General features: G+C 33.9%; 1 protein-coding gene across 2 annotated transcripts; it reads right to left on the minus strand.

The window, feature by feature from the left end:
• Nucleotides 1–5,160: 5,160 nt before the first annotated feature.
• LOC129225806 (CCR4-NOT transcription complex subunit 3-like) lies at nucleotides 5,161–76,636 on the minus strand. 2 transcript variants are annotated; one of them, XM_054860315.1, is made up of 16 exons: nucleotides 76,493–76,636; nucleotides 55,561–55,625; nucleotides 41,326–41,400; nucleotides 40,959–41,048; nucleotides 39,512–39,640; nucleotides 37,740–37,835; nucleotides 36,030–36,279; nucleotides 35,754–35,872; nucleotides 31,340–31,455; nucleotides 30,342–30,469; nucleotides 28,405–28,994; nucleotides 14,503–14,611; nucleotides 8,882–9,017; nucleotides 7,561–7,690; nucleotides 7,302–7,427; nucleotides 5,161–5,597 (listed from the first exon to the last, which is right to left on the minus strand). In XM_054860315.1, exons 1-16 carry the CDS (start codon nucleotides 76,515–76,517, stop codon nucleotides 5,499–5,501), a joined length of 2,283 nt encoding a protein of 760 aa, XP_054716290.1. In that variant the 5' UTR covers nucleotides 76,518–76,636; the 3' UTR covers nucleotides 5,161–5,498. The 2 variants fall into 2 exon arrangements, with proteins under 2 accessions (XP_054716290.1, XP_054716289.1); XM_054860314.1 differs by having other exon boundaries at nucleotides 55,561–55,628.
• Nucleotides 76,637–144,179: the final 67,543 nt, after the last annotated feature.

The following is a 144,179-nucleotide window of genomic DNA, read 5'->3' on the forward strand; positions in this document are numbered from 1 at the left end:
TATCATACATTAGTTATAGATGACTTTTAACGTTATTTTAAAGGTGTTTTGTGTGATAGTATTTGATTCAATAATTTTGTTTTCTTTCAACTTGAAATTTATACAGTACAACATCCTAAATTCTGATTTTCTAACAGATAAATTTATGAGAATGAGGCTGAACAGCTCAGCTTACTTGAATACTAAGAGGGAGGTCTGGAGAGATGTTTTCCTTAAAGTACAGTCATTACGAAGTACTTTGATCCATAATTACTGTTTGTAATTTCCTTTTTTATGCATTTTTGCCAAATACTGAAGAATAACTCCTAAATTATAGTATAGTCAGTGGCACACTTGCAAGATTTTGAAAAATATGAAGCTAAATGGCATATTTAGACTACAAATTTGAAAATTTCCTGGGAGATAAACCCCCAGATCCACCACTTTTTTTCTTTTTTTGTACATTAGTCCATTTAAAATTTCATTCTGACACAAATGAAGGCGTTTCTGAAAATGGAATGAATTTCAGGTTTTCACACAATTTTGGTTTTTGTTAGCATCTGTAGAAAGGAGGGGCGGGGGGGGGGCCTGACACCACAAATTACCGCTGTGAGTGTCACCCATGCTAGGTACGCCACTGGTATAGTTATTTAAGATTAAGAGATAACAATTACAACTTCAATTTAAAATGAATTAACACTTTGCAGTCTTTTCCCTAGCAGAGGACAGGGGTTTTTTTTTTGGAAGTAGAGAAGCCTAATTAATATGGGTTCAGAATTTTCTGTGACAGCTTACACAGTATGAACTATATATCGTTGGGTGTATGCAGCAAGTAGGTAACTACAATTCAGTTATTGTTTTCCTGCTACTTTGAGGAAGCAGGCTTTCATATTACTTCGACAAATTTATGTTTTCCCGTGATTTTTAGGGGTGTGAAGACTCGATTTAAATGATATAAAACTATCAATTCCCTAAATTTTATTTCATTGTAATTATGCATATGTTTTCTTACGAACAAAACTTTTCTAAAATGAAACATTCTTTTTTTTTCCAAATTTGCAGTTGTAATTCTCAACTAGACTGATCATATGTTTGTAATTTTTTTCAAAATAGATTTTATCTATGATTCTTTTGAGTTTCAGAAAATATATGTAGTTGGTAATACCACTAAGTAGTAAGTACAGGAAATTGGAGAATTATGACTCATGTCCAAGTTCATTTTACAAGTAAAACCTATTAAGATATTTGCAATCCTGGTAGCAGAATTTGTTTCAGCAGTCTGTGACGCAGATTAATCGTAAATCTTAAATTGGTGCCAAGAAATACTAAAAAATAAGATGCCAATACAAGTACATGCTTCCTGTGGATCATATCCTAGAAAATATGGTACAAATCTTCATGAGCTGAAATTAAAAAAAGTTTTTATTTTTAACATTTTAGTTTTTTTTCTCATTGACTAAGAATAGTTTGCAGACTTCCTCAAAAAGTTATGATGCTCACTGAAGCGTCGCACTGTTTCTGCTACCGGGTTTGCAACATTTGGGTAAACTTTTAGTGAAGTCAACCTACAATTTTGTTAAAGGATTTTTTTCTTGTGCAGAACTTTTTTTTTTCAATTTAAATCTAACAGTAATTTGTAGTACACATAAATTGTTCCTTCAATTTAAATGAGAAAAGTTATTACAATGTGTATAATACTATAAGTATTTTATAAAAAATAACTGAAAGTGCCCTGAATCCTCAAGTTCATGGTCAGACTAGCTCAATCTTCAAAATTATCCGTCTTGTCACTTGGGATAGCTCTGAACCATGTAAGAAATGTTTTCAGCTTTAAACCAGAAAAATAAAATTTCAAAATGCTTAAAAACTTCATATTTTTATTTTATAAAGATTTCTATAATTTATTATATTGCAGGGAATATTGAAATGTTAGATAAGAAATTTTGACAATTTCAAATCAGCATTCACAAGAGAAGCTTCTGACAGTAACTGAAATTATTGGGTTATACAATTAGCTATGCAGTGTAATCAAACTACTTATTTCATAAAATAAAAAGTAAAAAAACTGATATGAAACCTTGCCAACATTGGGATTTCCACAGTTCCTTTTAAAGTCAAATATGTGCAAAGTTATCTTAAATAAATGTACAACTAAAAATCAAACAAATTAAGCGATTTAAGTAGCAAGCTGCAATAAAAACTCTAGAAGCTTAATTTTTTTGAAAAATTTTGATGGAAAGGAGGAAAAAAACTGCTGCTGCTAAAAAATACAGGATGTAGAGGAAGTTGTACTGTACACTTAAACAAAAATGTTCAAAAAAGTGACGTTTGAAGTTTAACAATACATAATTATGTAAAATCTACAGCACAAATGAGAATTATGTACACATTTAAGTGAGTTATACAAAAATATTTATGCTTTGTATAACAGAAACGAGGAATGATTGAGCTCGTGACAGGCAACGGAGAAAGCAACTCTCCGTTTATGTACTTCTCACTGTTATGAGTATAAATGCACATAATCTTTCAAAGGAACACTAACAAATCTGCAAAAACCATCACATGACAAAGAACTTGAATATATGTTAATATATTCACTTCTTTTCCATATGTAGAATTTTTATTCATAGGATTTTAAAACAGTATGTAAGTTTTTCCACCCACTGATACTTCATTATTAATATGTACAATACATGATATTGATTATCAGTAACCCACTCTGATACTCTGCTTTGACAATTCCTTTCATTGAAAATAATTAAAACATGCATCGTAAATGCTGCTATATAATTTTATAATCAAGTCATACAATTCTCACAAATAATAAAACAATTTCAAAACAGATATTAAACATTTGAGAATAATAATACAATCTATTACATTTATTTTTTTCATATAAATGCATTGAAGAAAATAAGATATGAATATGATATTGCATCTATTACAATGTTTTTCACATAATTTAAAAAAAAAAAAAGTTGGGGAAAATGTATCAAAACTCAAAATAAATATTTTGACAACTCTTTGACTAGAAAATTATTTCACCAGCATGTGTCATTTCACCAATATGTTGAATGCGTATAAAACTACACAATAATTTTTTCTATTACACAAATACTTTTATAATATTTAAAAAAAAACAATCAATAAATTCTATATTTATAGAATACTTTTCATTTGAAAACTATAAAAAAAAGAAAAAAAAAATATGAGTTTATACATTTTGAGGTGCTTTTTTAAATTGGAAAAGCCAAAGCATTTCTTATCCAAATTAACTTGCTGGTATACAAATACTATACACTCACCAAACAAGTTGAATTTTGGATTATATATTTTGTAGAAACAGTTTTATACACTAGTAATTTTTTTTTTTTAACTGAAATTTCATTGTTATTAGTTTGGGTTTTGTAATGATTAAATTTCTGATTGCAGTCTTCATAACCAGTTCTCTCAAAAGTTGGGTTACTGACAAATATAAATAACAATTTTCAACAACAGTGAGATGCAGTATGTTTTATCACAGGCTACAAGTATTTGACATAGTCTGATCAGTGGGAAGAAGCATCTATGAACACCATTTTTCCCCCCATGATAATTCAACATTGGACTGTCATATCTTCAGGGTAAGGTAGTTGATTTGTGCAAATTTCTGCTGACTTATTCAAAATTTGACATAATAAATAATTAAAAATCTGTACATAAAAAGAAATAAGCAGCTCATTTGCTTACACTCACCATGTCATTACACTCTGCCCAGCAGGGTAAAGTGAAATGTAAGTAAACATGCCTTAATCAGGTAAGATCAAAAAATTAAAAACAATGTGAGAAAACACAATCAATATGACTAACAATTCTAAGATTTAATAATCTATGTTTCTCTCAGGAAGTTATTTACAATGAGAATCACAATCATTTGTGGCCTTACATATCTACAGCTGAATAAAAAGGCAAAATGCATGATACTTCCGACTGCTCAATAGTTACAAAATAATACAAATATTTAACTTACACAAGGCAGACAGTATTTTTTTTGCAAATTTCTCTGCCCCAGTCTTATACCTTAAATATTACTTGGCATGATGCCAAAACAATAAGTCCCTGACACAAATCTAAGAACATTTTCCATCAGGGATACCAAGTAATGGCAAAATCCATTCGATGCTAAGATCAGTTATCTGATACATACAAGCAACTGGCCAGATAAAAAAATAACTATATTCTCATAAATACTAAAGGATGCTTTAGAAATAACAAGACTAAAATGAATTATTACTACTTCATATTCTAAGCGGGTGTAATTTTGGAAGAATCATCAAAACCAGAAGACAAACATAGAAAAAATCTCTCACAAGAATTTAACTTCTGAACAAAGTTACAAAACACATTAGCAAAATTCTTTACAAGCAAATATTTTGGCAGTGAAAGAATAATAAACTAATTCAATTTCTTTATTTCAATATAATGATGTAATAATCTAATAAATTTTATCACATGGACAGCGTTTTTACACCATTAAACTGAAAGAAATGATTGAACCAGCACAAAATAAAAAGCTATCAAGTGAAGGAAAAGAAAAAAGTTATTAGTCATTTTTATATGAAATATAACAATACATTTTTGCATGACTGTATACATCACTGGGCAGAAGGTCATAAGTAATGACCACTTTTCATTGCTTTCTGTTGAACTTAAACAACAATTCATGCAGGAACTTTTTTACTATATACACCCTTCAACTAAGTACAATATGTGCTTAAATGTAAAAAGAACATAAAGGAGTAGTATTCAAGTGTGTATGGGAACACATCAGTTATATTTGTTGTAAAGACAAATATGCAACTATGATGTTTTCCCATTTTACACAAGTGATGATATGATTAATGTAATTTTTATGTGTACGCTGTGAAGACTGTTTTCTTTAAAAGGATAAATTTCATATTTTAAAACCATGTTACTGTCAGGGTAAATATTAAGCTAATTGCTTTAATGAATCTAAAAGTGTCATGTACAAAGTGAATTGTAAAAAGTAAAGCAATATAAGACATTAATTCACTTGTGTAGAACATTTTTACTGAAACAAGAAAACATCTCAAACATAGTAAAAATAAGTTCAAAAACTTATTTGATAACAATATAACAGTTAAAAGTTTAAGTTAAAAGTTATACTGATCAACACAACAAATAAATAAAAAGAACCCTTAGAAGTTGCTTGTATATATCAGCCCTTACACAATTCAAGGACTAATCAGACGTTTCTACAAGTTTTCAACCCATTTGCACTGCTTTGAACAATACAAGATTAAAACAACAACAGAAAAAAATGAGAAAGCGTGGCAGGATAGATCCGTTGTGACTGGCAGTGAGGACACAAAGGCAGTTGAAAGACCAGTACTCAAAACAACAGTCACGCTGCCAGGCTTTCTTCAGGCTGGAGTGTTGAACACTCAGAAAGCACATACTTTTTCAACATTCGCCAATGACAATTTGAGTGAATGCTGCACATGCAATACAACTATACATTAGTTTAAGTCTCGATCCTCAAGATACCGGTATTCAAATGTAAACCCTTCCTTCTTTCTTTGGCCCCATTTTTCGTAGTCAAAATAAATATATGTGCCCTGCAAATAAAAAAGTCATTAATAATAGAAAAAATATCCATTGTGTACATATGTGGCAGCGAGAAGCAAAGAGATATAAATGAACCATTTAAAATTTCGAAGATAAAAAAACATGTTTGAAGTTCAAATCCTAGGTAGACTTTCATTGATTTTTTCCCCTAAATCCGGCTGTATAGCAGCACCCTAACCGGGATACTAGTTCAATCTTTTGCCCCGAAGCAGAGGGGAGGTTATCCTACCATTTGTACAGGTTATCTCAAAAATTTTAATTTTGGCACTTACATCCCTTTGCTTCTCACTGACTCGTACATGCAAAAATAAACACATTTCAAATACTGATAAAAATAATTTCAAGGGATAAAAATAAACCTCTATTTATTTTAGTAAAGTCTCACAGGTACATCAAAACTTCTATGGGTTTTCCTCAGCTATAAATGGATTTTTAAAAGTCCTAATCAATTATTATGCAAACATTATTATGCAAACTTTAGTCCCATTTATTTTTTCTCCTATTCTTACTGAAAATTTTGTGTTTCAAAAGTAATTTTTACACAAAATACTATTGCTCCTGACATAATGCATAAACATTTCAATGAGATTAAAAAGGTTACTTTAAAAACGGTGCTGGGGGGGGGGGAGCAATATTCACTTTTGAAGTATTTACAGTCAGTAAAGTATGCAAATCAGGAGGGTTTGAAATAATGCAACTTACCTGGGCTTTTGATCAAAAATTCGGGGTTTTTTCAAGAATTATTTCAATCACTATCTCTATATCAAATTGCTGATTTGCTACTTTTACTTTTTATTTATTTATTTTTATTTATTTTTTTTTAACTTTTAAAAATGTCAATATTATAGAAAAAATATATGAATTTGAAAACAGTTTAATCGATAAAATATTTTCAAAATTCCTTTTTCTTTAACGTGACCATTTAAGAAGGAAAAACATATTACATAGTTACACATTGTAAAATACACTACTTTGGTGGTAGCATATTTTTTGCAATTTGTTCTCACTACCTGTGACTGAGTTTTAAGATAAAGGAAGCAGCATATACCATAAACATGAATGATACCAATTATTTTTAAATTAACTGACTTAAGGAATAAGAATTTGAGTATTAAAATTAAGTACAATTAAAGTTTAAGGAATATGGTGCAGCAAACACTCAGGTTAGCTAATTTTGGATAATTTCACGATTATTGTAACCTTACTCTTTTACTTGGCAACCTTGCAAAAGGTTGCCATTAAAAAAGAGATTCCCTGGTAAAATTTATTAAAGCACTTTCTCAACAATGCAAAAAAAAAAAAAAAAAAAAGAATTTGATTGGAATATTTGTTGCTTATTTTTTTAAAAAATATATTAATTATGAAACCCATATACAGTTTTAATTTCTATAAATTGTCCAGAAAGAAAGATGGCAATTTCTGGAATTGGTATTGAATGTGAAGTTCGGTATTGAATGGTTGATTTCAATGTGGAGTTGAATTTGAAAAAACTCACTTTATCGAGACAGTAAGTTTTTTCATGGGGGCCAACCTGAAAAAAAAAAAAGGTCGGGGTTTTTTTGGGGGCTGGGCCTGCTTTGGCAAAACCCTGATGCAAATTATTTAAGATAAACTTGAATTGTATTCCTGTTAATTGTTTCATTTACAGACCATTCTAAAGATTTTAAAATCAGTTTTGATTTCTGCAACAATACCTGTTCATATTCATCTGTGATTGTTTTTGGTTCTTCATGCCTTTGAAACCACATCATATACTTTGTGTGAAACCTCCACGATTGCTTTTTCAATGCTTTAGCTGCTAAATATTGTGCTTTTGTTCCCTGAAAAAAATTGTAATGGAATGAATTATTTTAAATTCAGTTAAGTGATGCTACAGAAAAAAGTTCAAATAATTAAGAATGAATTTTATTTATAAAATTAACATTTATGCAATTTTTTCCCCAAGCAACTTACCTCCATATAATAAAAAATAAAAAACAATGTTTCTGTGGACAGTCGCTGGAAGAACTCCACAGTGTCACAGTGAGGTAAGCCTTGAGGATAATATGAAGGTGTTGGGTATGGATTGCGAGGAAGATATTGCCTATAGTAAGATGAGAGAAAAAAATGAATCAATTAAATGCAAAAAGTTGAATACACATTTTTATACTGCTTTGCAGAGAGAATGGTGTATTTTTTGAGGGGAAAAGAAAAATTAGATTAAAAGAATACATGTCCAAAAATACTATTTAACATCAAAAAATAAATAAATAAAATAAAATCTGCAAAGTATTTCAACATCCGATCTAGATAAAATAGAGCCAACAATACAGGAAATTATTTATCATCAAATCTTGTGTTAATTTCATTAGAAACTGAATCCATTTTATACAATATGCTGAATCAAGGTTTGACTTTACATCATGTGCATTTTGGTCACCTCTTCTAAATTCATTTGAATATTCTTTGCACCTTTTTAAAATTCTCTGGAGTAAGAATTTTTTTGAAAAGATTGGCTGATTGAAGAAGTTTTGATAGTGTAAAGCATTGTTCACAAAAACTCTCCACAATACAAACAAAACGAATAAAAATTCATATGAAGACATGTTAAAGACACTAGCTTCTTCATTATTGGAAGAGTTGTTTTAAAAAATCACTGCTTTGAAATTATCGAGAAAGGATTTTATGGTTTAAAAGACCATCTTGTGTTGTCTCTTGAAGACCCTCTTGTGTTACCCTGAGATTGAATTGTTAAAGAGCCCACAGAAAAGATATTTGTTGAGGTGAGATATTTTCAAAAATAGTATATTTTTAAGACGTTCAGTTTTTTCTGTTTTGAAAAGGCTGTTAAAGGCTTGATGAATTTCTAATTACTTAAAAAAATTGAAAACACTTGCTCATGTCTGAAAATATGTCTAGTTTCTTCAACCATTATGGAGAACCAGCAAGATTCTTTTTTTATCATTCCTCTCAAAAAATTTGGGGGTGCGATCGCTCCCTCTCGACCCCCCTATTTGCCGCCCGAGAAGAAGAAAAGAAATATGTGTAAATTAATAATTGAATTTTACCATAACTTGGTAGGTCAAGAGTTAAATTAAAAATTTAAGAAAATAATAAATAAATAAAAAATAAATAAAAATATAATGCAAAAAAGAAAAAACAAAAAATAAGATAAGGGAAAAAAATATTTGTTTATAACAACCAAAGATTCAGTATCTGTTTTTGAACATAATAACAAAATGTTTTTAAGATTCTTAGAGAGTTTTTAAAATTCATTTAAAAAATTCTACTTTACCGTAGCCTTTCTGAATCTGATGGATGAGGCATGTGCCTTTGAGCAACTTCTAAGATTCGAATTTGTTGATAGCATTCTTTACTTAATGTTATTGGGCCAAGTGGAGCGACTCCTAATAGAGGTGGTATATGAGCTTCTGAAAGTAGAATTTTTAAATTAAATATGTGCAAGATAGACATGATAGTAAATACAATGTTATTAATCTTATGTTATTCACTATTTACAAAAACATAATGCTAATGTCTAAAATGCTCAAAAGTTCCCCTTAGCATTTTAAACAATTCCATGCTTAAATTAAAAGAAATTGAAAAATGTTCAAAACCATCTTGCTTAACTATCTGCTAAACCAAAACAAAGTTATTACAGGATTATTAGCAAAATCGTATAATACCATAGCCAGTATTTCCATTGTACTTTTTACTGTCTTACTTAAAATAGGTTTGAATTAATATATTACCAAATCACATGCATACATCCTTTAAAAGAGGCAGAGGAAAACTAAATATATGCATGTTAAATATATATATATATATATTTTTGCATGTCTTTAAACAACGCTAACATTTTTTTTTCTTATTAAATCACTTTATCAGAACTATACATCTTTCAGTGTTACTGTAAACTTGATTGCATGGGGAAAAATTAACTGGGAAACCAAAAAAATAAAAAGTTCTTTACAATCATTGCGAAAAAAAATCAAAAATTAAATTCATTGTATGAAATGAGTACCAATAAAGTCATTAATAACACATACTTCAACAGTATACACTCAGTATATTTTTCTATCTTTGAAAGCTACTCGTAAATAAATTGAACAAAGCCTAATAAGAATCTATGAGCCGTTGTTCAATGTGTTAGATGCAATGCCAAATAACATAAACATCTAATTCAATTTCATAGTTCATTCTATAGAAAGATAGAAGGAAATAAGAATAGATCAGGACAAAATACAGGGTATCTGCTACTTTTTGAGTTTTGAAATCCATGACTTTCCATGACTCACATTCTTCAAATCCATGACTTTCCATGACTTACGCAAGTTACTTCATTTGACAATGACATCAAAATTGCGCATAAATATAAATAGAGACTATAAAGCAGTATAACTTTGTTTTAGGAAAATATCCTTTTTATCTCAATGTAAATAAATCTAAACAAAAGCAGCAAAAAATATTCAACTAAATATATATATGAAACACAAATGATGCAACAATTTATTGAGACAAAAAATAAGTATGAGAATTCAAGAACGTTTAAAATCTAAAATAACCCATTATCTCCCCAAAGTGCAGTGTGAAATTGTAAAATACAAATTTAGTAAATGCATTCATACATTAAACAGAAAAAAAAACTGCAAAATACTCAATTCCAGAGTCATCATTGCTAAAGATAAGTTAGTAACAAATCTGAATATGATCGGTATAATTATTGAACTGTAATGCACAAAAGCAAGCTTACCATTAAACATAGAAACTTCAAGCTGTTATTTCTACTGTTTGTGTGTGTGTTTTAAATATTGTAGAAAAGTTATGATACGAAAAAAAAATCCCCAGTTTCCGGAATGGGAAAACATACGATATTCTGAAGCCTATTCTGAAGCCATTGTAGTATAAGAATGGAATGTTGATATTAAATGGTACACAAACATGAAGATATTAAGGAAATTCAGCGATAAATATTTTATTCACACAGCACGGAAATTTTGATTATGCACTTTAAGTATAAAAATGTGAAAGATGATACAAATGTGAATTTAGAAACAGTCGAAGCCTTAAAAAAAGAGAAAGAATATTACGTATATGAATTATTAAAATAATTTCTATTTCCATTCCTGTGCTTAAAGCAATTTCTCCTTATTTTCAAGGCTCTGAATCTTTTCCTCAAGAGCTATTTCTTCTCTCTCTTTTTTTAATCGAATCTTTTTCTTTATCTTTTGCAATTCTTGTAGTTCATTCTCAATCTTTCTCTTCTCCCAAGTTTTAGAGGCAATTTTTTTGGCATCATTTTTCTTCCTTTCTAAATCTTATCTGTACCGCTGTCTTGCACCACGTACAGCAAACATCATTTTCTTGTCTATGGTACAACTTAAAAAACTATTCATTGTCGAACAAGACTTTCCTCTTGCTGGTGTTCTACTAGAAAGGTTCTGTTTATTGAAAACCCCTTTTCGACTGCTGCATTTCCGTGAGACAGAATAAAGCACAATTTAACGATCTGCCACAAATCTTCAAATTTTTTATCCTTTGATAACAACCTGTAAAAAAAGCGATCAAGTTCCAAGTTGTCTTCTTCAAATGAAAATGACTCAAAGTCATCCTTGAAGTTTTCTTTTACCATGCAGCAAAAAGAGCTATACTATTGTTTTGCTCTTTCTGCTGAAACTTCACCGATACGGTTTGCATCATGCAGGGTTTCTAAAATAATATTGAACCTTGTAAGTCCAATTCTAGGATGTTTAGCATGACCGACGGATGTAAACTGGACAAACCAAGTACTAGACTATATTTTAAGGGGCTTTTCTCAATAACTTTCATTGCAACCACCTGTAGAATCTTCTGGCATTCTAGATAAAAGGATTGACTTTGCTTCTGAGAAACCTTGATCTCTTTAAGAACTTTTTTCGCACGGAACCAATATCAATTTGTTTTGGTTCTACAAGATTGTCTTTTGACATTACATCTAGTTTCTATAATGCTGAGATTTCAGTAATTTTTTCTCCCTTCACAAACTTTTTGACAATACCTCCCAACAATGTAGAAAGTTCTGAATGTAAGTAGGGAACTAGCACAGCTTCACTTTAAAATTTCCGTAAAAATGCTTCATAGTGAAGCGAGAATGATTTTAAAAATCCCAACTTGCACTTTATTAATGGATCTGACAGATATTTTAATTAAAAAATGTTTACTTGACTTTGTGTACTTTTAACTTGCGAAAGATACTTCAAGACTGGATCGACTATTTCAATGGCTCTTTCAACACAGTCACTATTTTCCAGCCATCTTACTGAGTAGAATTTTTTCGGGAATTTTGAACAATCAGTTACATTTGTAAATTCTGCTCAATGAGCAGGGCTATCTTTAAATAAATAAAATAAATTTCTCAAAATTCTAAAAATATCCCTATCTACAGACTTGAACTCAGTTTTAATGGCCCCATGTAAAACATGCAAGCCACAAGTTGCCTTTTGAATTAAATGCTTGCCATTTGGATCTTCATCACGCATATAATCATCTAGTTTCTTTAAAAAAGAGAGATTGACACTCGGTCCATCCATGGACACATGCAATAACTTGCTTACTGGAATACTGTCCAAAGCCTTAAGAAAATTTTCAAGTAAATTTTGGGCTGTTGCACGACCAAGAAAGACACTACCAAGACACCTTGTGCAGACCTTTTCTTCAATCCAAAATTTTGCAACCAGATCCATTTGATCTTTCTGAACAATTTTATTTAGTGATTCCTCGAAGCAAATGGTTATGTCACTGCTCTTTTAATGTCTTCCATTCAGAGTATTCATCTGATTGGTCAACACAATGTAACTCGTGAGGAAATGTTATTGACATATCAGCTTTTCTGTGCACCGAAAAACAAAGTAGATGACTGGCGATGAAATCATTTTCGTTCTTCCGAGATCGGAAGAACAGCGCGGAAGAACAGCAATCGGTCCTAAGCGCGAAATCCATGACCAACAGTCAGTTTCCATGACTTTTGGACATTTTACACTGAAATCCCCGACTTTCCACGACCAATTTTGATTATGTTCGAAATCCACGACTTTCCTCGACTTTCCATATGCGCGGACACCCTGCAAATATTTTTTTATCAGGAATATTAGGACTACTATAAAATTTGCCATGCGTTTTTTTTTTTTTTTTTTTAACTTGGAAACAGCATAAACAAAAAATAAAAACAAAATGGAACTCATTTGGAACATTTGTGGAAAATTATTCACATGGCTAGTTTATAAAATTTTATAAGCAGCAAGATTAATGAGTCAAGAATAAAAATTTGTAGTTTTAAAGCACAGGGTGGCGACAGGAACTGTGAAAAAAAGTTCCCTGACTTTTCCCTGATTTAGTTCACCAAATTTCCCTGATTTACGTTACCAATGATAATGGTTTTCTTTCTTTGCTTTACGTGAAATCCATTGTATGTTTGTATAAAATGCAGTATTTTAAACGTTTTAAGTTATGTAAAGGTTTTGAACTAAAGATATATTTTGAAAAGATGCTATTTTTTTTAATAAAATGGTTTAAAAAAAACCAAGACAATTTTTTTGGGGGGAGGGGGAAATAACCTACAAAACAGTATATCAAAATTTTATACAATGGAAAGATTATAGAAAGTTTTAAAAAATAAAAAATACTTTACTTCCAGAAACCACTTAGCATAAGAATTTTAAGAAACTATAAAAATTACTTTTAAAAACATGTGTATTTATGATAGAACTAAAAAGTAATTAAAATTATTTTGAACTAAGTATTCAAACAGTATAATAATTGTTGCAAGAATAACAAGTAATAGTGAAAGAATAGAAGTAATATAGTTATTCTTATGTAACTAATTGACATATTTATGCAAAACAGATGAAACCATTTGACATCCATTCATAAAAAGTTTTTCTCTAATCAAGAACATAGGTTTTAATGAATGAATACGGCATTTTAACAATAAAAAAATAAGATATTTACTTTAGTACACAAGTTAACTTTATTTCAAATGATTTCAGTATGTAACGGAAAAAAAATCTTAGATTGCTTTTGTAACAAACAACTTTGAAATACAAGGGAAAAAAGAAAAAAAAAAGCAATTAGTTAATTTCAAAATATATAAAAGAAGAATACAACTTGGTTATAAAAGTAAAGAATCACTAAAGTCTGAAAAGAAAATCTTTATAATCTGCGGTGACAACAAATAGTATAACGGCAAAAAACAAAGTTTTTTTAATTGAAGTTCAATTTTAGCAATTAAATTAAAAACGCAAAGAAGTAATAACTTTTAAGCTTTTATAGTAATAATTCAGAAACCAAAGATTTCTTCTTGAAATCATGATTACAGTACGCTAATTACTTCAAGACAATGGAATAAAGGCAAAGGAGCTAAAGCATAATTGAAGGCTTCCTCTTTGCCTGTAAGGTTGTTTATTTTACGTAGCATTGAAAGTGTAAAAGGAAATTTCAAGCTAGGTAAAATAAACAGCCTAACAGACACAAAAGCAATCTTAAGAAGTTCATCCTGTGGTTAATAAGTAAGATTCAATACTTTGACGTTGAGGAAAAAAGATGCACAAATATGCGGCAGAGTATAATCGCACCTCATTAATTTTACTTTTTTTTTGAACAGATAATTGGCAAAAAATGCATAGGGAGTTAAGAGTACTTAATTTTGTAAAGCAAAATAAATTTGTTTTCTTCAAAAAATCAATTTTTCCTGATTTTTTGTTATTTTTTCAAAATTCCCTGACTTTTCCCTGATTAATAAAGTTCCCTGACATTTCCCTGATCTCCCTGATCTGTCGCCACCCTGAAGCAAGAACTTAGAAAAATAAATCAGTCAACCAAAATTGTTTAAAAGTAATAATAATAAGATTCTATCGATGAGTTTTACACATAACTGTTTACCTCTCTCTGCTAAAGATGGTGATGGTGACTGGGGAAGATGAGTTTCTAAACCAGCATTTAAAACAGCTTGTTCAGCCATTGACTTTAGCGAAGACATCGGTTCTTCACTCTTTAAAAACAAAAATGTTTTTCTGTCACACACATACATAAAAAATAGGACTAATAAAGAGATAAATCAATTTTTTTTTTGAAAACATAAACATAAGGTTAGGAATTTCTTTCACATTTTCTAATAAAATTGTTGAATAAGTAATGGAAACTGAAATTATGTTTCATGTGCCACATTCATTGCAGTGATTCCCAAAGTGGACTTTGTCACAACTTAATAATTGCATACAATTATAATTTCCTGCAGTATATTAATAAAAATGGGTGAAATAATACCAAGGATTTAAAATGCAGGGGTCGGAGTGGTGATTTCGAAATTTTAAGACACAATTTTGATGAAATTTTAGGAGTTTTAGGACAACAAATATCAAGTTTCTTTGAATTCTAATGTAATTTTTATTTTAATGTTATTTATAAGCTTGATTTTCGAATTGAAATCTTACAAATTCAATCTTGAAAACTACAAAGAATAAAATTCAATTCAATCTTTTATTCCTTAACACAGTGGCACATTATGAAGTAGAAATATACCACATACCAGTAGAATCAATGCATGTGCAATTGCTTCTTTATTTGCCCTAATGTTGTTTCATCAAAGTGAATTACAAAGAATGATGAAAAAATGTCCTTAATGAGGATTGATTTAAAGTATGGGTGCAAGTCCAGAATTTATTATGTACTTAACTTTATCAAATAATTTGATACTTGTTGACATCTCAGAATCATCAAAAATATCCCTGTAAATTACAGATAAATCATTTAAAGACGCAAATCAATAATTGTTTTTTACGGCAACTAAAACTAAGAAAAATTCTGCTTTCAAAATTTTATCTTGGAGTGAATTTGGAACAAAATCTTTTGCTTCATTATAATCAATTTGTTTTCAGTAGAAGCAGGGTTGGCAAGGTTTTGGACACTAGGGTAAAAACCATGGTAAAAACCTTGGTTTTTACCCTCCTGTCCAAAACCTTAGTGTCCGAAAGTGTCCAAAACTATATTTTTAGAAAAATAGTATTGTGTGAGAAAACATCAAAAATCAGAATAAAATGTATCAAAGTAATGTTTTATATTGAACATTTATTCAAGGAGAACATTCAACTTGCTTATGCTGCTGATTTTAATCTAGTTGCATAGAAGTTGAATTATAGAAAAAAATTTCAATTTGCATGCATAAGTTTATTTATTTTTGATAATAGTAACAAAATTTCCCTATGTTTATGCATGTGTGCAAATGAAAGCAGGGTTGGCAAGGTTTTTACCACTCTGTTCAAAACCCTTATGTCCGAAAATGTCCAAAACTATTTTTTGAGAAACTATATTTTGTGAGAAAATATTAAAAACAGAACAAAAGGTGTCAAAATTATTTTGTTGACTATTTAATATATTTATTCAAAGTGAACATTCAGGTATAAATATATATGTAACTTATTTATGCAGCTGATTTTAATCTAGTTAAGTAGAAATTAAATTCTTCATTAAAAATTTCAATTTGTATGCAGGAGTTTTTTTTTGCATAAACCAAGTTTTTCGATATTTATGCATGTGTGCAAAAGAAAGTTCAAAATAGAGTGCAATAATTGACTTAAATGCAATAAATTACAATTTTTTGTAGTTACAGAATGTATTATATTAAAAATATGAACTAAAAAAAGAATAGCCCAAGTTTTATAATAAAAGTATTTAATCATCAATTTCTTGTTCTTTAATCTAAGATTTAAAAAATAATTTTTGTCAAAACATCACGTAAAACTTATTTGCAAAAACCATTTAAAAAATTTAGCTTTTTTTTGCACCTAAATATTGTACATTTAATAACATTCCTTTGCATTATGAATGGAACTGAAATTAGTTGTCTTGATAATGTTATGAATTTCCTTTCATAACTCTACCAACTGTTAAAAAGTTTTTATGTAATAGTTATTGGCAATTTTTTTTAAGTAAAATGTTTTTTAAATGAACATTTGGAAGAAAATTTTTATCAAATACTCATTAATTAAACCTCATTAATATATTTGTGCATCATGAATATTGCAGTGAATATGAATTGATTAGATTAAACCCCTTCAACTTTAACATAGTTTTGGACGGTAAAAACCACCTGTCCTGTCCTAAGCCAGTTTTGGACAGTCCAAAACCCAACCCTGAGTAGAAGACAAAGACATGGAATCTAAAAATACATCTTGATTTTTTAAGCTACTTGTCAACCTCTTATGTCTCGCCAAATCAGCCGGAGACTATTATTTTTCTGCAATATTTGCTGCACAGCTCTGTTTTTAATTTGTTTATTATTTTATTTTTCTAGATTTCTTGCAGAAGAGTAATGACTGCAAAAGTTACTAAGTATAGATAAAACAAACATCATATTGAGCATATGTTTTGGTAAACTGCATCCCCCCTCTTTTCCAGAAAAAAAAGCAGCAGCAGCAGCAGATTTTCCCCCGTTCTTTTTTAGAGAAAATTTCTTAGGGTCTATGAAGTTTATTTTATCTTAAAATAGAGGTATATTATCATGAAAAGTTTCATTGTTAGGTTGAATTTTATTTTGCTGCACAAGTAGGGAATAAAATAATGAAAATTTTAGGATAATGCCTACCCCTGAAAATATCACACCAGCTTGTAGTAGTAGCTATCACTGTAAGTTACATAAATCTGTCAACATAACTAAGAAAATACCAGCTGTTTTGAAGCCAGTTTTTTGATGATGCTTTAAATATAAAAGTGTAGTTAAATTTTGTCAAGTCTTGTCTCCTCTAGCCAAAACTATTCAGCAAGATTTATGACATAAGTACAGTAGTGTCACAATAGGGGAGGGAGAGGAGTTTCCGCCAGGAGTCACCCATCTAGGCTGACTCAACCTGTTTAACTTTTTAGTCCATAGCCTGTAAGTGCCAGATCGAAATGATAGTGTAAAAGTCAAAATTTTTCTGCGTAAGGACATCACAGCCGGTAAGAAAGGTTTGCGATTATTTAAGCTGAGTCGTGCTGGCTTTGGCAAAAAACAAGTAGCAAAAGTGAGTAAAATTGATGCGAAAGCTAAACATAATAGATTCATTCCATGTCACGTGACTTAGTGGTAATATTGGGCATCAATCATTTTTTCAATTGCCTTGTTAATTGATTAAAAAAGTAATTGCAATTAAGCTATTAATTGCACTTTGAAATCAATTTTTTAAATTTTTCCACACGTAAATATTTGTGTTTTAAGTTCATGAAAATAATTGTTTTATAGTTTAACCCGTTCCCGTAATTGGAAAGATGAGAAAAAAGGACATAACAGGGGACATGAGGTGACAGCTCTCTTTTAAACATTTTTTTTTGAATCGTGTAACTAAAATACATTTCTGTAATCCCTCTCAGATGTTCTTTGGACTTTTATTAGTACGGAAAAAAAATATTTTTGAATTTTGAATTGAAATATACCTTTTCTGAGGAAATTTTGTTGGAGCCATAAGATTTTTTTTTTTGAAAAGTCATATGCTGCAGTAAATAATTTATTGCTTCTAATAAAGTTACTGTTGTGCATTGATCTTTTATTTGTTGCTAACATGTGTATTTAAATAGTTAGATGAAAATATGGTGCCCATCCAGCGCCCACATCCCAGATAATCCTGTTGCCTGTACAGTATATAAAAAACAAGTAATTTTTTAAAGAGTTAGTTTTAATTAAAATTCACAAAACAATTGACGATTGTTAGTTGTAGTAAACTACAATTAACAATTAACTGTTACTGTAGGAAACAATAATTAACAATTAATTGTTAACTGTAGTAAACTATAATTAACAATTAAATTTCCCACAATTACAATTGATCAACTGTTGTGGTTACGTTTACCAATTAATCAATTGTTTATCTTTAATTGTCCATGCAATTAAATTTTGCCCAACTCTACCTAGTGGTCCTCATCCAACCCTCTCCGATTTTCCAATTTGGAGGACGTCCTAGAGAGGTACAGAAATGCCTTTGAAACCAACCTATGCAAATTTTCAACTTTCAAGACACAAATCACGACGATATAGGATGCCTCAAAAAGAAAAAAAGAAAAAAAAAGAGGGTTTCAAAATGGCCTCCAATGGGGAACCATGCTAAACATGGCAATTCATTTCACAGAACTGATCCGCCACTTTGGAGCCCTTTCTATTTAGCGATCTTAGATCCTCAGGATTTGGGTCTTGAAATCTGCAGATTCGTAAAGGTTAGCTTCGAAGGCATGTCTGCACCTCTATACAATTTTATTCAAATCAAAGATGGTTGGATGGGGATGACGAGGTCACTTGATATGGAATGACTCGGTTTTAACACAACTTTTGCTACCTGTTTCCTGCGAATGCCAGCGCAACTCAGCTTAAATAATAGCGAAACTTTCTTACCCGCTGTGACGTGCTTACGCAGAAAAATTTTGGGCCTTTCTACTATGACGTAGGTCTGGTGCTCACGGGTTCTTGCTCGATTATTGAAATAGCCTATTTCACTGTTTTTATTCATACTCTAGAAATTTGAGGCAGTAGGCTAATTCGTATAATCTAATTTTATTGGCTAATTTGATTATAATCTGTCATGGTCATCAAGTCCTCCAAGTTTCCATTTCAAATCTTTACCTCTGAGGGTGCTGGATCAGGGATTGTTTAGATCTTAGTCGCGAGAAAAAAAAAAGTTGTTTGTAGGGCTGGTAAAACCATCTCCCTACTAGGCACAGAGGACACTGGAGCGTGAAGTGAAGTATGTTCATATCATCAAACTTTCTTGAATATACTTCATATGAACAATGGGTTCATTCTTATTTTTACATTTACCAAAATTTGGTGTTATGGCAATGTTTTAACTTTATGTATTACATCAACCAGGCTTTAAAAACCTTATGTCTTTGAAATTTCAAAATTATGTAATACAGTCAAACCTCGTTGATACGAACTCGCTTAGTGCAAAATGAATGCCATTCCCCGTCAGATAAAGCTACAAATTAGTGTTAAATCAATCACTTAACACAAAGAGGATTTAGATGAATTCCCGCATAAGAAGAAGAAAATTTTGAGGCTTTGAAAAAAAAAGGAAAAGAAAATTCCCATCCTTTTACATGAAATTACTTTCGAAAGTTGCAAGATCTGCACTTGGATGCAAGCAACATGGATGGCATTGAGAAAATGTCTCTCCCTTTTTCAGGAAAATTGTGAAAATCTAGTTGCTTCAAGAAAGTAGGAACTTTAGCTGTAGACTATGCTTACAATAAAAAAAGCTTGGATGAACAGTGAAATCTTTACCAAGTGGCTGATAAACCTAAATTTGAAATTTCATCGTGAAAAAAGAAATATTTGTCGGATTCTGGACAACTGTTCTGCCCATATAGAGGTTTAAGGCCTAAAAGCCATAAATTGTTTTTTTTTTACCCATTAACACTGCAGCGAAATTCCAGTCTTTGATCAAGGAAAAATCAAATGTTTGAAAATGCACTGTCGTAGAGAAATGCCCTGAATAGCTATTGCCTGTTTCGACTTAATTGTTTCTAACTTAAACTATAAATATAAATGGTTGTGTGCACATTTTTGTGCAAATGAACTTTGGTTCCTGTATTTTCTCACAAAAACAAAAAAAAAACTTTGTTTACGCAAAATCTGATAAGCATGGAAATTGGTTAACGCGAAATTCGCTTAACATGAAACATTTTGCCGTCCCCGTCGAGTTCGTGTTCACGAGATTCGACTGTATTGCAACCAAGTTGGCTCGATAATGTGTCTTGAGGGCAGATCCTTTTATACACAGATGTCTGATCATGAACGAGAATATCAGTTACACTGAAAGGCGAAAGCATTTGATGCCTCTCCCCTCAATCAATTGGCGCCAAAATCGAGCTCACATGTTTCAATTGAGGTCCCTCTGAAACCCAGTATTTGTTTGAATTTTTTCATTAATCTTCGAAATAAGGTTAGTCGTAAGGCAGAGTGAAAACGTGAAATCGAGAAGTATGTAACCCCTATATGTGGGAAAGTTACCTCTTACCAAACCTATTTATCATACAAAAAATTTCAGCTAGATCAAATAACATCTTTAACTCCCTATTTGACTTTCAATTTTAAGTATTTAGCCTGATTTTTCACATAACTGGGGAAAATAAAGTGATAAAATATAATTATCCCTCATTTGAATCTAAATGGAACTCCAAGTTTCTTTTAATGATTAATTTTTCATTTTACGCAAATACAAAAATAGTTCTACATAGTTCTTAAACTTATTTCTAAAATTTATAGCTTATTCCTAACTATTGATGATAAAGGATGATTTAAACTCTTTTTTTGCTTTCTTAATTTGTTGCTGGTTCCCTAAATGCATGGATGATTTAATCAGAGCTTCCCCCAGGATTAAAAAAGGGCAGGGTGCTGTTTTTCAAAAAAAGGGCACATTTTGGAAAAAAGGGCACTTTTTCGAAACTAAAAAGGCATGTTAATTATAGCTTCAAAGCATCAGTGGATATAGTCGTAGGATATTACTGTTATTCCTGGGTTCAAATGTCATACTGTCGCAACAAAAAAAACTTTGAAACATTTATGAATTACTTTGTAGGACATTTGAATAGTTTATAATCATTTTCAAAGGAGGCGACTGGGACTAAAAATTGGGGAAGAGGGGGGGGGGGGTAAAAGGGGGGTTAAAAAAAAAGCAACTAAAAGCTATAGGATTTTTAGCATCTGCAAGAAAAAGGAAAGAAAAAAAGGAGAGAAAACAGTAAAAAATTTTGCTAAGGCTGGTTTTGAGAGCATGTGAGTGGTAATTGATGCAAATCTAACAGCTTAACTCACGTTTCTCTTCAGATTTTGATGAATTATGTACATAATAACTTTCCCCAACGACACACTTTAACATGAATTAGACTTACATTAGTTTCCACAAAGTACTTACTTTGAGATGTCACAAACATTTGGTAACAATTTCATTAAGCAAGAATGGCTTGTTTATGTAAAACAATTGATTTACTAATATCTAAACACTGAATTTATGAAGTAAAAGTTTCTGCTTGTGGCTAAATAATGTTTTGTAAGCAGATATACATAAGTAAAACAAATTATTAAGATCTGAAAATTTGGACATTCTGCTTTTTTTTTTTATAATTTCTAGTTTTGATTTCTAAATTGGAAAACAAAGAATGAACTATAAAAGGGGGAGGGGGCGGAAAACTAATTCTTTCAGCTGTTACTAGCTGTAACTTAAGACTTTTAAATCCAAAAGTAATAATTGCTCTTGGAGTAACCACCATAAGGAAACAAAAACCAATAAACAGCACCAGTTTCAAAGCACTTAGTATTTATTTTCAATAATTAAAAGTCATTTGTTTTCATTTGAAATGTCAAAAAACATCCACATTTGACTTTTACATGCTGAACTCTTTTTATTTTTGTCATATTTTTGCGTTTCTTTGATGCCACGTGTCACGCGAAATATTAGCGTTTTGCTGTTAATCTGCAGCAATCTTTTAGCATCTGCTTTCAGTTTTCGATATTTCTTATTATTTTTTGAGTAGTACACAATATGAAGAAAACTGAGCAAAAATACAAACGTATTTTTCAGATAAGAAAATTATCGGCGTGCGTATAAAGCATAATAATAAAACAGAGCATATTATCCGCTAAAACAGCTGTTTCAGCAAATAATCGAGATTTTGATTAATTTAAACTGAAATAAAATTTAAGAAAAAAAAAGATTAAATTCGCAGCACAGGAAAAAAAAAATGGCGCGGATTTTGGACGTTGGCGGATTTTAGGTCGGTGGATTTGTGGCGCTCCATTGCATCTACTTAAATGGAAAATTCAAAATGGAAAAGCACTATTAAAATATGAATTTGATTGTAAGATTATAAAATGCAGGGCTAACTTAACGTTTATCTGGCTGGAAGAGAAGTAGAGTTTTCTTAACATACATGTCAATTGGACAAAGAAATCTTCCCTTGTCATGAAGCGATAAGGAGGAAGGATGACAGCAAGTATTCTTCGCTACAGCCCTCCATTATTAAATAAAGGGCGATGGAAAGCCTGAGGCAAGGAGCAAGGTAGAGATTCTGGGAATTCAGCAGTGGCTTATCAGTAGTGTTCCCAAAAGTGAAAGGTCCTTGGAAGAACATTGTTAAGTCTCTAGAATGCCCAGTAGGCCACTTTTTATCCCTTGTGGTAACTGATAATGGAAGGCATGCTTTTCTAATAGTCAGCTCAATGGCAATCCTAGTTAAGAGGCGAGGGGGAGGGGCGGATGTCCGCTGTTTTCACTTAGAAGAAAGTCATTGTTGGAAAACAATGGAAAGGGACACTGGCTCCTTCCTTTTTCTAGTAAAAATCTTAAATCCAAAGGATGCCAGTTCATGAACAAAAAGGCAATTAGGGCGCCGTTTTACCGATAAAACGGCAAGTTGGGCGCATTCTAAGAATTAAAGGGCAAGTTGGGAGCGGCGCCCTCCCGCCCAATCCTGGGGGAGTGTCTGATTTAATTATTAATGGAAAATCTTGAGAAATTCTTGAGAAATCCGCAAAAATGAATTTTGGAAAGTGGCCTAATACTTTTAGTGATATAGTGTACATGGCATATAGAGCATATGCCCATTAGGGTATGTCATTAATTTTTTTTTTTTTTTTGAATATTGACTTGCAATATTAGGATGCACTGTATTTTCCAGCTAGAAATTCATTTCTAATATTATTTTTGATAAATATTAAGGTTTAACTACCGGGAAATGATCTACAAAGTTTGAAAAAAGGATAAAAATTGGTCAATTTTCAAAAATTTTTACCAAAATAAAATATTTAAAATTCTTGTTCTGATACCATTCAAATGCTTCCTTTTAACTCTTTACACATCTTTATGATTAATTACATTCCTTTGAAGTTTTTATTTCGCGAATAAGCAGTACATTTTCGTGAAATTAACCATAATTCGATTTTTTCAGCATTTCTCGTACATAGCAGTATTTCGGCAGAAAAAGTGCCGAAATATTTATTTCTCAATAAAGTGCACCATGCATAAACTTTCCTGTTGAAACCGATGACCGGTCAATTGACACTACTGTCTTCGTTACACAGCTCGCCGATCTGAGGGGGTGTTTTGAAGAAACCTGCATCTTGGACAGCGACAACATTTTACTTCCCCAACATAATCTTTGACCAGCGAGCTCAACTTGGTAATAATTTCTCTCATCCTTCCCAAGCTTTTAATGCCAGCTGCATTTTCCGACAAAAGACAGTAAGGCGTTTCTTTTGTGTTTTGTCAAAGGGAGGGGTTGATTTCCATTAAAAACCCGGAGAGCGAAAGGCACTAGCGATTTTAAACTTTGGAGAAGTCGGACTTGACTTTTGACTCTCCCGAAATCTACTGTCATCGTGGTATATCATGATCCCAAAATATCCTGTGAACTTTTGTGAGGTATCGGCACAAAGTATTTCAATATATTTCATTGAGTTTTACCCCTGATAAATTTTTCTGCTCAGCTGAACACTCATCTGCACCACTTCAGTATGCTACACTGTGAATTTCAATTTTCAGGTACTCAAGACACCTAGAAAACTTCATATATTATTTTTATAATTATTTATAGTCACAATGGCATCTTCTGCTGCCAAACACCCAGACATGCTTTAAGCACTAAGTTGAGTGAGTATCTAGGAGGCCCCAAAAATTTCCTACCAACTAAATTTCCAACTTTACGTGACTGTTTGCAGATATGCCTCGAATTACAGCAAGATGAAATGCTCATGAGCGATCAAGACCTGCGCAATGTTTCAGAAATAAATATCTTTTCCCGTGCTGCTGTTGAGATTGCAGAACAATGGTCAAGTTTTAATTGCGAGATAAAGGAACCTATTGTTTATAGCACAAAAGTTATAGGACGAAGACCTTGCCGGAGCTGGTCAGTATTCTCTGCGATAGCTCGAAACAAAGCACGGAGAACTATTAAAGAACAGTTTGAGCTTAAACTTGATAAATTTTTCAATATAGCTTTGTGCACATGTAAAATTGTACTATGGGGTGAGGATGATGCTCCATGTAAGCAAACTTGTACTGCCCAGGCCCATTGTCTTTGCAATTGCAATATAAACATACGGCTGCTCTTCTCTGCTCTCATGACACAAAAGAAAGAGCTTTTGCAGTTGACAAATTAAAGTCAATTAGGGTAGGAAATGAGCAAGGATGAACATCAGTATGGTCTTTTACAGTTCCGCAGTCGATAAATCTTGATGCTTGCCATCTTACTGAACTGATCGACTGGGACGCAGAGATCCTCACAGAACTAATTTTCACAGCAAATTTATCTTTGGGGCAGCTTAAAGCATTGAATGCTCTCCCACTGAAACTTCCTCCAGATTCAATACACACTCAAAGTTGAGAGGGAGCGGTGAAATTATTGACCGAGGTTGCAGAAACAGTATGTGGTTGTGCCAAGAAAGATGGATTCATACGAACGCAGTTGCATAATCGAGAAGCAATGCCTTCTTTGAGAACAAATAACTCCCTTAAAGTGTTCCAAATTTGATGGAAAAATAACTGTATCAGTGGCTGATTGAAGTATTGCTTTGGGCACCTGAGTGAAAGATTGACATACGGTGCATAAACTTTTCCATGCATTCAAATTATCGTTATTATTTGGTATTTCACTTCTTGCAGTAGATGTATGTTTTGTTTCACATATACCGTACTTTTTACTTATTAAATAAATGAGTTAATTGATGATAAAAAATCTGTAGCCATTAGATAAAACGTCACATGCATACCTAATACAAGCATCATCGATCATTTTTAACTGTCAGAAATAATATCAGAAAGGAATATCTCATGTGTAAGTGCATTAGATCCCAAATGTGCAAATCAATACTCAAAAACATTTTTTTCATTAGTGCAGGACATACTCTACATGCATAGTGCACATTTTTTGGAAAATAAATATTTCAGGACTTTTTCAGACAAAATTCTGCAATGTACAAGAAAAGCTGAAAAAATCGAATTTTGGTTAATTTCACGAAAATGTACGGCTTATTTGCAAACTAAAAACTCTAAAGAATGTAGTTAATCATAAAGCCATGTGTAAAGAGTGTTAAAAGGAAGCATTTGAAAAATATCAGAACAAGAATTTTGAACATTTTATTTTCGTAAAAATGTTTGGAAATTGACCATTTTTTACCTTTTTCTCAAACTTTGTAGCTTGTTTCCCGGTAGCTAAACCTTAATATTTTTCAAAAATAATATTAGAAATGAATTTCTAGGGGACAAATACAGTGCATCCTAATTGGGCAAGTCAGTATTCAAAAAAAAAAAAAAAAAAAAAAAGATGTAAAAAAATACCCTAATGCCTATGCCTGCATATCAAGCGCACAAACTGCATAAAAAAGGCCCACATCCTGTGTATCATGTACATGGCTTGTATAGTTAATGTAGTCTCAATATACTTTAATAACATTTATAACCAGGTGGGGGGTATTTAGTTACCCCAAACCAAAGTAGTTTTTTACATATTTCTTTTCTTCATAACAGAAGTGAAATCTTCATAATTTGTTAACAAAATAGTGTAAAGCTCAGCTGTAAAAATAATGAATGAAAGCAGTATGAGTTTTTTAAATTAAACATTCAAAAGACACTGGCATTAGAGTCATTTTGTGACCCACACTGTCATCTGAAGGTTAAAGAGGTTTGTTTAGAAACCCAATATTACAGTTAAACAAGTGCTTTGTAAAATCCATGAATTTTAATGCATGTTAGTAAAAATTTAATAAAATTCCTCATTTAAAAAAAAAAATTGTTTGCAAAATGGGAAGCTTTTATTCTAGCTCTAAAGTTTAAAAAAAAATAAAATAATAATAAATTAATTTGAATTCTGAAATTTTGAATTCAAATTATGTTTTTCGCAATCACGACAGGACCCTACTCATTGGACTTATTATTTCTAGAAATGACTCCTGGACCTCCCCCCAAGCCTGCCCTTCCTCCTGGAGGTTATGTGAGTATAGTTGGGTATGTGTGTGCAGGCGCACGTGCGTGCACGTATAGGCTTGTGTGTGTGCGTAGACCTGTGTGCATGTACTTAGACGTGTGTGTATGTGTGTAACGGCTTGTGTGTGGGAGTGTGCATGTGCGTAATGATGTATGTGTGTGTGAGCGTGCGTGTAGGACATGGATGCCACCGACCAAGAGAAGCTGCTACCGGGAGACGGTGCTCAGGACCGGAGGCCGGTGGTGCTGCAGAGGCCCCTGGTCCAAGCTGAAAAAAGGAACCACAACGCCAAGGACCGTCAAATGAGAACAATAAGCAATCGTGATTGCTCAATAAAATCAAAACTGCCTATGGCTTGCAAAAAGAGGGAAATGATCTCAAAATAGGATGCAGAAGGGTTTATCATTTTTGTGGCTTAGGAAGGGCCTTGATTTCAGAAATACAGTCAATTTGCGATAACTCAAAGTTTGATAACTCGAATATAACCATAACTCGAAGTTTTTATCAAGTCCCAATCCTTTTGTCTTTAACTCCATGTTAATTGTTCTCAATATCTCGAAGTTAGCTTCCTTTAACTCAAAGTTTTTTCAAAGATTATTCGAAATTTATTTTGAAAGAACAAAAAAAAAAAAAAAAAAGAAACAAGTGACTATGAGAAAAAAATTCATCTTCACTCGAAATTCCTACACAATAGACCTCTAAAGCAAGAAGAACACCTGTTGAGTCAACGTGCGATAAAGGAGTTACATGTGCAGAAATGAGTATAGCTTGTTTTCTTTTGTTGTACTGTACTGTTTACACTTAGACATGTTGCTGAACTATGAAGCTGCTTTTAAGCTGTCAAGTTGTCAAGTCAACTGACTGTGCCTTTATTCAAAGGCTGACCTAAGTTAATAAGCGTTCCCCTTGATTCTTTAGTTTGATCATTTGCTGATGAGTTCCTTAGAGACGGAGCAAGTTTTCTTTACTATTAAAAATGTCTAAGCGAAAGCTAAAAATCTTGGATTTAGAAAGTAAAGTAAATCTTATTTATGACATTGAAAGGAATCCAACAAAGGAAAAGAAAAATATTGCATTGAAATATGGAATACCTCCAAATACTTTGTCAACAATACTAAAAGAAAAAGAGAAACTTTGACTAAAGAAGATTTGCACTTTTCCTGAAGTAGAAAAAGCTCTATTCAAGTGGTTCCAGCAGTATCAAAATCAAGACCATGCTTTTGATTTTTTTTTTTTTTTTTTGCTCAATATTTTTTATTAAACTGTACATATTGTGCTCAAAAACTTTTAAGTTCTGTAATTCTATCTGTTATATGTACATTGTGTATATTAATTTAAATATTCGATGGTTTTTAACATAAAAATGTTCAAAACCAAAAATAGCAGTAAGTCGAACTTCCGATAAGTCTAAGTTTTTCGTCGGTCCCTTTAGACTGGAGTTATTGCGAATTGACTACATAATGTATCAACATAAATGTATATTTGTTATTTTTTTCTGTATAACTTCTGAGTACCTATATTACCTCTCAATAAATGTGTTCAAAAGCCATTTATGGGGGGTCACTGAATGAGTTCACATGGACTTTCATTTTTCCACCTGATCATACAAAGACCAGATTTTCTTTAACACCAGAAATTTGTCCAGACAAGAGGTGATATCTGAACACAGGCTTCAGTAATTATTTGACTGATTAGCAGCTCTCATGCTCTTTTTATTCTAAATAATCAAATGTAACACAATAAAGCATTTAATTATATGCAACAGCTAACATCACATTTAATCATGACAAACCATTTTTGAAAATGGACTAGCAAACAAATAAATAAGAGTATACTCACCACTCCCGAAATTGATGGTAAATTATACATTTGATTTGTAACCTTAGGAGAAACAGGTCCATTCATCATTAAACAGTTAATTGTTGACTGAGAAACATTGCTTCCTATCACATTGCAAGATGAAATTGGGGGACTGTTAGGAGGTTGCACCGAACTACTGCGTACAGTAGTAGAACCCGTAGCAGCAGCTGCACTGTACAATGCACTGCTGGCTGCAGAGGAACATGTAACGGAGGACGTACTTGCACTAACCGTTGTAGGGGGCTTGATCACACTGTCCACACACGAGGATGAACTGGTGGTATAATGGACGCTACTGTTCAACGAAATGGAGCTTGGTATTGAGTAGTTTTGCAGCTGCTGCTGGGCCTGCGAGAGCTGTTGAGAAAAACTTGAACCGGATATCTGGTCTAGGATGGCTGATGCGAACATGTTGCTAGGAGATAAACTTGAATCCGTGTGGTTTGGATTACTTTCGGAGCTATTGTTTGAAGGTGGGGAGTCGACACAGTTTGTTAAAGTTTTGTTGTTACTGCTGCTGCTATTGCTTTCGGAAGAAGAAGAATTATGAACCACATGAAAGTTTTCCTCTGAAAATACAAAAAGCTCTGATCATTCTAATGAACAAAAATAATTGCAATGAAAAAAACAGCATATATAAATAAAACATTGTCTTCCTTAATATGACACTTGATTTTTAAATGCAGGGCATGAGATTGTCAAAAAAGGAAAAAAAAAGAGGAAAGTCTTACGAATTAGAAAGCAAGACATATTTAAAAGAACTTGCACAAAAAAGACCAGACTTTAGTTTTTATGTTATATCAGTTTGACATTTTTATAGATATATAGGAGAATAAATATATTGACAGTAGAAATCCAACTGTTTTGGAAACAAAGATCATTATTTGAAGAAAATAAGTTTTCTATCACTGGCGGAAAATTAGTTTTCTCATACTTTTACTAATAAATTCTTCAAAAAATAGTAATACATTTTCTTTTGCGATGTTTAGAGCATGTAAAAATGAAGTGTCTTCTGGGAAAGTGAGAGAAATTTCCATTGCAGAAAGTATTGTTTTTTATTTGGCAAAAGGACAAGATTTTTTTCAAACTTAAGAATCAAGATGAAGCAAGAAATTACATGTCCACCCATGGCACAGTTTTTGCATCACTGCACAGTAAACTATACAAATGCTCTCCATTTTAAAAACATTAAACATCATTAAATAGATCTAAAACTTATTTTTAGTTGAGTGGCATTGAAGTTTTAATAATCCCTGTTCCATAAGGAAAAATAGTTGTAGGTTTCAGTACCATTTTTTCAAGATTTTTTTTTTTTTTTTTTTTTTTGCTTCCACACACATGTAAGACTAAAAAAGAAATTAAAAGGAATAAAAATAATGTTAAAAATTATTCCTCTACTCTTTAAGACGATTGGAGAACATTCCAAATGTAAAAACTTCCAATTCTGTTGTGGGTGCAAAAAGATAGTGCAAATATATATATATGCTGAAAGTAGAACAGAGGGACAAAACCACTTGAAAATCAAAAATCGATGATTGAAAATAATTAGAGAAAAAAAAGCATACAAAAAATAGAGATCAAAAGAGACAAATAAAAAGGGGCAGAAAAGTGATCAACTAGGAGAACATCTCTGCAACGTTTTTTTTTTTTTTTTTTGTCTCAATAAATTTACTGAAAATATTATTTTAACACCAGCTTGCTATAAAATACAATTAGTAATTTCACAAATACTGCAAAAAATATGAAAAAAAAAAAAAAAATCAGAAAGAGAGAAATTTTCAGGAAAAAAGAAATACTGTCAAAAAAGTGGAAAGTCGCAAATCCGAGGAAGAATCTCATGCTGCTTGTAGTGTGCATCAAAATAAAACATGATTAATATTGATTTCATAGTGTACAAAGACGATAATATATTTTACCTTTTACAGATGAATTTCCGGAAGCTGCAATTGCATATGGAGTTGTAGGCGGGGCAGGAGATATAACAAAATGACTATTGTGATGATTTAGAGGAGGAGAACTACTTACACTACTCTCAGATGAGTTACTAAAGAAAAAAGAAAAATTAAGAGCAGCTGAAACGTTTTATACAAAATTTTTACTAATTACTCAAAAACAAATTTAAATCAAATGATAGAGTAACATTTAATACAAAACTAGATTATTGTCATAACATGCATTTTTCTTAACACAGAAAACATGAGATTTCATCAGATTATAACAAGATCACATCAAAAAACAAATATTTTTTGAAAACATTAAATTTTTAGTGCTGATATTCATTTTTTCTCCTTTAGCTTCTGAAGGCGATCCCCCTCCCTCTCCAATAGCAATCAAAAAGCTCTTGAACAGAACAATTCAAGCAAATATATTTTCTTACATCTACTTAACACGCATAAATTTGAGAAGAAGGGGCAAGGGTAACTTTCAGTGAAGTAAGAACTTGCAGATGATAGGTATGAGAGCTTTGGCTGATAGTTAAAAAAAAAGTTTTTTACCCACTAAATTAAAGATTTTTTGCACTGCATAGTTATAATTAAGAAATATTTTCAGAAATAGTTCCTAATAGCATGTTTAGTAAATCCTAAAGAGTATTTTTTGCTTATATGTGAGCTTCGATCTACAATGGCGGATCAACGATGGCTGCTTATGAAAAAAAATACAGATTAAGAAACCTCAAGTGCTCAGGTGAGTTTCTCCCCACGCCAAAATCAAAACATTTCATGTATGCAACTTGAAGTCAAAAGATTAAAACAACTGAATGAATTAATTGTAGCTAGGAAAGAAAATGTGTTTCTGTCAAGTCCTATATGTTCAAACATTGCAAAGATATGTCACTTTATTTATAAAAAGGGAGGGAAAAGGAAACAAACACCTACACAGAGACAAATTACAAGAAGAAACTACTTTTAGGTACCTGTTATTTCTTGAAACACATGTTAAAGCTCCTTTATTGTTTTGTACAGTACCCAATAAAGAGCTTGAAGATTGTGTCCTAACAGCAACAGGTTTAACAGGTGTAGTAGACCCTTCCTGAAAGTCGCATGCATACACTTAAAAAAATATTTTTTGTATAAAAACATAAAATTAGTTTTGAATAATAATTTTTTCTTCATATTAAAGTTATTTACACTGGAAGAAAAATACAAAACACATCAATTTGGATGAAAGTATAAATATTTATACTTTCATCCTGTATTTATAAACATACAATTACTATGCATCAATTTTTATTGAGAGAGTTTCTGCACATTAATATGAACACCAACTTTAAAATTTCAAATGGTAACACTAGGATTCATTCGAAATTCGTAACAAGCACAAAATTTGTTCTGACCCACCAAGTTTAATAAAATTTGGTTCAGTTACAACTTTTGCTTAGAATGAGTTGTGATAAAGAATGTGAAATCATTAATTAGTTTATTAACTCCATAATTGTATTGTAACTTATTGTTTAATTATGTATTCGCTTAGCTTGAATACACCACCTTGACATTATGACCATCCTCACATTAAGGGCGAATGGTATTTAACATCTGCTGGAGGTAGGAAAGGCAGTTGATTCAAGCGAATCAGATAGAGAGCAGATTGTGGGGGCTCAAAAATTTGGAACAGGTATCTTTGAAATTGCACGACTGCAAGGTTGTTCACAATCTGTTGGTATTAAGACTATGAAAAGTGGGAAAATAACAGTGAAACCAGCAGCAGATGATAAGCTGCTGGACGTCTAGACATCTAAGAAAAAGGTTTTCTGAGACAATACAATAGAGGTTTAAGTTTGCACTTGCATCTTCATTGTATCGTATTGTGTTTTGGAGCACATTTCAACGGACACTGTTCTGTAGAGGACTAAGCAGCAGAAGCGAAAAACGTGTGCCTCTGGTAACGAAGGATCAGTGTGAACTAGGCCAACAATAGGTCTGGGAACATCCTGGCTGGATCATGGATAAGTGGGGGAAGGTTGCCTAGTTGGGATGAATCTTGATTTCTTATTTGTTTAGTTGATGGTCCTGTCCGGTACGTTATTTTTCATGCAAACAGTTACTTTCCACATACACAACAGGAAAAACACAGGCTGCTGGAGGCTAAATTAATGCTGTAGAACGTGCTCTCATGGGCTGCTTTCAGACGGACCCTTAGTTTTTGTAGAACATATTATCAAGGGTCTGACCAGAGGAAATGTAGGTCCTTTTAAGGATCCTTTACAAAAATCTAATTAGTTAAAAAGGACCCTTCACGAAATTTCGAATCACCAAATCGACCTTTCATGAACTCATTTTTTAATAAATTAGTACACAAACCAGAAGTATTTTTCTGTATTGATGGATACCTTTTGGTTTAAATTTTAAAATTCACAAAAATATTTGATTTTTCAAATTTTTTTTTTTTTTTTTAATTTACAAAAATAGGACCCTGTGAAAAATCCTGGACGGACCCGATTATGAAAGCTGCCGACTATCCGAGCATAATTACATATTAGTGGCATCCTTGTATGGCATCGGTTTGCCCAATTGGAAAACAATTAACAATGAAAGAAAGGCTGAAGAGACTGGCAATGCTGAGCATGCCAGGGAAAATTATTTAAAGAGAGTATTCATAAGGATGTAAACAGAGAGAAAATCTTAGGGACAGAGGAAATGGTTTCTTTGCTTACTATTGGGTTTTTTTATAATCAAAAAAGGAAAACCCCTCTTTGGGAAAGGATGTATTCTCATCCTTTCTCAAATTCCCTTGGATGCACCTTTGGTGGTGGTGTTGTTGTTGCTGCTTATCCTCCAGTAGCCTGACGAAGTCTGATGAGGTCCATCAGACTGATGACCCTGAGAAAATTGAGGACCAGAAGAGGAGATGAATAAATGTCCTCTCTAGAAAGTCCCAAACAGTCGAGGATATGTTTAGGAGAGGCCTGCTCAGTTTTACATTTAGTGGAAACCTCATAGATTTTATTGCACTCGAAAAACGAGAGACCCTTTATGTGGCCGCGCGCTAGTCTTGAGATTTCAGTTATAGAAGCTCTGTCACAATTTATGGTCAAGAAAGACTGCTTTATCACTTGCTTACCAGTGATGGCAGGGAGGAATCCTCCATGCATTCGAGATTTCAGTATTTATGCTGGACTGATGTTCAAGATAGGTGAGGGATGAAGAGGAAGGATGGTCTTCGTTGAAGCCCTCCTTGGCCAGTTCGTCCGCTCTCTCATAGCCAAAAATGTCTACATGAGAAGGAATCCATTGAAAATGAATTTCATGGAACTTGGAAATAAGCTTGAGTTTCTGAATTATAGAAATACTGGTTTGATCTCCTATTGCAATCCAGTTGCACAGGTGCTGAAGTGAGCTCCTACTGTTCGAAAGGATCCAGAGATTTCCAAAATCATTGTCGTCAAGAGCAGCTTCAAGACCTCGCTCAACTGCAATTAATTCACTTTTAAAGACCGATGAGGAATTAGGGTTACGAAGGCTGAAAGACAGTCGACCCCCCATCCCCCAGTTTCTCCACGAAGATGCCACTGCCAGCTTGGTCATCTAGTTTACTGCCGTTAGTATAAATTTTTATAGCATTGTCGAGGATCCCATTTATGATCTCAAAGGCCAATTATCTGAGATGATCAGGAATGAAGTCTTTCTTGATGATCGGAGTAGATAGGTTGAATTGAAATTTGACACTGGGAAGGCCTTCTGAGGGATTCAGACAGTATTTTAAGGAGTGGGGCTCAACTTGTTTATGAGACAGCTGTAGAAGTTTAGCTTGGCTGAAAGGACTATTCCTCTTTAGTCGTTGATTGTAGTTCCAGTTATTTAAGTATGCGGATGTTCTATTATGCTCATTGTAGCTAGAAAGTTTATTGAAGTACTTGGTAAGGTTCATCTTTCTTCTAGTTTGGAATGTTTGGAATGGTTGCAAGTTAGCCTCAAAAAGAACTACCTCCCTAGGGCAGTTGTGTTTAAGTCCAGTAATGCTTGTCCATTCGGGATTCAAAATATATCCCAAATACTTAGGATGTTTCTCGTAAGCTAAGTCTTGATTGTTCATTATTAATTTTGGTTGGTGGTTGTATAATTCTTTGTTGGTAGTAAAAAATGTAACAATGGATTTCACTGGGTTGAAGCAGAATTTAAAATCTGAAGCAAAGTTTGACAATAGGAGAGAGTGTTGTTAAGGTTTCTCTCCATATCTATTAAGTTGGTTCCAGAACACCAGAGAACTATGTCGTTGGCAAACATACCGACTCCAATCCCTGTGGGTGGTAATTTCTCTATGTCAGCCAAAAACAGAAAAAAAAGCATTGGGCTGAGTACTGGGCCTCGGGGAACCCCTTAACTAAGCCTAACTCGGCCAGAAAAGGTCCTGTTAAATTTTACTTTTAGTCCTGTGGTGTAGGAAATCTGAGATCCAAGCCAAGGTGTTGCCGCAAATGTTGAAGGTGTCACGCAATTTGCTTATCAATTTATGTTTACAGTCTCTATCAAATGCTTTTGTAAGATCTAAGAGCGCCGCAATTGTGTGATGGGTAGGTTTTATGTTTAGAGCGTCTCTGACATTCTGGCAGAAAAACAGGACTTGATCGATGGTACTGTGTTGGCCTTTGGTGTTGAATGAATTTGTCGTTTCACCTATCAGAAGAATGCTTCTATGCGAAATAGCAATTGGTTGGTATAAAATTTCTACTTTCATTAAATTCATGCTTAATATTATTCGAAGGAAAAGAAAAGAAAAAAGTAACTAGCATTACGTAGAATAAAAGGAATTATGAGTGACATTTTTTCCACTTTTTCAAAATGTTAAAACTGTAAAAAAGAAAAGATTTTATTTAAAAAAGCAAAAAATGTAAAAAGGAAAAAAAGTCTACTTATTGAACTAAAATGAACTAATCAACATGCTTAGCTAGTTTTCCTTTGATAATATGTGTTATAAAGGAAAAAACTTTGAACCCCTCCCTTTTTGAAATCCTGGAAACAGGCCTGCATGTTTGACTTAGTCGGTGGTCATAATATTTTGTCTCTTTAATGTAACTCAAAAAACAAAAAAAATAATAAATAAATAAAATAAATAAATAAAATAATAATACAGTGAAGCACCATTTATACCTTTCTCTTTTATACGTTTTTATCAATTATACGTTTTTAAAATTGATTCCTGCAAAGTCTAATACACCTATACATATTATGTTTGTTGCTTTTTTCATACAGTCCCTTCAAAAATGTATAAACGGTGCTTCACTGTAACAATAAATAAATAAATGAATCCAACAATAATAAAACAAATGGATGAAGATATTGGAGAAACTTAAGTGTAACTATAATCATCTAGAATTGAATTGTTCAACTTACTTTTTCAATAATTTCAGTGTTATTTGACTTGGAATGATTAGTTAAGCCTGGACTAGGTGTTGGAGAACTGGAATTTGTAGATGTTGGAGAATTAGACCTCTGAGAACTTTCATCATCACCTGAAATGAAAACGTCAGAACAATTTTAAGCGAAGTATAGCAAAACCCAAAATGACAACAACAGAAAGACTGAATATGCAGTAAATTATTAATTGTATCTGAAGATATAGCACATTTTATTGAATTCCATTTTGAAAATTTAAGATGGTTTACTTACTACACAGTCTAGCCTTTGACAAGAATTCTTGCATATCTTCCAGTTGGAGATCTTCATAAATAAACTCATTTTCTTCAAAATCAGGGTCCTGAGAACTTTCTATATAATACTCAACATCATCTTTAATTTTTTTAATTTGGTCGACATCAACAGTACTATTGTCCAACATTCTCATAAGTGTTTCAAGCTGTTTTATGTGATACCTATGCTTTTCTACCCAAGCTTTTAATTCTTCTGTTCTGTCTAATTTCTAGAGAGAAAAAGAGGCATATACATATGAAAGGGGAAAAACAGAATAAAAAATTTATAAATATATGTACATTATGTAGGTGTGTGTGTAAATAAATAAATTCTGCACACATGTTTTGAAGGGCCAACTACTGGGCTACCCAAGCTTTAAAAACAGGTGTTTATCTGTTTTTAAATCCTGGTTCTGGTTTAGTTATTAAGTCCTATAAATAAACAGAAGTATGTGCTATATCAGAGGAAAAGAGATCTTTCCTAATGTAATTTCAACTTTTTTTCTTGCAATTTTTAGTGGCACAACATAATAACAAAATGCTTAAAAGGGAATTACGTATATTTCAAAATGTTGTACTGGAGCAGTAAAAATGAACGACTACTTCAATGTGAGACACAAGAACAAAGATAAAAAAGATAGGACAAAGGACACCGTTTTATGTGAAGTTTTTGAATATGTAAATAGTATCTTGTTATTCAATAATTTATAATTTTAGAAAAAAGAAATCTGTTTTGCAGCGCCCAAGAGTTTAAAAAGTACTTGCCAATTTCTTTACAATAGAACAAAAGCAATAAAGAAAGATCATGTGATCCTCGTCTTCAGGAAAATGGTTTTTACTTTCCAGGAAAAACGTAAAATGCATGAAATTTATAAATAACAAACCTACAATCAAGGATAAATTAACATTATTAGTGTATGGAAAAGCTAGGGCCTGAAGGGAAAAAAATATGAAATGCAAGAAAAATGAAGATTTGGGAGACATAAATCAGGGTTTCACTGTATATATTTAAAAAAAACTAAAGTGCCAAGAGAAAATCCCAATTCTTAATGGGGTGCTGCAAATCGAAAAAGTTTGGGAACCCCTGTTCTAATATTTAATGCTTTCTGGGGATAATGTGCATCTATAATTAGTCAGTAACTGTTACTGTTAGTCAAAGTAAGTAAAAGACAAAATTGGGGAAATTTATTAGTGTCCAGTGGCTGGCAGTAACAATTTCGTTAGTAAGCATTTTTTAAAAATGGTGATCGTTTTAGTTCCTTACTCAAAGTGCTCAACAATATGTAATTTTTTTATTTGCTGAATTTAATAATCCTAAATACATTAATATAAGCAGTACCGTAGTTCGAAAAAAAATATTTGGAGGAACTAACCAAAAGAAAATTTAGTTTGAAACTAATTTGCATTATTCTTACATTAAAAACTAAATATTTGTGGGGATGGCACTCCCCCCCCCCCCCAGTCCAGCACTGAATGTAAGTAATATGATTTAATAAATTATATCATAAAGGCTGCTTGATTTTGGTATAAAAATTATTTTCAATAACTTAACGCTGCATGTACAATTTGTGGTTATTAATTTATGTAAAAATAATCATACAAAATGTTCACTTTAAAATAAGAACACACAACTATTTTGATAATAAATGGATAAAAAAATGTGTAGAGAAAAACTAAAGCAATATCTTACATCTTTGTCATTTTTCTTCTTCTTTAAAACAATACTCAGAGATTCAATTTCACTTTCAAACTGGTCTAACTGAATATTTAATCCTTCTATGGAGGCCTATTAAATTAAAAAATAAAATAAATAAATAATAAAAAAAACCAACAACAACATGAAATATCAGAAAAATATTTTAAAAACAAACACAGCAAAGAGTATTCTTGAAGTATTTTTTAAATTTTTCACTGACAAAGGATTTTTTTAAAAACTGTAATATCAACATAAAAGTACATGAAAAATTAATACTTATTTTATTCATTTTGTACTTGGAAGCACAGATTATCTATATATAAATAAAATTGAAACTCCAAATGTGTACACTTGAGGTATAACTCGGGAACTACAGGATTAATTTCGCTAATATTTTTACAGTAAGTGTTAGTTCGGTGCGGGAAGATTTATAGATGGTTTTGTAAAAAATGCTAAAAATAGCTCTTCTTTTATTTGAAATTTAATTTTAAGACCTAAAAATTATTCTTTCTACTCAAAAGATTTATCGAATTGTAACAAGAATATCTAAATTAGTGTTTTAAGAAAATAAAATTGCAACCATCTGATCTACGGTTTGCACACATGTTTCTAAAAATTCAAATTAAAGTAAAATCTAACGAGCTAAGCTACTATAAAAACTAAAAAACAATTAATGCAACAATGTCAAGTGATACACATTAAATAATTAGAGTTTCAACTTAATATTAAAGTTTAAATCCTTAAAAAAATTGAAAAAAAAACTAAAATAAAGAATCATCAAGCTTGCAACAATACTACTCCTGTGAATAGCAAACCGTAAAACTAGTTCTAATTTCTTTAAAGAAATAAATTTTTCTTTTTAAAAACAAAAAAAATAATCTAATATTTAACTCTTTGAAAGCTAGCAGTATTCTGAAAGACTTATCAAAAAGTAACTTATTAATTACTAAATTAAGCTTACAATAAAAAAATAATAATCAGAATAAAAATATAAATTAAATTAATTTCATCTGATACGCTCACCAAAATTCTGGGATAAATTACCGAATTCATGTAATTTGTGGCATCTTTGGATTTTTGAAAATTTTAACAAGGAAATTCCTTGATTTCCATATTCTATCATTGTACTAAACGTACTTACTTATTTTTTAGACCAATTTTATTTTTTAAAATCTTCATTAATTTCAGACACTAGTGAAAATTAATGAAAATTTCAACTGGGATGCAAATGAATTAAAATTTTTTGAATGAGAGCAGCAAAATTAGAAGTGTACAAGTACTCAACTACACAATAAGAGATATAAGAAGGGTTAAAAATAATGTTTAACACCAAATTATTAAGGTTCAAATAGTAGAATCACATACTAAAGAAAAATCAATGAGTTTTATAAAAGCAGATGTAATTGGATTTCGGAATGCATAAAAAATAGGAACTCCTGGCATAAAACATTAAAAAACAGCTAAGATGCGCAATTTTTATACCTTATCTGTAAAATTTGGTAAGTATGTATATTCTAATTTCACAATTCATGACTAATTATCAGTTTTCATGATTATTGAGCATTTTTTACTGAAAACCATGACAATCATGGCCGAAAGCTATGAATTTCAAAAATTTTCCCTGACTTTCCAGGTGCACGTTAGAATATGATGTAGAAATTTGTTTAAAAAAAGGGTTTTCAATCCACTTTCATACTTTCTTTCAAAGACAAACAAACAAAAAAAAGGTTGCATAATGCGCCAAAGTGATTAAAACTTTTACTTACGGCTAACCAATTGGTAATCTCATCTTTTTCTTTTTGTGCAGGATCTAATTTTTGTGCAGCACCCAGACCTTCTTTCGAATAAGCTTTGGTTTTTGTCTCTCGCTCAACAACTTTAAACCTTTCCATTTGCTATTAAAAAAAACAAAGATTTTTTATTTTCAAGCTACATGAACTCATTTCCTAAAAAATCATGGAAGAAGAAAAGAAGATTGGTGACAGTTTGCACAAAGAAATCATTCATAGTTTCCAACAAGTCGGCACCTATGGCTCAAGGCATTTACTCAAAATTACAGCATGACAAAGTCCAAACAACAACCAAAAACACATATTTGCACAATTCCCAGAATGTGAAAATTTTAAACACTGATTTGAAATACTAAATGAGTTGAGGGAAAAAAAAGCCTTTATATAATGAAGTGTTTAAAAAAATAGCACAGTCAAAGAAAGAATAAATTACTCAAAACAAAAACATACAACAGAACTAAACCTTCGGAGTAACAGTGTAATTATTCAGGAAAAGATGTCATGAAGAGTTTTAAAATGTCATGCAATTTCTAATTCAGAGGTAAAAAGCTAAGTTGAAAAAGTAAAAAGATCTTAGGAGTAACCATGTAAAAAAAGTAACCTTTTCAGACTAATGAAGATTAGATGAAAATTTTTTCATGCAAAACTTCTGTATGTAATATCAAATCTCTTTCAAAAAATTTTTTTTACTTAACTTTAAAAAAAAGTACCTATTATTTCATATATATTTTTTTGAAAATATTTTTATCTTCACGAATGCAATAAAAAATTATTTTTAGCACAATTAGTGAATAGATGGGATGCAGATAAGAAGGGAGTTCATTGTATCAAGCAAAAGCCCTTTTGATTGTAATATAAATCTTATTTATATCATCCACAAAATTTGATGTATCCCTTACCCTATCGCTTTATTTATTATTATTCTTTTAAATCAAATTTCAAATAAAGGGTCGTCATTTCAAGATTTCGGCAATAAAATACTCCAGACGCTTCAACAATACAAATTAGAATAGAAGTCGAAGACTTTTTCAATAAATACCATAACATTGTCTGATTATAACTTAAAAAGTAATTTGTTGAATTCTTTATGATTTTGTTATGAATGCACATATTTTAAAGATTATATTTCTATTGCAAAGAATCAATAAAAGATTGCTGGTGATCCAGCTTTGGTTTCTTACGCAAAACAGAATTCTGCAGCAGTCAAATATTTTGATTCATACATTTTGATCCAAAGTAAATGCCTACAAACAGACAGTTAGAGGGAGAAAAAAAAAACCTTGAGTACACAATGCATCAAAATTTAAGTAAAAATAAACAAAGCAGCTATTAACTAATAACTTCAAAAAAAAAAAAAAAAAACTTGCATGTCAATTTATAACAGAAAAAAAAACAAAAATAGGTAACCTATGATTGCACTCACCGTTTCAATTAATTTTCTATTTTCTAAGAGTATTCTTTTGTCTTTAATTTCACTGGATGCCATCCAAGTTTTGATCTGATCACGTAGCCTCTGAGGAAAAAAAAAATTTCGTACAACATTTGAAAAACAGAAAAATGCAATTGAAACTGAAACTATCATAAAAAAGAATGAGAAAAAAAAATAATTAAAGAATGTCAGGAACAGAGAATTTTTAGCATCTCTTATACACAAGTGACAATCATAATTTCAATGCAAAAAATTTCATGATGAAAAATTATACTAATAAATTAATTATGTAGTAATTAATTTAACATATAATTTCCTGAAAAAATAAAATACACTGAAATGCAAAGGTTCAGTTCATTACTTGTAGTTTTTTAATTTCCTTCTTAAGATCAGCCTCATATTTTTCTTTTTGGTTCGTATTCGTGGCATTATGGACCTGAAACACATGTGAGTTAAACAAATAATTTATAAAACTGTAAATTATTACAATACAGTAAATATATAGAGAGCATATACAAAACAGAACACTAAAAGTATTAAATGCAAAACTGATCATTAAAAGTATTAATGAAGGCAAAAACAAAGCTTAAATGTAAAATTTCATATTGAAAATGGATGGTATAAAATAAATTTTTAAGAGTACTTTGAAACCCCAATGCAGAATACTTGACTATGTTCTGCAACCAGGGTTCGTACTCAATTTCAGAAATAAAATGAAGGAGTTTTGAAGGAGTATAATGAGATTTTGAAGGAATACTAATGGAGTGTCATTAAATGTCACACTTTTTTTCAATATATTTGACCATCAGCACCCTTTATCACAAAGTGTCACACTTCACCCCAAACTTCTCTTGTCACGTCATATTTTTCACAAACATATTGTTACAATAAACGTGTGATGTCACTTTTTGTCACCCTCTCTCTTTCCCTTGTCACAATTTCATGGGCCCGTCTCCTCCTCAAAAGCATGACATCACTTGTGGATGACCCTTTTTACAATATCATAACTGCAATTAACTAAACAATTGTTTTTTTTAACACAATCACTTAGTGATTTAGTGTGACACAAACATTTACTTATGTAGTTTTAAATATTTAAATAACATTTAGACAACTTGCCTTTTGCTGCTGAGAGTGTGATGGGGGAAAAAACAATAATCTTAAAACTTGAAAAAATAGCCAAGCACCATTCAAGCATGTTTTACTTCACTTATGAAATGTCTTAGTCTTAAAAAAAAATTTTCACCTTCAACTTTAAGGAATTAACTATGATCAGTTTGTAAATCCAAAAAAATAAATGCACGAAATTACTACATTAAAATCGCCTTTGTGACGAAGTTAGTTCTCAATCGAAGTATTTTTAAGTTTCTGTTATAGAGGAAGATTATGTAGTCTTGAACTAAAAAAGAAGGAGTTTTGAAGGAGTTAAAACCAAAATGAAGGAGTTTGAAGGGCCCTTCAAAAAATTTTCATAAATGAAGGAGTATTGCAGGAGTTTTGAAGGAGCGTACGAACCCTGTGCAACATAAAATCAACTGACCAAAATTGTTCTACAAGTACTTCAAGCATTGTATACACAAGCAACTAGCGTGACCTTTTCCACAAATCGGGAGCCCTAAATCAAAATCATTTCATACGTTTTTTTTTTTTTTCAGTTTTTAAAATTTGACTGTTGCTATGCATTTCTGTCAGGGTTGGCAAGTTTCTGCCGGGGCGGTTAAAACCACTGGTAGAAACCGGTTAAAACCGGCATGGCAAAAACCACTCTCCTGCCACTTTGCGGCAGAAACTGGCAAAAACTCGCAAAATGAAAAATTAATTCTTGATATACAACAGAAAATGCATGGAAAAAATAATTAATTGTTAACCAAAGTACTGTAATTTTATTACAAAATTGTCACAATTCAAAATCAAATGTTACATTGTTTGGACCCTGCAATTGCCTCTTAGAAAAGGTGGTTTCAAAAATCTGAACAGGTTCTCAATTTACTACGCACAAATGAGAAATTTTAGAATATTCTTAAAACAGAAGAGCTAGTAGACGATGCATCAAGGAGCAAGCAATGTTCGTGAAACTTTCATCTATTGTATAACTGGTCCACAATGTAGTAACTGGGGGTGTGGTAAAAATTTGACTGGAAAAATAAGTTTTGGGAAATGGGGCCAATTTGTTTTGCAAAGCTGTGACATTAGGTACAAAATGTAGGCAAGTAAAATTCTGGCACTTTCTTCTTGAAGCACATGACATGATAATTTCAATCACGAACAATTTAGAGGAAGTATATAAGTGAGCAAATTACCATCAGTAATATCTGTTTAATTATGTATGTCACTCCTCTTTCCTAAGCACCCCTGCATGATATTTTTTATCCTTTGTTAAATTAATGTAAATACTACGAGCCTCTGCAATTGGAAAATTCCCTTTCTGAACTACATCAACTGCACTGGCATGGGATTTTATTTTTTTAAATGATGAAATGATGTTTAATTTTTTAGTTTACTTAAATATCATTTACTAATTACTTGAGTTATTAAAGACATTTTTAAGTTTTTGCCAGTTTCTGCCGGTTTTTACCGGTTATAACCAGTTTCTGCCACTGGCACCGCAAAACCTAGTTTCTGCCGGCGGAAAGCCAACCCTGATTTTTGTGGAACCTGAACCGATTGAGATTCTCCAAAAATATTTTATATGCTTTCTAAAATACACAGAAAAAGCAAAGAAACAAAGTTTTATAAAAATCAGAACCTAGGTGTCAAACCACGTTAATTTTATTACATGGAATGAAAGAACAATTAAAATACTGTTAATAAATAAATAAATTACTAAAATAATAAATAAAATAAGATTCGAGTTAGAGTAGCATTGCCAAAGCAAATCTAAAGTTCCTTGCAGATAGCTTATATCAAATTCAACATTTTTCGCGAGCTTTCCGCCAAATTATCGCAATTTCTGAGAATTTTAGATTTTCTTCTAATTTAAGAAATATGCAGAATTTGTGCAAAATTCTGCCTCGAGTTGGAAGATATTGGCAGAAAAAACTGCAGAAACTGCAGATTTTCTGAAGACATTTGTATGAGTTTTCCTCTCACATTTGAACAGAACTGTTCTGCAGCTCAGACATTTGTTCTACGACGTATGTCGCAAATTTAGTAGTATTCTGCTTTTGGGCTTTGGAAGCAGCAACAAGGATTTAAAAAAAAAAAAAAAAACACACACATCAATTATGTACAAATTTGAATATCAGTATTCTTTGAACAACATTTGTAAAATAGAAATAAGAATAAACAATACACAAAAAAACTTATGTTAAAAAAATAAGAGTTATCCTGTTTTTGATTGATTGCAAAATGGAGCATTAAATTAATGATAAAAAAATGGAGCTAAACATGGTTGCTATAATTAACAGTAGGATTAACAACACTGGTACCACATCTGTACCACAAGGAAAAAAGTCACAAGGAATGATTATGTTAATAAAACGAATTTAATGACATGAGATCCCAATAACTGTTCAAATCAGTAACCACTAGAGGAATGCACACGGAACAGAGGCGGAGAAAGGAACAGCAAACATTCCAGAAACGAAAGGGCATTTTGCTCGATTCTCTTATTGCAGATTTAAGTTTAGCAACGAGTTAGTTCCTCAGGTGATTCAATGGTGTTTCTCATACATAAAAGCCTTCAGCTGTTTTCACAAAAAGAAATTCAGGCTTTTGAGATCTGGCGAGTGAGCAGGTCAAACAGGATGTTTGCATGGGTCATGTTTCTAACTGCATAAGTACCTTTGTGAGTTTAAAGAACTTTTAAAGTTTAAAGAAAGAACAAAACTTTGCATGATATGCAGCAGAAGTAACAAATAATAAATGGAAAAAAATTAAGTTGATTTCGATTTAACACAATTTTAGCAACAAAATTAAAAAAGTGAAGAAGTAGTTTTTAAGCTATATAATCAAAATTTAATCTAAAAATTCATGATTCCTTCTTGAAATCAAGATTATAGTATGGTAAATAACTGGAGAACAATGAGTAAAGGCAAGGACACTAAATGAGTAATCAGTATAAACCACCAATTCTTAATCTTTTTAATGCTACCACCTACTTTAGGATTGAAAATGTTTTCAATGCCCTCTTTGCAATGGGCATAAGCTGGAAAAGAGCTTTCTTGATTGTTTTTAATTCTATACTATTGCCCAGACAGATAGTTAAAAAATGAGTAGTTCGATTTTGCAGTGGCTGAAATTGTCCAAGGGTACAGACATTGTTTCCACTCAATTTTGGAAAAAAAAAATTTTCCCGTGTTTTCTCTGTATGAAAATGAAACATTATAAACGAGCAAACACTGATGTTTGAAAAAGAACATTAATATCTTGATAAGTTCACCACAGGGAATAAAACTGAAACAAAAAATAAATAATTAAGGGAATATAAATAAGAATTCATAATAACTGAAATAATAGCATGGTGATTGAATATATTTAACTTTTAATGCAAGTTGAAAAAAAAAAAAAAAGCCTTCTCTTAACCATTTACTACTTAGACCAAAAAGAGTAAAAGTTGAGCAGAACAATGAATATTGACAACTAATTTCATACACTCTAAACTAAACCATCCCCCATGAAATGAAATTCAAGATACATGTTAAATAAAACAAGATAAAAAAATCTTTTTATGATCAACATTTTAATATTTACTTTTTTTTTAAAGAAAAGCGAAATTATCATTTTTTATTTTACGTTACTTCTGAACTTCATTAATATTATCTATCATTATTATTATTACTATTTATTTATTTTTTGGTAGTTTATATATTTGGGCATTGATTTTTACAACTTCAATTTAAAAAAAAATATTTTTCCTGTATTTTCCAGCTTTTGAGGGGAAAATTTCAAAATTCTATGGATTTTCCTTTTTTTTTTTTTTGAATTCCCTGTTTTTTCAGGTTTCCCTGCGGCATGGCAACCCTGACAGAGGTTTATACGTCTCAAGTACACTGAATGTTCCGAAATAGGGCAGTAGTAAAACTTATTTTTACACAGTCATGTAGCCCAAAAAAGATTTCGAAGGAGGATATTAGGCCAGTGGTTAGGGAGTGAAAAAAAAAATTGAATACGGAAGTAATTGGCGGAAAGCTGGAAATTGTTTTAATCTATGCCATGTGGGTCTGAAATGACCATACTAAGTTTCCCCCTTCTACTATGTGAGCTTTAGCCATTATGCCAAAAATCACCTGTTCTTTTATTAATATAACTATGTCTCAAAAATAACTCTTATAATGGCCAAACAAAAATACACATTTGCAGATAATTTGTAGAGCTTAAAATTCTGATAAAAATAAGTATTTACAGCATATAACCTTCGTTAAATATAATAACTTAACTTCAAAGTTTGGCTCAAATCACTAATCAAGCACTTCAAGCCAGAACGTACCTTTCCCACTCCCACTGACTCTCCCCAAAACCCCGTGAAATAGAAGGCCGTAACACTAAAAAACCTGCGGTGTTTTCCTACCTACGGAAGCAGCTACACAGGTACCTGATTTTCAAGTTGACATACTAGATGTTGCTGAAAACAGTTCATTTCATTACAATGTAACAAAGAAATAAAAAGGGATCTAATCTCTATACAGAACTGATTTTATTTTTTAAAAGGAAATGTAAAAATACTAATGGGTAAATTTCAAGTAAGAACCGAGAAGATGACCGATTTTGAGTGACAAAATTTGAATTAGAAAATAAGTTTTCTGTTGAAATTAAAAAAAAATTTCCAATTTGCTTTTGTTGAAGCTAATCAATTTTTTAATTTAAACAATTTCTCAATGCATAATATTAAATTTTTTGCTGTGAAACATGGTATTATATGAGATGTGGTTTAGAAAATCTGAGCATAAAATGTCACCAATTCAATGTTTTAAAGAAATGCACAGTAAAAACAATAGATTAGTATTCAATAAAGAAAACATTGTATCATTACAACAATAATTCAAAGTACAAATGGCAATAATCTAGACTTTAAAAAAGTTATTATGTTTTTATTAACAAAGTAAAATAGCAAATATTGAAACAAAAGGCAAAAAAATTAAATAAATAAATAAAATACACGTAGCATCATAACAACTTGAAGTAATTTTCCAAGCATAGCTGAAAAGCTTTAAAAATTCAGACACATAGACTAAATAATTTGTAAAAATTATTCTAAAAAAATAATAAGTTCAGAGATGCAAAAATTGTTTCTAGGAGCATGTATGATGAAATTACACTTGATTCTTAAGATATTTTTTTGTCATAAATAAATATTCAACTTTTTAACAAACAATTTTTAAAAAATTCAGATTTATTTCAACGAACACTCAACTTTTGTATTTTATCAGTGACTGCGAAATAAAATATTGAACAAATTTACACACAGTTAAGAGAAATTAAACGGCCTTTGATGCAAAGAACCAGGTAAGTGTCCAGACTCACATTTTTGGTAAAACCAACAAATAACATTAGTGGCCAATGGTTTGATCTTTCATTTGTGTTTGGTTGTTGCACCAATCGGAACATCCTTATTGTCCACATGCAAAAATGAATTTAAATTTTTAAAAAATGAAAAAATTTGGGCTTACCCCATTCTTGCACCAAAGCTCTCAATTAGAAAAACACTAGACATGTGATGATAGAAAATATTTTTAATTACAATAACTTGCAGTACAAAGGTCAGTATTCCAGAGTTAAAAATAGCTCTTATTTTCTTATGTTTTATAGAGAAAGACATTAGGTATAAAAAGTTACAAACAATACTGATGCACTGAGCATGGCTAAAACATTTGAAAACATGCAAAAGTTTAAAAGTGCGTGGAATGGTGATAGGAAACAACATTAATTTTATCGCTAAATTTTATATGACAATATTTTATGGCTGCCTTGAACAAATTTTTGAATTCCACGTTCTTCGACTTCAATCACCTAACTTGGCGTATATAATTTTTCTCAAATTACACCCATAAGTCAGTCATGTTTTTCCCAAATAGTTCCCCCACGTAATCACTGATTGTGCTACATGGTACCCTGCCTCATAACAAAATATTTACTATACATAATATTATACATTAAGTATTTTATAAATAGTTTAAATAAAAAAAATTATTCACTTCAAGAAAAATGAACTTGAAAACTTTTTTACCTTGAACACAATACTAATTTTTTAATACGTATTAATAAGGAGATTCCCAAACTTTAGACCTTCGCGGAGCCCCTCCAGAAAAATTACGAACTTCGCGCACCCCCCCCCCTCCCCGCGTGCAAAAAAAGATGATTTTACACATTAAAATCTACTTTTTTTCTAACATATTTCTCTGCAATTTTTTCCTTTAAATTTATTTATTCATTTCGTATATTTTTCAGAGCTATTGTCTGGTTTTCGTTTTTTACATTATTGTTTTGAGTTATGGAAGTAAAACTCTATTTGAAATTCAATTAGGAATAAAGATGTTATCGCCAAATTTCTACAACAAGTTTACTAATGCACTTCTGAAGTTAGTGAACAAAGCAATGTTAGTCTAGTTTAAGTGTGTCAATTTTTCATATGAGATGTATTTTTATGGCATATCAGGATTTTAATTATTAACTATGGTTCAAACAAACCTACACTGGCAGCGCCGTAATGCTGTGATTAGGATCAGTGTTGCGTTCTCAATCTGCGTTACATTTGCATTTTACATAAAAAAGTTATGTAATAATATGAACTTCGTCACATACACAAAATTAATTAATGTGTAGAGTGTTTACTTCCGAGAGAAAGGGGGGAGAGGCTGCTGCACCCTGCATATACTCAAGCAAGAACTTTTTTATTCCCCATAAATGTGCTTTCTTTTTATTAAAAACATTGTTACTCGTCCAACAATATCAATTATATTTAACCTTTTAGCTGGCTAGCACCGTGGACCCCCTGGTATGGACTCGCGAACCCCCGGGGGTCCGCGGACCACAGTTTGGGAAACTCTGTATTAATGCATACTTAATATACCCATTTTTCATACAGTTCCTTCCAGGCCTGGATCTATAAATCTTGCGCCTGCCTGCAACAAAATCTGTAGGGCCTCTCCCTAGAAGCCAGCAGGGTATATTTGTCAAGTTAATAAGTCTTAATGCTAGATTTCTTCCAATTTTGTTTTTAATTTCTTGGGCCGCTGGTCCCCTTAAGGACGTTGGCCCAGTGCACTGCAAGGTCTGCAGGTATGAAGAGCTGGGCCTGGTCCCTTTAAAAACGTATAAACTATGCTTTACTATAGGCGGCTCGTCCAGAGAAGGGTGCGGCCAAGGGGTCAACAGCCCCCTCACTTTTTAGAAAAATTAATAATCAATAGAAAAGTGATTTTTTTCCGGGTGGATTAATTTTTTCATCAACAACAAGTCAACAAGTTACAATTAGAAACTCCAAATAAATGAACTTTTCTCATCTTATTTCATAAAAATGGAACAAAGAGAAAATTCTGCGGTGGCTGTCCGTCCCAATTTTTGAGATCATATTCTACATTTTTTGGAGGTCATAGAATCATAAATGTTAATAAAGAGCCTTTGCCACAAAGCAGAATGCTACTAAATTTGCAATATACGTTGCAGAACAGATGCCTGAGCTGCAGAACAATTCTGTTCAAATGAGAGAGTGAAACTCAAATTTTCAGCAGAAATTCAATCTAGAAAAATCCATAGAATTTCTGCATAAACTGCGGATTTTCTCCAAATATCTTCCAACTAAAGGTATAATTCACAGAATTTCTGCAGATTTCTTCAAATTAGAAGAAAATCTGAAATTCTCGCAAATTACGCTCATTTGGCGGAAAGCTCGCAAAAAATGGAGTTTTATGCGTCATTTGCAGAAACTTTAGATTTACTTTGAACTTAAAGAAATCTGCAAAATTTGTGCACCTTTAAGATATTTGCAGAAATTCTACAAATATTTGCAGAAAGTCATCTTTGACTGCATGTACTTGCTTTATGCCCTTAATTGCCTAATGGGATAAGATTTTTCCCACTTTTGCCGGAATTTTAACTTTTTATGTTTGTTTTGATTAAGTTATCCTTGTTTTACTTTTCCAGACCTCAGAGCGGTCCTATATTTCTTTTAAATCTGAAAAGATTCCGATTTTCATGCATTTTTGGTTCCTTTTTCCTTATTTTTCCCGAATCGATCTTTCACCACAATTTCTGCCATAAACGTATGTTTCGGAAACATGCTAACATCGAAACACATGTCTCCCTATGAAAATTGTGTGTCTTGCTTGAGATTCAAATCCCTTTGCAACATGAATATATTTCAATTATTTTTAAAGTTTTGAGGTATTTTATTATATGCTGCTGCCTTAACTCAACTCATTTAATGTTATTTTAGTAATTCATTTATTCATAAACATTATCTTAATTGCTCGTTCATACTTGGTAAAATTAACCAAAAAGAAAAGAAAAAAAAACGCAGTTTGACACCCAGACAAGGATTTTAACAGAACTAGAACTTACATGTTTGGTTTTTCTATGCATTTGAAGAATCTTACACGGTTTAGTTTTTACAGCCGGTTCAAGTTTTGGAGATTTTATAATTTTCATGATGAACTAATTTCATTACGTTTTTGTGTGTACAATGCTAGAAGTACTTGCAAAACAATTTTGGGCAAATGATTTTATGTTGCAGATCATCACAAAGAATTCTCAAAGTATCTTTGTTGATACAACCCAATTCTACAAAAAAAAAGTTTCAGGGGCCACGCCCTTTAACCTCACACTTTTTTTGACCCCCTACATTTTTCGTTCACCAGCCACGTATGTGCTTCACTGTATCCTCCCATACATAATAGCCAAAATCACTGACCGAGTAATGCTCTGGCTTCACCAACAATGAAACTTGGCATGTGTGGACAACAATATTCCATTGTTGAAGCACCAAAAATTCACTGAGTTATTCGCAACTCCAACAGACTATAGGGGACGCTGCAGTCACTGTCTAATGGCGGATGAAAAAACTAAAACAAACGCACGCCGTAACGTATAAATTGCTTCTAAACTTAGGAAATGACAGAAATTTTTGTTTGCATGTATGATTTTTTGTTATTTATTCATTTGAAAAGATTTTTCAAAGTCTTTTGGTTATTCTGACCCATGTAGAAGGATATTAGAAATCAAAAAGTATTACGAAAGTAAAAAATTAATGCAGAACACACAGTAAGTTGTTCTGAAGCAGCCATTTTCACGATGTTGAATTCGGTATTCATAAATTTTTGGTTCGCTTCGAACAGCATTTTCATTTTGTACTGTTTTTTCTAGAGACGTACCGAGTAGCACTTTGGCCGAGTAGCCGAGTACCAAGTACTCGGCCTTTCACTACTCGGCCGAGTACGGAGTTACCGAGTACTCGGCCGAGTTACCAAGTACCAATTATGTTTTAAGAAGAACCACCGACACCCATGTGATGAATTTTGAACTTATTGGAATAGTAGTATAGACCTCCTTGTCCATATAATAGTTTTTAAAACTAAATTCCTGCTGAAATTTAATTACGCATTATATATACAATTTTGTTTGTGTCAAAAATTTTACAAAAAAATAATTTTTAAAATTAAAAATAAATAAATAAAAGGTATGATTAACAAAGTTGGAATTAAAACAAATTACAGTAAAATCCGTCTAATGCGGACACTAACAGGACAAATTTTTTTGTCTGCAATATAGAGGTGTCCGCAGGACAGGGGTTTAATAATGTTATTTGCATTGGAACTGGGGAATTAAAAATTGTCCGCATAAGAGGGGTGTCCGTTAGGAGGGGTTTCACTGTATACCAACCAATTATAGTTCTTGTCCGCCAAACGTAAATAATTTTTAATAGCAGATAAAACAAATGTGCAGGAACACTCCAGACACGTGTTTCTGCTCTCTCCCCCCCCCCCCCCCCCCCCCCCCCCCCCGTTACAAGGAACGTCTTTTTCAGTGCATAATATGTGAGCTAAAGAATGTAAAGACATTCAACAAAAAAATCCAACTTTTGTCGGATGCCTTTAAATCTACGAGCCCCCATTTTGTGCATTGAAAAAGGAATTCCTTGTAATGCCAAAACACGTGTCTGCAGAGTTCCTGCACTGTGCTTTTAAGGTTGTTTTATTTCCTTTTATTTTTTAAGCAAAGGTATTTTTACATTTTTTATAACTAATTTTTGTTTGTAGCAAAAATCCATTTTTAATACAAAAATTCCATATTTTCTATACTTACCTTTTTTACGTAATTTTTAATAAATAAGTTTTATTAACTTTGGGGACATTAAAATAAAGATTTATTCCATTAAAGCATTACAAACTTCATTACTCTCAAAATTCAAATTTGACTTATAAATTTTAATTGTAAATGATTGCAGAATATAATGCTTGCTCTTTTTTTATAAATTTTAGTATCTGTCTTGGACAATATTCAATTTTTTGCAACTACTCGGTATTGGCCGAGTATCTGATCAGAATTTGGCCGAGTACCGAGTACTCGGCAAATTGGCCGAGTAGGCCGAGTAGTTACCGAGTACTCGGTACGTCTCTAGTTTTTTTCTATACATTAGTACATATTATGTCCAATTTCGTGACATTTCCGGCATTTGTTGACATTTTTGTCACATAGTGCACATACGTGACAGACTGTCAAGAGTAACATTTAACGCTAGATAATTTATATGACTATTTTTTATTTATATGACTATATAATTGGATATCAAAAGAAATCATCATGCATTTAATTCATTCGTTATGGAAATGATTTAACTGATATGCGAAATCTTGTCAAGATACATTATTCTTTCACCCAATATTAAAATCATAACCCTATAAGCAGATTTTTGGCGAAACTCTTCTACCGATAATGACAGCTTTTGCAGAGCAATAAAATAAAGTTGGCGCGATATTTTAGCGATAAAAATTCCAAGCTTTTATTTTTTATTGTTCAAATTCTTAACATTCTTTTTGGATTTTTCAATCTGTTCTGCGATAAATATTTTCACAAAAATTTATTTGCATGCTGTCCATTTCAGTTGGATGCTATAGTAACAAGGTTATTTAAATCATTTATGTGGAATTAGGTTAAGGAAAAGCAGTAATTTTTCAGCATGGCCCTAGTGTCCAGTCAATGTTGTTTAGTCCGCTTTTTTTTTTCAACGAATTGAAAAACTGATATTTATTCAAATTCACTCAGAACAAGATAAATAAAATGTGTACTTACAGTTTATATCAAATATTTTTGATGTTACGCTGTTGCGAATGACGGTTTCAAATGATGAATTGCGCAAATAAAAATAATATACATAACAAACTTAGTTTTGCCCAAAATGAACTCGTAGAACGCAATGTTTTAGTTTTTTCGGCAGTTTTGTAAATCACCGCAAGGTAGCGTATTCGAGCTCTGGAGTTGCGAATTTATAATTTGATAATACTTTTTGGCAGTGTTTGACATGCAGGGAAATGCTTTGGCAAGACTGAACTGGATCCAGCATTAAATTGTTTTACTGGTAAGACTGTCATTTTAGGAGAATGAAGAAACAAAAAAGTGGTCAACAATTTAAGCTATCTACTGGAGTTAAGGGTTAATCCACTGGAATTAGGATGAAAATTTCAACTACCAAAATATCACCAAACAGGCAATTGCTTCCTTCGAATGTAGAAGCACTTTTCACCCATCATACCTTGATGGGCCACTTTCTGGTATATAATAATTGATGCTATTTTATGACGTTTACATCAAGTTCCGTTTCTGAACCCTGCTTGATTCACTAACGACTGCAAACTTTCAGATTCATCATTGTCACAAAATTGTCCTTTATTGGATCTAAGGCAATGCAAGCAACTTGCTAATGTTTCAGCTTTACCTCCCCTCCAGAGCTGATCTCATCCAAAACATGAACAATTTCGATCAATGTGCTACTAGTTTTAGTGTTTTTTGTCTTATTGATCAAATGACTTAAATTTAGCTAGCTGATGAAATTTGAAGATTTAATTTTGGCAGTTCCAATGTTTAATTATTTTTTATTATCAGAATTTATTCTTGTATTCCGGAAATTTTTTCCGCAAAAAAAAACTAGTATGTTGTGGCCATCACGAAACTATCTTCTATATCTTTCTTGTGAATTCTGATCCCTCCCTATGCTTGAAGGAAATGCAATATTCCCCGCAAAAACAACAACAAAAAAAAAAAAAAAAAAAATGCACACAAAAACCTGACGACCGTCCGAATTCCTGAATTCTCGCAAAAGAAAAGCAAAGAACGACTTGAAAGTTATTTTAAAAGCCTTGCTTGAATTAATTAGATGTTTTATTTGTTAACAAACATAAGATGGCAACAGTGAAAAATTTTAAATCACTGCGATAACATTTCTGATTATTTCCCAAAAATTAAAATCACCTGAAATAAGCAGACGACAGTATTACAATTTATCTTTCTTATTGTTGCATTTATAAAGCTATTTTTATTTACACAAAAAAAAAAAAAAAAAAAATCAGCCCCCCCCCCCCCCCCCCCCCATGGAGCGATTGGCGCCAAAAGTGAAACAACACCTATTTACAAATAGATTCATTTATTCCAAATTTCATCCAGAACGTAGCATTACTTCTTGAGATATGGCATTCACAATGAAAAAAAAGAACATTCGATTTCGCCATCCCCTTTTCAGCTTTTGACACCAAAATAAAATCATCTATTATACCCTCCAGGGGCTACTTGTCGATAAATTTTTGTTTGATTCCGTTCATTATTTCTTGAGATACAGCAGTCACAATTGACAACAAAAAATGTTCGACAGCTCAACCCCCGTTTGAGCTATTGACACCAAAATTGAATCAGCACCTGTACCTGTTAAGGGCAACATATGGACCAAATTTTGTTTGATTCCACCAGTTATTTGCTGGGGAATAGCAGGCACTTATAACTCAAAAAACGTCCCATTGCTCCACCCCCCTTGGAGGAATTCCCGCAAAAAAACAATGGGCACAAGTTCACATAGCGGCACATATGTGTACCAAATTTCATTTGATTTCATGGGGTAGTTTTTGCTGTAGAGCGACCACAAAAAAACTGGTCACACACAGACGTGACACACACACACACACACAGACAGACATTTTCCAAAAATGGTCGAAATGGACACAGCACACCTCAAAACGTTTGAATCCGTCAAAACTCGAAATTCGAAAATTTGAACGAATCCAATACTTTCTTCTATATATTAGACATAGAAAAAAGTAAAAAGGAAATATCTATGTAAAAGACTTCCAAAATAGTGTCCGTATTTGAGGGCATCCCTGCAACAGAGGTTTGTAATACATTAGGCTTACTGGCAGTGGAATAAAAACTGGCCACATGCGAGGGGTGTCCATGTCTGTTAGGGGGGGGGGGTGCTATATATATGTATATATATATTATTATATTGATACTCAGTTAATCTTTGGCAAACAACGGTCAGAAAAAGTCAAAAAGGTTAATAACAAATTTATAAAACAGTAAAGCACAAACTATAAAAAGTAATTTGCAAGGTAGTATGAACATAGATATGCATCATAATTAAAAAGCAAAAAAGTGAGAGAAAAGAGGAAATATCTACTTTCTGCCAGATGTCTTCAAATGTCTCAACACCTTCACTGACCTTTTTCAAACACCTTTCAATTTCTCCTAGTTTGAAAGCGAACAGAACTAAGTATTTTGAAACATAAGTTTATAATTAAAAAAGTAGTAAAGCACAAGTCATCACAAAAATCTACAAACAAAATTGAGGCAGTGAGAAGCAAAGGGATTTAAGTGGACATTTTCAAGTTTCAAGTAAATCTCCTTTAAAGTTGTGATACTAAGTAGACTTTATAAATCATTCTGAATTCAACCTGGCACCTACCAGAGCTACTAGTAGTATCTCTTGACGCAAAACAGAGAAATAGTTCACCTTTCATTCATACTGGTTATCAACAAATTCGGCACAATCTCCCTTTGCTTCTTTCTGACTGCCTCAATCAAAAATAATAACAATCAACAAAACAAGAATAAGTAACATTAAATTTGCACTGCATTCAAGGTTACTATTCTTTAAGCATGCCCAAGGGTTTAATAAAACATTTTCAAGAATCAACATAAAAAAAAATTTCAACATATAAATCAGGAGTTCCCACCAAGGATGCAGACTGCACCATTGAAATTTTTAAGGGGAAGGGATTGTTTTCAGGGGTGCCCACAGGGGGGGGGGGGATTATGGCGCAAGTTGCGCCATCAAAATTTTTGGGGGGGGGATTTTTTTTTCTAAAGGTTTTTTTCTTTAGAACATGAAATTTTTGAATTTTGGAAGGAAAAAATATTTTAACTCATTCAACAAGAAATAGATACATTAACAATACTTTTTCACGTACTCTTGAGGGCCGTCGCGTCCCCCCCCCCCCCACCCATTCAATTTTTCAGAAGTGGGGCCGCCAATATCATTTTAGAGATGCAACTAACGAAGAAAAAGGGAAAAACATTCCTCCCTTTTTTTTTTGATAAAAAATGTTGCACTGAAAATCATTGCTAAATGGAGAAAAATGTATGGGTCACCGAAATAAATTTGAAATAGAGAGAGAGACAGTTAAATGTAAAGAGAGATTCAAAATATTGTAATGAATACTTACAACAAAAGTTCTAAATGTTTGAATGTAAAAATCGTTAGTAAATCAAAGCTTGATCAAGAGATGCAAGTAGGAAGTGGCATGTTTAAAGGAATATGAAGTGGAATAGAGACCTAAGGTATCGCAGAAAATTACCACATCCATTCAAAATGATATAAGTCCTTTTTCTAAGGCCGCAAACGCTTGTATTGTAAGAAAACAAAAATATTAGGCGGGAATTTGAAAACTTTATTATGGAAAATTCAAGCAAATAATCGTGTTTGGTAAAGGAAAATTGGAAGAAAATATTACCACAATATGTTTATCAATAATTAAAATTTACAATGAAGATAAGAGGGACGTAGCCAAACTGAAAGGAAGAGTGGGAACTCCAAACCCTTCTTTTTACGTCCCCAAAGCTGGCCCGTAAGTGAGTTTTTAAAACTTAGGTTCTGAAAAAATCCCGGGGTTCTCCAAAACCTTCTACTTTTCTAAGAGTATTTAAAATCGTCCAACTGAATTTCAATTTTGAAATTTTGCCATAGGAGGACTCCGAATCTCTCCACTCACTAACATTACCAAAAATCTTCTAAAACTGCGGTTTCAACAAATCGAAATTTTTTCACGAGAATGCTCCCCCCCCCCCCCCACCCCCTCTCTCTCGCCAACATCATCGAAAAACGTCTTAAATCTCGCTCTTAGTGCTTCAATTACGAAACATTTCTGGTCGCGAGCCCCTTCAAAACTCCCCTTTCCCTTTTCATCGAAAGTTGAATTAAATTACGTTTTCGTAGCTTTAATTTCAAGAAACTGGCGGTGAACTAAATTTTAAAGAAAAAATTCAACAATCGCGTTTTTAAGGCTTCAAAATTTCAAAAAATTTCGGGGTGGGGGGACGCATCTCTCTTTTCCTTAATATTACCATAGATCGTCTAAAACTGCATTTTTCAAACTACAATTTTCAAATTTTTCCAGTGGAAACACCCCCCGGACCCCCCCTTTACGTGTCACAATAAGAAATAATTCACAATTAGGAATGCGTGCTTGAAGTTTGCATTTTGAAAAGTTATAGAACGATGACCCCCGAGTCTTTTCCTCCCTTAACATCACCACAGATCGTCTAAAACTGTGCTTTTCAAATAATAATCTTGAAAATTCCCAGGGAGAGCCCCCGGACCCCCTCTTCTGAACAGAATTAAATATAACGTACGATTGTGTTGGAAACTTAAATTTGGAAAAAATATCGGGAGATGCTATCCTGAACCACATCTCCCTTCCTCCCAAACTTAAAATATAGTCTAAAACTGTGTTTGTATGTCTTAAATTTCGAAATAATGCAAGAAGGTAGCTCTCCGACACCCTTTAATTCTGACTGAATATTATCCTTCTTATGATTAAATTTATATTGCTAGTACTAAGGTCTAGTAATATGACTATCCCTGCTAAACCAGAAGCCAAACCTTCTCTCTCTGCATATTAGAACATGCGTTTGAAACAATTAAGGGGCCGCCAAAGCGTACCCCCCCCCCCAGTTTTTTGACCTAGCGACGGCTCGGTACTCTTTCCAAAATTTAGTGACCTTGTCTCTTTTTCAATGAAGGGAACACATCACAGACAGCATGGAGTTGGTGTCCGTTTCATAGCTGGATCAGACGATTTGACTTCTTTGCTATTTTTTTTATGATTTTCTGGAAGTAGCACAATTCCGCATGAGAATACGTGTGACACTGATGAGAGTCATCCAAAACTGCGCTTCTAGTACTACAATTTTGAAAAAAGGGAGGGAGAAGATTATGGAAGTCATAGGAGAGAGCCCCTGATTCTCCCCTCTTTCCTCAACACGATCAAAGACAAGCCTAGACTTGCGTTTTTGGAGCATCAATTTAAAAAAATTGCCGGGGTAAAGTCACCGAAATTCACTTTCCACTAACATTATCAAGATCTATCAAAACTGCGTTTTTAAAGCTACAAGTTCGAAAATTTAAGAGGAGCTTCCCCATTCCACTTTTGTCAACATTATTGAAAAATCGTCTTAAATTTGGTTTTCAGGGCTTCAATTTGGAGAAAATTCCAGGAGTGCTTCCGAAAACTCTTTTTCTTAACGTCAGAAAGGTCGGCTACAGTTATGATTTTAGAACTTCAAATTCAGAAAACTGCTTTTCCCCCAACCATAGATAATGTTTTAAAGACTTAAAATTTTGAAAAATTTCCTGCTGCGAGCTTTAGGATCTCTTCTTTCCCTAACATTACCATAGATAGTCTAAAACTGAGTGTTTAGAAGTACAATTTTGAAAACAAAGGAGAGCCCTCCTTTTGCACTTTTAAAGTTTCAATATTGAAAAATTACCGGGAAGGGGCCACCAAACCTTTTATCCCCCTAAGATCACCAGAGATTGTCTAAAACTGGTTATAAAATCACAATTTAAAAAATTTTCCGGGGGAGAAACCCCCGAACCCCATATCTAAGTGACAATAAATTTTTGTCTCAAGACTCATATTGTATACATCAAGTAATGACTCCATCTTAAGCCAGAAAATTGAATCCACTCCTCCTGAAAATATTCATATGCTTGAAAAAATTAAAAGGTGTAGCAAAATTCATGGGTACCCAAAACTTGTTTACTAAGGGTCCACATTGTAATATTTGGGAAGGCGGGTCAACAATCCAGCAAAATTTCAGTTCAAATGATATTTGTTAGCGCTACCCCCTCCCCCCCCCCCCCCCCGAGAAATTTGACACTCTAAAAACTGTTATGTTTAACCCGATTTGAAAGCGAGAGAATTTTTTTTGTGTGGGGGGGGGGGGGAATTTGCGTCATTGAGCTTGGGGGGGATGGGCACCCCTGATTGTTTTGATGGGTATTTTTCACATTTTGGTGACGTAAGGGGGGTCTTGATTTGGGGGGGAAGGTTATCATGATGTTTGGGCGGTGCACCCTTGCTGTTAGGGGGTGGGCACCCCTGTAAAAATAAATTAGTTAAAAAAAATATTTGACACTTTTCAACTGCAAGTGCTCTATTTTTGCAACCCTTAGTTCGAGATGCAGGGGTATTGCAATGTTTCGTTCAATAGACACTACAAAATTTCATTGGACTGTACACTTTTAGTGGTTTATACTTGCATCCTGTTTTTACGTAATGAGAAATTAAAGAAAAAAGACACATAATGCAAAACAAAATTAACGTGACAAAGTCAATTAGCAGGTTTCACTAAACATGTCTGAGTGAAGACAAAGCAACAACTGACATTTTTCTGTTTATCAATACTGGGTAAGAAATTAAGGCAACAAAATCTTCTGTTTTTGGAGGAAGGAAATAGGGCGGCAAAAGACAATAGATTATAATCAGGGTTGGCAAGTTTCTGCCGGGGCGGTTAAAACCACCGGTTAAAACCAGCATGGCAAAAACCACTTTCTACTACATTTGAGGCAGAAACTGGCAAAAACTCACAAAATGACAAAAAATTAATTATTGACATGCAACAGAAAGTGCATGGAAGAAATAATTATTAATCAAAGCACAATTTAATTACAATATTACCACTATTCAAAATCAAATGTTACATTGCTTGGACCCTGCAGTTGCTTCTTAGAAAAGGTGGTTTCTAAAATCTAAACAGTTTTACAATTTAATATGTACAAATGAGAAACTTTAGAATATTAATGCAACAGAAGAGCTAGCAGGCAATGCATCAAGGACAAAGCAATGATCGTGAAACTTTCATCCATTGCATATTATATTTTAAACTGGTCCTTTATGTAGTAACTGGGTTAGTGGTAAGAATTTGACTGGAAAAATAAGTATCGAGAAATAGGGCCAATTTGTTTTGCAATGCTGTGAGATTAGGTACAAAATCTATGTTAATATTGGTAAGTAAAATTCTGACACTTTCTTCTTGAAGCACATGATAATTTCAATCGCAAACAATTTAGATGAAGCATGTACACGAGCATATTACAATCAGTAATGGCTGTTGAATTTCGTAAGTCAGTCCTCTTTCCTAAGCACCCATATGATTTTTCGTCCTTTGTTAGATTAATCCAAATATTACAAGCATTGAAGAGTTCCCTTTCAGAACTAAATCAAGGGCATTAGCATAGGATTTTATTTTTTTAACTGATGAAATGAAGTTTAATTTTTTAGTTAACTTAAACGAATATCATTTAGTAATTACTTGAGTTATTAAAGACACTTTTAAGTTTTTGCCAGTTTCTGCCACTAGCACGGCAAAAACTAGGACTGATAAAACTTCACTGGTTTAATAGAACACTAAATTCATTTTCTGCTGGTCTGACGGATGTCTTTGTGGTTGAAGACTGCGGATCACTACCGATTTCAAGCCCTGCTAGACGCATACTTCCAATTGCGAGATTGGTCAAAATGAGACGAAGAGTTAAAGATATTAAAAGTTGGAAGCAAAAAAAAAGAGAGGGGGGGGGGGGAGAACTACAAGATCTAACTTTTAAAAAAGCCTTTAGGCCTTTACAATTATAATTATGGAAATAATCTCCACTGAAAAGTAATAGTAACACATAAAATTTGACATTAGTACCACCAATATTCATGAAGATATGAAACAGTTTTGCGACTTATACCAATTTCAACTCAAGTTCATTTAAGAGGGGAAATGGTCCCAAAATACCAATTAATAAATGAAAAAAAAAAAAAAAAAAAAAAACAATTAACTCACTTCTCAGATTTAACCCATTTACTAGTCATTAACTTCTTTTACTCCATTTCAATTTTTTCTAAAAAGACTTTAATCCGTCAAACCACTGAAAACTTTCCCCCTAGCTTGCATTGAGTTTAGCTTCTTAGAACTTAGGCTTAGGCAGAAACCCTTATGTCTCCTATTCTAGTTAATTAAGAAAATTGGAATGTCAAAGAAGGAAATCTTTCATCTCCTGAATAGATAATGTGTGAAATTTTAGCCAAAAAATTAATTAGAAATGAGCTGATGTATCACATGACTTCTTTTTTGTCCAATTTAGTAGTGCCTCGGAGTAAGCAAAGAAACACTTAAAAATTTTCACCTCAAGTTTGTTGCAAACTGAAGCAAAGAAAATATTTTATACAGATAAATTTTCCCAATATTTGCAGTTTTTAATGTGATTCAATGGATAACTCTAAATAGGGCCACATTGAAATCAGATTAAAATAAAAAACTACCAAATTTATTGCCAAGTTGACGACAAAACTTGCAGATCAAAAGTTTGGTGATATATTGCCAAGTGTTTGCCAAATTATAACAACACTTGAGTTTACATTAAAATCAACAATGATTTTACCCCAAAAAGGTGTAAAAGACCCAATAAAGGATGTACAAAAAAAGGTTTTAAACTTTGCAAAATTTGTGGGAGAAAATTCCAAATCTTAAGATTTTTTTTTAAATTGCCTTTCTGAATTTATTTAAAAACAGGATTGGCGAGTTTCTGCCGAGGTGCAGGGTTGGGTTTTAGACTGTCCGAAACCGGTTTAGGACAGGACAGGTGGTTTTTTACCGTCCAAAACTGTCTAAAACTGTCCAAAAGTGTCTGAAACTGTCTTAAACTGTCCAAAACTATGCTAAAGCTAAAGGGGTGTAATCTAATCAACTCGTATTTACTGCAATATTCGCAATGTATAAATATAGATATTAATCAGGTTTAATTAATGGTATTTAATAAAAAAATTTCTCAAAAATGTTCATTTAAAAAATATTTTTACTTAAAAAAATTGCTTATAGCTATTGCGTAAAAACATCCTTATGTAACAGTTGGCAGAGTTATCAAAGGAAATTCACAACACTACCAAGACAACTAATGTCAGTTCCATTTATAACACAAAGCAATGTTATTAAATGTGCAATATTTAGGAAAAAGAAAGAAAAAAGCTTTTTTTTTAAATGGTTTTTGCAAATAAGTTTTACATGATGTTTTAACAAAATTTATTTTTTAAATTATAGATTAAAGAACAAGAAATTGATGACTACACTTATGTTATAGAACCTGTGCTGGTCCTTTTTTAGTTCATATTTTTAATATAATGTTCTGTAACTACAAAAAATTGTAATTTATTGCATTTAAGTCAATTATTGCACTACATTTTGAAATCTTTCCTTTGCACACTTGCATAAATGTCGAAAAATTTGGTTTATGGAGGCAAAAAAACTCCTGCATACAAATTGAAATTTTCAATGAAAAATTTAATTTTTACTTAACTATACTAAAATCAGCTGCATGAATAAGTTACATATAGTATATTTATTATGGGGAACGAAAAAAAACAAAGTTTTTATTTTCGAATCGTAATAGTGCGGAAAAGTTGCGATTGGTGAAGACTTACAAAACAAAACAAAGATTTTTAAAATCGGATAATATCTTCCGATCCCGCAACGAGCCTGAATATTTGAAAAAATGGAAAATTTCGTGTTTTCTTAGTGATTTTTTAAAAATTTTGTTTTATGTTTCTTTTTAAGGCTCTAAGACGGAAAAGTTACGATTGGTGAAACCTTCAGAAAAAAAAAAAATTGAAATCGAATAATACCTTCTGATCCAGAACCAAGCCTAAAAAATCGAAAAAGTTGAGAATTTCAGGATTTTTCCGAATTTTTAACATTTTTTGATCAATGTACTTTTTTAGGCTACAGAACGGAGAAGTTACGTTTAGTAAAGACTTCAAAGCGAAAAAAAAATATCTTTTTGAAATAAAACAATATCTTCCGATCGCGCAACGAACCTACATGTTTGAAAAAATGTAAGCTTTAAGTCCTTTTTCAGCTTTTTTTCTTTTAGTTTAACGATCCTCATAAGGTTCGGTATGAAATACTAATGGAAGAACGTTTGTTTATAAAACAAATGTGATATTTTAGTACTAGAGCCTGCCTGTAAATTGTCCACATGGCCCTTTAATCCCGCGATTCTCATATTTGTTTATGCCGCTCCGTACAGTGTATGCATCTAATACGCCCCATTAGCGAAATAAAGAACCGCAAAAATTTCACAGACGGTGCCATTCATGGTTACTGAACAACTCAAACCTGTCGATACTTACCTGACAATCTAAAACAAGTAATTTACCCTGTCATTGAAAGAAACTCTTTCTTTGCGCATCCCGAAAACTTATTAATGGCAATGGTGTTTGATGAAAGGAGGCACTTAAGAGAACTTTAAAAACATCTTAAAAGCCAGAGAATCTGTTTCTAAAGGCAAAAGCATTAGAAACTTTCCATCTCTAAATTTCGAAGCAGAAGGTTACACAGAGATTATTAATTGGAACACGACAAAGCTATCTTCTCCACCTTTTCTTCAAAAAGTTCCTAACAAAGACATTGAAAATCTTATTGCAACAGGCACTACACCCGACTGGGATATGAAACTATTAGAGACGTACCGAGTACTCGGTAACTACTCGGTACTCGGCCAATTTGCCGAGTATTCGGTACTCGGCCAAATTCTGATCAGATACTCGGCCAATACCGAGTAGTTGCAAAAAATTGAATATTGTCCAAGACAGATACTAAAATTTATAAAAAAAGAGCAAGCATTATATTCTGCAATCATTTACAATTAAAATTTATAAGTCAAATTTAAATTTTGAGAATAATGAAGTTTGTAATGCTTTAATGGAATAAATCTTTATTTTAATGTCCCCAAAGTTAATAAAACTTATTTATTAAAAATTATGCAAGAAATGTAAGTATAGAAAATATGGGATTTTTATATTAAAAATGGATTTTTGCTACAAACAAAAATTAGTTATAAAAAATGTAAAAATACCTTTGCTTAAAAAATAAAACAACCTTAAAAGTACAGTGCAGGAACTCTGCAGACACGTGTTTTGGCATTACAAGGATTTCCTTTTTCAATGCACAAAATGGGGGCTCGTAGATTTAAAGGCATCCGACAAAAGTCGTATTTTTTTGTTGAATGTCTTTACATTCTTTAGCTCACATGTTATGCACTGAAAAAGACGTTCCTTGTAACGGGTGGGGGGGGGAGAGAGCAGAAACACGCGTCTGGAGTGTTCCTGCACATTTGTTTTATCTGCTATTAAAAATTATTTATGTTTGGCAGATTAGAACTATAATTGATTGGTATACAGTGAAACCCTTCCTAACGGACACCCCTCAAAGGCGGACACCCCTCTTATGCGGACAATTTTTAATTCCCCAGTTCCAATGCAAATAACATTATTAAACCCCTGTCCTGCGGACACCTCTATATTGCAGAAAAAAAATTTGTCCTGTTAGTGTCCGCATTAGAGGGATTTTACTGTAATTTGTTTTAATTCCAACTTGATTAATCATACCTTTTATTTATTTATTTTTAATTTAAAAAATTATTTTTTTGTAAAATTTTTGACACAAACAAAATTGTATATATATAATGCGTAATTAAATTTCAGCAGGAATTTAGTTTTAAAAACTATTATATGGACAAGGAATCAAAATTCATCACATGTGTGTCAGTGGTTCTTCTTAAAACATAATTGGTACTTGGAACTCGGCCGAGTAGTGAAAGGCTGAGTACTCGGTAACTCGGTACTCGGCCGAGTAATAAAAGGCCGAGTACTCGGTACTCGGCTACTCGGCCAAAGTGCTACTCGGTACGTCTCTAGAAACTATTCCCCTGCCATACGCCAGCTGTCGAAAGATGTGTGAAGCTAGTGACTGAGGCTTCACTCAAAGTGTGTGGATTTAAATCAAGAGATGGCAACTTAAGAGCAACATTGAAATCCAGATCAATTATGCCCGAATTTTCCAAAAAATCTGATTATAAATTAGCTTCAACTAACACTTAAAACAATAAGACTTGTATACTGGATTGTAAATTTGGTAAATATTTTATAACGTTTTATTATTTGAAAATGTTTCATTGTTGTAAAGAATGGTAGTTTTGCATAGTCAAGAAATAAATTAATGTTTATGTGTAATATAGGGTTTTTAAAAAGGCTTTTCCCTGCAACACCGGGGAAAAAAAAACAACAAGAACAATTTTATTTTTAATCACTAAGAAAAGATGAAATTCTCCCTTTTTTTACTTTTCATGCTTGTTCCTGGATCAGAAGGTATTATTTGATTTCAATATGTTTTTTTAAATTTCTGAAGGCTTCACCAATCGTAACTTTTCCGTCTTAGAGTATTAAAAAGAAACGTTGGAGAAATTTTTTTTAAAAATCTCTAAGAACACATGAAATTTTCCATTTTATCAAATTTTTAGGCTCGTTGCGGGATTGGAAGATATTATCCGATTTTAAAAATTTTTGTTTTGTTTTGTAAGACTTCACCAATCGCAACTTTTCTGCACTATTACAATTCGAAAATAAAAACTTTGTTTTTTTCGTTCCACCCTAATATTTATACTTGAATGTTCACATTAAATGAATATATTTTACAGTCAAAAAAATAATTTCGACACATTTTGTTCTGTTTTTGATATTTTCCCACAAAATATAGTTTCTCAAAAATAGTTTTGGACACTTTTGGGCTCAAGGGGTTTGAACAGGATGGTAAAAACCTTGCCAAACCTGCTTTCATTTGCACACATGCGTAAACAAAGGGAAATTTGGTTACTATTATCAAAATAAATAAACTCATGCATGCAAATTGAAATTTTAATAAATAATTCAACTTCTATGTAACTAGATTAAAATCATCTGCATAAATAAGTTGAATGTTCTCATTGAATTAATGTTCAATATAAAACATTTTATTATTTATTTTTGATGTTTTTTCACAGAATACGTTTTTTCTAAAAATAGATTTTTGGACACTTTCGGACAGTGTTTTGGACTGGACGGTAAAAACCAGGGTTTTTACCGTAGTGTCCAAAACCTTGCCAACCCTGCCGAGGTGGTTAAAACCACTGGTAGAAACCGGTTAAAACCGCCATGGCAAAAACCCCTTTCTGCCACATTTGTGGCAAAAACTGGCTAAAACTCAAAAAATGACAAAAAAGAAATCTTTGATACCCAATAGGAATTTAGCATGGGAAAATAATGAAATGTTAGCCAAAGCACAGTTTAATTACAATATCATTAAAATCGAACATTATATTTTTTGCACTCCGCAGCTGTCTCTAAGAAAAGGTGGATTGAAAATATAATTGATTTCTTAATTTAATATGAATAGAGGTGAAATAACAGAATACTCTCGCAACAGAACTAGAAGGCAATGCCATCAAGGATCCAGCAAAGATTCATGAAACTTTCATCAATTGTATATATTTTTTAATTTGGTCCACTATGTAATAACTGGGGTGGTTTTAAAATTTAACTGGAAATATAAGTTTTGGGAAATTGGGTCAATTTGTTTTGTAAAGCTGTGATATTAGGTATAAAATCGACGATCGGCAAGTAAAATTCTGGCATTTTCTTCTTGAGCACATGATAATTTTAATCCCAAGTATTTTAAATGACGTGTATAAGCTAGAAAATGACAACCAGTAACTGCCTGTTTAAATCTGTATGTCACTTTTTTTCCTTAAGAGTCTTGTCCATTAGATTTTTACAAATGTTACAAGCATCTGCAGTTAAACAGTTCTCTTTCTGATCAAACTAAATCAAGGGCAATGAGTTTTATTTTTTACAATGATGAAATGGAATTACAATTTTTAGTTTACTTAAACAATTATCATTTTGTAATTACTTGAATTAATAAAGATGCTTTTTAATTTTTGCCAGTTTCTGCCGGTTTTTACCGGTTATAACCAGTTTCTGCCACCGGCAGGGCAGAAACCAGTTTCTGCCAGCAGAAAGCCAACCCTGTTTAAAAAACAAAACATTGCAGGGACAACCCTGGGAACTCCTCTCCATTCCCCAAATGTTGACTAAACTCTACTAAAAGAGCGTTTTTAAAACTACAATTCCAAAACATTTATGCAAGAGAACATCAAAAGACCCCCCCCCCTCCCCTAGTCACTCAAGATAGCCTAAAATAGTCATTAACTTCCTAAAAAAAATCCCCCCTGCACTTATAAGCCTCACTCGAGGCCTCTGATCCTTAATCAAACGAGCTGATGTGTGCATCACATGACTTCCTTTTACTCCAATTTAATGTCATTTTCTCTTACTGGCAGTTTTAATGTGATTCAATAGTTTACTCTCTAAATATCACCAACAGTGGCCAAATTGAACCACATAAAAAAATAAAATAATAATTTTTTTTTAAAAAATTGCCAAATTTGTCGCCAAGTTGGCGACCAAAGGACTGGCGATATATCGCCAAGTGCCCAAAAAATTATAACACCACTTGAGTTTACATCGAAATTACCAATGATTCCCCCCCCCCCCCCCGAAAGGGGCAAAAGACCCCCTTGGAGCATCCGAATGCAACCAAAAAGGGAGGTGCACAACTAGACTCCACTAGGAGTCTAAGTACCAAATTTCAACTTTCTAGGACATTCCGTTCTTGAGTTATGCGACATACATACACACATACGCACATACATACGTACATACAGACGTCACGAGAAAACTCATTGTAATTAACTCGGGGATCATCAAAATGGATATTTCGGGTGTCTGTACGTTCCTAGGCGTATATCCACGTGAGGTCGGGTTGAAAAATAAACTTAACATTCATTCGGGGGTGAGCAAAATGGAAATTAAGGCCGATTTTTGAGTGAAAATTTTTTTGCGATTACAATACTTCCTTTTTTGTAAAAGGAAGTAAAAATGAATCGCACAGAATGTTGTTCAACCAATATTAAATTTTCAAGAAGACCTAGCATTGTTAACTTAATTTTGAGGTTATTAACAGAGCAATGTTGATCAATAAGCTAGTTAGAACTCATGCTAATGATGCCAACTTAATATCCCAAATGTATCAAACTTGTACTAGGAACATTCTTTTCCCAACATATGTCTCTTTATTTATTGAAGGGCCCTCGTAGAACCAACAATACATATTTGCAAATTAACTGAGAAATAATGAAGAAAAGCATCACTGAAGTGTAACATAATTTCAGATAGATGATACAGATAAAATACAAAAGAAAAAGACAACTTTTATTTCATAAACTAGAGAGTTACGCCCCCTGCTCGCTAACTAACACTCACCAAACCCATGAAGATTGCTTCGCTATTTTATTTGATTAGCAAGGATTTAAATCGTCAGTTAGAAAGAGTCAGATTAAAAATGCATTGCAAATTCTGTTTGGGTTTTAAACTGTAACTTGCACTCTAACTTGCAGAGCTAATAAGTGATAAGGGGCTCCTGAGCATTGAATAACAGTAGTTTTGTATGCTTGAAAAGTCACTTTCAAATTAGTGATCTCTAGTAATATATTTTGTTGTTTAGCTGAGAGGGCTTGAATTAAATTGAGCACAGGATTTCCCGTTAAAATAGAAACCTCATATGCTTTATTTGATGCAGAAAAGAAATCCCTTTCGAATGACATAGAATGTTAAAGGGAGTGGGAAATCTTTCATCCCTTTAACCCTAGCTTCAATGACCGGGTATCCGTGTACCTTTTTGCGACTTTTATCATAATTTTTAAGCTTTGTAACAAGGTATTTTTAAAATTGCTTTTAATCCTTGTTATTTTCATGAATCTGAACTAAAGAATGTTATAACAGTGTTTTAAAAAAAAATTTTGGGGGGAGTTTTTTAGCCTTCAAAATTTTTATACATAGATTCAATAACCAGGTACCCGGGTACCCATTGTACTGCACGTCAAAAAATATCCCTTCAAAATGTTTCTGACACCAATTTTTGATGATTCTCATGTAAAATGAGCCTTTGAATCAAAATATTACCACCGTTTTCCCCCCTCACTCCCCCTCCCTCCTTTGACATTGCGCCCCCAAATTGTATAACGCTTTCGGCAATTACATATTAATTATTTATATTTGATAGGGAAAACAGCATTGTATTCACCATTAATATTCTTCTAAAGGGTTAGAGAAGAGTATAGTTCAAAAGCATGAACATTTGTAGCAAGTTGGGACACTCAAGCGCATACCCCCCCCCCCCCCCAAAAAAAAAATCTAAAAAATCCTCAGACACAATTTTTTTCCGATAAAGGTGCATTTTTCAATTTTTTCACTTATTTTCTGGCGTAAAACCGAAGAATTGGACTCGCTTCCCATGTCCGAAAAAAATTTTGCGCTGTAAAAAAATAAAATAAATAAAAATTAATAAACACTTGAAAACATTACAATTACACACGAGTCACACTGCAGATCGTAGACGCAAAGAAAGTTTGCGTATAATTTACATTTATTAGATTTTAAATTAAATTAAGTATACCTACTCATAATTATATTTCACAGGGCACTACACCCGTTGGTTTTCACCATTCGATCAAATGCTTCGAAATTATCAAAATTTGATCAGTCGTGTCAACACTACATTTTGTTTTGTTATAAAACGAAATCGTTGTAACTTTTGGTTGCTCCAGAACTTCTTTTGTTATGATGTGAAGTGGAAAACAATATTACGGCCTTTTCTTTTTTTGTTGATGTACGAACATATTGTTACATCATCAGTGATACCGAATTAGGAACTTTGTTTCTCTCAATATGTAGACAATAATATTTCAGTTGGAATATATTATCTGTCCTTTTTTCTTTTTTTGAGTATACAGGGTGGCGACAGGAACTGTGAAAAAAAGTTCCCTGACTTTTCCCTGATTTGGTTCAGCAAATTTCCCTGATTTACGTTACCAATGATAATGGTTTTCTTTCTTTGCTTTACTTGAAATCCATTATATGTTTGTATAAAATGCAGTACTTTAAACGTTTTAAGTTATGTAAAGTTGTTGAACTAAAGATATATTTTAAAAAGATGCTACTTTTTTTAATAAAATGGTTTTAAAAAAAAGGACAATTTTTGGGGGAGGGGGGGGGGGGGGGAATGACCTACAAAACAGTATATTAAATTTTTATACAATGGAAAGATTATAGAAAATTAAAAAAAAAAAAAAACTTTACTTCCAGAAACCACTTAGCATAAGAATTTAAGAAACTATCAAAATTACTTTTAAAAACATGTATATTTATGATAGTTCAAAATAATTTCAATTACTTTTTAGTTCTAAGTTTTCAAACAGTATAATAATTGTTGCAAGAATAACAAGTAATAGTGAAAGAATAGAAGTAATGTAGTTATTCTTATATAATTAATTGACATATTTATGCAAAACAGATGAAATCATTTGACAACCATTCATAGGGAGCTTTTGTCTAATCAAGAACATGTTTTAATGAATGAATACGGCATTTTAACAATAAAAAAATAAAGATATTTTCTTAAGTACACAAGTTAACTCTTTCAAATGATTTCAGTATGTAACGAGAAAAAATCTTAGATTGCTTTTGTAACAAACGACTTTGGAATGCAAGGGGGAAAAAAGGGGGAAAAAAGCAATTAATTAATTTCAAAATATATAAAAGAAGAATTCAACTTGGTTATAAAATTAAAGAATCGCTAAAGTCTGAAGAAAAGAAAACCTTTATAATCTGCGGTGACAACAAATAGTATAACGGCAAAAAACAAAGTTTTTTAATTGAATGTTCAATTTAAGCAATTAAATTAAAAACGCGAAGAAGTAATAACTCTTTTAAGCTTTTATAGTATTAATTCAAAAACCAAAGATTTTTTCTTGAAATCGTGATTATAGTACGCTAATTACTTCGAGACAATGGAATAAAGGCAAAGGAGCTAAGGCATAATTGAAGCTTCCTCTTTGCCTGTATGGTTGTTTATTTTACGCAGCATTGAAAGCGTAAAAAGAAATTTCAAGCTAGGTAAAATAAACAACCTAACAGACACAAAAGCAATCTTAGGAAGTTCATCCTGTGGTTAATAAGTAAGATTCAATACTTTTGACGTTGAGGAAAAAAGATGCACAAATATGCGGCAGTGTATAATCGCACCTCATTAATTTTACTTTCTTTTTTTTTTTTAACAGATAATTTATTTTTTCAAAATTCACTGATATTTCCCTGACTTTTCCCTGATTAATAAAGTTCCCTGACTTCTCCCTGATCTGTCGCCACCCTGGTATACCTAAGATTGTGAGACGGCATGACAGCAAAGGTTGAGCAAATGATAGTGAGGATAAAATTATAGATAATAATTTTTAATACAACAGGCCTATGTGTATATGGTATGAGCTTTGCGGGCCTCCTGTGGTCCGCGGGTCGTAAATTGAACATCACTGGTATAAATAAATAAAATACTACGAATTCACTATAAAATACCAAAGTGTAAAATCTAATACATCCAGTATTAAGAAAAAACTGGAGAAACACATTTGTTTCTAACAGACAATTTAGCGTGAAACGTAAACATAAAACGCTGGAAAACAATAAACCATTTCGTTTTTTGGTAAAAACAGGATACACAAACTTCCCCAGATGAGGGTGGAAGAAAACGTTTCAATTAAATAGAAGAGGTGTCAGAAAAAAAAAATATTTTTCTGTTGCAAATCTTCGAAATTCAAAATGGGTACCCGTGTACCCCGGTTATTGAAAGTAAGGGAAAAGTTTGGTCATTGACGTTAGGGTTAAAAGACAATTTACGTAAAATTTTAGCTTGATCAATTAATTAGAAAACCTAATTTGAATTTAAAAATAAAAAATCCCAGCTGCAAACTCCTGGGGCCAGAAGTAATTTTGTACAAAACTGTAAGGCTGTATGTGCTATAGGGTTTCCTGAACGCAGGCCTACCCCCCCCCCCCCACACACAGACTTTCTTTCAAAATTTCTGTGACATAGCTTTTTTTAATACAGTCAAACCTCATTATCACGACACCTCTGGGACTGTCAACAAAGTGTTATCATAGCCAGAGCGATGTTATAACCGGAATAGTTTAAAAATTCACAATTAAACATTAATTCAAAATAAAGTTAGATTTAATGAAGAAATTAATAGTGTTTATATACACACTCTATAACAAAAAAAGCGACGCACCAAGAAGCAATTATCCGATTGCTTTAAAATTTTGTATGCATGAGTGTTTTGACCAGATATGCAAATGATTAAAATTTGGTGTCCAACGAATGAATAGTTTGATCTCCAGCACATCGAAACTGTGCGTCCAGCTGATGTATATAAAGAGCAGTTCTTCAACAGTTGTTAAACCTTTTGGTTTGATTGCAATTCAGAACACCTTTCAACAACTTGAGAATGCCTTGCCGCATGGTTCGTGCTCATAACGAGAAATTATCAGAGTTTAAAAGAGGTTGGTTGGTCAAATCGGAGATCACTGGCCATTTGAGTCAAAGCGATGCGGCGATTCGAAGATGCTGTCAGAAAAGAATGGGTAGAAAATGGCCGAGTTCAGCGTCAGGATGGTAGCGGTCGACCTAGGGTCACAACAGATCGTGATGACAGAGTGGTTGTCCAATCCGCTGTCACAGCGCTTTCTTCATCTCTATGAACCATCAGACATTCAACCAAACACCAGTGTCCATCATGTTCATTTACAGGCGGTTGGGAAAACGAAATCGATGCTCGCGCCGACCTTTACGCTACTTGTCACTGATGCCTACACATTGCCTAGCCAGATTACAGTGGTGCATGGCTCAATCAGATTGGAATGGTGCCGACTGTGGACGTATAGTCTTTAGCGATGAATCCTACTTCCAACTGTTTCATGACGATCATTGAAGATGTGTTTGGAGACACCCAGGGCAGAGGCGGATCCTGGTTTCACTTTTGCACGCCACACTGGCACTCAACAAGGCATTATGGTCTGGGGTGCCATTTCTTTTGATAACTGGACCGATTTGGTTGTAATTAGAGGTACACTTACTGAACAGAGGTACGTCGACAACATCCTAAGACCTGTTTTGTTGCCGTTCCTTTTGCAGTACAGCTGGCTGGTTTTCAGCAGGACAATGCCAGATAACATACAGCACGTGTTGCTTTGAACTGTCTGCAAGCTTGTCCAACTCTTCCATGGCCTGCCATCACCAGATCTCTCTCCCATTCCCATCGAGCATGTCTGGGATATGATGGGATGGCGATTGCATCTGGCAAGGAATGTTAATAACCTCGTCTGACAATTGAAGCGAATTTAGTCGGAAATACCACAGGACACCCCCAGAAGCTTTATCGATGTTTGACACGCCGTGCGTCAACTTGTATCATGGCTAGAGGCGAGTCAGTACCTTATTGAACTTGTTACTGTAACTCTGGAATAAATTATTCAATTGTTGTGAGAATTAAATCATTTAATATTATGTGTATTGTCTTCCTATCTACCAATTTTCGTCTCAATGGGATCACTCCTTCTTGATGCGTCGGTTTTTTTGTTATAGAGTGTATATACGCTTTTAAATAGATTCAACTAATGTAAATTTGAGTTATTGGTGAGTATAACAAAAATTTTTAAAAAATTGCTAAACTTTCGGGAATAACACTTTTATTCCTTCTTTCCACAAAATTATCAGCAAGAAAGAAATTAATTCAAGACTCTTCAATTTTTTCTGCAATTTGATGAGATTTTGAAAGGCTTAGCCCCACCTTTCGAAGGTAAAAAAAAAACTTTCTAATTCTTTTATCCACTTCAGAGTTGTGTGTCCCTTTTCAATATAATGAGGAGCTCTTATCTCTTTTTCTCTCATGGGAGAAGCTTGTAGTGACCACCTACAGCTTAAGGTAGCTATGGTCTTTCTAATCTCCTGGCTGTTTCCCTTGTCCAGTATTACATTCCACCCGCTTTGAACTCCTTTCTATTGTCCCTCTTGTCTAAGTCTGAAACCTTAGAGATGGAATATAAATGGAGGGAGCAAGTCCAATCTCATTAGCTTAGCAGAAGATGAGGCTACGACTCCAAGTCATGTGACTCAACAACCATGAATGGAGGGAGCAAGTCCAATCTCATTAGCTTAGCAGAAGCTGAGGCTACGACTCCAAGTCATGTGACTCAACAACGATGAATGTCTGAAACCTATACCTTTCAGAACTTATCTACTTGTCCCCCACCATTTTTGAGGTGCCATGATTGGTCAAATCTCTTGTCTGAGTCCAAAGTTCCTACAACAAACATTTACAGATGTTTTCATTACTTTACGAAAAAAATTTCAATTGCAAAGAAATATTTGATCCAACCTGCGCAGCTCGAAGTGTCATCGTAACCGGAGTTGCTCCAAAAAAACTGTCGTAAAACATGGAGCTACTTAACTGAATGGCATTAGTTCGGGACTTTGAAAAAGTGACATGACATCCGGAGTGTCGTGAAATCCGGGTGTCACGATAACGAGGTTTGACTGTATAATCGCCTCAGAGCAATCTGTAAGATATCTAATCCCAGAAATAACACTAAGATATCCAACTGTTGCTTTGAGGCAATGATATATAGATACAAAAATGCATGGTTTCAAACAGGGCTATGGAGTCGGAATCAGACTGATTTTGGGATAAAGGAGTCTGAGTCGTGAGTTTAAAATTCCAAGTGCCAGAGTCGGTAATTTTCCCTCAAAGTCTGGAACTCTCTTAGTACTTGCAGAGTCAGAGGTTCTAAAATTTCCGGAGTCTATCAATTTCCCTCAGACTCCACTGCCCTGCTTTCAAAGTTTTGTAATTTATGCATTTACTCTTGTATTGGAAAAGGTTCTTTCAATTGTGATGTCTTTGGAATTATGAATTAATTTTCCTTGTTATCACTTAAAAATATTTCTGCAAGAAAAAGCAGCATACATAAGCAAACTTATTGAATAGCTAGCAAAGAAGTTTCTTAATTTTAACTTACTTAGAAAATTACTTTTTACGTTGAGTTGGAAATTTGACATAATGAAAATTACAGCAAAATGTAATGATGAAATAATGATAATAATTAGTAGTACTTGAAAAAAATATTTTTAAAAAATCAGTCACATAGCTAAAAAAATGTTTACACAAAATTGACAGCAATGAACACAAAGTAGACTAATAAAAGATCTTTGGTTTTAATTTTGTCAGAAGTCTAACACAAAGAAGGTAGATTCTGATCAAAACATTTCTGCAGATGAATGACACCCAAGTATTTAATTTAATGACCAATTATTAATCAAAAACATAAAATAAGTGTAGGGACACATTTTAAGGAAATTGAGAAAATATTGTTTCATGACTTTTTAAAATCCTTGCGAGAATTTTATGAAAATATATGCACACATTTCATGTTAATTAAAAGTATGCAACGTCTGATGAGAGAAAGTAGGGACAAAGCAATTTTCACGACTGTTTCAAGTTATTCGTGACGGAAGAAATACAAGTTTCACAAGAAATAATCAAAAAATACTCATGATACACAACATTAGAACATTCTAAAACGAAAATTCAAAAATAATACAATGGTGTATGTATAAATATGAAAGAAAATACTCATTTACGTTTCCAATGCAACATCTTCGTTCAACTTTCAAGGTTAGCCTAATGGTATCCTAGCAACAAAATTGACAAGTGGTTGATATTTGATCGAATTAGGAGCATTTTCTTTATTATTATTCTGCATGAAGAAATGAAACAATAGTGTATGATGCATTCAAAATATAAAAAAACATGTATCTAAAATAGATTGCTCAAATACATGACAAAGTGACAAGACGATTATTTACACGAAAATAGTATAATTGATCTCATTGAATTACGAAATAAATTGATGAAAAAGTTCAAGATATTTCTCACGGAAAAACTAGTTAAAGTTCGATGCATAAATAGCAAAAACTGGACAAGGACTTTGAACTAACAGTAGGTCACTTGCAGTTCAAGCATAATAATACTTATCATATTAAAATATTTTTTTAAAATTTAATTAGGAAAGCAATGTATTCAGTTATTAAAATGTGTTGTTATTGTTAACAAAATGCACACAGGTGAGAAAATCGTGCAAGAAGGACGGTACAACACGGTTTTAAAATATTGTTTATATTAGACCCCATTTCTTAAAACGCTGCAAAATCAACAACGAAGTAAATTTTTTGAATTCGCAACAAACCTTGTAATTTCCTCCGATCGGCCATAGCTATGAGTATGCATGTAGAAACGTCAGTAACATAGTAATCTGACAATAAAATGTTCTTCAGAGTGATAAAAATATTAAATTTCAGGTTTGTAAAGATTTTACACAGCTTTGTTCGCAACCAAAATGGCTACTTTAACTAGCAACAGACGGTGGAGATGCATGTATCAGTGCGCGATTTAAATGGCTTATTCTAGAACGATGTTTAAATGATACTATTATTATGCTGTATTAGGTTTTAAATATGTGTAAAACAGATGCTAAAAATTTATTGAAGAAATATTTTGATGCTAATTTGCGTCAGGAAGTTTTCTAATCTCGGATTAACACAGCAGTGAAAAGTCACACATGGTGTTTTGGTTGTTTAAAGAAACAACTTCACTTTTCTTCACAACTTCCGACAATATAAACAATGAAAAAATATGCTATTTAAAATGCTTTAAATGGAAGTTAACAAAATTTAATCTGCGGAAAAAAATTGCAAGAAACTATTTAATCTAGTCTAAAATACGGAGCAAAATGTACTTCAGTTACTAACAGAATGCCTAAATACGAACAAAGATTTACAATAGAACTTTCTGTACTGAAAATGCAAAAGTAATTAATGCTTGAAAGTGTATCCTTTGTAGAATATTTCATGCTTAAAAAATTACAAAGAAACCTCAATAATCCCTACATTCTTTCTTAACTTCGTTTGTCAGCAGTAACTTTTTTTTCTTGCATTTGTTATTGTTCTCGTAAAAAAAAAACAAAAATTATTTATAAAAATGAACAATAATTATCATTTTTCAAAAATTATAATGCCTACCATCTGAAATGTTTATTTCTATTAGTACATTTTAATTTTTCCATTTACTACGTAGCATTCTTACTTATCGTCATCGGTGTCTCTTGCATCCTACTTTAAAAGACAAAGAATAAATTTAAAGCATTAAAGCTGAACTATATGCAAATTTGAGTCGTCTCTCATGTGAAAATAAGATAGTAGGTCTTACTCTTGTTAAAAGCATTCGTAAACTTCATCAAAATGTTCTTACGTTCTTTTCAAAAATGTTATTCTTGCTTTTTTACCTTTCAGTTCAGTACCAAAAAGCCTTCTCATTCTTCGCCATGAGGAGTATCTTCATAGTAGTGATGGGCATAATCGAGTTCTCATAATCGAATCACTCGATTATCAAAGATCACTCGAGAACTCGATTATTACGAGTTCTCGATTAACGTATCTCGAGTTCTCGATTATCACATCTCGAGCTCTCGATTATCGCATCTCGAGTTCTCGTTATCCCTTTGCGAGTTCTCGAGTGGTGACTGCTCGAGTGCTCGATTATCACTTTCCGAGATCTCGAGCGATGGACTGCTCGAGTGCTCGATTATCACTTTCCGAGTTCTCGAGTGATGGACTGCTCGAGTTCTCGCTTTGTGAACTTCTCGAGATGTTGATTTCTCGAGTTCTCGAGAAGTCAATCACTCGAGCAGTGAACTTTTCAATCGATTTGATAATTTGAACTTTGACTTCTGAAAGGATTCAGTTACCTGGACAGATCTGTCATTTAGTGGGTCAGAGGCAGGGGTGCCCACAGGTGGGGGAAGGGGGTCATGGCGCAGACTACGCCATTGAAATTTTTAGGGGCGTTGTTTTGAGGGGTATTTCTTACTTTTTTTCGGAGAGCTCTTGGCTTTTTTTTGGGGGGGGGGGGGATCTTTGCAAAATTTAGGAGAGGAGTGCGCAATTGCTCTTAGGGGGGTCGGCACCCCTGTCAGAGGGCTGGCTTTGAAAAATTAATGTTTTGACATATAAATGTGCGTGTTTTTTTTTTTTTTTTCCAGAAAAAAAAATGCACAGGAAAAGGGGATCATGGCGCTCTTAAGGAGGGGGGGGGGGGGAGAGGTTCGTTTTTAAGAGGTGCGCCAGCACACTTGAAGAATGAATACTCCTGCGGTCTAAATGATATTATAATCAAAGATTTGCCTCTCAAATATTTGTTGTAGAAGTTTGTGTGTTGTGCTTGCATTCGAATAGTGTTGTAATTAGTTCCATGTATGCTGCCGAATGCCTGATTATGAAATGATTCTTTGGGATGATTTGGCAGCCCAATGATATATTTTTGGGAGAAATATGTTAGCGAATCAACACATGGACGGGTCTATGGGTGACATGGGTGGTGTGTCCCGGTGGTGGAAGCAAAGGGTGGGGAGCGCTAAAAAGGTTCTGACTTGGGGGGCATTAAAACTAAAATTATATATCATGTCAAAAGGGGGAATACTTTAGTTAAAACCTCAGGGAACCTCTCCCCCTTACGTCCACCTTCGACTAAACCATTGGGTAATCAAACCCGAAACACGTGTCTGCAGTAATCTATATATTTGTGCTACAAAAGTTAGTTATTTCCTGTTACTTCTTGGCACAAAGGTATTTATTTATTTCTTAATAAAGCAAGTAGCCTAGTTCTCGTGTAATTCATTCGCAGGGGGTGACAACCAGGCAGGGGCGGATCCAGACTATGGATTTGGGAGGGGAACTTTTCTAGCAAGTATGTTTATGGAGGTGGGGGAGTTATATGAAATTACTCATTAAAAAATAACCATAAATATTGAGTTTTACAACATATCTACTGCTTCTTAATGCCTCTTATGAAAAAAATGTATTCATTACAAATTCTAAAAGTAGAATTCTTAAATAATTAGTTCAAAAAGTTTGTTCATTTTTCTATTTGTATGTGCTTAAAGGCAGAGCCGTGTCCAAGGGGAGGGTTTTAGGGGTTAAACCCCTCCCATTGAAAAAAAAATCAATGAATCATTAAACGAGTTTCCAAAACGTATTTTAAGTTTTAATTAATTTTAGAGTTAAACTCTGATACAGTATTCACCCTCTTTAATTCCTCTTTCCCCTCTTTCTTTTTCCCCAACTTTAACAATTAATATTTTCCTCAATTGTAGGATTCCCAAGCACCTTCGCATCTAAGTGCTTGAAAACATGGAATGGTTGGAGAGTCCGGGAATGCTGTAAGAATGCAGGGGAAAATTATTTAAAAGAATATTAGACAATGACGTAGTCCCCCCCCCCCCAAAAAAAAACTTAGGGGCATGGAAAATGGTTACTTTGCTTACTGTTTTTTTATGGTACGCCTTTAGTGTTGGATGAGTTAGTCGTTTCACACAGTAGAAAAATGTTTCTTTGCGAAACAGCATTTTTTTAAAAATAAAACTTCTATTTTCATTCAATTCCTGTTCAATGTTATATGATGGAAAAACAAAAGGAAAAAAAGAAGGAAAATGAGGTGGCATAAAAGAAATATGTGTGCTTTTACAAAATGTTCAACTGTACAAATAAGATTTCATTTAAAAAAAAACGCAAAACGTATTAAAAAAAAAAGCTTAGTTATCGAACTAAAATGAACTATTCAATACGGGTAGTTAGTTTTCCTTTGACAACGTAAGTTACAAAGGGAAAAGGTTTCAACCCCTCCCTTTATGAAATCCTGGACACGGGCCTGCTTAAAGGAAATAATTGCACCAGTGGTTCAACCACAAAAGTTTTATAGAGGGTGCACTTTTAAAATTTTCACCATCTGATAGGGCGGTTGTTGAAAAAAAATGATGAAATTTTAGTCTTTAGGACGCAGTTTTAGATGGCCTCTGGTGATGTTACGAAAAAGAAAGGTTCGGGGGCCGCCTGCGGAAATTAAAGTTTTAAAAACGCAATTATAGGCGATATTTATTGACAGTAGGGTCAGAGATGGGATTTTTTTGGGGGGCTGCCTCCGTTTTTTTGTAAAATAGATTTAAATCGAAAATCCCTCCGCTAAATTTTCTGAAATTGAATTTCCAAAAACGCAGTTACAGACTAACTTTGACATTGTGGTATTTCTAATGCTCGTAATTTTGCCAGAGGAGGAGTCTAGGAAATATTGCAGCCAAGTTACTTTTAACAATAGTAACATTATTATAAGAACATGGTTTTCATTAAACACTGACGCATTGTTTAAATCGGTTAGTAATTTAAATTAAATATATTCGGTTTCAAAATATTATGAACATGTTTTTCGTTATAAAGTGGTCCGAACATATTTTTCTTAGGCTCATTCCCCAGATATGGATGTTTTTAAATAAACATTAATTATGATGAGGGCAAATAGATACACTTTTAACAATTTCGATCGCGAGAAATGACTCATTTCTTGGTTTACATATTGGTGTTTCTGCTTCCAAATTACATGTTTTGATAGTTTTGACATGCATGTTGCTGGATTCAGTTTTGCAACGTTAAGCAACGTTGCTCTACAGATAGACATTTTCTAATACATGAGAATATTTTTACAGTCCCCCCCCTTATTTTTTGTACATATAATTTTGTCTTAAAAATAGTAGGGTGACGTTTGGTCATTATAATAGAACCTCAAGATCCTTAGAAATTTTTCACCAACCAAATATTTCTTAATTTTACATTTCATAAAATATGAATCTTTATTTTTCGAATTAAATTGCATTCAGCTCTCTCACAGAAAAGAACTTAATTCAGGGCCAGTTTATAACATAAGACAGAATTAGCAAAAAATAAATGCATAATCATACAAAGAACACATCAACACAAGCAATGCAATAAAGTACGTCCAATTTTATAACGGACCCAGGTATACTATTACAGTTATGCTACTTTATCCTAAATTGACTGCAGTAGAATTGAGTATAAAATTTTTTATCCTTTTCTTAAAAAAATTTCGATTATTAATGGTTTATAAAAAATTGGGTAAGGTGTCCACAATCTTGGTCCGTAAGAGTTAATGCCATTTAACAATAGATTTGTTTTTGCGTTAATAGGTATAATGTTTTCACGGTTTCTAGTGGGGTAATAATAAAGCAAAAAGATTCTGTCAAATGGTTCAAAGCCCTTTTTTTTTTTGCTTTTCAAAGATAATCAAGTGCGAGTCCATCGTTTATTTTTTAAAAAATATACCAATTGCTTACAGTTTTTTTTTTTTTTTTTTTTTTTAAACTGTTAAACAGATTCCACCTAAATATGTGGCTCATGAAAGTTCATGCCAAAAGAGAATTCTTTGGTGTAAACGAAGATTAACAGTCACTAGTTTCAAACTAAAGCAACCTTGCTTCGCAAACGCAAATCTGCATTACTAATTTTAAGATACATAATCGTAAGGATGAGACTACATTATCAAATATCTAGGGGAGGGGGATAATCTTAAAACTATACCATTGTCAAATTTTATTAGGTTACTTACTGTGAAAAGGTTTTGAAAGCTGATGTATATAAACAAAAGGCAAACAAAAAGGCACTTGGCATTTTAAAGTATTCTTTCGAAGAAATATTTTTAAAAGAAAAAAAAAATAATAAAATGCGCAAACACAAAAGAAAAAAAAAAGTTAAAAAAAGTTGGTTATGACATTCAAGAAATGTATCTGCCAATTTGTTTGGCCATGAGATAACTCCTCGGATCCCGAAACGCCGTGGAATTAGAAGTTGCGTATCCCCATTGCTGTGGATGAAAAAAACACAATAAGTACGGGAAACCGCAAATGCCGTGGGAAACGGAGTTGCAAGCCTCTTTTGCCGTTGGAAAAAAGAACAAAAAAGCAATTTTAAACGATTCTCGATGTCATTAGAATGCGAGGTGTTAGGTAGTTCTCCCCTTTAAAATTTTCAAAATTGAAGTCCTGAAAACAAGATTTGAGACGCGCTTTAAAGGTATTGGCGGAGGAAGCGGACTTCCGACATTATGAAGACTTTCTTATTTTTAGACCGACTAAAAAAGGCGACTGTTTCCAAGGTACGTTCTATTTTTCTCTTTAATTATAGGAAATGTTTTACAAAAACATTCTACTCGGCCTTCTGGGGGATCACGGATCCTGTCGCCCTGTGTCCCCCCCCCCCTCCAGCCTCCACCTCTAATAGCGCCACTGAATTGCAGTAGCATTAAATATAATGATCAATCCTTCACCAAATAAATGCAAAAAACAGTTTAAACAGGTTTGTCTTTATTTATTTATTTATTTTTATGCAGGAAAGAGGGGAACATTCCCCAGTTTTCCTCTTTAGATCCGCTTTTGCAATTCTCTCCTATCTTTTTCTTGCGCCTTTCTTCAAGCTAAAGTTCTATATAACTGGAGAACTTCGCTGTAATACGTTGTGAAAATTTTTAAGTACACATGAGAATTTAGAGGAAGGGGAACGTTCCCCCAATTCCCTTCCAGGGATCCGCCTCTGCTATTGTTTGATCGAATTTTCTGGAGCTTTTCCTCGAGTTTAAGTTCTATAAAACAGAAGATTTTTTCTACACTCTATTGTGAAAATTTTTAGGTACATATGGGGGTTTTGAGGGAAGGAGAAGGTTCCCCCAGTTCCCTCCATGGATCCGTTTCTGTTGTTGCCTAATTGCTTTTCCTGGTGCCTTAGTTCACGTTCTAAAGTGTGTGTGTGTAGGGGGGGGGACATTCCAGCAGTTCCTCTTTTTAGATCCGCTTTTGAAATTCTCTCCTTACTTTTTCTGGCGCCTAGTTCAAGTTTTGAAAACCGGAATTATTTTCCCGTACTCTCTTTTGAAAATTTTTAGGTACACTTGGGATTTTGGAGGGGGAACGTTCCCCCAGTTCCCCTCCCGTGGATCCGCGCCTGCAACCAGGAGAAGGGGACGGGAGTTTAAGACGCAAACTGCGGGATTGTAATTTTCAGGAGATTTTCTCTTTTCGGGATAGCGCTCTTGGGGGAGAACTCCATTCGTGCAGGGGCGTCCACAGGGCGAGGGGGAGAAAAGGGACACCTGTTGGCCCGGGCCCGAGATTTTTAAAATGAGAGGTGAAATGTATTAGGGACGTAGGGGTAAACAATATAGAGGGGGCCCGTCAAAGTCATTTGTGACGAGCCCCGAAATTTCTGTGCACGCTCCTGCATATGTGGTGCGTCATCGCTCTTGGAATTGATGGATTTGGAATGGTTTTAAAATCGAATGACTGTTTCTTGCGTGCTTTATTTCTGATGGGGTTATATTTGAATGTTTGGTGTCAAATTTTCGATTATCGAGAGATCTCTTTATAATCGAACGATATATTTTCGCACGAAAATAATTAAGGAATTATATCATATGAGCGCGTTAAGGGGGGGGGGGCACGGGTTGTGCATTCCGTTGATGAAATCTTGAAATAACAGGCAGAGAAATGCTTTCCATATTGCTTTGCACTTGACAGTTATTTAGATCAAAAAAATTTTAAAAAGTGGGGGATAATGATAATATGGACATATGATTGGGCAACACAAACAGGTTTGAACTTGAGAGTTGTTTGCATAAATAATGTATTGAAATAAAAAGTGGGAACAGTTTAGCTAAAAATCGGGGGGGACACCTTCCTCCTACGTCCCCAACCCCTTAAATGTGACCCTGAGAAATTGAACAAACCTTTTGAGTGGTTAACTTTTCTAGTGATTCATTCGCAGAGGTTATCGCTAGGAGGGAGACGTTATGGCTTAAACCGGGTAATTCAAATTTTTGAGGGGTCTTTGCTCTTTTTGGGACTATCGTACTTGGAGGGGGAAGGTGATTGTCACGAGGGGTCCCGTTGCCCACAAGAACGAACGGACATCCTAATTTAGTTTCGAATAAGAGCTTCTCGGGCGCTTTTTTCGAATGGGGTTAACCAGATAGTACATTTTTTTGAGTAAACGTTTTAAAACGGTTGTTACGCTGTAACAACCATTTTAAAACGTGTATGAAACATTTAAACGATGTGTGTTTATAATACAAGGCTGCCTATCTTCCTAAGGGTGAGGAAACCCACTCCTCAAATGCGACGGAGAACCCCCCAGAACAAGAGCCTCCTAAAGTAAGACCAAAAGCCTTCTGGAGTTGCCCCCTCCTCATTTAAACTTCATTTTGGCGCGGTCTGCACCATGGACCTACCCCTACCCTCTCGTGGGCACCTCTCGATAATTGCTTGTTGTTGAATGTTCGTTATCGAGCGACGCTTTCGGATGATTTGAAAATCGAATAATCTGAATTTTTAGAGAAACTTGGTAATCAGTTAACCCTTTTTGAGGACCAACGCAAGGAAAATGAAGCGGAGCCACGGGACCCAAAGTTTCGAAATGGACCGCTGCCAGCCCAAACAGTTTCAGCAGTTTAAAAAAAATCATAAAATAAGCATCTCAATACAATGACTCCAAATTTTTAAGTTGAGTAAATAATGTACTACTAATCAACATTTTAAAAGTATAATGAATATAACATTATTATAGTATGCACACGCGAAAATAAATGATACGCAAACAAGAATAGTTACAAATATCATACGTATGGAATGAAAAAAAAAAGATAATAATGATCTGCATATAATGTAATTTCAATTAAAAAATTGGACCAAAGAATGTGAGCTAAAATTAATTCCACACGACAAGCATCAAAACTCCTTTATGTACTCAGAAACATCTCAAATTCACTCCCTGCACCCATTGTTATTAGCTTTTCCCCTAATCAATAAAAGTGAAAAATAACAATAAAAAAGAGCGATTCATGAAATAAGCAAAAGAATGGATTCCACTTAAAGTTGCACTATTATTAATGCGCCGGGAATCCTAATGCCCTGTAAAACATAGCGAGAAATATTTTACCCTTCCTCCCTTCTCTTATATAAGTCAGATACTAACCCTACTACCAACAGCAGCAGCAAAAAAAAAAAAAAAAAGCAAAGCTATAAACAAGAACAAATGAGCCCTTATGTGCAGAGCTGCGATTCCTCGACTTGTTTACATTATTAACTTCTTGCTTAATAAGCGTCCGAAATCTCGAAATAATCACGTGGTAGAAGAGAAACATCCCCTGTAGGCCTCCGAAAGCAAGCTCTCGTTGAATCTGCATTCCCCAAGAATTGAGACCCACAATGAAAACTATTAAATGTATCTATTGAATGCATCTCCCAAAACAGACTCAATTAATTACTATGCAACTTTTATCGGAAAACAACGAAAACTAGTTCCACTTGAATGTAAAATATAAAATTTTTCAAGAAAGGGGGCGAGGGCAATCGAACTCCGTAAATTGAAGTTTCAGTGGCTATGTATGCATCATAACTCTCAAGCCCATATTTCAAATTTTACACTTTAGGGGGGGAAGGGGTTAAAGGGCATATAATCAATGCATAGTATTCCTACTAACAGCAAAAACTTCATTTAAATGTAAATAATAATTTCTAAAAGCCAGGATGGGTCGCCCCTTCTAGATGTTACCCCTGTGAAAAAAACTCGATGTTTTAAAAGTCGAGGGCATCCCCTTCCCCCAGGGCGATGACACACCCTCTCAAATGTTACGGAGCATCTGTCTAGGAAAAGAGCCCACGAACCCCCCCCCCCCCCCGCGAAAATTGAGATAAAGAAAGTCTCAAAAATGACCCCTAAAAATTTCAATGACGCAGAGACTAAAACCTACCAAATTGACCCCCATAAACTGGTCCATCCAGGGTGAAGCTTAAGGGGAGGGGAGCAAAGGGTATGTAACTAGTGCAAAATTAAACGAAAAACTACAAAAAGCACGTTCCCATACATTAAGAAGCATTAATTTTCAAAGCCGGGAGGCGATTGACCCCTCTGGTCCAGAGGGGTCAATCGTCTCCTCATCGGGCCTACCCTCAAAGTTGCAGTGACAGAAGTACGCGTCATGACACTCAGGTCCTTTATTTCAAATTTTCCAGGACAGGGGCGGGGGGGGGGGGATAAAAGAATATATATACTCAGTGTATATTGTACAAATTAATAACAAAACCAACGCCTACATATATGTCAGTACCATTATTTCGAAAATCCAGGGGGGGGGGAATTGCCCCTTCCTGACCCCCTAAATTACGAGCTTGATGGTACACCTTCCCCTCGTGCGCAACCGTACAGAAACAATTCGTGAAGTCGACTGTTCTAGAAGTCAGAAATGCCCACTCCCACGACCCCTCAAGAGCGATGGCGCACCCTCTTAAAAATTTCGGAGCATATTACGGAGCAACTCCTAGGACAAGAGCCCCCTACCCCCCAATGCGATTTAAAAGACACTCTCAGCCCCCTCTCCTCTTAGAATTTTATTGGCGTTGTGAGCGCCATGGACACCCTTAGCGGGCACCCCTGTAAAAGTAAACTTGATTCTGGAACTCAGGAAGTCTAGATACTGGTCGAGAACTCGATTCAAACATTTCGAGAACTCGATTCAAACATCTCGAGATCTCGATTTAAAACATCTCGAGATCTCGATTTAAAACATCTCGAGATCTCGATTCAAAAGATCTCGAGAAGTAAATTGCTCGAGTACTCGATTTAAAAGATCTCGAGAAGTAAATTGCTCGAGTACTCGATTCAAAAGATCTCGAGAAGTCAATCGCTCGAGTGCTCGATTCGGAAGATCTCGAGAAGTAAATCGCTCGAGTACTCGATTCGGAAGATCTCGATAAGTCAATCGCTCGAGTTCTCGAATTAAAAAGATCTCGATTATCAATCACTCGATTATCAGAAGTACTCGATTCCCGATATCTCGATTATCAAAAGATCTCGATTATGCCCATCACTACTTCATAGTTTTCGATGAATACGTATCGTAAAATTTTTAGAAACATAATAGATCATACAATTGCATTTGATTGGAAATGTCAGCCCATGATCCTAAAATTTGTCTGCATGCATTTGAGAAATGTTTTGTCCTTATATTTTTTCTTGGAAGCATTTTTTTTTATTGTATTCATATCGGGCAATTAAATAAGGCGCAGACTGTGCCATTGAAATTTTTAGGGGGGGGGGAAGTTGAGGAGTATTTTTTCATTTTAGGGATCTCTACGATATTGAGGGGGGGTACGCCCTCGCCCTAAGGGGTGGGCACCCCTAATCGAGGAAGGACCCAAAAGTTTAATATTCTAAGAAATTTCCAAACTCAAGTTTGGAAATATTAAAATCCTTATTCAAAAAGGGGGGTTTTTAACGTGTGTGAAGGGGGGGAGGGGGCGGACTTCAGCTATTCCCCCTTTAAATGTGACTTTTTTTTGCATTTTCACTCGATTTCAGAAAGAAATAGATAATTCCCATTTCGCTTGAATTTGTTTGGTTTATTGGTCCCTTTTGTTGAAACTTTTCACTCAAAAAAAAAGCAAGGACACAAACAAAAATTGATATACAGATACTATATTTTTTTGTTAAATTTTGGTTATCCTGATCGCTATATATCTTCAAAAACTGAATTCATTCAAAATTTTCGAAGCTCTGTTCAGATACAGTGGCCGCCGGGGCGCCGCTCATATATGAATCACGTTTGTTCTAAACAGTTTTGGTTCCATAAAGCTGCTGATTCAAAAAAGCGGCTGCTTCAATAAAGCTGGATCTTGTTCGATTTTTGACGATTTGATTAACGCTGTTGATTCAATTCAATTAACCAGCGTCCACTGTATTAGAATAATATTGTAACGCACTTCCATATTTTCTTTCCTTATTCTATTAATTTACTTTTTCAATCATGTTTAGACATTTGACAAGAGTGGTTGCCCAAAGTTTCATCCAGCCTGGGCCTTATTTCTGACTAAAGAAGTGCAGAAGACCCTAGAACTTATTTTAATGCGGAATAGTCTGAACTCCAAAAATACGAAAAATCATGTAAAATGGAAATAAGGAAGTGTAGTAGCTGAGCTCCCATACAAATTAAGCCCGCCCCGCGTCTATAGTGCTTGTATCAACAAACTCAAGTCAACGAAGAAGGCAATTTTTTTCAGAAAACTCAAATTTTATAGTATCTCTTACTCCTTCATTCCCATACCCCCGTGACTTCGATTTCTTATATGATAGTAAGCATGCAGGCCCCGTCATTTCGAATTTTTCAAGGAGCGGGCAGGCGCGGATCGAGGATTCGGCTCAGCAGGGGGCACTTTTTTTTCAATTTCGGCGCCCCCACACACTTGGCGCCCCCCCCCCACCCCAACAAATAAATTCAGAAAGAGGAAAAATCACATTTTTGTTTGTTATCCACCATCTTTACTTTTGAACATTCAGCTATTCTCCCGCGAGGGAAAAAAATATTTAGTAAAAATGCATTGCTACTAGAAGCGAAAAATAATTTAAATAAACTAATGTAGGACATAATAGGATTTTATAGTGGAGTTATCACAACGGATGACACCTAGGACGTTAATTTGTGGTGCCCCCCCCCCTCCCTCCCTCACTCGCCCCATCAAGAAAAAAAAGTACAACAAGGTATTGTGATTTACTATTGCAATAAAAGTAATTGATGCGCATAACGTTTTCAGTGTAAACAATTGTTTTAGTATAGCCTTAAATAACAAAATGCAAAAATGTAAGCGCGAATGCAAGGGAGAGGGGATGGGAGTGATAATTTGAGGGGACTGTGCACCTGCCATAAACCCAATTTCAGTCGATCTTCGATGAAGTTAGCGGAAGGAGGATGGGGATTCTTCGAAAATGTTTTAAAATTGTAGTCTTAAAAACGCGATTGCATTCCATCTGAAGTTAAAAGAAGAGCAGGTGCACAGCTTGAAAATGATTTTATTTTTTCGTTTGAAAGGGCGGGGGGAGCACTTTAAAAAAAATCCCTCACACATATGGTATATATGTAATGTATAACACACATACAAAAACTAACAGGACCGTTGGGAAGTCAAAATTGGGAGATGATCTTTGGTAATATTAAAGGAAGCAAATATTTGGGGCCCTCCCCAGAATTTCTTTGAAATTTATGTCTTAAAAACGTGATTATAGACTGCATTTGTGGATGTTAAAGAAAGAACTGGGATTTAGGAAATGTCATGGATGCAAATAGGCTATTATCAAACGGTAAAAAAGCCCTAGAATGCCAAGAATTATTGAACTACTAGAATATTGATTTTTTGAGTCAATTTACCACCCTCAGCCAATGTTTCAAAATTGAAGCTCCTTAAACGAAATTTTTGACAATCTGAAGATAGTGAGGAGAGGGGAGTTTCAGGGGGGGGGGGGGTGGCTCTCCTCTGGAAGTTTTTTGAAATTGAAGTCCTTGAAACAACATGTTTTTAGACTTTCTTCAATGATGTTAGAGGGGAAAATTCAGAGGTTCATCCCCTTAAAACTAGCAAAATTGTAGCTTTGAAAACACAATTTTCGTCATTCTTTATTGATATTAGAGGGACGGATTTCAAAGGCCCCTCCCCAGGAATTTTTCGAAATTGAACTCTTAAAAATGCGATTGTAGGCTATATTTGATAAGGTTAAGGGCCTGGTTATTTTTCAAAATTGAAGATTCAAAATCACTACTCAAACGATCTTCGGTGTTGTTAGATGGCGGTGTGTTCGGGGGCTCTTTCTCCTGAATAATCTCTACAAAATTAAAGACCAGGAAACAAAATTTGAGACTATCTGTAATAATTTTCGATGGGGGAGGGGGAGGGGTTAACTTCGCGCACAGCAATCTTATTTTCAGAAGGGAGGTGGAACAAATTAGCTGACCAAGAATCGGCAACTGTTAAAGGTTTTTAATTTAAAGATTTCTTTTAAAAATAATTAAGGTTTTTTCCAAACATTTCTTTTCCTTGTTAAAATAACTTTTCTATCCCTAAGACATATTCCTTTCTTCCTTTCTGTAAGAAAGAATACTTCATCATAGAAAAAAACATCAACTCTGCATTCAGGGGTAGTCCTGTGGATTCCTCCTCTGGTTGCGCCACATGGGACTATTTTTTAATCAAAAATACCCTCGGGAGGAGGTTTTTTGATGAAGTGGATTTTTCTAATCAAAAATACCTTTTGAAAGTGGTTTTTCGCTCAAACTACTGTACTAGAATTGGCATTTATGTTAAGACCAATGGCTCGGGGTGTTTCACCTCCAAACCCCCTACTTCCAGATATTTTTCAAAACTTAAGTCATAAAACGCTATTGTAAACTATCTTTCATAATGTTGAAGGAAGGAATGAGGTTTATGTGTATTTTTTTGAAAAAGTTTCATGAACGCAATTTCAGACGATCTTCGATGATGCTTCGCAAAGAGAGGTTAGGAGGTTCTCCCTTGGAAATTTTGTCGAAATTAAAATTCTAAAGACGTAATTGTAGTATCTCTTTGATGACGTTCGGCGTTAGTGGAAGGGTTTGGATTTGGAACCTTCTCGCGAACATTTTTCGAAATCGAAGTTTCAAAAACGCAATTTTTGACGATCTTCGGTGATGGCAGAGAGGGGAGAGGTTCGCCCCTTCCCTCGGACATTTTTGAAAACTAAAACCATAAATAAAAAACACAATCGCAAGCCAGCTTTAACGATAAACGAAGAAATGGAATTCTGAAACTGTCTCCCGGAAATTTTTAGAAATTGAAGTCAATAATGGAATTTTTGACGCTTTTCTATGATGTTAGGAGGATTAGAGTCCCTATATAGAAGCTACGCTTCTATATAGGGACTCTAAGAAGGATAAAGGAGGGCCGCCCCTCTAGGAGGACCTCGCCCGCAGTTTTTTTTATTACTGAATGTTAAAAAACGCAATTTTAGATGATCCTGGATAATAGTAGGGAAAAGGGGTGGGGGTCAGAGTTCTCAAGCGGAAATGTTTCTGAATTGAAGACCTAAACCTGTGTTATTAACATGTGTAACCAGGATACGTAGTAAAAGTTGAATGATTAAAATCAATCGCTCCTCACTTGAAAAATTTCTGTATCCGCTGTTGAGAACGGGCAATTCTCATGATATTGCGCCCCTAAGCAGACGCAGACGCGCCCCACTCCTCACTGGTTGAGGAACGGTAAATGACGTAACAAAATTTTAAAATGTTTTTCTTTTGTACCCAGTTTCAAAACTTCCCCTAAATTTAGAGGGACACTCATAAAATGCAGATATTGCGTCCCCTAGGGAGCGCGGGCGCCCCACAGATTGAGAATCGGTGAATGAACCAAATAAATTTTCCAAATGTCTCTCTTTCTTTTGTATCCAATTCCAAAACTTTGCTAGTAGATGTATAGGGAAATTGATAAGTCGCAGATATTGCGCCACCCAGGGGGCGCTGAGAACCGGTGAAAGAACCAAATAAATTTTTAAAATGTCTTTCTTTTTTTTGTACCAAATTCCAATCATATTACGGAGTGGGCTGATAAATGGGGTATGGCTGTTAATGTTGGGAAATGTCAAGTGCTACATTTAGGGCATGGAAATAAGTGTACAAGTTATTATTTGCAAAGTTCAGTCATTAGTCAGGCAGACAAAGTTACTGATCTGGGGGTCTTAATAAGTCAGGATTTAAAGTTTAGCCAACAGTGCAGCATTGCTAGTAACAAAGCCAATAAGATGCTAGGGTTTATCAATAGATCTATTTCAAACAAATCTAAAGAAGTTCTTCTGCCCTTATATAGAAGTTTGATAAGACCCCATTTGGAGTATGCTGTTCAGTTTTGGTCTCCTTATCTTAAGAAAGATATTAATGTATTGGAAAGGGTTCAAAGGCGGGCTACAAGGCTAATAAATCGACTTTCCCACTTAGATTATGATTCCAGGCTTAGAAGGCTAAAAATGTACAGTCTTGAGCAAAGAAGAGACCGAGGGGACATGATTCAGTTGTTTAAATTTATTAAAATGAAAGATGTTACGGGGCTGAAGTTTAGCACTGAAAACAGGACAAGGGGTCATTGTTTTAAGCTATTTAAATCTTAGGCTAACATGGATATTAAGAAAAATTATTATTTTAGCAGGGTAGTGGAACCTTGGAACAGCTTACCGGAAGAGGTGGTAATGAGCAAGGGAGTAGATAGTTTTAAGAAGACCATTGATCTTCACTGGGGATTGTAAATTGACTTGGACCAGTCTAGCTGGGCCCAGAGCCTGTTGCTGGTCGTCCCTTTTGTATTTGTATTTCAAGCCCAATTTAATACTAAACTCCAGCCACTGAGATGCTATTAAATGAGCGGTTTTATTCAGAAACATTGTCATAATGATTTTAACTCGAGGGCAATGTTATTAAAACAATCCATACCTTATCTGTGTTTTTATAAATTAATTTATATTTTAACTATAAAATACTATGTAATTAAGAGAATCATAGCTCATAACACATATAAGTTTTATTGAGGAATTCAAAAACTATTTTTTAGTGATTTTCAAAGTAGTTGCTGATTTGTTTTTAAAGCCATGATACAGCTGCGATAGCAATTGGATACTGCATGCCGTTTCCATTAATATTATGGTTTTGCCAAGAAAGCAGGGAATGTGGGGCAAAGTGAAATAGTTAAGATGACTAAATTTTTTCACAAAGGAACAAATTGAAAATTTGTTTTAAAAATTACAGTACAAAAAGGAAGAACATTGTATTTTTTAATAAAACTTGTATTGATTATTAATGGATAAGAGGAGAAAAAATTAGGAAAAAATAAAAAAACATCATTTTCGCATAAAAACAAGTTTGAAAAGTCACCAAGGAGAAAGAGGATCGAAAATTGTGAAAAATAGGAAAAATCGTTTACAAGTGAAAAAATTAGAAAAAACTCCAATGGGGGAGGGGAGAAAAAAAAATTAGGAAAAAAAGGGTGACATCATTTTTGCATGAAAAGGATTTGAAAAGTCACAAGGGGGGGGGGGGAATGATAAAAAATGATGAAAAAATGAGAAAAATTGTTCACACGGGGCAAAGTTTTCATGGGGCAAAGTGAACCCACTTTTCCCCCATGGGGCAAACTTTTTAGAAAGTTTTCTTTCATGGGGCAAAGTGAAAAAAATTTCTATTCTATTATAAAAAATATTTTTAATGAAATGAATCAGTAAATAAAATGCTGAACCAACAAATGAGACGATAATGAAACAATAAAAGAATAATTTAAAAAATGAATTTATTAATACATGAAGAAAAATTAACGAGTGAGAAAACTAGTGAATGAGTAAAGAAAATAAGTGAAAAAATGAATAAATAAGGGAAAAAAATGTTAATTATTGATTCTATTAAAGAAGAATTAATGGACGAATTGCGATATTACGTTCCCTTGAATTCGAAACCTGTGAGTGAAATGTATTTTGCACCTCTGGCCGCTGATTCTAGCGTTACTTCTTCATTAAACAAAAATGCTTTTATTCAAATATCCTTTGTATGTTTTGTGTTCTTTTTAAATAACTAAAGATATTTCTTTATGGTGACAGAGAAGTCAGTATAAAAAATAATAAATGACATAGTTAAATTAATTTACCCTTTTGGAAGCCCCCTCCCTCTAAAATCCGTTGCTGTGGTAAGCCACGACATCTATAACAAACTTAATAGTAAAAAGCCGATCAAATGAACTAAAAATATTTTATTGTAAATTTACAGGTGTATCAAACAATACAAACAAAACAATACAGTTTCACTTCCGGAAATGCACATAACAAAAGTAAATTTTGGAATTTTTTGCAGATTTCATTTGAGATAGTTTTTACATTCATAGACACACAGATATCCATTCAACACTTTAAAATAAAATGACAGACAAATGAAATAAAGTACATACAATGTTAATCAAAGAAAACAAAGAACTAAAATACAGACAGCATATAATACAGTTCAGTTTCAGAGATTTATATAATATTGATAAAGTGTTAGTACAATTTTTGAAATTTTGTGGATTTCAGGTTATAAACTTGAGATAGTGTTGACAAGGGAACACAGGCTTATGACAGTACCATGAAAATAAATGAATAAATAAAAAATAAATAAATACATTTAAAATCTTGTTTTATAAAGAAATAAATAAACAAATTATTACAAAGCTATTGAACTGAAAAACAGTTGTTGTAATTCAAGAGAAGTTGTTCTCGAATTCAGTGGTGAAGTGAAAAAATTTTCGGGGGGGGGGGGGGGGGACTATGTGAAATCTTTCACATAGCACATAGCCGACACATGTGTGTTCAAACATACAATTTTGTTGCTTCATGCGGAGGGAGGGGGGGGGAGTTATGACCAGCCTCTATCTCCCCCTTGGCTACATCACTTCTCGAATAGCTAAGACGACGGAGGGATGTCCAAAATTCTGTTGCACTTTTTGTTTCATTTGTTACTATTTTTGCATTCCGGATTTAAGGAGGGTGCGAATTTCAGGTCGGTGAATCGAGTGGATACATGCAGTCATTTACTTTGATTGTAAAGTAAAAAAAAAAAAAAAAAAGATTTTGTGGTCAGTAACCAGGGCTGATGAAAGGCCCTGTCAGTCTAGTAGGAAACTATAGGGGCCCTCATCGGAATCGTTGTAGTAGAAGTTTCATAAGTTTTCTGGTGGAGGAAGCCACGTTGACCAAATTAACAAGAGGCCCGCCTTGGCTCTCGGCGGCCCTGTCAGTTACTGAAAAATGCGTGTATACACTTTTAATGTTTCTTGGATGGCAGTCTCGAAATATTGATCACATTAGACATTTATTAGTTTCGTCACCCGTCTATTATCAATCTTTGGTGTCCGAAATTAATATTGGCCAATACACACGCATTTTGTCTTTGATTAAGAGCATCATCAGTTTCTTCATTGTTGACAATAGAAATATTGTCTCTGTGACTTTCCAAAACTATTCTCTGGTTTTGAAAGTTGAAATTTATAAGAGACATTGGGTTGCGTATCAATACATCTTGTTTCCCAAAATTGAAGTTCAACGCGTAGCTAAAACTGTTAGCAATATATCGCTTAAAAAACAACCGTATCATCTCAAGCGCCATAGTCAAAAAAGAAATTTGAATATATATTGTTTTAATGAAATATAATTATTATTTTTAAAGTATTTAATTTTATATAAAGCAGTGAAGTATGATTCAAATATATATTTCTCTGAACGAAACAGATACTATCGAGGAGCTCTGAAAATGACAACCGCACGCTTCGGCGACAAATCTGTTAATGAACATGTCCAGACATGTAAATGATAGTTAAAATCGAAAACTGAAACTGAAACTACTAATTAAAATATATCCGTCTGGTGCCGCCATCTATCAAGGGAAGAGAGAAACATCAAAAGTAATTCAAGTTGTGTTAAAACAACAGGATGGTTTACCATTTCAAAATTCGATAAGGTCAAGTTTCGCTTTTTTTTAGTTTTCATTTAATATTTTATTCTATATTCATAGTCATTTTAAATAAATCAGGAAAAATATTTTCAAAATGAAATATTCAAATTATAATCTACTTTCATTAGGGACGAACTCACTTTTCCCAAATCTTTCAAAAATTATAAAACTTAGACTGAATTGGGTAGAAATTACGGTAACCGGGTCGCGTTGGCGGATTTTTTCAAAAACAGCCAAAGTTGGCACCTACGACTCAATGTAAATAAAGTACTTTAATGTAAACAAAGGAAATCCACCAATAAGAATAGAACCAAAGAAAATGGGCGAAGCTATGGATGACTCAAACTATCGCCTTGGTAACAAGGAGTCTGTTAACTTTCTTTCTCTAATCGTAACCACAAAGAAAAATAATATTAAAATTCTTTTTCCTCTTTTAAATGATGATAATGTAACAAAATATACAAAGAAACATATATTATTACAGCCTAATTTAGAAAATCATAGAGTATAGCTGGCATTTTTTTAAGAGAGAAAACAATTAAAATCGTGAAAGAAAAAAAAATGGGTGGAGGAGGGGATATTTGGAACAGATAATTGATAGTTTTCAAAAACATTTAATGAAAAAAAAAAGTAACTTAGCTGTTTTTGGATAGCGTGCACATTTTATTCGAACAAAATACATTTCTAGCAATGAGCGAAATGGGCAAAACGCAAATGAAACATTATGTAACATTAACATTGAATTGAAATTCAAAAAAAATTGTTAAATATATTAAAAATGCTACAGAATGACGTTTAAAGCCCTTTAAAATGTAAAATAACAATTCTAACAAAATTTAACAACATTAAAAGTTGAATCGAAAACGACATTAAAGTATGAAATAAATCGTCAAGTAAACAGAAAACGTCATTAAGTAGAGTAAAACGAAAAAATCTATTAGATAAATTAAACTACACGAAAAGATCTAGTCAGAGAACGTTATCATAACTGCAATTTTTACCTTACTGAATAATTACAATAATTAATAAATTTTAAATTAAAGACGGAACAAGTGAAAGTACTTACGGCGAGCAAAATCTTTAAAAAAAATTATCCAAAAGATATAAATGTCTAATTCTTTAAATCAACAACTTAAAATAGTTAAGAGTGAAAAACATTCCACGATGTAAAATTATATAAAATGTTTCGACGATCTAAAAATTGAAAAGATACAGTTTACGTTGCCAATTTTCAGAAAAAAAAATCAACTTTCAGAAATTTAAAAATATAAGTCTATAGAACTAAAAAAAAAAAAATATTTATGAGACAAATCCATTACAGTTTTGTGCATCGCCGATTGGCCAAACGAAAAGCGAATCAGCTTTTTTATAGGGTTGCTAATATTGCTCTGTCGCCAATTGAGGTAGCGGGTTGTCAGAATGAAACATTTATCGCCGCGACCCGGTTACCGTAATTCTACCCTGAATTGTTTTCCGGACAAAAGTTTTACCCCTGTCTTCAATTTATTACAACATTACTTAAATTCATAATTCATAATCTTGGCACTTTTTTAAATCTCCAATTTCAACCTCCGCTCGTCTTCTAGCTACTATGCCGCCATCTATCTTTAATTTAGAGAAATATTTGTCAGTATATTATTTAATTTATAAGTAGAGCCTAGATTGTACGCAACGCACTAAAAAACTTCTTAAAATTTGCACACAACTATGCACTAAAAACACTTAAGGAATACACTTACAATGATTTTTTTTTTCTCTTGAAATTCTAAAAAATACACTAATAAGTTTTTTATTTTAGTAAAAGTAAGCTATCACATCTGAGTAAAAAAATGTTTGACCATCCTATTTTGGATTTTGTTCTTAAGGCTCTTAGGCACAGCTATACAGAATTTGAATCCCCCTAAAAAAAAATCAGCAGTACCCCTTCTGTCTTCTCACCAAATGGAATTAGAAATTACTTCTTTGTAACTGCTTCAATTTTTCTACATCACTTTTGAATTTATTTGTTTTAGTTATAATTTTTATCATTATTTTCTCATTTTAACTTTTTTAAGTAAATGTTTAAACACATGAAAAAATACACGCCCATATACGTATGGAAATACATAAATTGTTCTCAAAGCCAGGGAGAATCAATTGTCCCCCCCAAGACCTGACACCCCCCCCCCCTAATGACGGGCCGGAAGCAAACTAGGTAGTAGCAGCAATACCACCGTAAGCGCAACAATGACGATCCTAGTTCTTGCGGAGCCCTGGTCAATTTATTTTTGCAGGGCAATTTTTTTATAAAAGAAAAATTGCAGTGAAATTATTACTGAGTGTATTAATCCTCATATAAATAATAGCTGATGATCGAGTAACCCGCGTGTTTCAACAATGAAACTTGCGCCACGGCATGATAATTTGATAATATGTTTTGGTAATGTTTAACATGCAGGGAAAGGCTTTATTGTGACAAGGCTGAACTCTATCCGGTAACTTAATTGTTTTACTGGTAAGACTGTCATTTCAGGGGAATGAAGAAACGAAAAAATGGTCAACAATGAACGCAACCTACCGTAGTTTAGGGTTAATCCACTGGAGTTAGGGTTACAATTTCAACTATCAAAATATCACCAAACAGACAATGGCTTCGTTCAAATGTAGAAGCAAGATCACCCGTCCTACCTTGACGTGCGACTTTCTAGTCTAAAAATAATTTTTTAAAAAACTTTGAAAACCTGAATTTTAAATTTTTTTGTCACATTTCGAAGTTATGATTTTGCAATTATAATTGTATTAAAGTGAAAGGATAAATTTCCGCTGAAAATAATTTGCACTCGTTTATAAACCGCGAAAGTTTACAAAATCCCAGGTAAAGGTGGTACTTTTCCGTTATAAGGTATGTCACTTCTCATTTTCAACATTTCTCGTTTGTAAACACGATAAAATGCTTAGGGGCTCGTCAAATGCTGCTAAAATCAATTCTGCTGAATTTCAAAATTTAATGTTCAAACTTAAAAAAAAGCAACCCATTAAAAAATAAGACAAGTAGTTCCATTAAAATGAAAAAAAAAAAAAAAAAAAAGTGTATCGTAAAGACACACGATGAAAATAAAACTTTATTTATTTTTTTTACAGTCTGAACTGTCACTTCACCCGCACGTTTTCTCTCACGCCACGCTCTTGATCTTCCTGCTCCTTACTTAGGCATATTCACAACAGAACCGCATATTTTAATGAAGAAAATAGATTAGAAACACGAGAAAACTAAACAATACTCGAAAACCGTTTTTTAATTGTTGCCAAAAACACTGAAAAATAATAGTAATTATAAAGTTAATTTTGTGTTAATAAAAAGTAGCAAACTAATTTCAAGGCTGAACTTAACCGATGGGCAATTCCATGATAAGGTCAACCAGATGATCAAGTTTTCAAAATTAAAATTTCTAAACAAATAAGGTATCATTTTAAAGGTAAAGAATTGTATGTTTTGAAATGCCTGTCTAAAATTTGATGACTTCAGTTATAAATAAGTTACAGCAGGTTAAACTAAGGTCAACATCTTGAGTATTTTGGAACCATATGTGGTGACTCTCAAAGAAGTTCCATTTTTTCCAAAAAATACATACCAATATTATAAATTGAGATGAATAATGATTTAAAGATTCAATGTGTTGCTGGTGATGTTGCAAAAATGTGTCAAAATATAATTCATTTTGATTTGTAAAAGAATTCCTCTGGGATACATTAAAAGTTTTACGTCCGACACCAAAATGTGCAATTAATTATGCTGAGCCAATAATTTAAAACTACATACATGTATTTTTGGGTGCAAAGCAAGATTTTCAATCTCATTGATGTAACCTATTTTAATTTTATAGCAAGTGAATATTTTTTATTAAAATCTAGGTGTCGGACGTAAAAAATTGTTTACGTCCGACACTGTTACATTCCTTTAAAAAGCATATGTTTTCAACTGTGTTTCTCCTATTTTTGCCTTTAATTTCAAAGTTAAAGCAAAACATGCATAAAAAACAACTTAGTGAATTTACTGTACATACAAATAGGATTGAATGGGGTAAGTAGTATCCTTTATAAGAACAGTTCGTGAGTATAAAGGTGTGTTGAATGAATGTAATACAGTTGATTAAGATCAATTTTCGCAAATTAGCCAAAACTTTAAGTTGAAAACGAAATTGCAAACATTAAATGACTGCGTCTATGTAAAGTTGGCAAAGGAAGAACCATTATCAACATTAGTCCTATATAAATCTTAATGGTTTTCTTTGACATAAGTTTCCCAAATAACTAATCACCAGCTTTAGCAGTTTTTGTAGCTGAACTATCAATTCCTACTAAATCATCATAGTTGTCTTGTATTTCACTAATACAAATATTTCAACAGAGTTGCTTTTGATTTTCAAATCCTCACTGTTATGGGGTAACCACTTACCCCTTAGTGTGGCGACCTCTTATAGCAAAATTTCACGGTGTAAGTGGGACCCCTCCTCTAAAATAGTTATTAATAATATTTCATTCAAAAATTCTGGTTGCAGAATCAACTTTAAGTTAAATTCTACATGAAGGTTTAGTGATCATAAAGAAATAATAAAAGCAAATCGGGAAACACTTCTTTGAGAAATGTTGCTTAAACTAGGCAAAAAATATTTTTCAGATTTTTTTTTTTTTTTGACTAAGATATTTGACCTAAAAAAAAAATTCCACTAAACCCAAAAAATGCATAACCAATCACTGTGGTGAACCATGACATGATCAATGTAAAAAAGCATAAAAACCTTATGTTTTTTTCAGTTTTAGGGGGGGGGGTGAGATGACCGGGTGACCTACTTACCCCAGTGAACCACTTCCCCCAACCAACCCTACTTCTGAATTTACTAGGTAAATTTTGCCCCAGTATATTTAACCTGTAATTTGCATATTTATAATTGCAATCACTGCTCTGTATTTACATTTAAGAGCAATAGTTTACATCCAACATGAACAATTTACATCCGACACCAAGCAAATAATACTTTTTAAATATTTTTTTTTCTTTATAATATCATTTGAAAACTGTGAAATATGCTTCAATCATAAGTAGTGATGTAAAATACCCGGGTATTTATTTTTAGGGGTAAATACCCAGGGTATATACCCAAAATGGGTATTTACCATTGTATTTATTTCAAAAATTTATATTCAACTGAAATACTTTTCTGTATGTATTCCACTATGTATATATATAACCAACCATATACAAAACACTCAATTTTTGCCCAAAAATTGTATTTTGATCACATATTTAAAGAATTATTGTGTGAAACAACTTAGCAATCTAATATGATATTCACATTAAATGTGTTGGATATGCCTAATCAATGTTGCTTGCCAAATTTCAGATATAAAAAGCCATTCTACAAAAAGTAAAAAGCTTAACTGGTTACAAAAAAAGCAAACATAATTTTTTTAAGGCCCTAGTTTTTTATAACCCAGTAATATGTTCCTGCATGACATCAAAATGTTACGAAATATCGCTCAATTTTGATACTGTCTCACAGTGGCGTAGCTAGACCCGACTTTCAGGGGGGGTTACTTCTTTTATATATATATATATATATATATATATATATATATATATATATATATATATATATATATATATATATATATATATATATATATATATATATGTATGTATAATCGCTTGGAATTTTTTCCTTTTCTTCCTTTTTTTTTCTTTCTCTTCTCTCTTCTTTTTCTCTTTTTTTTTTGAGACTAACTTTTCGGGGGGGGGGGGTTTGTCCCCAAAACCCCCCCCTTAGCTACGCCCCTGCTGTCTCAAATGTTTTAAAAAGTTTATGTTTAAAAAAAAATCATCACCTTTTGATACCCCCTAATTTTTTTTTTTTTAATTACTATGGGATTTATTTACTAGGGGCGCAATTACTAGGGGATTTATCCTGTCTTCGGATAAATACCCCCCCCCCCCCCCCAAAAAAAAAATATATTTACCTTTCATCATGAAGTACCGGGGAGCAAATGCAAATGAGCAAGGCAACGGAAAGCAATATTTTGATTTTTTTTCCTTATTAATGTGAAAACTGTTTCTATATTTGCCACGTTATCACTTAAACAGCAACAAAATAAATAAATAATATCATATTCTTAATAACTTCTGAGTTTATTCTTCCAAAACCCCTCATGCTTCCTTTTTTTTTTTCATTTTGGCTATGACTAACCTAGATTGCGATTTTGAAATCCTGAAGTTCATCATTGAATTGCTTATACTTCTCCAATTATGACATTTAAAAGAAAGATTCTTTGGTTCACGATATGTTTCTTTCATAATTTCATCAAGTCTTAAAAAAAAAAAAATTATAAACTGTAATACATATGTATCAGTTTTACCAGTAATTTCGTGTTTAGATTTTTTTTAAAAAATTCCCATTCACTTTTTGCATTTTTTGTAATATACCCAGTTTTTGGTACCCAGGCTTAGGGTAAATAATCGGGTAAATACCTAAAAAATATTTACCTACCCGCTGGGTGTTTACCCGAATCACATCACTAATCATAAGTATACTTAAGAATTAAGCTGTTTTTAAATGAAAATGTAAGCCAATTCACAGACTTTTAATAATTTTTAAGTGAACCATCAATTTTACTATTTGTGTGTTTACGTCCGACACCAACTCTTTAAATTTTTTTAATTTATACTTTAGGAATTTATTTTGAAAAACTAACAGGATTCTTCATTCAGTAGGATGAAGTAAGTATCTTATAAATAAATTTGATCATTTTGGATCAGTTTATGTTTGGTAAATGGAATAAAAATTGAGAAAATTTTCTTAACTTTTTACGTCCGACACCATAGAGATGACTTGACTAATCAGATGACTTGACTAAATATAAAAGAAATCTTCAAAAAACCTGCATTATTTGAAAAGTTTAAACTAAACAAAATTTACAAATACTCGTATATGCTTGCTCAGGTTCAGCCTTGAAATTAATTTGTAAAATTCAACAATAAAACTTTCATAATTACTATTCGCAGTGGTGTGCCCAGCATGGGTGACACCAGGGTGGTAATTTATGGTGTCACCCCCCCCCCCCTACAGACGCAAAAGAAAACCAAAATTTTATGTAAACATGAAAACCTGAAATTCATTCCATTTTCAGAAACAACTACATTGTCAGAACGAAATTTTAGGTGGGCTAGTGTATAAAAAAAGAAATAAAAGTGGTGGGTCCGGGGGCTTACCCTTCTGGGCGTCCCCCCCCTCCCGTTGTAACGCCACTGCTATTCGCAACTCCAGAGCTCGAATACGTTACTTTGCGGTGGTTAACAATACTACTGGAAAAGGTAAAACATTCCGCTCCACGTGTTTTCTATGGGGTATATTACAGGCTTCAGACAGTTTGTGGTGTAATGTATTTTCAGTGAAATAGAAAACTTCCCACAAACAAGATGAGAAATTACTGTCATACATTAAGCTTCAAAGCAAGTCATAAGTGACGGCATTTGTTTAGTTTACCTTTTTGCATCTGCCATTAGACAGTGGCTGCAGAGCCCCGTATTGTTTATTAGAATTGCGAATTAATTCTTCTTATTATTCTTTTTTTGACAACAATTAAAAAACAGCTACGTCACTCCCACCACACAAAACGAATGAGGATCAGAATTTCAAAGCCCTCGCATAAAAAATTTCACTTCAAAAAAAAAAAAAAAATTATAAAAAAAAAAAAAATAAATAAATAAATAAATAAAAAATAAATAAATAATAAATAAATAAATAAATAAATAAAAGTAAAAAAACTACACCCGTAAATATATAAAATTTGGATGTTTCAGTTCTATAGGGTGACTATGCCGTTAATGAATTCCTAATGGTTTCCTAAGAAAAAATTTCTGTTTAGTTTATAACATTCATTATTTCACTAGTTGTCGTTATTTTTTTACAGTCGAACCCCGATTTAACGAATTCATCGGGCTTGAGACCGAAACTTTTATACGTTAAATCGGGGTTATTCGTAATATCGAGGTGAGGAATTAAAAAAAATGCACTTACCTTATCTGAAAGCCGTAAAAAGCAACTACGCAAAAATACCCACAAGAAGAAAGTGTACAATTTAATTACTTTTAATTCAGCATTCCGCGACTTATTATACAGTAGTTAATTTGAAATTTTAAAGTACTGTATAATACATGATTGACAATTTCCTTGATACTTGATTCGAAATAGTTTACTTTCGACTTCATGGGGAGAAAAAAAAATACTGTGTCATTTATAGCCTGCTGCATGAGATATGTTTTTAGTTTCCAGAGGTCATGTAAAGAATTTGAAAAAATAACAATTTTAATGGGAGTTTCACCATCGCTTTCTGCATCAGAATCGCAATTCAGTGGTTACCCACTCGCCCGTCAAAAATTGCTGATTCCAAGAAAAAGCCTTTTCTGCTTCGGACAACAGGGATAATATCATTTGGAAAACAATCCAATATTTCCTAACTCAAATTAATCAACTTCTGTTTTCAGCTGTTAAAATAATTCGTTAATTCGGGGTTTAATATTTTTTAAATAGAGGTTTGGCCTTCGTTTTAGTCGGGGAAAAAGAAAAATTCGCTAAATCAAGAAATTCGTTAAATAGAGGTTCGTTAAATTGGGTTCCGACTGTATTTGCAAAGATGAAGGCCAGATGATGTTTGAACTTTTTTGAGTTTTTTAGGCACCAAGGGAAAATATGCCTTCAGGGGCTACACTATTGGCTTTAAAACTACCAGAGGGAGTGAAGCCATAGAAATGACAAATTCACACATAACCTATAAAAATCACATCAAGCGTTCTTTTTACCAGAACTTAAACATAATCCGTGATGCCTAACACAATAATCGTACATTTAGGTAACGTTAAAATTTAAAAACAGATACTTACCAGGGGAAATACTGAAACGATTGGCACAAGCACGCTTTGTAGCAGTGCGAAGAGAATTGATGCAATATACGTAATTTGAATTTTGCCCAGTTCCATTAGCCTGCTTTTAACTTTAGTTTGTTATTCGCGGTCTATACGACATCTTTTAGCAATTTTAATACTAAATTAGAGTCTTTGAATTTCACCAGGTGAGGGTGACATAATTAATATGCCACGTGAAAATGAATAATTTTTTTGTATGTAAATAAATATTTTTACAATGTTTTTTGATAAAATATGTTTTGGTGCTTATTTAAGTGTATGATTATGGTAAAAACATGGGTACCCACCCCTCTAAAGGCAAGGGCGCACCCCCTCAATATCACGGAGACCCCCCAAAAGCACGAGCCTCTCCCCAAATGAGAAAAATACCCCTCAAAACAACCCCCCTAAAACTTCAATGGCACAGTCTGCGCCATGACCCCCCCCCCCCCAGGTGAGCATCCCTGGTAAAAAACATTGTGCAAGGTTCTTTTGGAAAAGAACGTTGAACGTGTTTGTATGAATAATAGAAAAAATATATAAGCCAGGGGAGTATACATTTATAACTATTTTCAGTTTATGCTAAAATGAAACAGTTACCGAGACTTGACTGTGTGGGACAATATTCTTTGTTAATTAAACATACGATAAAAATCATGCAAATAGTTTTACCTAAAACTTTTCTATGTGCTATTGGAATTCAAATAGCATATAATCCATATAACTGTTGGAACTGTTTTAGTCTTGATGTATTTTTAACTCATTGGCTACTTTTCAATACGGTTAGGTCTGTTTTAGAGAGTCTTGCAATTTCAGGGAGTCGTTTACAAGCTCCTTGAGCGGAGAATAACCACATAAGAATTTGGGGATAATCTCAGTTGCTATTTACAAAACATTCAGAAGAATACATTTTGTCAATTCGTCGAAAGTGCTACCTGATAAATTATATTCTTTTGCCTGCTTGTACTTTTCCCTTCCAACTTCAACTAGAAAATTAGAGATCCTTTTCAATATTATCCTAAAATGAAAGAAATGACTCAATTTAAATTCGGTATTGCTGCAGAATGTCACAAAAAGTGAGAACATTCTGCAACCATGAAAAGAAGGAAAGAAATTCAAATCGACGAAATTCTAGTATGAAATTGTTCCGCTGATGAACTTTATTCTGAGAGACACATCACATCAAGGTAGTAGAGGCAAGGCATGAAATAGTCGCAGCCCTCTAACAATACAGAAGTCAGAAGACTTGAATTCAAATCAAATTAAATTCTTCCGAAATCGTAAAGCAAAAAACAAAATGTGGCACTATTCGCCAAAACAGGGAATTAGTTGGCGAGCATTTTTGGGAAGTTTGTGGCTATTTTGCTTGCCTTCAAAATAATGAAAAATTATAGTAAATAGAATGTTATTATTAAAATTTACAAATCTATTTCAAGGCTGAGCTTAGGCAAGCATAAATTTGGATTATGGGCAATTTAAACTTTTTAAATACTACAGATCTTCGTAGCTTTCTTTTTTTCGCCTGCAAGTCAGTTTTCTACATCAGTTCAAAGGCATTTTCAAAAGCATTTTATGCACTATTATGCTTAAAATTGTCTTTAAAGTCGAACGTACAAACATGTAATACTTAGAGCAGATTAGCGGTAAATATGAAATATTCTCTTTCTATGCTCAATTCATTTATATTGAAACGAAAGTTAATACATTTTCTTTGTTTGTTTTTAATAAGGATATGTATAATGGGAACGGCACTAGTAACAGACAGTCGTAAGTTTGGATTCAAATAATAAGAATTTAGGCGGGTAAAACTGATGTTGCTGCGACCCTGAATACGGTGCAACCATCTAGTGTCATCAGAGGGAATTTTATGAGCCAGTTGGTATTTACAAGGCAGTGGTGGAAGGTTATGAACAGCTACCACTAGGTCTGCCGGTATTTCATGTTCATTTGAACTTAATAAGGTTTTAGATCTAAAATTAAAGAACTGTGGCACATTTGTAACACAAAAGGGGAATTCTGTCCAAAATTCATCCTTTCCTCATCCGATCTGTTACTTTGTATCATCAGAATTATCGGGGTCTGTTACTGGGGGTCGGACCTTTATTCAAAATTGAGCAAATAAGAATAGAATTAACTAATTCAGAGGATCCAGAAGAAGCCAAACGTTAGATGAGATGTAGTTGCATGAGAGAAAAATAGTTTTAAAAGTCGAAATACATTAAAAGGCTCAGAAAATTGAGTTAACCTGAGAGCGATGTTTTAAGCATGTCTTTTACTGGTGCCGTTACCCTGGGTAAATATATTTTGAATTTCAAAAAGTTACACCTCACATAAATTTTAAAACAAAAAACCTAAAAAAATGCCTAAGAATTGTTTTTAAACATACTTTTTAGTACGAACCAATCATAGAAATAGTGTTTTAAAATAACACGTGCATAATTTATTTTCCAAGTGTTTATGTTAAACAAGTGCTGAGGGTGTCATGTTTATCGCTTGTAGGACGATTGTAAAAGGTTTTAAAATGTGAATGTTTTAAGCGAGGTATCTGTCTGAGTTTCAATAATGAGTACATGACGTAGTTACGAATTTGATTGTATTTTGAAACTGAATGTTTTAAGCGAGATCTCCGTTTTAGTTTTAAGTAATGGTACATTGATTTAATTATATTTTTTTAAAACGGTGATTGTTTTAAGCAAGACCTCCTCTATCTTGGTTTTGAGAGTAGATACATCGATTTATTCTTTTAAATTTAATCCTTTTTTTTAAGTTTTAATGAATGTTTTTCGCTAGACCTCGGTCTTAGTTTTGAATGTTGGACATTGATTTGTATAGATTTGATTCTAATTTCTATCCCGATTTAGAAAAATTTGACCAAAAGTACTTGTATTTACAACAACTCACTCAGTACTATAAATATTTATGCGAAGGGCATTTTTAGAATACTTTTTATCAACAATGTGAGAATGATTTATAAAAATAATAATTGTTTCTAACTAGTACGTGTCATTGCTTATTGAACTGAAATCGTAGCATTCTGTGAGCTTAGTCTATTTATTATATTTATGACTTAACTGAAATTTAAAACCAACCGCTGGTGACTAGCGACAAAAAAATTAAAAAAAAAAAAAATGTGAGATCCGAATTTTTAACATGTTTGTTTAAATAAAGTTATGAAGTTTTATTTCAAGCAATTCTTGTTCATGATGAATTCATTTGTCTCTTGCACGTTCGATACTCTTTGTGCGTGATGTAAATGTTTAGCGTACTTGCTGCCTTATTTTGCAAATGGTGCCCCCCCCCCCAGTTCTGCCGGCACGAAACTTCCTTCCCCCCTGCTTTTCAGTTTCAACCTTACCTTTTGACATATTTAAAGGAGTGGGGGGGGGGATTTTAAATGTCGGCGAAGCTGGGGGGGGGGGGGCCGGGGGTAAACCGTGCAAATTTAAAGCATTAAATCTGTCATTACAAGGAGCGGGTTATAACTGTTTTCATTGAGCATGATAGAATTGAAACCATCCCGTAAAGTAAAACTTTTGAATGCAACGGATTCAGATGAAAGCATGTGAATGTTTTGTTTTACTTAAAGTAAGGCCCCTATATATACGAGCCGACGCATCAGCTTAAGATCAGCCTTTTTGGATCGGAGCGCGTGTTTGAGTGGTTGTCTTTTCTGGCGAGTTATCGCGTTGGTGATTGTTCACTGTAAGCAATTATTAGCGGCACGTGAATTGTTTATAAAATAAATTATTATTTTCTGCAAATTTGGCGAAATCCGAAACTTTGCTGTGGTAACCCAAGCAGTGCAACAATGAAATATCCGATCCAAAAAGGCTAAACGTAAGCTGATGCGTCGGCCTGTCTATATAGCGGCTCTAACTCAAAGGCTTTTGATCGGAAAATTCGATTAAACTTGATGCAAACATTACATGGAAGCATATGCGAACGCTTGATGCATTTTTAGTTAATTTCCTATGCTTAGTTTCTTTATTACAATGACTCGGGGAATCATTCTACATAAGAATAAGCAAGAATAGAGTCAGAAATATATATATTTTTTTTGTCGCTTAGTATTATGTGCAAAGTTACTGCAAAAATCTGCTTCCCTAAAATGATCGTTTCCCCTCACAGTTAGAGAGGACAAGAAGTTTTTTAGGTTTTTCTTTTGTCAAAAACCATGCTTTGTCGTCTGTCTATCGTTTGTTTGCAGTTTAAATTATCTTTTTAAAGACTTCTGACATCAAATGACTTTTTTTAATGGAATTATTTTACTTTTCTAAACTTAAAAGGTGCTAATTGTTTGTTTTCGATCCAATTTTTTTGCGAATTAAGAAGCACAGTTACGGACGTAATCAGTCCCGGATTTATGCATTTTGGGTCCTCCTGCTAAAAATCAGCAGGGCCTCTAGCTGCCCTGGACTTCTACGCCACCAGTGGCCGCGATTCGGGCATGGGGGGGGGGGACCCCCCACTTTATGGTTTATTTTAAATTACCAATTTAGAAACCGAAACTAGAGATTATAAAAAAAAGCAGAAACGTCAAAAGCTTCAGGAATAATTATGTTTTACTCAGTATAGGGTCATTCCATACAGATTCAACGGATGAGTTCGCTCGACCATTTTTAATTTTTATGAAACTCATATCCCAAAATGATGCATATGAATGATGTTTAAAACCACTTTTATTTTTTCTCTAACCTTAACCCTTGATTTTTTTAGGGGTCATCAAAAGTGATTTTTGCAGTCAAAAATGTGACTTTTAGACCTTTTCATTTTGGCCAAAATCTATTTGAATTACATTTATGGCAGTTAATTTTACACTTTGATGTTAAAGTGCATAAGATGATAGTCTCACATGCTGAGTTACGTGGGTGTAACTTAATAATTAAAATAATGGCAACAGGTTAAAGTTCAAGGTCAAATGTAATATTTTTGCTCATTTCAAAGGTTCATAACTCGCTTAGGGGACGAAAACACAAAATGAAATATGGCAAAAACTAATCACTGGAGTCACACTAATGAGAAAATATAGCTGTAATTGCGTGTTTGTTTACCCTTTACAAATTACAGCCCCTCAAAGATCAGAAAATTGAGAAAAATGACATTTTTAGACCCCTGTAAACCAAAAGGGGATGGAATTAAAAATGAAATTTCTTAGCCAATTGAATATTCCATTCAAGTACTATACATTTTATATATATTGGTTTGTGTATTTGGTTTGTAAAAAAGATACAGGTCTTTGAAATTGAGCAATTTCGATAGTTAATTTACGCACTAAAACAGAAATAAACAGTGTGAAAACTTCATTGAACTTTCTTAAATGGCCTATATAATATATTATACTGAAAAAACATATTTTAAGTATAAAAAAAACTATTTTAATTTGATAACTTAGAAATATTTGGACATGAATGAGTAGTTCATACTTGATTGACAGCTTAAGTAGTTAATTTATAGACTATCTACACACACAAATTTTCAATACACACAATTATATGCTCTGTACATTAACATATCTAAATTGCCTTAAACATATGCAAACTTGTTTGAGTGTAGTTTTGAAAAAATGAACTCACTTAGTAGTCCTATAGTTGTAATGGTGACTCAAGTGTATGGCGTTTTAAAATGCTTTACCAAGGCACATTCATAATTCGATACTTCGAAAATGTACTAGGAGCAAGACAATGACAGGGGTTCTAAATTTAGTGATCAACACAAATTATGTAATAACTTTTTTGACAATAATGGGCATTTTCCTTTAATAGTCTTTTTAGTAACACACTATTCTTCATACCTATTGCTAGGGGACAATAATTTTACAGTGATAATATTTAAATACGGTGGCATAAAGCAGTGATTAAATGTTGTATTGGGAATTTTATTTGCAGAGTCAAACCTTTCTTGCAGCATTTTTTCAGCCAGTTTATTATACTGAATGCTCACAAGGATACATGCAATGGTTAGTAGCAAAAATGCAAAAGGTATACCTACATTTCTGTAGGAATTAAAATGTGACTTCTAGTAGTTCTTTGCAAGCTAGTCTTAGTAGCATCAATTCTTTTTACGGTTCTTCTGATTCTGTTACAATGTCCACTACCGTGTGATATTGCATAGAAATGCCATTCAGCTCTCAAGTTGACATCCGTTTCGTGATTACATAAATTAAGAAAGTTCTTTCTATTTTTGTTGTGTATTTGAGTAAAGTATTTCAGTACGCCACATGCTGTGTCACCACCAGAACTATAGTACTACTGTGTGAGTTCATTTTCTTAAAACTACACTGAAGCAAGAAATGAAAAACTCACCTTTTTTCCTTTCAACTATGTAGATAAAGCTTTTGCACATGTTTAGGCAAGTTACATAAGTTAATGTACAGAGCGTATGTTTGTATGTATTGAAAATTTGTGTGTGTAGATAGTCTATAAATTAACTACTTAAGCTGTCAATCATGTATGAACTACTCATTTATGTCCAAATATTTCTAAGTTATCAAATTAAAATAGTTTTTTTTTTAATACTTAAAATATGTTTTTTTCAGTATAATATATTATATAGGCCATTTAAGAAAGTGCAATGAAGTTTTCACACTTTTTATTTCTGTTTTAGTGCGTTAACTAGCAAAATTGCTCAATTTCAAAAACCTGTATCTTTTTTACAAACCAAATACACAAAACAATATATATAAAATGTATAGTACTTGAATGGAATATTCAATTGGCCAAGAAATTTCATTTTTAATTCCATCCCCTTTTGGTTTACAGGAGTCTAAAAATGTCATTTTTCTCAATTTTCTGATCTTTGAGGGGCTGTAATTTGTAAAGGGTAAACAAACACGCAATTACAGCTATATTTTCTCATTAGTGTGACTCCAGTGATTAGTTTTTGCCATATTTCATTTTGCGTTTCTGTCCCCTAAGCGAGTTATGACCCTTTGAAATGAGCAAAAATTTTACATTTGACCTTGAACTTTAACCTGTTGCCATTATCTTAATTATTAAGTTTCACCGACGTAACTCAGCATGTGAGACTATCATCTTATGCACTTTAACATCAAAGCGTAAAATTAACTGTCATAAATGTAATTCAAATAGATTTTGGCCAAAATGCAAAGGTCTAAAAGTCCCATTTTTGACTGCAAAAATCACTTTTGATGACCCCTAAAAAAATCAAGGGTTAAGGTTAGAGAAAAAATAAAAGGGGTTCAAACATCATTCATATGCATCTTTTTGGGATATGAGTTTCAAAAAAATTAAAAATGGTCGAGCGAACTCATCCGTTGAATCTGTATGGAATGACCCTATATCTGTTGACAAAACATCGTTCAGCACAAGCAGTAACTTTTAGTTTATACGTTCATTGTTCAGATATTAGTAAATAAAATGTTTTACTTAAACAAACCATACTTGTTCAATGAAATGTCTCATGTTTGTGACATCGCAAAATGCTTCAGTGTAAATAATGTAAGTCTTAATTCATGTCTAAGTGTTTTACCGGGGAAAGTTATTGCGTACAAAATGTATGAAAATCTTAAGAAAAAAAAACGAGTTAAGTTGTAAGATTACCATCAATTTCCACTTGTCTGCTTCAATGATCTTAAAACAAAGGGAGTATTGTATTCGCGAAAAAATTTTCACTATAAAATCGGCCTTAATTTCCATTTTGCTCACCCCCGAATGAATGTTGAGTTTTTTTTTTTCAACCCGGCCACACGAGGATAAGTACCTAAGAACGTATAGACAACCGAAATATACATTTTGATGATCCCCGAGTTAATTACGACGAGTTTTCTCGTGACGTCTGTATGTACTAGTGATGTGCCGGATCGTTAAAAAGAGAGATCCGCGGATACTGATCCGGATCATTAGTGTCAAGATCCGCGGATACGGATACGGATCTCAATTTTTTTTTACCCAATTCAACTATCCAAGTGTAAAATTTCTTACGGAAGGTATTCCCGTCAGAATAATGGCAGTTTTTTCAAAAAATGTCAACTGCGGCAGAAATATAATCAAGACTATGATTTACTCTTTAAAGAAATCTTCGTTAAAATTGAGGGAGAGTTGGAAGGAATGGGCCAGCGCTGCATTAATGCTTAGATGGAATGTGAAAAATTATTTCTAGCATACTCGGTAGATGATTGGATACAGGAGCAAGAGTGTAAAGCTGCTACTGGACAGGCTTAGAAATAATTTTTTGCATTTTATTTCAGCATAAATGCAGCGCTGACTCATTCCACACGATTTACTTCGACCGACGAAATACAGAGCCGGGAACACCTTTACAAATAGTGAATAGAGAATTTAGTCTCACTTTTTTTGAAGGATGCCGAGAAAAAAAATGAAGAATAACAGAAACCTCAACCTCAAATCAATAGCAAAAACTAATATTAAATTAAAAAAAAACAAAACATGTCCACCGGAGAGCCGACCTCATGTTAAGATTAATTTCGCGGGTCAGATTACACATTTGTTAACAAATATGAACTGACAGCAGGTAAAAATTTTAAATCATTAAGCTTTTTCTCCTTATCTTCCAACTATGAAATTGCGACCAATCACGCGTATAAAAGCTTAGAATTGCATTTAAAATTTACTTAACAAGATTAAGGGAGAGGAGGGAGGAATGGGACAGTGGGAGGAGTGGGACAGCTAAAATTATGGCAAAATAAATCACTTTATTTTATTGTCAGTTTGACCACTAGAGGGCCTGTTTATAGCTTCTTTTTGTTTCATACTTGCAGTTTATCCAGCAGGAAGTTTCAGTTAATAGTTGAAAAAGTTAAATTTCTCACCTCCAAAGAAAGTTTCTAATCTATTTTTAGTTTTATTTCTTTATTTATGTAATTTGTAAAACTAACATAATATATTATCATTGTAATCTTAAGTATATAATGTATGCTTATCTGCAATTTAATTAAGCCTAAAAACCAGCATGGTTTATGTGACAAGTTATTTTTTAGAAGCAATGTGTAGAGGGAGGAATGGGACACTCCAAAGAGGGAGGAATGGGACGTGCCCCATAAATATGTCCCTTCTGTAAAGGGGCTGTTCAAATATTACGTAGGCATGTTTTTATCAATTTTTGACCTCTCCTCCCCCTTGTCAGCAAAAATAAGCAAATCGCAAACCCCCCTTAATAATAACATAAGCTAATAGCAACCAAAAGTTGTGGCTGCAAGAGGTAATAAGCAAGTAGGACAAGCAACTTCAGCAGAGCGTGGAGAGCTTGTAACTGTATTATGTATCATTAATGCAATAGGAAATGCAGTACCACCTGTATTTTTTTTCCCCGAAAAAATTTCAAAGATATTTTTATGAAAGGAGCCCCTGTTGGTAGCATTGGCTTTGCCAATCCCAGTGGCTGGATGAATGCAGAAATCTTTTCAAAGGTACTGGACCATATAATTCACCAAACCAACAGTTCAAGAGATAATCCAATTTTGTTAACACTGGACAACCATGACAGCCATGTTACAGTTGAAATAATCAACAAGGCAAGAGACAATGGTGTTTTTATGTTGACGTCTCCGCCTCATTGCAGTCATAGGCTTCAACCACTAGATATATCGGTATATTCCTCATTTAAAAGCCGGTATAATGCAGCTTGCAATGATTGCTTGATAAACAATCCGGGAAAAACTTAACATGTACCACACAGCAAAACTTCTTGGGATTTCCTGCCAGGCATCATTCACACCAAAAAATATTAAGTCCGGGTTTAAAAAACCTGGAATATATCCATTTAACAGCGAGCCGTTTGGAGGTGAAGAGTTTTTGACATCGTATGTTACAGACCATCCCTTGCCGGTAAATAATGATAATAACAGTAGTTGTCTTCCTTCCCCATCTAACCCACCTGACAATCCTGTTAATATCGTTGTTAGCATGCCATCCTCATCTCATATTTTGTTGCTTAGTCCTGCAGACATACGGTCATTTCCCAAAGCAGAACCCAGGAATCCCCTGAAGAAAAATAAAGGAAAGAAGAAAGGGCGGACAAACATATTGACAGATACCCCAGAGAAGATAGAAAATGAAGAAAAAGCTGCCAGACTAGAAAAAAAAAAAAAAAAAAAAGCATCAACTAAAACCTGTATGCAAAAAAACAAAAAAACTAAAAGTTAAAAAAACATTTGAGTTTAAAGATGAATCCAGTGATAGTGAAGGGTCAATTTCTTTACACGACACTTCAGATGAAGAAATATTTTATCCTCATATGCATGATGACGTGGAAATAACACAAGAGATTGACTGGATGGAGGACAAACCAAACATCCAGGTTTGAAAATGAATTTGTGCTTGTCAAATTCCTTACCAAACGGTCAATTGTTTACTATATTGCAAGGGTGGAGAGCATTTATGATACTGAAAGTTACATTGCAAAATTTATGAGAAAGGACATGAAAGGAAATTTTAGTTTTCCTCAACAGGATGACTGTAGCATTATAGATAAAACAGATATTATCATGAAATTACCGCCACCATAATTGGTTGGTGGGACCAGTAGAGCACAGTCTATGTCCCACTCCTCCCATACTCATGTCCCACTCCTCCCACCCAGGAGGGAGGAATGGGACAAAATTCTTGAAATTTGTAATTAGTCAAGTGTGAAAATAAAATGTTTAAACATTGTGTATATTTTTAAAATCTTAATATATAAAAATCAATGTCCTGAGATAACATATATATATATATATATATATATACATATATATATATCAACGCACAGCCGAAACCGCTGAAGCTTCAGACTTGAAATTTGGCAGGCATGTCCGCATGATTACGAAAGTAACCACTAAGAAAGGATTTTTTGAAATCTCAATTAGTTCGGGAGAAATTAATTAAAACCTCTCAATTTCTGCGAAATTAAAACCTGTCATTGAAATTCAAATCCCTTATTTTCGAAGGCTTTCCTCCATTCAAATCATTATTCAGTACTTCATCTCAACTTTTGGTCTATAGCGAACTATAAATTTGATATTGTTTTTGTTTCTCACGTGATTCTTCGAGGCTTTTCTCAAGTCAAATCATAATGTTTCTGTCTTTTGCTTTCATTTTCTCAAAACTAGAAACGAAGTTTTTAAGAACATCATCACAGGCGGCTATCCTTTTGAAGTTAGAAGAGTGCAGTTTCCTGTTAAAGTTTGCTTTGCAATAACCATTAATAAATCAAAAGGACAGACATTAAAAGTAGCAGGGATCGATTTAAGAGAAGACTTTTTTTCACACGGCCAATGTTATGTACTTGCTCCAAAGTCAGTTCATCAAGCAGCTTAATAATTTTAGCACCAGGAAAAAAAAAACTAAAAATGTTGTATACAAAGAAGTTCTTGCTTAAACATAGGTATAACAATAAAATGTGGATGGTCTGTGTTTGCAAAGATAATCAATACTTTAAAAGGATCGTTAATAACAGTTAAAGATCGGTTAAGGACAAGGGCATATATATAAGGAGTCCAGGACCCCGGGATCCTACCAAAATTAGGAAAAATTATAGGTAACTAGAGGACCCGACAGACGTTGTTCTGTTCAAACTTTGTAAATTGAAAAGTAAAAAAATTTCAATAAACCATCAAGTGTTTGAACCGTTTTGTTGAAAAAAATAAGTAAAAAGAAAAGGTTTTAAGCTGCTTGGTGTCAGAATGCGTATATTTATTACACCTTGATTTATCTAATGCCCACTGAGCAGTTGTTCTATTAACTATTTTTTCTCCCGTACTTGATGGTTTGTTCTTTCAGACATACTCAAAGGATAAAAAGCGTCCTCAGATATTAAGTGTAAAAGCCTAACTACCCATCTGGGGCAAACAGGAAATCCCGCTGCAACATCCCCCATGTGAAAAAGAATAAAACTATGGAAAGGATATCATTTAAAAAAATGATAAAGGGAAAAACAATTCTCTGAATAAGCGAAAATCATTCATCCCCCCCCCCTTCCGATGTAAAATAAACATTCTTCAACTAAAATGACAAAAAACTCTTCAAAAACAAATCTTTGCAATTTGAAATGTTTCGCCAAATAAGCAAATAATACAATAAATTACATAAACAGTAACTTTGAATGTAAACAAATGATCATGCAACTCTATTGTTTATAGCCAAAGTCGCCAAGCCACCACGTTACTGTAACCCAGCTGATCAGTGAGCAAAGCCAACTCCGACTGATCAGCGGTCCGATCTTTTGAGCGAAAACTGTTGAAACTTCATATATTGCTTAATTTGTTCTTTCCACCAAAGATAAAGCTCTTCCACTGCACTGATCTTTTGTGTACAGAACTACCCTGTTGTAATTTATCAGGACGAAAATAAAATTTTTGTCTTTAAATTCCATCACCTTTTCCTTTAATGATGTACCGATTAGTTAGAGAATCCTTAAAGTATTCTTGACATTGGTGCCAAAACTCAGATGGATTTCAGCCGAGAAACAAATGTTGCTAGGTACGGTACTTTCTGATCATTTAGTTAGGAAAACCTTAAGCACCGATCCGGTCACATGGTTCAACTACGACGACAGAACACACGTTTTGCGTGAAGCTTCCAGTCTTTACTTTAAACTTTATTACAGGACCTAAAATTGTTGCTTTCAAGAAAGGAAAGCTTCACTCTCTTTCTACACTTTATCTACTCTCAATTGACATATCACAGTAGGAAATTTCATTATAAAAAGCAGAGCTGGCTTTCTGATTGTCCTTTGGCAACAGGTTAAATATTAATTTCAGTTCTCGCTCAACAATAGCTTAAAATAAATATTAATCATTTGGGAGGTATAACCATCCAATGTTTAAATTAATTAATTAATTGACAAAAACCTTTCCGATTCGATCCATCGCGCTTCGAAACCATGATTGCACACAAAAAATTTGATCAAAATTGGTCCAGCCGTTTAAAAGCCTTATGGTGACAAACGTCCGCACAGAAGATTTTTATATATTAAGATAAGTAATTATTATTACAGGGGATTTTCGAAACTAGGTGCACCAAGCACTGTTAACTCCAACTAATTCCATTAGTACCCGAGCAATGCCGGGTACGGGAATGCTAGTGTAGTTATAATATGCAAGTTTATTGTGTGAGCTTTTGCATTTATGAATAAGTAGAGGATTATGAATAAGAATCATTTATGTGAAAAGTGTCCCAATCCTCCCTCCTCTCCCCTATAGCTCTTAATCATATATCTGTATATAATTTAGAAGTTTCAAATAAATATCAAACGCAGAAAACCTTGTTCTTTCAATTAGGGCCAACATTTTTAACGTACGGGTAAATTTTTACTACATAATTGTGAAAAACGTTAAGTAGGTTTTTAATTAATATCTCCGGTAATTAAAGTTCTACAAAAACGAGGCCTAGCTAAGAACACTTTCAATCAAGTCACCTTTTAAACGAAAAATGAACTATCAAAATCGGTTTATCTGTTTAGGAGCTACGGTGCCACAAAAAGACACAAATACACACTTTTAAAACTTATTTCCCCTACCTTTTTGCAACGTTGGGGGGGGGGGGGGGGGTACAAATTGACTTCTGAAATGATACCTTATAATTTAAATAGGGAATAAACCTAATTTAAACGGAATTTAAGAGTCTTTTATTCAAATATTTAAAAAAATTTATAATAGAAATGATCCGTTTAAGATCCATCAAAAAAGTAACGGATACGGATACAGATCTTTATTTTCCCTCGGATATCCGCGGATACGGATACGGATATCCGAAACATCACTAGTATGTACGTATGTATGTATGTGCGTATGTATGTCGCATAACTCAAGAACGGTATGTCCCAGAAAGTTGAAATTTGGTACGTAGACTTCTAGTGGGGTCTAGTTGTGCACCTTCTTTTTTGGTTGCATTCGAATGTTCCAAAGGGGGTCTTTTACACCTTTTTGGGGAGAAATCATAGTTAATTTCAATGCAAACTCAAGTGGTGTTATAATTTGGCAAACACTTGGCGATATATCACCAAGCTTTTGGTCGCCAAGTTTTTTCGCCAAATTGGCGACAAATTTGGCGGATTTTTAAAATTTTTTTTCATCTGGTTTCATTTTGGCCACCATTGGCGATATTTAGAAAGTAAACCATTGAATCACATGAAAATTGCCTAATCTGTACAAAACGTTACGAAAGGCGCACACATCGAACATTTGTGAGAGAAAAAAAAAAAAAAACTTGGACAGTTTAGCTTTACTTTTTTGAATAATTTTGAAAGTGTTTCCTTGCTCATTATAAGGCACTATTAATATTAAATAGGTGTAAAAGGAAGGGGGGGGGGGTCATGTGATGCACACATCAGCTCGTTTTTTTTCCATTTTTCGCTGCCGCTGAAAGTTCCATCATGGCTTTTAGTTGTCTTTTTTTCTTCTTCCAGTTTACTTATAAACCCCAGTTGCCTCCACTGTATGCCACTAAGGGCCACGGGCTGTTTAGTGGCGTGAGCCAGGGGTGCCCACCTAGGCAGGGGGGGGGGGGGGGTCATAGCACAGACTGCGCCAGTGAGATTTTTAGGCGGTGTCTGAGTGGTATTTTAAACTTTTTTTTGAGGGGGGGGGGGGGCTCTTGCTTTTTAGGGTCTTTGTGATATTTAGTGGGGTATTCGCAATGTTTAGAGTGGTGCGCTTTTGATCTTAGGGACGTGGGTACCCTTGCGTGAGCCCCCGCATTGCAGGGTCTGCGGATACGTAGATCCGAGCTTGGACGTAATATTGGAATTGGCAGCTCAGTTCAGACGTTCTAACGGACATTAAAATGACATGGTATCTGCATAGAATTTCGGAATTCGTAGGCAAATGCACCCTCGACTTAAATTTTTGGGAGGACGGAAATTTTCAATTTGCTGAATGATATCCCAAATTTCGCCGAAAGGAACTGCAAATTTCGCCGAATGATGAGAATTATGTCGAATAGATCTCCAAACTTTGTTGAATCGTCAGACAAAATTTTCCAAATCAGAGATTTTTTTGGGAGGTCACAGTAACCTTCTGTGACCTCTCATCGAAGCGTTCTTGTTCGTAGCTTGTTGTGTCGATGTAATGGAGGAACCTTCTAAAAATCGTTGACTGTTAAATTCTAACCATAAATGATTTTCCTCTGAGTTTTAAGTTATGACCGAGTAACAAATTAAAAAAAAGAAATTTTTATAAGCAGAGCTACTATTGGGGATATTTTACAAAACCGAAGATTATATTGCCGTGTGCAGGTAAACGGCAGTATCTGAAGAAATGAGTTTTCGAGATATTTGAAAAAATGTGTGTCGGATTCAATATTAACCATAGGGAAATCTTGGATTTAGACGTTTTTTTTTCGCGCCTCGTAACCATATAAGCAAGCTTGTACAATAAAGCAAACGTACAATAGATGACAAAATTGTAAATAAAAAATGGAAAATTTGCAGTTACTGCCTTTTACCTGCACACGCCAGGTAAATGGACGATCATAATCATCCATGATTATAATCGTCTGTCCGCATAAAATTCCCAAGATCGAAGAAGAAAGCTCAAAATCATATAAATAAGGATGGGGTCGTTTCCAAAATTTTAAAAGTATTTTTTTCTGAAAGAGCATGCTTAAAAACATAGGATCTGACTATTTTTTAAAAAATTTATTTAAGTTTAATATTTAAAAAAATAAAACTAAATTCGGTGCGCTTTCATTGTTTACACTTCTGTCGTTTAACATCACAAATGATGAAATTCCATTCATTGTTGCCATTCACAGAACAAAATATTTAATTCGCATCTTTACTCACGTGCATTGGAAACGATATGGTTGATAGCAAGCGTAGAGCGCAATTTTAATTCGCTGCTTGATTACCATAACGTGGAAACGTAGTAGAAAAATGCCGCAAAGTGCATCATTTGTGCCGTCATCAAGACCACGCCTTGTTTGAAAAATCAGACATTTAAAAAAATTAATTAAAAAAAAAAAAACTGTTGGGAAAAGGAAAGTATTTTCTGGGTCCATGTTATTATTTTTTTTTTTGCTCATTCTATCCATTTCAATGACTAAGAGTAGTCCTTTTGACTGAAGGAAATCACCCCATTCTTATTTGTTTCTTTTGTAACTTTCTACTAGTGTACAGTCTGTTCTCGAACTCCGTGACTAGCAGCTACGAACGGTTCCAATTGAAAAAGGGGTGATGGTTTAAGGAAGCAAATTTCCCGATGCATTTAATTTTTGCTTGTTCGTTACTTCCTTCTGGCTATCACCTCTGTTTTGATAAAATCAGAATAGACCCTGACGCATGCGCAAATTTGAGTAAGGTTTCGCGTTAAAATGTCGGGCAGTAGATGGTAAATTATTAATCTTAAGGATGATAAAATGAAACATTGTGATAGCAAATGATTAAAATAGTATGTTTTACGGCATTGTGTCACGTTATTACAGTCGAACCTATCTATCTCAAATTTCCCTTCTTCTCAAAAATCTCTTCACCTCAACTTCCTAACGGATGAAATTGCTGGAAAACTCCCTCCTTGCAAATTTGAGCTACATGTCTCACAAGATTTGCAGAATTATGTGGCTGCTAATATTAGCAAAAATTATTTTCGTATCTAAGATTCACAGTTGACAAAGAAAGCTAGGGATTGAATTCGGGGGAAAAAAGTGTACTCAGGATTCGAGACATAGAGGTATTCGGGAAATTTTATTCGGAGATAAACACATGGGAAAACGCATTGAATTAATGCTATAAATGCAGGGAAAATAATAAATTACGACATAGAGAGGTTTTTGAGATACGCAGGTTTGAGATAAACAGGTTCAACTGTATCCCAAGAATAGCGACTATGCACTAGTGATGGGTAAAATCGAGACCTTTTGATAATCGAAATCTTGGGAATTGAATACTTCTTATAATCGAGTGATTGAGGCAATCGAGATCTTTTGAATAGAGTTATCGGGATGTGATAAACGAGTACTCGAGCTGCAATAATCGAGAACTCCAGATGTGAAATGTAACAATCGAGAACTGGAGATGTGACAATCGAGAACTGGAGATGTGACAATCGAGAGCTGGAGATGTGATAATCAAGAACTGGAGATGTGATAATCGGGAACTCGAGTTGTTATAATCGAGAACTTTAGATTTGATAATCGTGAACTCTAGATCTGATAATCGTGAACTCTAGGTCTGATAATCGTGAACTCTAGGTCTGATAATCGTGAACTCGAGATCTGATAATCGTGAACTCGAGATCTGATAATCGTGAACTCGAGATCTGATAATCGTGAACTCGAGATCTGATAATCGTGAACTCGAGATCTGATAATCGAGAACTCGTCACAATCGAGTTCTCGAATGATCTTATATAATCGAGTGGTTCGATAATGAGAACTCGATGATGCCCATCACTACTATGCACAGCACAAACATCATCCTTCGTAATATGACAATCTTTCAAAAAGTGATTCTAAGGGGGGGGGGGGAATCTTCCCCTCACTTCAAGATAGCCCTACATTTTAGTGAGGATTAGGCAAGTTGGTCTATGACCTTGACAATGTTAATTTATTTTTTGAGCAATCGGGAAGGTTGATTGGAGCTGAGTTGAGTTGGTTTTCTTTTTGTGGTAGTTTCGCGAAGGCACTAAAATTCATGCCAACAACACTTCCCTTTCCCACTGAACTCCCCAGAAAGAGTTAAACTGTGTCAAGGTCACAGACCAACTTATCAGAGCCACACTATACGATAATGTTAATAAATTATAACCTTGAAATCGCCGTTATAAAATATAAAACTAATATATTATGTTGTGTATTTAAAAAAAGAAAAAAAACAAGCACCAGGAAATGAGTTTAATATATTTTAATGGGAAAACTGCGTCAGAGAGATATGAATTATTCATTGTTTGGTTGAAATACATATAACAGAACTGACATCGGTTATAGAATCATTTTGCCAAACTTTTCGTTTAGAGTTTCATACAATACAAGATGGAGTCATATAAACGTTCACAATGTTTTTTGAGCAATGTCATTATAATACACATTAAGATAGATCAATAAATTTATAAACTAAGCAAATTTTCCTGAAAAGATAAAAATATTAAAAGTATACATTTATACTCTGTGTACTACTGCTATCACACTAGTAAAGTGATAGTTTTGAATACTAGTTACACAGACAAACTTCTTTCTACAAGCAGTTTTAATCATAAAAATATTTTCATACGTAACACCGTAACACATCTTTCATAAGTTTACACAACTAACCATTTTAACCATTTCCTCTGAAAAAAAATATAAGCAGTTCAAATTTCTCAGCAAAACTTTCACGCTGATTGCATTTACTCAGGACAATAGTTGAACCAATTATTACCCGCTCAATTTTACTGATTGCGAAAAAACATCATTTTCTCAGTAGAAATTTTCATCACACTATTTTCTCAGTTTCTGTTAGACATCATTTTCTCAGCACAACCTTTCATCACACTATATACTCAGTTATCATTCGACATCATTTTCGCAACACAACTTTTCACTAACCATTTTCTCAATTAACTTCGATATCATCTGTTCAGTACAACATTTTACAGAACATGATTTTATTACTAACTGACATCATTTTCCAACAACATCACTTGATGCACTCCATTTTCTCGATATCAGCAAACATCACAACAGCATTTCAACAGCAACATTTTGAACAACTACCTCAATTATACGATTTCAAACCAACATTTTCTCTGCTGGATACTTTTACCAACATCCTTTTTTATCGCACGGATTTGGAAACAGTATAAGGTTTTTAGCGTTATTTCAAAAGTTTTTTTACTACATTGAAAACGTTTTCTTTCTTTTTTGTTCTATAGTACGAAAAATCCCTTCATCGCAGCCACTCAAGGCATCTTTAAGCCAGACCAAACAACTTTATGCCACTTATTTTTTATATTATAGTTCTACTTTTTAAAATCATAAAACGCGGAAATCTTTTTTTAGGGGCTATTCATTAATTATTTAAGGGTCCTGAAAAAGGGGGGGGGGTTAAAAAAATCTCTACATACCCTTACTTTGGGGGGTCAAACCCATTCTTACGTAATATTTTCCAAGTCGATATTTTTGATTAGAAATCACGTGGTTAAGTGTGATTTGGCAAGGATCATCTTTCATTTGCGTCTGGAAGATAAAACACGTATTAGGGATGTGCTATTTTTCACTTGTTTTACAAAGAATGAATAGTGTAAAATACAATAAAAGAATCTCATTGTGCATGGCACGTTTTATTTTTAATTAGTACCGCGTCATATGATATATTTTTAAAATAGAAGTGTTTGCGCCAAACTAGAACTTTTAGTGTATAACTGATTCTTTATTAACAACATTTTATTATTTTGAATAACGGAATGGAATCTTACGTACCAATAAGGGGGGGGGGGGATCGGTTTGAAAATCTTATGTACCCTTACACGGGATCAGGGGTCAAAAATTTCCAAAATGATACTTACGTAATTAATGAATGGCCATTTATGACCTCGCCAAGCAAGAATTCTTCACTGGGATTTCTAATTTTTTTTCTAAGCCTAATAAACTAAAAATATTTTAGGTGACGCAAAGTTAGCCGGATGGATCAAAGAAACCCCAAATATTAACTTTAAGGTTATGTCTAGAGCTTGCAACATTATTTATTTGTGTTAGTTTAAAAATATGTACTGATATTAACTCACCTATTGTCAGCAGTTCGTACAAGATTTGACGGCTGAAATGAAACTTGTTAAATTTTTAGTTGTCTTTTAGTACTGGCTGGCTTCCAATCAGAATCAACCATAGAGCAGGAGTTTGTAATTGGAGGGAGCAAGTCCAATAATTGGCTTAGTAAAAGCCGAGGCAAAGATCATAAGTCACGTGATTCAACTACATCGAATGCGCGACACGTTTTGCGTAAAACTAATAAAAGAAACCTGATTTCTACTTTACTTCAAATCCTATCATTCGACTTAGGATCTTTGCTTCAAGAATGAGAGGCTTCACTCTCTCTATCTTTTATTTCTTCTCAATTGGATCAACAGCTGCAAAAATTCTGTCTCCTATATTTCGAGTCTACGCCTACACGTAAAGATAATGTATAGAAAACAGTACGGGAGCGCAGTGACTTAACGATGGCATTTTCAAGTTGTTGCTCCTGATATAACGCATGGGGATTTCTCTGCAGGTTTCCTAATCTCGCTTCACTCAGTCTGACTCACTTCACTTTACGCGAATCAACGTTTTAGTCTACTTAATAACGAAAACTGTAATTTTTGTACACCTGGAAGGTCTGCGGAAGAGATTCCAGAAGACCGAAAATTATCATTTTCGTTACCCAAGTTTTGTTACCAAGTGAACTAAGGCGCTGATTTACACAAGGTGAAATGAATCGGACTGAGTGAAGCTGGTTTAGGACCCCAGGGTATACCATAATGGAAAAAGAAGCGAAGGGAAGAACAGACAAACCTAATAAATTTGCAGGTTTACTTTAAGGCAAGGATACTTCTTAAGTGGTTACATTACCTGCAGCATGAATGCAAAGGGAAGCAGACAGGAAATCGCATCCCAAAGTCCTCAGCTTCAAACTGCCATCGCCTTGAAGTGCTAATCCAACACACTCGTAGTAGTCTCTAGGTTCACCCTCCTCCCACATTTCTTTCGGAGGCTCACTATAGTCATCTTTATCAAGAAATGTTTTGAGATATGGATTTGGTTTGTAAATATTCTGGAACACTGCTCCTCCAAGGAATGAATTCCGAGCAGCGAGAGCCACGAACTTTTTCATTCTCTGATCCTTGACTGGGGTTGGTTTACCGGGGCTGCATGCTCCCAATATCTTGCTGTAGTCCATGGGTGCATTTATAGAGGCTAGGCAGTAATCGTTATACCATAGAAATGGTTTGTTGTCTTCGTGGCATTCTGAAAAAAAATGGTTACAATTTTTTAAGCACATAAGCAAAAATTCTTATTCTAGTAAATTATTGTAGCTGTTCGCAAGTGTCGAAATTGCTTCAGCCCATCGTTTATCCAACAGCCTAATGCTAAATATTTCTGATGAAGAGAAATAGATTTTAAAAAATAACCCTCTTTTTTAGGGCACAAGTAGGATAACGGCACCAGTAACAGACTTGCTTGAGACATCGTTAAAAGGTTAACTCAATTTTCTGAGCCTTTTAATGTATTTTGACTTTTGAAACTATTTTTCTCTCATGCAACTACATCGTACGTTTCTAACCTTTGGCTGCTTCTAGATCCTCTGAATTAGTTAATTTTATTTTTATTTGCTCCATTTTGAAAAAAGGTCCGACCCCCAGTAACAGACACCGACAATTCCGATGATACCCAGTAACAGATAGGATGAGGAAAGGATAAGTAATGGACAAAATTCCCTTTTTCTCTACAAAATGTACAAAAGTTCTGTAATTTTAGAATTAAAGCCTTTTTAAATTCAAATGAACATGAAACACCAGCTGACCTCGTAGTGGCTGTTCATAACCTTCCACCATTGCCTTTGTAAATACACACTGGCTCATAAAAATCACTTTGATTACACTAAATGTTTGCACCGGATTCATGGGTCACAGCAACATCAGTCTTTTTAATGTTATTTTTTTCAAATCGTTTATTAAAAATATTTTTGATCAAATGTGGCAGTGAGAAGCAAAGGGATGTAAGTAGACCTTTTCAAGTTTTGAGCAAAACGTGTTTAAAGATAATGTCCTTGGTAGGCTTTCATTGATTTTTTTTTCTAAATCATGCTGTACAGCAGCACCTACCAGGGCTACCGGAACCTATCAGAGTTACTAGTACTATCTCTTGCCCCAAGACAGAGGAGAGGTTCACCTACCATTTGTGCTGGTTATCTGCAAATTTTTAATTTTGCCACTTACATCCCTTTGCTTCTCAGTGCCTCAAATGAGTCAGTACATAAAAGGTTGACTTAATAAATGAAAAGATACTGAAATAATAATCTAATATTTAAATAAGTAAATTAATTAATGTATGATGAAAAATTAATGAGTGAGTAAAAGATAAACAAGAAAATAATTAAATGAATGAATAAATAAGTGAATAACTGCCTCAAGGAATGTAAATGAACGAATTAACAAATGAATAACGTTAGTGATTTAGTAAATGATTGAGTGAGTAAACAAAATAAACTATTTCACTTTGCCTCGCATGTATTTGACTCACTGTACAAAATTTAAAAATATAAATAAGCTTAATATTAAATGAATTAATACTGCACCGAATATTTAAAGGTCTTAATTAATATTTAAAATGACTAAAAACAAGAACTTGATCATTTTATATTGACAAAATGATTTTTGTGTTACACTACAAAATGTTACAATATGAGTATCATTTTTTTAAAAATTGCCTGTATTATCATATGCTTTAATATTCGACGGTATTTTTTACTCGTGCTTGACTGGAATAGACAACATGTGCTACTACATAGTTAAAATATTTTCAGATTGGTGGCTCTAATAGCAGAGTAAATATTTCACCATTTCATTATTCATCACATCACCCGCTATTTCACTTGCCCCACACTCACCTACTACTTTTCCTGCCTCTGCGCAAATAGAACGCTGCAATACACTCTGATATGACTCAGGATGTGCAAAGGTACTATGGCAGTTGTAAGTTGAAAATTTTAATTTTGTTTTAAAATTTTATTTTAAACGTTCCATAGTTTCCTCTACGATTAGCCTTTTGTTCATCCTTGACAAACTTTTGGAAGTCTGGGTTTCTGTTTGCTAGAGTACTTATTCAGACCCTGACTACTGTATCTTGGACAAGACTGCCGACATTCGATGACGTCAGAGCTTTACTCCATCAATACTTTTGGCTATTATATATGTGAAGATTCAGTACGAAAATGGACATCAAGCAGCAATGATACTTGAAACGGCTGTTGAAAAAACTCTGCAGGGCTCTTTAAAAAGGCAACGGGGCTCTGCGGCCTGTCAAATAAACCTATTATTTGGGGCAGGGCAATCTTAACCTAGAAACATTGTGAAGGCTGCGCAGATCCTAGTCACAGCATTATGACGCTGTCATGTTAGGTTCGCCACATCTAGAGCCGCTATATAAATAGGCTTGTTTAGCCATTTTGGATCGGATTTTTCATTGTTGCTCTGCTAGGGTTACCACAGCAAAGTTTAAGATTTCGCCAAGTTTGGTGAAAATAATATTTTATTTACTAAACAATTCACGTGTGCCGCTGATAATTGCTCACAGTGAACAATACCCAAGCGCGATAACTCGCCGGAAAAGACAACCACTCAAACACGCGCTCTGATCCAAAATGGCTAATCTTAAGCTGATGCGTCGGCTCGTACATATATAGGGGCCTTAGTCACATCTATAGAAGTCTCACAAGTTATCTATTCGTAGAAACGGAGATGTTGACCGAAACTATTTTGATCAAACAATAATCATCATTTGCAGGGCCACCGAGAGGCCATGTCAGCCTAGTCAAAACTTAGGGACCCGGTGAGGAATCAGAGTAGTATAAGTTTAACAAGTTTATGGAGGAGCGGGGCCCGAGTTGTATCTGAAAAGGGGCCCGCCTTGGCAGCTCTGATAATCTGTTAGGATAAAACTAAATGAAAAGATTTATTTCAAATGTGTTTGATGAAATTTTCTGCAAGTTAATTTGCTACTGGTTGTTATTGTTCACACTTCGCATAAGAAGGGACAGTCATACTCACCGCCATCTTTCATGCATATAACTGGAATCCTTGGTCCGCCACAATCAACGCCCTTTGTTTTGAAATTCGAGGACCCTGTGACAGCAGCGCATTGTAATGCTTTTTCATTTGGTGGGCTTTCCCACAGTTTATAGTCCTTTTGGATAATCTCTTCTTCGTCAAAATCGAACGTCCAGCTTTAAAAAACAATATGAATGCAAAATATTAAAATTGTAAATACGAACTGACAACTCTTAGCAGGAGGTTTATGGCAAACTTCGGAAAAAAAAATATTTGTTTGAAAACGTTTTTATGTATTTGTATTTGGACTTTTTGAAAGAAAACCCGGAATTATATGTAAATTACGTTTCCCGGTAGATGAAATTGCTTTCCCAAAACTTTTTTTTTGTACCTATCAACGCAAAATGGGTAAATACGTAGGACCTTCTGAGTCGAAAATAAACATTCATCTTTATGACACACCCTATGATTCAATATAAAGGAGTTGAATTAAACAAAGGCATTACAGGCAAATGACGCAGGAGGTGGACTTACATATGCTAAAACTGAATCATAAGTCTATTTTCAAACCCTTGTCTAAACTTTGAGATTCATTTGAAATTGTTTAGTTAGTGTAAATGTAAGTCCTGTAATGATTATTCTTCTTGGTTGGGTGGATGGGAAGGGCAGAGTGGAGCATGAAGTGCAGCCACCCCTCCTTGTGGTGGGTTCTCGGTTGTTAATACAATAAAATATATTTGCATTTCCCACAAAGAGATGCAGAATGCACATTTATTGTGAAAAAAAAAATATATACTGGATTATAAAAGGAGAAAAATTGCAATTTACACAAAAAAAGGTTAAAAAAAAACGAATTTTGGTTAATTTCACGAAAATGTAACGTTTATTTGTGCACTAAAAACTGTAAAGGAATGTAGGCTTTATCTTTATCTTTACTAATAAAAAAGCTGAAAGTCTCTGTCTGTCAGGATCTCTGTGACGCGCATAGCGCCTAGACCGTTCGGCGACTATCATGAAATTTGTCAAAGTTAGTTTGTAGCATGGGAGTGTGCACTTCGAAGCGATTTTTCGAAAATTCGATGTGGTCCTTTTTCTATTCCGATTTTAAGAACAAAATTATCATAAGATGGACGAGTAAATTACGAAATTATCATTACGTGGAACCGTAACACTGGCACAAGCCAATTGACGAGAAAATTTACCATACATTATTTGTAAATATACAGGCGAATCAAAAGACCTTTTAATTTTTCTATTACGGACAAAGCCGTGCGGGTACCACTAGTTAATCATAAAGGAATGTGAAAAGAGTGTTAAAATGAAGCGTTTGAATGGTTTTGGATCAAGAGTTTTAAACGCTTGTATTTTCATAAAAATTTTGGAAATTGGCCAGCTAAACCTAAATATTTTTCAAAAATACTAGAAATGAATTTCTCGGGGCAAATTAATTGCATCCCAAATGTGCATGTCAAATTTAAAAATTTTTATTTTTATGACATACCCTAATATACAGTCGAATCTCAACTTGCTCGAGGGATGCGTTCCAAGATTTCTCGCGTAGGTTGAAATTTCGCGTTGTGAAAAATGGTATTCATTGCGATTTTTTTTAATGAACAATACAAATTATTTTAGACATTTGAAAACACCCCTCAAACTGTTTTAACTCTTTTTCTGAACTTCGTGTTATCGAATTGAAACATAAAGAACTGAATTTTTACTGTATCTAAAAAAAACAACAACCTGTGTTATTGAATAACACTACTGTTAGGAAGTACAACATCAATGGGAGAAAATGGCATATAATGGAACAATACGGTATGTATAGTATAGTGCAATAACAAAATGCAACACTACAATAGTACTGTACAGTAGATACAGTAATTATATTCGATGCACTTTTTAGTTCAAGCATATCTAAAATCTTTACATTTCTTTTATTGTCAGAAACTTTCTATTTTTTCTTCCATTTCTAAACTTTAGATAAACACCCCGCTTTTGGGAAATTATGTTTCATCAACTTCATATTTAGAATTAAAAAGATGCGGAGTGGAAATTTGTACATTAACAAAGTGATGTTTCGACTAGTACGGTGTGGGGAACTTCCGCATTCAGTGATGCTAAAGAGGAAGTTCATTCACGAAACTAATAATAAAAAAGGTTTAAGCATCGCGATTCCCTTCCGAAAATTTTCGTATTGCGGTGAGGAATTCGCGTTAGCTCCAAAATTCATTACCCCAGGAAAGCTCGCTTTATAGCCATTTTATGTATGTCAAATCGTGTTGTATTGCGCGAGTTCACAATAGTTTAAAATTGCACATTGAAGTTAAGTAAGCATTCTTATTTATGTTTCATATCCTCATATAAATAATAGCCAATAATCCAGTAACCCGCGTGTTTCAACAATGAAACCCGCGCTACGACATGATCATTTGATAATGTGTTTTGGTAATATTTAACATGCAGGGAAAGGCTTTATCGTGACAAGGCTGAACTCGATCCGGCAACTTAACAGTTTTACTGGTAAGACTGTGTCATTTCAGGGGAATAAAGAAACGAAAAAATGATCAACAATGAACGCTACCTACTGGAGTTTAGGGTTAATCCATTGGAGTTAGGGTTACAATTTCAACTATCAAAATATCACCAAACAGGCAATGGCTTCGTTCAAATGAAGAAGTAATTTTCAACCGTCATACCTTGACGGGCGACTTTCTAATTTAAGATATTTATTAATATTTGATTATAAATATAATTATTATGATATATTAACATAATGAAAGTCAATTTTTAAGTATTGTAAGTTTTTGAGTTTATTTGGTAAAATATTGAAAAAGCTTTTATTTCATTTTATCAGTGGCGTAAGAGAGGCGATGGTTAGCACTCTAGTTCTCCAGTTAGTAGTATAGATCATTGACACTCGCTGCTGAAGTTTTCTTAATATCAAGACATACTTACACTCGGTCTTCTTCTGCTTTTAAAAGATCATCATCTTTTGTGCTAAAACCGATCCAGAAGGCACTGTTTTTGGTTTTATCGTTGACGTAATCGACAACATTTTCGGTAAGTTTCTTGAGAAGCTCAGGATCTTTGACTGAAATAATTTTGCCTCCCAGATTCTGGCAATTGTTCTCAGCGTCCTTAAAATTAAAAGAAGCAGTTTCGAAACGGTAGCAGTATCCCCTGCTTTCCAAAGGGAAATTAGTTGGACATCCTAAAGAAAGGATATCAGTAAAATAAATTTTTATTTATCTCGAGAAATGTGAAAATGGTTAAACAAAAAATATTTCTATTATCGTGTGTTTGTAAATGTTATCAACGACGCGTAAAAAAACATTTCATAAATGAATAAATAAATAAAAATAAAGATCCAGCCCTAAACATCTAACTCCTGGCATTCATTTGAATTTTGACATCTTGAATTCAAATGAAGATTTTCGCAATCACGATTTGCGGCTCATTCCTTTCTGAATCAAGGAACCTAGTAAAATTTGAATGCCCCGCCTGTTGATCCTTCTATTCTGCTTTTGAATTTATGATTTGTCTTATCTGTGGATGATTATAAAACTATTTCAACGGTGTAGTTATTCAGTAGTACTTAATAAAATTCCAAACTACTGGGTTTATACATTTTTCTTTTTAGTTTTTTTTTTGGTTTTTACACAGTCGGAGTTTTTTGTTTTTATTTAATAATTTTTCATTGTTTACTGCACTGAATCTTGCACCTAAATAAATTTACTTACAGCTAGAACAAGTTTGTTTATACTCAGTATGTGTTTCTCTCTGAGTTCTCCTTCTGCTAAACGCAATTAATAATTTCTTTACGCTGATACTTTCTTTTGTACTTGTCCTGAACAAAATTCAGGCATTTATAGCAGCTCAGTCCAAAATATTGTGGAAGATATGTAATATACTGGTCAGAGGGGGGCGTAATGGAATTTCAGGAAGAGTTTGCTTCCCATTTGATCTAGAGCGTGTAGTTCCTACAGCATTTTTACAATTTCGTCTTGTCTTAGCTTTCTTTTACGAGAAAATAATATGCGTTTTCAAGAACAAAAAGTCACGTAAATAAAACAAATGATTTTGTCAAAAATGAATAAAAAAACATCATCTAGCAGAACTTACAATCATTCATCTATGCCTAATATCTTTTCATTGTTCTCTTTCTTTTAGAAAGGATATTTCCAGTATTACGAATTACGTGACAGGCAAGTGTGATGTTATGCAGACACCCTTTTATTCTTTTTTATTCGTTGTTTAGTTAGCAAAAACAAATATAGCTTACAGAACAAAAATATATCGCGATGAAATGCATTAGCATTTCTTTTTTCTCAAAGGGATCAAAATGACACCTCTCGTAATTCTAGGTATAACCTTCCGATTAGGACTCAAAAAAAAAAAAGTTTTTCTTTAAATCTATATAGTATCACACAGCACATTGATTCAGGAAAAGCCAAGAAAGGATTAAAATATTAGTAAAAATATAGAAGAGCAGTTAACAAAAAGAAGTTTGCTTGGGGTCAAAATGACATTTTCCGTAATTATAGTGTTAAAATCAGAAATTTGGGCATGTTTTTTTCTAAACTGATATTAAACGCTTGACAATCAACTTAATCAACATAATAGTCCAAAAGCACGCATTTTAAGTTACATTTGCACTGTTGTGGCTTTTCCTGTTGCAACTTAAGAATTAAGATAAAGAGTTTAGAAAATGTACTCCTTAAATTATCTTACAGAATTTTTTAAAGAGCCTTATTACGTGACAGTGGCTAAGAATAATAATTTAAAAGTGGTTTTAGCAAAGGTCTAGCTAAGGATTGTCGAATTTGTTGGTGTTTTGAGAAATTTCGTACTGATGTTTATATGACTAAGGGAATAAAAAGCTGTTAATATATTTCTCTGGTTGTTCGAGAGAAATTCCGAGTTCTCATTTAATCGCGAGGAAAAGACACCAGTTAACTAATTAAAATCTCTTTATTTCGAAATGTCTGTTTTTCTGAGCAGGATGTTGGCGAAAACATTATGAAATGAAACTCTCGTTTCACTGCATTAAAAAATACGAAATAAATAAACATCTATTTTTTTATTTCAACACTCAAAAACTGCAGTGAATCTTAATATCTTTATATTTAGGCTAGGTCTAAAGTAGTCAAAACAATGCAAATTTAAAGTTTGAGAGAAGAAACGTTTTTTACGAATATCTTTTACTATCCCGCTTACTTTTTTTCTTCTCTCAAGTCTTCAGGTTTTTATTTTTTCTTGAATAGCAAAAATGTGACTTGTTTAATTTTGAAATCTTTAAAATGATGTATAATTGTACATATATAACTGAAAAAGAAAAATATTGCAGAGTGTCGACTTTCACCAGTGATTCCCCGGAAATATTCAGTCTTTCGTCGATGTCTTTGGTATGTGAATGTTGACATTTACCAGAGTTTGATTTTCTGGTAACATGCACGAAAACCACGAGCTGATCGTTCACTAAAAGGTGCCTTTCTTAGTCAGTTTACCTCATGTGATCCTATATTGCATTATCATTTTATATTATAATTCAATTTCTTGAGGAGTTGCAGTAATAAGAAAATATTCATTCTGAAATTTGAAGCCTAAGTCTGAGAATAGCTAAAACGGAGTTGTTTCTTTCAGTCAAAAGTACTACTTTTAGTCACTAAAGTTGACAGAATGAGCAAACAAACAAAGAAAAAAAAATATGGACCCAGAAAATGCTTTCATTTTCCCAGTTATTTTTAAAATAATTTTTTAAAAATGTCCGATTTTTCAAATAAGGCGTGGTCTTTATGACGTCACAAATGATGAACTTCGGTGCGTATTCCACAGGCGCGCTGAATGTTTAGGGCTGCTGTCTACCGCGTTTCCAGGTTATGATAATTCAGAAACGAAGTAAATATTGCGCTCTTCGCTTGCTATCAACCATATCGTTGCCAGTACATGTGAGTAAAGATTCGAATTAAATATTGCGCTCTGCGCTAATTGCATCAACGAATGGCATCTCATCATTTGTGATGTCATGTACAAAAGCGTAAAAAAAATGTGCACCGATTAAAATATTGTTACAAATTCTGTAAATAGTAATTATTGTAGGAACGTAACCTGTAAATAGTTTCCCGTAATGAATATACAACCCCTTTTTCATTCGGCTAAAGTATACGACCCCTATTTTCTTTCTTTTCATTGATAACGGTCTACTACTTTACAGAAGCGTGTGGAATATTTGAGAAATTTCTTTTCGGTGTATTTAAGCCGTTAGCGATGGATAAACAGTTAGTTTCGATTGATATTTCGAACTGAGAGCTTTTGCTCTGTTTATAGCGAGGCATTTCGCTGTGTTGTTTTCGTATTTGGAAGTAAATACGTGTGTAAACGTTGAGTTTACGGTGTTGTGTGATAATTGCTTAATTGCTGATGAATAATTTAGCAGTTGTTGAAGATCTTTCCTGTACATAGTGTAAATAAATTTCCTGTGTTTTTATCAAGAACTGTGTTTTCATTTCAAGAAAGCGGAAGTCGCACCGAATCCGTTACAATTTGGCGCCCAACGTGGGGCTTCTTCTGGACTTTCTTGGAGTAAGTGACTTTGGACATTTTTTCATAAAGACTTTTTTTTTGGAATTAGGACTTTATTTTTATGGTGATTACTCGCGCAATGGATGAACAATTAAAACAACTTCTTGACGCAATCACCTCTGTGAAGAGTGATATGGCGGCTAATCAAGAACAATTAAAAAATGATATGGCGGCTAATCAAGAACAATTAAAAAATGATATGGCGGCTAATCAAGAACAATTAAAAAATGATATGGCGGCTAATCAAGAACAATTAAAAAATGATCTGACTGCAAGTATGTTGGCAAATCAAGACCAGTTAGAAAGCGATTTAACGGTGCTGAAAAAGGACTTAACGTCTAACCAAGAAGAAATTAAAAACGACCTTATTTCGGTAAAGACTGTGATGGAAAATAAATTTAATGACATAGAGCATCGAGTTGACGCTATTGAAGAAAAATTTAATACCGTTGAAAGCCGATTCAATGCTGTAGAAAATAAATTTGAAGATGAAGATAGAAGATTTCATCTACTTAAAGAAGAGATCTTTAAGGACGTGGAAAGGAGATTGGCGACCGCGGAAAGCAGCTCTGTACAGTTTGGCGCTCCCACATCGGTTGCTCGACCGTCCATTAAACTTGCCACATTTGATGGGAAAACTTCGTGGCAGGTTTACAAAACTCAATTCATGATAGTGGCGGAAGCGAACGGATGGGACTCTGCTACCAAGGCCTGTCATCTTGCAGCATCCCTGAGAGGTGACGCAGCGGACATTCTCCAGACCCTTCCGGACAGCCAGCGCCTGGATTTCGCCGCCCTCACATCTGCGTTAGAGCTTCGCTTCGGTAAGAAGTGCCAGAAAGATTTCAGCCGACTCCAGTTGAAGTCCCGTTTCCAGAAAACTGGGAAAACCCTGCAAGAGCTTGCGGCGGACATCGAGAGACTGTCTCATCTTGCTTTTTACGACTGCCCTGCGGATGTTCGAGACAACCTGGCACTCAACTACTACATCGACGGGGTTCGAGATCCGGAAACCCAGAAAGCTCTACGGATGGCGGATGTCAAAGACCTGAATTCTGCCGTTGTGTATGCGATGAGATACGAGGCCGCCCAAGAAGCAACCCGTGTGGATCGCCATCTAATCCGGACTCAGGAAGCTGATGAGTCTGATTCCAGGTCGTCCCACCTCGCTGAACTTGAGAGACAACTCGGTGACTTGACAAGACATTTGAGCAGCATAACAGCCCAAAAGAAACAAGAGCAGAAGTGCTGGAAATGCGGTAGTGAAGGACACCTGCGAAGGAGTTGTCCGGCTCGCCTAGCTTCGCGAGGGAAGGAAATCACCACCACTAAAGCTCTGCAGATTTCCTCTTCTAGTAGTGGCAGTGATGGACTTTTCATTTACGCACATGTAAATGGGAACCCCTGCAGACTGATTGTTGACACTGGAGCCAATGTGACAATCATTAGGACAGATGTGGCTCGTGAATTTGGATTGAAACTGCTGTGGACATCGCCACGCGTAAGTCTCCAGACTTTGACAGGTGACAAAATTGAGATTGACGGTAAAGTGGACTTGGAAATAGTGTTTGGGAATGCCACCTACCATCATACGGCATTCGTCGCTAATATCACGGACCCCTTCATTCTCGGATTGGACTTTTTGAAGAAATATGACTTCACTCTCGACTTCAAGACTAATGAGCTGCACTCGATGAGAGAAGACATAGCCGTTTTCCCTGCAGAAAGTGATGTCAAATCCGCTCATCAAATAATTGCCCAAACAGATTTATCAATTCCCTCAAGGTCAGAATCATTAATACCTGGCTCCCTTGAAGAAAGCAATAGTTTTCGATTTGGACTCATTGAATACCCTAACCTAAGCAATAGCCTAAAAGGAGTGCTGGTAGCATCTACGCTTGTGGACCTTTCTAAGGATGTAATTCCTGTGAGAGTCGCCAACGTGAGTGAAAGGCCAAGGAATATCCGAAAAGGTGAAGTGTTGGCAACTTGTACTCCAGTAAACTGCATCATTAGAAGAATCAATTCCCCCGAGACTATGTCTTCCGAGTCCTTGACATCGAAGTTAATTGGGAGTGCACCCTTATCGAAGGATCAAAGAACTGCTGCGGAACAATTGGTGGACGACTTCAAGCATCTGTTTTCATCTACATCGGAGGATGTTGGCCGTACGAATTTAACGCAGCATAGGATTTACACTGGAGAACACCCCCCTATTAAACAGCATCCAAGACGACTACCGTTCGCTAAGAAGGAAGAGGTTGAAACCCTCCTGAAAGAGATGAAGGAGAATGATGTAATCGAACCGTCATCCAGTCCTTGGGCCTCTCCCATCGTCTTGGTCCGAAAGAAAGATGGCTCCACCAGATTTTGTGTCGATTACCGACGACTGAATGAAATCACCAAGAAAGACAGTTACCCTCTTCCACGGATAGACGATACCTTGGACACTCTTTCCGGACACAAGTGGTTTTCGACACTGGACTTGAAGAGCGGCTACTGGCAGGTTGAGATACACCCTGAGGACCGAGAGAAGACAGCGTTTACAACTGGACAAGGCTTATGGCAGTTTAAAGTGATGCCCTTCGGCCTCTGCAATGCACCAGCTACGTTCGAGCGTCTTATGGAGACAGTGTTAAGAGGACTCTCTTACGAATCCTGTCTGGTCTACTTAGACGATATCATCATCGTGGGACGCAGCTTCGAAGAACATCTGGCAAATCTTAGGAAGGTGCTGCAAAAGCTTAAGGAAGCCAATCTGAAGTTAAGCCCGTCCAAATGTAATTTGTTCCGCCGGGAAGTGAACTACCTTGGTCACATCATCTCTTCTGAGGGTGTACAAACCGATCCAGAGAAGGTATCTGCGGTCAGGAGTTGGAGTCGTCCCGAAAACATCCATCAGTTGCGAAGTTTCCTGGGGCTCTGCACGTACTACAGGAAGTTTGTGAAGGGTTTTTCCAACATTGCACGACCTTTGCATAAGCTGACGGAGAGCAAGCAAAAGTTTGAATGGACCAAAGAATGCGAAGCTGCATTTCTATGACTGAAGGAGGCTTTAACATCAACGCCTATCCTCGCCTATCCTCAGCCTGAAAAATCCTTCATCCTGGACACTGATGCGAGCAACGAGGGAATTGAAGCTGTTTTATCCCAAGAAATTGACGGAAATGAACATGTCATCGCTTACTGGAGCAAATGCTTATCAAAGTCGGAGCGAAATTACTGCGTCACCAGAAAGGAGTTACTGGCCATAGTGAAAGCTGTAGAACACTTCCATCATTACCTCTACGGCCGAAAATTTCTGCTTCGGACAGATCATGCCTCGTTAACTTGGCTTTTGAACTTCAAGAATCCAGAAGGCCAGATAGCCAGATGGATACAGCGGCTCCAGGAATATGACATGGAGATCAAGCATCGAAAAGGGTTATCTCACGGCAATGCTGACGCTTTATCAAGGAGACCCTGTCCTGAGAACTGCCACTATTGTTCCCGAATCGAGAAACAGTATGGAACGACTAGCCCTACCGCCTATCAGGTGACAGTGACTCCAACATCATCAGAACCTGATCCATGGAGTGATGACCAAGTTCGAAAAGATCAACTTGAAGACCCCGACATAAAACCAATTTTAGAGTTCATGGAAAGTGACAGTCGACGCCCTAGCTGGCAGGACGCTTCCATCTTCAGTCCTGCAACAAAAAGATACTGGGCTTTATGGAACTCACTCCATTTACGGAACGGCGTGCTACACCGGAAATGGGAATCTCACGACGGCAAGACATCCAGGTGGCAGTTACTACTTCCTCGATCCAGGATTTCAGATGTTCTGAAAGAAATACATAGTAGTGCGACTGGAGGACATTTTGGTGTCTTGAAAACTCTCAATAAAGTTCGGGAGCGCTTCTTCTGGAGCAAGGCGAAGGATGACGTGGAGAAGTGGTGCCATTCTTGTGACGCCTGTGCTGCTCGTAAAGGACCGAAGAAGAGAAGCAGAGGGAAGCTACATCTGTACAACGTTGGAGCTCCTTTCGAACGAATTGGGATCGACATCCTGGGTCCTCTACCAAGAACTGCTGATGGGAACAAATACATTCTTGTTTCCATCGACTACTTCACCAAATGGCCGGAAGCATATCCCATTCCAGATCAAGAGGCTACTACCGTAGCAGAGACTCTAGTCCAACATTGGATCTCGAGATACGGAACACCTTTGCAGATTCATTCCGATCAAGGGAGGAATTTCATCTCTGCTGTGTTTAAGGGCCTATGTCAAATTTTCGGAATTGAGAAAACTAGGACAACACCACTACACCCACAATCGGACGGCATGGTGGAGAGATTTAACCGCACAATCCTGAATAATCTCTCACTTATGGTATCCAGAAATCAACAGGATTGGGACAAGAAGCTACCTTTGTTCCTGCTGGCCTACCGCAGTGCTGTCCACGAGACTACCGGATATGCCCCATCTCAGATGCTCTTCGGACGAGAGCTTCGGCTACCTTGTGATCTCGTCTTCGGTCGTCCTCCGGATGCGCCTTCATCGCCTGAGGAGTACATCCTGGATCTCCAGGCCCGGTTGGAAGACGTTCATAACTTCGCACGAGAGCGAATCAACATCGCGGCGGAGAAGATGAAGACCCGATACGACACAAGGTCTACTGGACATGAATTCAACGAAGGCGACAAGGTTTGGTTATGGAATCCCATCCGACGGAAAGGTCTTTCACCCAAATTGCAGTCGCATTGGGATGGACCCTACAAAGTCGTTAACCGACTAAATGACGTCGTAGTGAGGATCCAAAAATCACCTAATGCAAAACCTAGGGTTGTACATTATGATCGGTTAGCCCCATACTATGGCCATAGTTCATGAGTATTACGTAAACAACCATGGTTGATAACATAAAAGTTGTAGATAATTTTTGCTTTTAATGTTTAGTAATATTTCTTGTTATTATTGTGTTTTCTGTATCTGTTAGTTGTTAATTAATGTGTATATTTGTAAACTTGTGATAGAAGTTTGTCACCCTTTCTGGGGATTGTACTGCCCGGGACGTGCAGTCCTTAGGAAGGGGGCAATGTTACAAATTCTGTAAATAGTAATTATTGTAGGAACGTAACCTGTAAATAGTTTCCCGTAATGAATATACAACCCCTTTTTCATTCGGCTAAAGTATACGACCCCTATTTTCTTTCTTTTCATTGATAACGGTCTACTACTTTACAGAAGCGTGTGGAATATTTGAGAAATTTCTTTTCGGTGTATTTAAGCCGTTAGCGATGGATAAACAGTTAGTTTCGATTGATATTTCGAACTGAGAGCTTTTGCTCTGTTTATAGCGAGGCATTTCGCTGTGTTGTTTTCGTATTTGGAAGTAAATACGTGTGTAAACGTTGAGTTTACGGTGTTGTGTGATAATTGCTTAATTGCTGATGAATAATTTAGCAGTTGTTGAAGATCTTTCCTGTACATAGTGTAAATAAATTTCCTGTGTTTTTATCAAGAACTGTGTTTTCATTTCAAGAAAGCGGAAGTCGCACCGAATCCGTTACAATATTTTTTAAAAATATTAAACTTTGTCAAATTGTTTAAAAATCATCAGTTCCTATATTTTTAAGCATGCTCTTTCAGAAAAAAAAAATACTTTTAAAATTTCGGAAACGACCCCATTTTCATCGGTTTACTTTCAAATTTTACTGCTCAATAAACTTCCAAGCTTGAATACTGTATGAAAATTTATTCTTTTAACCTACCTCAAGGATCCTCATTAGTCCGGACTAATAGGGGATCCAGGTCGTTCGAATAAATGAAAATATGGCTCAAACAAAATAAGCTCTAAATTGAGCCAAGGTAAATAAACAAAGTACTGTGCACAGTAAAACCTGTATTTTGAATTCAATAAAATGAATTATCGAACTGAGGAGAAAATTACAAAAACACAGTACAAAAAAATACAATTTATGCAGTACGTACATCTAAATGGCTGTACGGATTAAACGAAGTCCGGTTTAATACGGTTCGGATTTACGACGGTTTACTGTATTAATCTTTACTAATAATAAAGCTGAAAGCCTGGATGTCTGTACACGCATAGCGTCTAGACTGTTCAGCCGATTTTCATGAAATTTGGCACAAAATGAGTTCGTAGCATTGATCGTAGAGTGAGCACCTCGAAGCGATTTTTTAAAAGTTCGATTTTTTTCTATTCTAATTTTAAACCACCATTGGTGGATTTAATTAATCTGCAGCAATACAGAGCGAATTACCATAACATGGACAAGTAAATTACCATAACATGGACGAGTAAATTACCATAACATGGACGAGTAAATTACCATAACATGGGCGAGTAAATTACCATACCATGGGCGAGTAAATTACCATAACATGGACGAGCAAAGTAACCTAGTATATTGGCGAGAAATTCATTATCCGTTATTTGTAAATATACAGGCGATCCAAATAACCTTTTAATTTTCTACTACGGGCAAAGCCTTGCGGGTAGCGCAAGTTTAAAATAAATGTACTACATTTTTTTTTCTGCTAAAAAATGAACATATTTTATTACAAAGAAAATGCTTAAACTTCTCATATTTCCTTTTATATTTTGAAAATGCAAACTTTGGAAAAGCTTACCTTGCAAAGACGCTCGAAAAAGGCTTATGAAAAGTGTCAGAAAGCTTAAATTCATTTTAATGTTCACGATAGAAATATTATCTTTTGTAGCAACTTTCAGCGTTATATTGGCTTTATTTAAAGAGGTGAACATGGCAACGCAAATGACGCGTTTCTATTGGGCAGAATAAACGTTCTTTGACGAATCACAGCAAAAAGAATTAAAGAGTAAGTAGAAGAGAAAAATGGCATGCGTGCTTTTATACTCTATTTTTCCGACACGAAAAGTTTTGGAATAATGAGAAAAACTATTAATTTTATCTTTCGTGGTGTTATCGTTTATATGTTGTGAGTAAGTATGCAAAAAAGGAGGATTGAAAAGTTAAAACTTTCTTACAGACCAACAAAAGTTTCTTTTTTTGATATAAATACTTTTGGTTGACTAAAATGTTCGACTTTCGTTGAACCTCGTGTCATAAAAAGTTGAATGTTAAAGTGGAACACTAATACCTGTTTTTTTCCTTTTTAGAATATTTTTCTTTTTCACTTAATCTACAAACCAATAGAATTGAAGGGTTTGCAGCAACAAAGAGTCAACTCCAATTTTTGGTCGTTTGGTTCAACAAGGAGTATTCTCCGGTCGATAGTTCTCAAGTTATTCGCTAGAATGAGTTAACTGCTTTATTCGCTAGAGGCAACATGGAGTTAACTCCAGGAAATTTCTCAACAATCAAAAAATGGAGTTAACTCTTTGTTGCTGCAAACCCTTCAATTAGACCTTTTCTTGGAACATTGGAATAAGATCTAAGTTCAGTGCACATCTTGTATCAGTACTCTTTTTCAACTCCTAAGCCGATATAGTTTTTCACAAAATATATTGTTTAGCTAGAAGAAAATATTTTTAACCGTTTAGTGCTGCGCATGTAAAAATGAGAAAAATATACTGTCCACCTCTGGCTAGTTGGGCTCCGCCGCCCGACCGATTAAACAATTCCATTTGTTGAAATGGGGTGAGGAAAAACGGCTTAAGAACTTACGGATTTAGTTTGCAGTGTTATTGCCCATTTGGCGAACAATATAATTCAGGTAAGAAGTAGCAAACGGTACAATATTTTCTCGCCAATAAAAGGGCTGCAATGGTAGCCCAATTCTGGGTCTAACAATTACTCTTCTTACTGATTGCTCTCCGTTGAAAGAAATGGACTTGCTCAAGGCCATAGCTTAACTTCTCAGAGGTGGACAGTACTCATCGCAGTGTTATAAAAATTCAGAAGAAACACGAGAAATGGCAAAATTTAAAATGAGGAAGAAGCTGCAGACGATGAGTTCCTCACTTTTCTAATTTAAAACATTTTCTCGTTTGTTTTCACAAAGGAGCATTTTTGTGAAAAATGCTACGTTTAAATTTATATTTTAAATAGATAAATGTTTGGAAAAAGCTTCCAGAAAACAAAAATTTTGAAGAGAATTTTTCAGTTCGGGTAAGTGAAAAGTCAGAGATTTCCAGTAGTGGAACTATGGTTCGACTGTGGCCACTTACGAATTGTTTAATTTCAAAATAAAACATGCCACACATAGTGTGATTCTTCTGTTATATTTTACACTAGCAAAAATATCCCGCGTTGCCTGGGTCAGTAATAATTGTGAGAAACAATCGCTACTTTCTTTCGTTTTCTGTTTTAACTGAAAGAACTCAAAACACACCACTTTGACGTGATTAGAATCGAGCTTCTTCCTTACTCATAAAAGTAAAATGGCAATAACTATAAAGAACGAACGAGTATTCATTTAGAAACGAAAGCACGAATTGAAGCATATAAAAATTTGAAGAATTTCCAAAATATGAACAAGGAAGATCACTAAAAAAACCGTGCGCTTTATTTAATTAAATAGTACACACACAAAAAGAAAAAAAAATCTCTAACTATGTTTCCCTAAGTGTGCAAAAAGTAGTTTCCAAATTTTTAAATGACTTTAAACTCATGTTTGCTCCGGAGAAGCCTTGATTCAAAATTTTCATTACGAATACTTTTAATATTGCTGTTGTTAGGCAACGAATTTTTGTAACAATGGGTTTTATATTTAATCATTTAATGGGGAAATTACATGACATTTACTGTTTTCCATCATAACGTTTTTAAACTAAGTTTTTAAGAATAAATTATAGCCTAAGTTGCTCCCTGATAATGTAGCTATCAATGGTGAAAAAATGGTTAAAATTGGTCCAGTAGTTTTGAAGATTACCCCGGACATACATACAGAAGTAGCCATTTATGTATAAAGATTATTCATTCTTTGTAAAACAAGTAAAAAAACAGCCCATTTTTTACCTTCCAAACGCAAATGAAAATTCCCCGCCAAACCACTTGACTTCGCGATTTCTAACATAAATTATCGATTGTTTATATTACGTAATCGATTGTATATATTATGTAAAAATGGGTTTGAACCCATAGTAATCCCCCATCCCCTCAAGTAAGGGTATGTAGAGATTTTATAACACGTAATTAATGAATGGTCCCTAATAAAGGGAAAATCGTAATGTTTGGACTTACGTCCGTCTGGCTCTGAGGTACAGATGTGCTTTCTAGAATCTTTCTCTTCTCTCATTTTCTCTAATCTGTAAACAGTGAATCTCGAAAAGGAATGATATATCTTTTAAAATTTTTTTTGTCGAAATTGATGCTTTTGAGGCTCTTAAATTTATGCTTTAGAGCCTCAAATCATTATTTTTAGTAGGCAGCCACCGCTAATATTTTTAATTAGTATTTTTATAAAGGCCAGGATACTGTTCTTTATACCAATTTCCCCTCATTGGATATTTTCAAGTTTAGTTCATTCCTCATAAATAAAACCGAGGG

The sequence above is a fragment of the Uloborus diversus genome, chromosome 7 (genome assembly GCF_026930045.1).
Source record: "Uloborus diversus isolate 005 chromosome 7, Udiv.v.3.1, whole genome shotgun sequence".
Taxonomy (NCBI): domain Eukaryota; kingdom Metazoa; phylum Arthropoda; class Arachnida; order Araneae; family Uloboridae; genus Uloborus; species Uloborus diversus.

Bases quoted from the DNA above. Each gene is read 5' to 3' on its own strand.
- LOC129225806 (XM_054860314.1), bottom strand. From the start codon at position 76,517: ATGGCCGATCGGAGGAAATTACAAG. The intron at 41,401-55,560 runs GTAGATATTTCC...CATGTGTTTCAG, and splicing joins TTGAAGACATCTGGCAGAAA to GTCCATAATGCCACGAATAC. The intron at 39,641-40,958 runs GTGAGTGCAATC...TTTTTTTAATAG, and splicing joins ATAGAAAATTAATTGAAACG to CAAATGGAAAGGTTTAAAGT.